This window comes from Trematomus bernacchii, unplaced genomic scaffold, assembly GCF_902827165.1.
Source record: "Trematomus bernacchii unplaced genomic scaffold, fTreBer1.1, whole genome shotgun sequence".
NCBI lineage: Eukaryota > Metazoa > Chordata > Actinopteri > Perciformes > Nototheniidae > Trematomus > Trematomus bernacchii.
Window position 1 is genome coordinate 4,085,925 of NW_022988007.1, and position 121,896 is coordinate 4,207,820.

At 41.4% G+C, this 121,896-nt stretch overlaps 1 protein-coding gene across 3 annotated transcripts; it reads left to right on the forward strand.

The window, feature by feature from the left end:
* Nucleotides 1–58,999: 58,999 nt before the first annotated feature.
* Nucleotides 59,000–119,351, forward strand: alcama (activated leukocyte cell adhesion molecule a). 3 transcript variants are annotated; one of them, XM_034117325.1, is made up of 16 exons: nt 59,000–59,182; nt 91,727–91,833; nt 94,635–94,854; nt 95,636–95,700; nt 98,566–98,653; nt 99,278–99,448; nt 100,550–100,674; nt 100,984–101,116; nt 101,856–101,968; nt 102,207–102,330; nt 103,142–103,263; nt 112,813–112,942; nt 113,933–113,959; nt 117,091–117,205; nt 117,347–117,447; nt 118,013–119,351. In XM_034117325.1, exons 1-15 carry the CDS (start codon nt 59,125–59,127, stop codon nt 117,429–117,431), a joined length of 1,683 nt encoding a protein of 560 aa, XP_033973216.1. In that variant the 5' UTR covers nt 59,000–59,124; the 3' UTR covers nt 117,432–117,447; nt 118,013–119,351. The 3 variants fall into 3 exon arrangements, with proteins under 3 accessions (XP_033973216.1, XP_033973217.1, XP_033973218.1); XM_034117326.1 differs by having other exon boundaries at nt 118,016–119,351; XM_034117327.1 differs by having other exon boundaries at nt 118,019–119,351.
* Nucleotides 119,352–121,896: the final 2,545 nt, after the last annotated feature.

Consider the following 121,896-nt stretch of genomic DNA (forward strand, 5'->3'; position numbering starts at 1 on the left):
TAACTTATTCAGCTATTTCAGGACATTGAGGCTATCAATGTTGTTGTTTATACCTTTTTTAAACCTTTTCTTTTAAATATTAAGCTTCTTCACTATTTTTCCTACTCTGCAATGCATTTGAGCTGTAACAATTTTGATTCAAATCATTTCACTTTTCTGCATTTCTCCGCTAAGTTCAGCAACACACATACTTGGTTTTTGTAGCTACAAGCAGCATCTAATCAGAGCAGACATGCCCACAGGCAGACAGAGAGACAGGCAGACAGAGACACAGGCAGACAGACAGACTTGCATGTAATATCTTTATTTAACTCCTTCAGCCTAATTCCAGCTGCAGGAACCATTCAAATATCAAACTATTCAGCCTTTTCAACACATGATGGGAAACTTTCAACTTTTTCAAAATATGTTATACTTTAAAATATTCAGCTTTTTTAAGTCTTTTTTTAACATGGAAGTCATTGCAATTGAACTGTAACAATTTGATTCAAATCATTTCACTTTTCTGCATTTCTCTGCTAAGTTCAGCAACACACTGACTTGGGCCGTGTCTCAATTCAGGGGTTTCATCCTTCGAAGGGTGCATTCGTAGACCGCATACGTCACTTCCACCGAAAGAAGGCTGTCCCAATTTAAAAAAAAGACGAGACTCCTCCGAATGCGGCCCACGAATGCAGCCTACTTTTCCCCAATTTGAAGGATACATCTGATGTACACTCCGCGGCCAACCATATCCCAGGGTGCAATGCGCGCAGGGCAGAGTGAGTTTTTTTCAAATGAAATGGCTTCCGGTCTCCCCAGCAGAGTGGATTTAAAAGCAGCAGCAAGCGGAGGAATCACTAATGAATGTGAGTATTGGGTTTTAACTTACTTTAAATTAACTAACGTCACACACGTCAAACCCAAGTGGCATTAAAACGTACATTTTCGTTAAATAATACGGATAAATATGTGACGCTAACTAGCTAGCTGGACGTACTGCACTGTTGTTTACACTTATTTTTAATTCAATTCAGAAGTTTACTAAAGTCATACAGAGATCTTGGCTCTGTTATAGACATGGGCGTAAGAAGCATCCTGAATGTGGGGGGGACATTTTTAACGGGGGTGTGGGGGCGAAAAAATATATAGATTTCCTGTATTCTGGTGCATTTTAACAGGTGGTTTGATACTTTTATGTGGCTATACTAGCATGAGGAAAATGATGGGTACATTTTGTAATTTCAGTAGTAAAGAAAGGAAACATATTTGATTATTAATTCAGAGCTGTCTTTGAATTAATAAAAAGCAGTTTAAATGCCCATTTTTTGTACATTTATATACAACAATAAATATTTGTGAGTGCATTGAGAGATATTGTTGTGGAGAGTCATTTATATATAAATCGCAAAATACATTTGTGAATCCTTCTGTGAGCATTTATTAATATTGAGACTGATCTGACTCCATACGGATGTTAAGTTCACCTAGGAATGGTATCATTGACTTAAATGTTCAAATAAATGTTGCTCTTCTGTCTATATTGGTCATATGATGCCCGTTGACTGAAATGTTTCCTGTTCAAGATCCCCACTGATTTCCTTAAAATCCTGGGATGAGAGTCCACATCACAATTTACTCTCAACTGTCATTTCCCTTTCATCACTCACCTCAGCAATGGACCTCTCTCCACTGTCCCTGTATTCTGCCTCTGACTCACTCTCAAGTGCCTAGATGTCAAGAGAGGTGGTGAAGTGATAATAAATACTGATAAATACTAGTAACCTGGCATTTCGATGCCTTTTCTCATCTAAACTATTCAGTATTTGTATCTCTCTCTATCATGACATAAAGACGAAACTCCTCTCCAGAAGTGAGACACCGCCATCACTGTTAACTGATTAACTGCTACCAGCTGATGACTTACTTTCCTCTTCTTTGAAAAAAATGTTCTTATGTCCATGTTGTCTGGGGGAGAAAACATATCAAACCAAGAGATCGTCAGCTTTGATTTTCGCTGTATTAACCATTTCCTGAACATTTGGTGTGTGTGCCTTACCTCCGCTACCGGCATCGCTTCATACAACAGATCTGGGGCCTCATTTATAAAGGGATATACGCTCAAAAAATGGCGTACGCCAGTTTCTACGCAATGTTTGCGATTTATAAAATACTAACTTGACGGGAAAATGTGCGGTCCTCCACGCAAACTGTAACCCATGCGTACGCACTAAGCACAACAACGGGAGAGACGAGAAACTGCGACACCGTTGGCAGAAGGAAGAATGGAGAGAAATATGTGGAAATAAATAAAATGTTACCTCTCATTTATCATATGAAGAATTCATTTTCAAACATTGATTAAAGCCAATCTTAAAATGATTAAACAAACGCCTGTTTGAGACTCCTCAGTGCACACAAAAACATAACTTGGGGAAATAAATAAATACGGATATGTTATTTAAAACCACCTCGAATATGTTGTGTTAATGTTATGAAATGTTTTCTCATAAATGATGCGGTAAGCAGGAGGACAGAATAACGTCTAAACTGACGCCGTTTTGCATTTCTATAGGTTGTAGATACGAGCATGGTTTTATATACTATCACGTTTAATCGTGTTTTATGCCGTTTGCCAAGACTTGATAAGTCGCTCGTAAAACACAGGAGGTATGGAAACTAAGAACACCATATGCGGTAAATTGTACAGCTAATATAACACAACACATTAGTTGTATTTCCTTTAACTGGTGGATTATGGATATATAGTTGCTGATCGACAGCTGGAACACAAACCACCAAATACAACAAAAATAATTCAGATCCAGTCGTCATGACTCCACTCCGGAGGGATTCCCCGATCATTTCTTACAGTTTCTCATCAAGGGGGTGTCTCCTGTCCCCGGGACAAACACACTGCCTGAGGAAGGTTATGTGTATTTTTTTTGTCATTAACTTTTTTCGGACCACTTATTTATTTATTTTGGTGACGATCCGACCTCCATGCTGCTACTCTGGTTCAAACTGCATCCACCAAACAATATGATTTATCTCGACCTCCCCAAAATAACCAAAATCTGACACGGTGTGAGATGTCTTTTTTAGCTGTTCGGTCGTCATTTCCTGCGATCTTCTTCATGCAGTCAGTCAAAAATGAATGAATGAATGGGCGTTTCTTTGACTATTTATAGGCAAATATGGGCGTTACGTGAACCCTGCAAAAGCTGCGCCGCATTTCGAGTCGATTGTGATTTATAAAGGGAAACAGGCGTATGAAGTGCCGGTACGCACTTCCCTCACCGGTACGCAATGTTTTGTGAATCGGAAAATGTCGGAAAATGTCTGTACCTATTTTTTTGCTTTGTACTACGTAAGCAACCTTCTCACGTCAATCCTACGCAAGGCGTTATAAATGAGGCCCCTGAGCTGTCCAACTATGACATCACTCCTTGAACATGCGCGCGCTATGTGAGAATCTGCCTTGGTACAAAGTAGCAGTGAAAACATGGAACGGAGTTTCATTGATTTGGGCATTCTCTCAATAAGCAAGTGGAATGGATTTCATTTGATAGTGAAGCACTGACACAGCGCTCGACAAAGTGCAGCGAGTGGATAGACCGATTCACGGACTTTCCGCATAGTAAAAGTGGGGGGGTCTAAACTAATCATTTGAAAAAGTGGGGGGGACTTGTCCCACCCTCATATAATGGCTGCGACGCCCATGGTTATAGATAAGTTATAATTTATATTACATAAATAGACCAAAGTGAAAACATTTAGACCGGTATAGCCTACAGTACGGTGGGATTTATAAAATGCTACCCTGACGTGTAGCTGCTGTTTATTTATTTCTCTGACATGTTGCAATGTTTTACTGTTTATTAAACTTTGGGACAACATTACAACCTTTGTGTTCAGCTCATGCTGCTTTGAGGTAGGGCTAAAAGAAAAGCCTATTTCCACCAGATTTGATCATCTTTTATAAGGTTAAAGTTTATTTAATGTATCCTAATCCCACAATAATAAGACAATCAAAAATAGACAGCAGCCTTTTGCTTGATGTTAGTTTGTGCAGTGCTGTCAAAGGGATGCACGTGTGACTGTCACTTCATCTCTTTAGTTTAAAAAAAAAAACAGAACAGTACATAATTTTAAATGATCCTTTAGGGATTGTTTGTCTGAAATGCTTAGAGTTAAATTTTGCAATAATACTTCTGCAATCCTGTGTTTAATATGATTAATTCACTTTTTTCTTTTTCTCTTGTTTTTCTCTGTAATTCGTAACATTTTGGAGAAATGGATCTGCTGGAGAAGGACCCCTAATCTGAAAAGTGCACAGCGGATCATCAGGACAGAGCTGCCATCCACCTGGACCCCTGTGGTGCTGGAGAAGGACCCCTAACCCCAGCGGATCATCAGGACAGAGCTGCCATCCACCTGGACACCCCGAGGTGCTGAAGAAAGCAAAATGCGATCAGGAACATCCTCCACCCAGACCTTACTGCCGTCTGACAGACTTGTGTCTTAGTTTCAGAATTAGATTTTGTATGTGTCCTTTCTTTTAATAGATATGTAACGATTATAGCTTGAGTCTGTCTGATTCCCCAAACAACTGCTTCTATATACTTGCTGCACATATAATACAAATAAACAACTCGATAAACACACTTTTGCTGATATTTGTTTTACTGCTGATGATGTTAAATAACATGATTGATTTCCTCTGTCTCAATGATGAAAGTTATAATAATAGAAGACATGAAGCTGCAGAGAGAGGGTGGATATATTCTTACCTCTACTTTGTGATAAGATGAAAATACAATATTAAATTGTAATTGTTAAACACATTGTTTATTTCATTTACTGAGGTTTTAACCATTATTTCCAACATGTGTACATAAGCAGTGGAATAATAGGATATCTCTAGGTCATTAAACTGTCTTCAGTTTAATTTTATTAATACAAAAAATAGGTCATAGAAAATGTTTAATTGTGTATTTCAGCAGAGCGGGGGGTCACGGTGCTGCTGGACCTGGAGGTGCTGACCTGGGGTCAGTGGGACATCATCTGGGCAGGTTTAGGGGAAGAAGGAGAATATAAACTGTTATGATCACAGCTATTAAGATTAGAACACTAATATTGTTAAGAATCAATCTATACAACATGCTTTTGTTCATTTAAAAAACATATTGTTTTATTAGTACAGAAAAATTAAGACTTATTTTAAATATGAAATAATATGATTCAATTACATCAGCTCAGTGTTGTAGTCAAGTCACCAATTCACGAGTCCAAGTCACTCTCGAGTCACCACTCTTCGAGTCCGAGTCCAAGTCCGAGTCACCAAGGGAGAGTCGTAGTCGAGTCCGAGTCCAAGTCCGAGTCACCCAAGGAGTGTCCGAGTCGAGTCTCAGTCCGAGTCATCATTACCTGTGTTCGAGTCCGAGTCCAAGTCCGAGTCACCTAAGGAGTGTCCGAGTCGAGTCCGAGTCATCATTACCTGTGTTCGAGTCCGAGTCCAAGTCCGAGTCACCCAAGGAGTGTCCGAGTCGAGTCCGAGTCCGAGTCATCATTACCTGTGTTCGAGTCCGAGTCCAAGTCCGAGTCACCTAAGAAGAGTCCAAGTCAAGTCCGAGTCACAAGTCTTCATGTATTAATCTTCGTGGATATATGTGTTGAAATGTAGCTGCTCCTCTACATTGCTTTTATCCTGTCATGTTATACTAATCTGTCTATTGAACTGCTGTGAAGCCAGTTTGGCTACAATTCTTGTAATAGGTGCTATACAAATATAAAAAGCTTATTACTAATATAATATTATTATTATTATATATAAATCAGAGATGGAGCACTCGAGTCCTGGACTCGGACTCGAGTGCCGATTTTCGGGACTCGTGACTCGACTCGGACTCGCGCACTGATTGACGCGACTCGGACTTGGACTCGTGAATTCTCGCACAAGATGACTTGGACTCGGACTCGTGAATTTTTCCCCCCACGATGACTCGGACTCGACTTGTACATTGACGCTCCGACTTGGACTCGGACTCGGACTCGAGCAAGTTTTCTATGGAGTCTGATGTCCTCTATCCTGGCGTGTGCACCGGCTGCGAGGCGAGTTCACGTACTGGGCCCCGCTATTCCAGTCTAAAGATGTCTAGAGACACACCCCGCATTGTGCTGTATGCTTTCACACATTCTGCTTCCACATTGGAAAAGAGCAGCGCAAAATGCTCTATGTGGAAACAATATTGAAGAGAAGGCTCCGTAACACATTACTCTAAACATCGAGTTCAGAGGCTGTCTTGAACACTATCATCAGAGTAACGTGATCTAATCAATAAATAAAGATTCAGCCGATAACACGAAAGCACATGGCTACTTAACATGCAGAATGACGTCATTTTGCATGTTAAGTAGCCATGTGCTTTCTGGGGCTAAATCTTCATCAGTAAACCTTAACCGGTAAAAGTTCCTTCAAAATAAGAGTCCCGATCTTATTACTATCAAAATAAAAGTGCAAAACGAAAACTTTACCATAGGAAAATATTGGCATACAAATATAATCACTTCTCTAAAAGGTAACTAATTTTAAACATAGTTTATTTATATATAATAATAATATTAATATTAGTAATAAGCTTTATATTTGTATAGCACCTATTACAAGAATTGTAGCCAAACTGGCTTCACAGCAGTTCAATAGACAGATTAGTATAACATGACAGGATAAAAGCAATGTAGAGGAGCAGCTACATTTCAACACATATATCCACGAAGATTAATACATGAAGACTTGTGACTCGGACTTGACTTGGACTCTTCTTAGGTGACTCGGACTTGGACTCGGACTCGAACACAGGTAATGATGACTCGGACTCGGACTCGACTCGGACACTCCTTGGGTGACTCGGACTTGGACTCGGACTCGAACACAGGTAATGATGACTCGGACTCGGACTCGACTCGGACACTCCTTGGGTGACTCGGACTTGGACTCGGACTCGAACACAGGTAATGATGACTCGGACTCGACTCGGACACTCCTTGGGTGACTCGGACTTGGACTCGGACTCGACTACGACTCTCCCTTGGTGACTCGGACTTGGACTCGGACTCGAAGAGTGGTGACTCGAGAGTGACTTGGACTCGTGAATTGGTGACTTGACTACAACACTGATATAAATAAACTATGTTTAAAATGAGTTACCTTTTAGAGAAGTGATTATATTTGTATGCCAATATTTTCCTATGGTAAAGTTTTCGTTTTGCACTTTTATTTTGATAGTAATAAGATCGGGACTCTTATTTTGAAGGAACTTTTACCGGTTAAATCGGTTTACTGATAAAGATTTAGCCCCAGAAAGCACATGGCTACTTAGCATGCAAAATGACTAAGTAGCCATGTGCTTTCATGTTATCGGCTGAATCTTTATTTATTGATTAGATCACGTTACTCTGATGATAGTGTTCAAGACAGCCTATATGTCTGAACTCGATGTTTAGAGTAATGTGTTACGGAGCCTTCTCTTCAATATTGTTTCCACATAACGAGCATTTTGCGCTGCTCTTTTCCAATGTGGAAGCAGAATGTGTGAAAGCATACAGCACGATGCGGGGTGTGTCTCTAGACATCTTTAGACTGGAATAGCGGGGCCCAGTAGGTGAACTCGCCTCGCAGCCGGTGCACACGCCAGGATAGAGGACATCAGACTCCATAGAAAACTTGCTCGAGTCCGAGTCAGAGTCCAAGTCGGAGCTTCAATGTACAAGTCGAGTCTGAGTCATCGTGGGGGGAAAAATTCACGAGTCCGAGTCCAAGTCAGCGTACGCGATAATTCACGAGTCCGAGTCCGAGTCCAAGTCATCGTGCGCGAGAATTCACGAGTCCAAGTCCGAGTCGCGTCAATCAGTGCGCGAGTCCGAGTCGAGTCACGAGTCCCGAAAATCGGCACTCGAGTCTGAGTCCAGGACTCGAGTACTCCATCTCTGCATCAGCTATATAATTTACTTGTTAACTTACTAATGTAACATTACTGGGGGCTAAAGGAACAGCTTCATCTTATTTACCTGGCCATGGTCCTCTTTAATTCATCGCCGACGGTGATCTCCAAAAAATGTAAAAGTAAAAGTAAAGTTTCTGGATCCTTTTCAGCTGAGTTAGCTTGTAAGCTAATTTGCTAGCAGGCTGCTGGAGCAGCGCAACCGAACAGCGCGTATCACGTGACGTAAATACGAAGCCCTCCGTAGGCTAGACCGTCTCATTTCGTAGGCCGCTCGGTCCAGCCTACCCGGTCTACGTGGGCTGGGTCCTCCATGGACCGCGTAGGCTGCGTACTCCGAAGGGTGCAGCCCTTGAATTGAGACACGGCCTTGGTCTCTGTAGTTAAAAGCAGCTACCATTCAGCTAATAACATATTCAGCTTTTTCTGCATTTTCAGCTAAATTCAGCCACAAATGTTCACAGTTTACAGCATTCGCACGCATTTTCTGCAGGAAATGCATTTTCAAGTTGTATTACGGACCCAGAGAGCAATGTGAGCGTCCATTCCCATTGGATAACGGAGGATTTTACACCCGGAAGTAAGTATTCTCCTTACTGTCGATTGATTTTACAGTGATATCTGCACTACTCATCAACTCAAAAACACCAGATTATCCTTGTTAATTACACAACATTGATTGGTTTAAATTGTGTACAATGCTTTTGTATTTTCCCCTTTCGATTCGGAGAAACAAATATTTTTTCTGAGTTTTTGGACGGCAGAAAACACTACACTACACAGAATCCTCAGCTATGGAACTACACCATGTGCTTAGAACGTGTCCTACCCCCCCCCCCTCCCCCCTTAGGTCACAGGCTCCTCCAACAGTGCAACACAATAAAATAGATACACAGAAAAAATAGTGCAAGTAAATACAAAAAGAAAAATAGTAAAATAGTAAAAAGTGAAATAGTGCAATACGAGTCTATATACAAGTGATTGGAATATGATATATTAGATAAATCATTTCTAAGTAGCAGCCAGATGAATGTTATGGATGTTGTTTCTAAGTTCAGGTGTTTAATAGTCTTATGGCCTGTGGGATGAAGCTGTCCCTGAGTCTGGTGGTTTTAGTCCGGATGCTGCGGTACCGCCTGCCAGACGGCAGCAGACAGAACAGTTTGTGGCTGGGGTGCAACCCGGTATCACGGCAAGACGTGAACATGTGACGATCTACCATGCTGGGAGACGTGAATATGTCACGGTTTCGTCCCTTCAAACGTGACAGTTACACGGTATTGTTAACATGGCCCAACCAGTGGAGAAATACCCGGAAGTGCCAAGCAAATGGTCTACCGCGCCTATTGGTCGGTTTTTATTGTCAAAATGAGATGTTTTTAATTGATTTTTTAATCGTCACACTTGATTTCGCCGATTTTCTTGTTGCCCTAGCTGGTCGACACCTCTTTTAGCAGAAACAAAGGCTACATTAATGTATTAAATCGATGTTAATCCATATGTGTGGATCATAGACTGGTGTGGATGTGGAATTAACGGACGTGACGTTGTGCGATTGCGTTGCCAGGCAACGCAATTTACAAACTCTTCAACTACAACCCTAATTATATTTAAAAACATTTTAGAAGGCCTCACGAAATACTTTAATGTAAATTAAAATGTAAATGTGAAGGGGTGTGTGTAATGCTTTATATATACAGTCTATGGTGTAATGTGGTGATTGACATTATTCACCCACGGATCTATGGGTTGGGGGTATTGTTCCGCACGGACATTTTAGTTAACAGGACTCCTGTTGATGTGAAATCCGAAAACATTTTTTAAAAATAAAATAATACTTTATTCCGAGTTTGCTTGCTTTTCTCTTTGGAGGTCATCACATAACGGCATTGTAATACACGGTTCGGCTGCATTAAATATTACATATCTGCCGTAGTTCTGTATTTATAGAGCCCTGATGAGAAGACTTCTGGACAAACAGGAAGCACTGCCGCCAAAACTGAAAACGTGACGTGGATCATAAATATATCAGCAATTAAACAACATCTTACATTTATTTTCACACAATACGTCTCCTTGCAGTATCAATACTAATTCGGCTGACTTTTATATTTGATCCAATTGGTAGATAGGCTGTATTTACACCATAACGGTGCACAGCTGATAGAAAGGCACATCTAGTGGTTAAAGCACGTTATTGAATTTTATTATTTTATTATTTTTCACAAAAATGAAACCATCAATAGCAGAAACAGAATTAACTGGCATTAGTAAACCACCCAAAAAAAAAGATCATAAATGGTTTTGTTTTATATATATTTTAAGGATAATAATAGCAATGTAACACTGTCTATGGCACTTACTGTATAATACTGATTTGAAAAACATACAGAAAAAACTAATTCACTGCCCTTAATAAAGTATTTAAATATACATTTCAGGTGTGCTGTTTTGTTTAGATCATTAACATCTGGAGCTCTTTTAATGTCCTTTTTGATTATTGTTACACCAGGTCTTGTCAAAACCTTTATTCCATATTCAATATCCATTACTAAACAAAACAGCAATTCTACTCCACTACAATTCAGAGGTTAACCTGGTATTTTTACTCAACTACATTTATTTTAGTTACTTTGCAGATTCTGATTAATGATGTGAAATATAAACAACCCTTAAATCAGGCTTTAGTTACACCTGAGTAGTATTACAAATCCCCTTTCCATCACATTAGTATGCATAAAAAAGTGACAGGTCACACCTTCTAAGTCCCGCCCCCTAATTATGCTAATGAGCCCCCCTTTGATATGCTAATGAGCCCCTTTGTTCGAGGTGTTATCGCGTACAGGTGTTACATCCTCCCGGTAGCCCCCCACCCCTCTCAGCCCACCCCCCTCCCCCTCACCTACAGGTGTCACATCTGCCCCTCTCAGCCCCCACCCCTCTCAACCCACCCCCCTCTCCGCCCCCACCCCTCTCAGCCCCCACCCCTCTCAGCCCCCACCCCTCTCAGCAGTGCAAATCGTTAAGTCTATTACCTTGTATGCACTACGACATTAACTTGGTCAAATGTAATATGTCTTTCTGAAGATGTGGCGAATGGTGTGTTTTTCAATTAAACAACCATAACAAATGAAAATGTGTTTTATTTTTGCTTTCATATATAGTAATAGTATTAACTCCTCTGACTAGACTGTACTAAAATAAGACGTTTCACTGTTAAATAAAAATGGAAGTAGAAAATCTAGATAATGATGAGGTTCGTTATGTATCCAGTAACTATGAACAGCAGTTTGAAAATGTTATTTAACCCTTTAACTCTAATTGACAAATCTAAAATAGCCTCTAGCTTATCTATAAGTTTGTGATTTTAACACTTATTCACTGACACAAGGCAGATTATTGCTTTTTTCTCTTGCCAAGATACTTTTAGACACACTTTGAGGTATGCAAAACCTTAAAACTAGAAAATGAAGTACATTGTCTGATTAGATTTTTTCGTAAAGACTGTTTCTCTAAAAGGCAAGTTTGTGATTTTTAACACTTATTTACTGACACAAGGCAGATTTTGACTTTTTTTCTCTTTTCATGTGTTACCAAGATACTTTTTAGATACACTTTTATGTATGCAACACTTAACAAAGGGGTATAATATGAAGTACTTTGTAAGGAATGGGGGTTTCTTTAATACCCCGTTTTTATTTTTAAAAAACACTTGTACAGTTAAATAATGTAGGTTTTCTCTGATATTCTAGTTATTTTCAGCTACCAAGATACTTTTGTTGATACACTTTTATGTAGGAACATTTGGCAACTGGTAGAATGTCAATTATTTTGTAACAAAATGTATTTTCTTAAAGACTGTGACTCTAAAAGGGAAGTTGGTGATTTTAACACTTTTATTTTTTCCCCCGTTGTCTTTCACTTACTTTTTTGATACAGTTTTATGTATGACAACTTTACAACTGGTAGAAAGTTAAGTACTTTTTCTGAACAGATTTTCTTTAAGACTGTGACTCTTAAAGGCACTCTGGGATTTTAGTAAGACAATCCAGTTTTATGGAAGTAACTTAAATTATTTTTGTTTTTTCTCCTACAAAGATACTTATAGTTACACTTTAGTGGATGCAAAACTTTATAACTTGGTAAAATATTCATTAATTTGTAATGAATTGAGTTTCTTTTTTGTTTTTCAACAAACAATGACTTTTCCATATATATATATATTTTTTCTGACAAACTATACTTTGACTTTTTCCGTAAAATCGTGACAAACTATTACTTAATCTTAAATTTGACCTCTTGCTGCTTGGTTGGAAATGATAGATGAAAAAGCTACAAAGCTTAAAGAACTTTTCTAAAAACTCTCAATTCTACAGATGACTCCCCCCACCCAACGCAATAAGTCTGGAGAGGGTGCTGCATCGGTACAGAGAAAAAATCTGCAAATGGATGCAGAGTCAGTCACCCCGGCCAGAGGCAACACGATTGTCTGAATGACATTCCAGAATATTTCTTCAGAAACAATTACAACGCGCTAATGAAAAGTATTTGGCTCGCCGACTTCATTACAGTGAATGACCAGAGTCTTAATGATAAAAAAAACAAAAAAAAAAAAAAAAAAAAAAAAAAAACATTTACACGGCTGAATGGAGGATCCAAGGCGTTTCGGAGGCTTTTCTGTACAATCTCAAAAACTGCAGACGCCTCAAGGAGAGACTTGAAAAGATCCATGCCGAGCTGGATGGATAGGAAGAAGACTAATAACCAGCGGTTGATTGAAGCCGGGGATTTTTTCCGATACTTTGACTTTTCTTTAAAGTAAAATAAAAATGGGTAACTACTATGGAAAACAATCTGTATATATCTATCAGAATGCAGTCAATACCTGTTTAATAAGTGTGTTGTTGATGACGATTGAAAACAGAATGAATAGTGATCCCCGTGTAAACAGAACGGCTGAAGTTTTGTAAACTAGAAGACATTTTGGATATCGTTCATTCTGGCAGTACTATTCCGGGTCATGGGGAAACGATTGTAAACGAAACTTTTAAAGTGGTACTGGAATCTTCACTTTCCGAAACATTCTGTAACATTACCGAAGAAATGAAACAAACACCAAAAGTGTATCATGTGCTCGCAGTGTATGCTCTGTTTGTAGATGTAATGCATCTTTGTGTCAAAAACAGCATACACACGAATACTTTGGCCGAAGTGCAAAAACTCCATTATAATATTTCCCTTCATCTGGGGGATTCTGTGCTGGAGAAGATCATGGGGATGTTGCAATCAGTATAAATGTATTACTGCTTCCTATGGGGTGAAAACAATAAATTGTAAATATGAAATTCTGCAAATAATAAAAAAGTGTTTTTACATTTAAAAAAAATAAATAAATAAAAAAGTGTTTCAGTGTTGTGTGTGTCAGTGTGTCAGTGTTGCAGTGTTTCAGTGTTTCAGTGTTTCAGTGTTCTGTGTTTCAGTGTTGCAGTGTTTCAGTGTTTTTGGAAAAGAATTATTTAACAAGATTTTTGAAGCCTTGCTGAAGAAACAAATAATTCTTTTCCGGCATCTGTTTGTAACTTTTTAGGAATCTGACTATCTTTTAGAATTGCATCAAATGCTATAGCCACTTCTAAGATACGTTTTTAAAATGTTTTTCTCTCATCCTGCTATATTCCTTCCAGGGGAGGATCCCTGGGGATTGATCAGAGCAAAGAAAAGCTGTAAACACTGACACACAAAACACTGAAACACTGAAACACAAAAACACTGAAACACTGAAACACAAAAACACTGAAAACACTGAAACACTGAAACACTGAAACACAAAAACACTGAAAACACTGAAACACTGCAACACATAAACACTGAAAACACTGACACACAAAAACACAAAACACTGAAATACTGAAACACTGACACACTGAAACACTGACACACAAAAACACTGAAAACACTGCAACACATAAACACAGAAACACTGAAACACTGACACACGAAACACTGAAACACTGAAATACTGAAACACTGAAACACAAAACACTGAAACACTGAAATACTGAAATTGAGAGTTTTTAGAAAAGTTCTTTAAGCTTTGTAGCTTTTTCATCTATCATTTCCAACCAAGCAGCAAGAGGTCAAATTTAAGATTAAGTAATAGTTTGTCACGATTTTACGGAAAAAGTCAAAGTATAGTTTGTCAGAAAAAAAAAATATATGGAAAAGTCATTGTATGTTGAAAAACAAAAAAGAAACTCAATTCATTACAAATTAATGAATATTTTACCAAGTTATAAAGTTTTGCATCCACTAAAGTGTAACTATAAGTATCTTTGCAGGAGAAAATACAAAAATAATTTAAGTTACTTCCATAAAACTGGATTGTCTTACTAAAATCCCAGAGTGCCTTTAAGAGTCACAGTCTTAAAGAAAATCTGTTCAGAAAAAGTACTTAACTTTCTACCAGTTGTAAAGTTGTCATACATAAAACTGTATCAAAAAAGTAAGTGAAAGACAACGGGGGAAAAAATAAAAGTGTTAAAATCACCAACTTCCCTTTTAGAGTCACAGTCTTTAAGAAAATACATTTTGTTACAAAATAATTGACATTCTACCAGTTGCCAAATGTTCCTACATAAAAGTGTATCAACAAAAGTATCTTAGTAGCTGAAAATAACTAGAATATCAGAGAAAACCTACATTATTTAACTGTACAAGTGTTTTTTTTAAATAAAAACGGGGTATTAAAGAAACCCCCATTCCTTACAAAGTACTTCATATTATACCCCTTTGTTAAGTGTTGCATACATAAAAGTGTATCTAAAAAGTATCTTGGTAACACATGAAAAGAGAAAAAAAGTCAAAATCTGCCTTGTGTCAGTAAATAAGTGTTAAAAATCACAAACTTGCCTTTTAGAGAAACAGTCTTTACGAAAAAATCTAATCAGACAATGTACTTCATTTTCTAGTTTTAAGGTTTTGCATACCTCAAAGTGTGTCTAAAAGTATCTTGGCAAGAGAAAAAAGCAATAATCTGCCTTGTGTCAGTGAATAAGTGTTAAAATCACAAACTTATAGATAAGCTAGAGGCTATTTTAGATTTGTCAATTAGAGTTAAAGGGTTAAATAACATTTTCAAACTGCTGTTCATAGTTACTGGATACATAACGAACCTCATCATTATCTCGATTTTCTACTTCCATTTTTATTTAACAGTGAAACGTCTTATTTTAGTACAGTCTAGTCAGAGGAGTTAATACTATTACTATATATGAAAGCAAAAATAAAACACATTTTCATTTGTTATGGTTGTTTAATTGAAAAACACACCATTCGCCACATCTTCAGAAAGACATATTACATTTGACCAAGTTAATGTCGTAGTGCATACAAGGTAATAGACTTAGCGATTTGCACTGCTGCTTCTCTCCGCGTTTCATTTACAGTGATCGGTTTATCGTTCAATTCACATTGCCCAAGTAGATGTTTAGGGGTCTCTTGGAAGTAAATGAATGCATTTTTTATATCAGATAAGTGCATTAACATCACTTGCAAATTCTCTATCCTTTCACCCGCAACGATTATAATCTGCTTTGCTTCTTCTTCGGTTTCACCATTATTAGCTCTGAATGTAATCCTTTCTGGGGCTTCTTGTGCTTCTTGTGGTCTGTTGAATACCTGGCATAGGATTTGTTTAGCTGTAAGGACGGGTACCATATAATTGTCTTCAAAAGCTTTGTCTATGTCGTCACACGTTTTGGCATATCCTTCGCTGTAATGACAACCGATACTAGAATAGAGATCCTCCAACAGTCTTTTAATACATGTTCTGGCACTGTCGCCAATTTGGGCAATTCCATAGTATCGTGCTTTTTCTCTCATTATATTGAAGCAAAGCTCTGCCATTGCTTTTGGTATTTGTTCAACACATTCGCAGCAGTCGGTTAGCGGTAGATGATCTATAAGATTATTATGATCCGGTAATGGCTCTACAACACTATCAGCATCCTCTATAGTTAGTTGAAATTTCTTCACTTTGTTCCTTTTTCTTTTCACCTTCCTTCTTTTTGTCTTTTTCCGTCCTATTGTCCCTTTTCTTTTCATTCGCATTCTGCGTTTGCTTTTCATTTTTCTTCTCCTTTTCATTTTTCTTTTTCTTCGGTTTTCTTTACTTTTGCTTTTCTTTTCTGCTAATTGTCGTTTGCGATCTTGGCGAGTTGTATGAGATATATTGTTTCTATAAAGGTTATCTATAATACCATCTTTTAAAGAAAGATAGTTTTGTTACAACACATTTTTTATTGATTTGATGCATATACCAACATCAGATTTAAAAAACATTTTTCTCCAGGCAGAAAATCAAAAACAATTTAAATCAAAAAACAAACATGATTACAAAGAAGGACACACTAGATCAAGTAAAATAAAAATAAAAAAAGTAAAATAAAAAAACATGGTGGTACTTTTTACAAATAAGTTTCAAACTCTTCCTTTCGCTGCCAAAAGTCCCATGCGTCTGCTATATTCTTCAGCTGTGACTCGTCGTTTTCAACAAGCTTTTCGTATGATTTAATAGCCTCAAAGCGTCTTGTGCTTCTGAGATTGTGAAGAATCGCCTCGGCAGCTCCAAAGATCCTGCTCTCCGACACATAAAGCTCGCTCGAATGTAGAGAACCCTGAATGGCTGGAATGAAACGGTCGGTCCACAGTCTCTTTACCACTTCATCATAGTTTCGCTCCAGAAAATATTCTGGCATCTCAAACAAACACTCATGTTGCATTTGACTGGGATGATCGACTTGACAGCCATAACATTGTTCCTTTCTGTACAGATGCACGACCTTATCCAATAGATGAACCACCACAGCTTTTACCGTATTCAGGAATGAAGCGGTCCTTGCCCCGTCCACAGCATCACACGCTGAAGTATAACCCTCGTTACAAGCATAGCATGTCGAGCCATCGGCGTCGTCGTCTTCTGTGTCTGAAGAATCTGCTGTTTTCCTTGGGGGGTCTGGTGAAGTAGATGGAGGTTGATACATATCCTGCCAGCCAGTAACATCAACGCCAGCAACATCAATGTTGAGCTCGGGTGTCCAGATTGTTGGAGATGATGGCGGTCTGTCAGGAGCTTGTTCCAGGCTGCAGCGCGCGGGGAGAGACTTGTTTTTTCTCAGATCCAGGGGTTGTTCCAGGCTGTAACTTGCGGGGAGAGACTTGTTTTTTATCAGATCCGGGGCTTGTTCCATGTCGCAGCTCGCAGGGGAGACTTGTTTTTTCTCAGATCCATGGTTAGTCTTCAACGGTTGTCTTAGTGGGTCCTTAGTTTTAAATGATCTGGTGAGGGGTGGGACTTATTATGTTGAGGGGGAGGGGGAGGAGGAGGAGGAGGAGGAGTCATCTGCAAAAGTGAGAGTTTTTTTCACCATTATAATGTCTATCGCTGTTTGACTCTGTTTAAAAAGTTCTTTAAGCTTTGTAGATTTTTCATCGATCATTTTCAGCCAAGCAGCCAGAGGCACACGCAAAGATGTTTGAAAAACCCCACATGTAGAGTTGAAATACTCCAAAACAAAATCATCAGAGGGGTCCGAAAAAAACCAAATACCAGGGGGTCATTAAGATCTTTAATTTATTGTCAACCTCTTCAGAGAGACTTCGTTGCAGTTAATACTAGATTACCCCCTCCTTTCAATAAGAGAGCCCATTACAGTTAGTAAAGTAATTAAACATTAGTTCACAATCCGTACAATTCAAGAGAGCATCCTTAGTTATTAGCACAACTCATATTTTAAAAAAAGGTCTGGGTAGGAGGGGAATATGTGTATGTGTGTGTGTGTGTGTGTGTGTGTGTGTGCAGGGGCGGACTGGCCATCGGGACGTTCGGGACGAATCCCGATGGGCCGGTAGCCCGGTACCGAAGTGGGCCGGTCGGACCACTCGACGCGGCCCACTGCCCCACTCCGATCGGCCCACTTCGGTACCGGTGAAATTGTAATCAGCTTAATGCTTGGCCCACGAGTGAACGTGGATCGCTTTATTTAGTGATCGGATACGACCGGAAAAACATTCCATGTAAACGGGGCTATTGATAGGTTGTCAAACTTGTCAATCTTATGTTTTTGAAAGTAGGCTGAATGAACTGAAGGGGCTGGGCCGGGAGAGATGAGTCGTCTCTTCCAATTGGAAAGAGGGCGAGGCCCGCGTCAGAGGTCCGCACTCATCAGACAAGCTCCCTAGCTTCGTTTGATGATTGATCAGTAAGTTAGCTAGCAAAATTGAAAAAGAAAAGATGGAGAACAGTAAAAAAAGAAAGGGTGGGGCTGAAAAAGCCAGAATGAAAAAACGAAAATTGCTACAGGAAGAAGCTGGAAAATTTTCGAAAATCACAGAGCTGTTTAGTAGAAGGGCTCCCGCTCCCTGTCGCAGTAATGAGGAGGAGAATGAGAAGGAAGATGATGAACCACAGACCCGGCATATAATGACAGCAGGTGCAGTGTGCAGTGTGCAGGGCTGTGTTAATGTATGTTACTGTTAGCAATAGCATTAGTTAACTGAGAAAACCGTCATGAAAAAAGTTTAGCAATGTTACGACTAGTATAAAATGCCCACGGCTGTGATTGACAACCTGGACAGCCAGTCAGAAGCTAGAATGCCAACCTAGAGAGCCTATCAGAACCTAGAATGGGCTGCAGGGCTGGCCAGACTATTATATTGTGCATAAGGTTAGATGCATTAGGATAGAGTCATATGCTCATGATATTCCAAGTTAAATTATATAATATTAATATTATAATTTTAAATAATTATATTAAATAATATTAATATTTAATAATATTAATATTAAATAATAAGGACACAGAGATTTGTGGCCAATTCACTATTGCATTCATTTTAGTGATTGACATTACTGTGCATGATATTGATATAATATTGGTAATTTAATTGATTGCTGATGTTCTTCTTATGCAGTTGACCCTGAGGAAAGTGAGACAGCTGCAGGGTCAAGTACAGTTCATCCTGAGGAAAGGGAGACAGCTGCAGGGTCAAGTACAGTTGACCCTGAGGAAAGTGAGACAGCTGCAGGGTCCAGCACAGGAGAACCAAAAGACAGGGAGATGCAGACTGATGAAGTGAGCTTTGATTACTTTGCCCGGCCTCAGGCTAAAGATATAAATACATTTTTCGCATACCACCCTCAACAACCCCCAAAACAAACAGTTAAAAATATCTACAACAATAAAGATGGAATCAATAGAAAGTGGCTTACATATTGTGAGAAATCCAACTCACTCTACTGTACAGTATGTTTAGCGTATGCAAAGCCATCTGCAAATGACAGCTCATTCATCAAAGGAGGAATGACATCTTGGAAGCATGTACATCAAAGAATAGAAGAGCACGAGAAAAACCAAGTCCACAGAGAAAGTGCAGAGGCATATTTTATGAAGGCTAGTAAAGCAGACGTAGCAAGCCTACTCAGTGGCAAACAAATGTCTCTACACAGAGACCATGTCAGAAAGAAACGGCAAGTCATGGAACGTGTCATAGAAGTAGTGAGAGTCATTGGAAAGCGTGGTCTAAGCTTTAGAGGCAAACAATTTGAAGCAGCATACACATGGGAGAAAATTGCTGACCATGGCAATTTCTTGGAATTAATCATCCTGCTCAGCAAATACGATGTCTGCCTGCAGGAACATGTCACCCAATGTGTTGAAAAAAGCAAGAAGCTGCATGAGACTGGGTCTAAAGGCAGAGGGTCCTTTGTCACTCTGCTCTCAAAAACTACAGTGAACAAAGTGATCAATGTCATCAGCCACTTAATCCAAGAAACCATATCTAGGGAAGTAAGGGTGGCAGGCATGTTTTCTGTGCAGATCGACACCACACAGGATGTTACATCTACAGACCAGTGTGCTGTTATCCTCAGGTATGTGACAGATGTGGTCCACGAGAGGCTCATAGCTGTGGTTGACTGTGAGTCATCAACTGGACAATATTTTGTAGAGCTACTGAAGAAAACTCTGGCAAAGGTGGACATTGATCTTCGGAATTGTGTGGGAAACTCAACCGATGGAGCGGCAAACATGCAGGGCCAATACAAGGGGTTCTCCACCTTGCTCTCCGCAGAGTCTCCCAACCAAGTGCACATCTGGTGCTACGCACACGTCCTGAACCTTGTGCTAGGAGACACCACAGGTGTTGTGATAGCCAGTGCATCGCTCTTCTCACTTCTGAATGATGTTGCTGTATTCATCAGAGAGTCATACAAGCGTATGAACATGTGGGAGGAAGTGAGTGAAGACACACGACACAGACGGCTGTCTCCAATCGGGGAGACAAGGTGGTGGGCCAAGGATCAGGCTCTGAGCAAGATATTTGGGTGTTTTGGCAATCCTGACTGTGCCTTGTTTATTGACTTGGTGTCAACATTAACAAGGATTGAAGAAGATGACTCCATGAAGCCACATGTCAGAGCAAAAGCCAGGGGGTACACAGAGTCTCTCCTAAGGTTCGAGACAATACTGACCGCTCAGATCTTTCTCCGAATATTTGAAATCACGTCACCCCTCTCCAAGTATCTCCAAACCAGCGGCATGGACTTACTGACTGCCCATCGGTTAGTAATAGGGACCCAAGAGAGCCTCAACAAGTGTGTCAGGGGTTTTGATGAGGTGAAAAGAGCAGCAGATGCATTTGTGGAGTGGGCCAATGCCAAGCTGCAGGAGAAGGAGGACTGTGAAGTTGTGGTCCAAGCTGTGCTCCCAGAGAAACGGGTCAGGAGAAAGAAGGCCATGCCAGGTGAGTTGGCTGAAGATGAGCCTGTGTCAGACGCTGAGGCAGACTACAGGATCAAGGTCCACAATGTAATTCTGGACACAGTCACAGAGAGCATTCAGAGTCGCTATGCTGCAAATGGACCACTCTGCGCAGACTTTGCATGTCTTGATCCTCGGAATTTCCCTAAAATAAAGGAAATGGGCCTTCCAACAGAAGCATTGCAAAAGCTGAGCGAATGCTTGCAGAAGTATGATGAAAGTATGATGGCTACAAGTTCCTCCTAACACTGTCATTCAGTCAAGTTGCCTGTGAGAGGACCTTCTCCACACTGAAATATGTGAAGAATCGACTGAGGACCACCCTGACCCAGGAGCATATGGAGGCATTCATGCTCATGTGCACAGAGAAGGAGATTCTGATGGCTCTGGACACTGATGGAGTGATTGACAGGGTCGCAGAGACAAGTGAGCTGCTGCGACACCTGCTGGTGATGTAAGGTAGAACAGTCTCTTTGTTTTGGGGTTTCTGAGAGGGTATGTGCCTGTTGTATTCCTTGAAGTTGGTTATTTAATACTGGACAAGTGCTCTCATAATGACTATTAGAATCATTTGTTGGTTAGACCACATGGCATTGATTGAATATCTGAGCTGCTTGTGCATTGGCACTTCTTTTTGTTTACAGCCAGGCACAGGCAACCATTTTTGACTATACCCATTTGCTGTACTTTGTCCTTAATCCCGTACATTCACACGTTACTGACTCCTACATATCCACTTTGACACACTTCACACATGACACGGACATTTTTAAGAAACCTTAAATAAAGGAAGGTTTCATTTTGCACCTTACTCTTGTTGTCCATCTCTTTTATGTTATGGCTTGACTCTGGGGAATCTAGCCATAACAGTATATATGAGCATAGTAGATGTATAATTTATCTATAGGCTACAAGGGTGGCCCGCATGCGTGGGCGGCGGCCCGGCGGGCCGGTGTGTGGGCCGGTGCGTGGGCCGGTGCGTCTGAACGTCCCGGGCTGAATTTGTGTCCCAGTCCGCCCCTGTGTGTGTGTGTGTGTGTGTGTGTGTGTGTGTGTGTGTGTGTGTGTGTGTGTGTGTGTGTGTGTGTGTGTGTGTGTGTGTGTGTGTGTGTGGAGGGAAATCTCTCCAGTCAGAATGATATCCCCTTTAGAGCAATACCGCATCAGTTGCACCACTTATGTGACATACAAGAATAGTGTGTGACAGACAAAAGATGTCCTGTACGGGTTGATTGCGCGTTGATCTGTTGGTAATGCCTCGGGGTTCGGGTGGGCATGTAAACAATGCATAACGCTGTACTATACTTTGTGGCCTCAACCCGTTGCATAGTGACGCTTATTGTTTAGGTGTCTTTTAATAAGCAGGTAGTCATATCATTAGCTAGAACTAGCTATATCTGATCGATATGGACATAAACGCTAGTAAAGTCTAATCTGACGGGAGAGACCAGCTGTTGCTGACGAGTCGACACATAGCTCTACATGATCCCTCTGAGAGGGGTGGGGGCTGAGAGGGGTGGGGGCTGAGAGGGGTGGGGGCGGAGAGGGGGGTGGGTTGAGAGGGGTGGGGGCTGAGAGGGGCGGATGTGACACCTGTATGTGAGGGGGAGGGGGGTGGGCTGAGAGGGGTGGGGGGCTACCGGGAGGATGTAACACCTGTACGCGATAACACCTCGAACAAAGGGGCTCATTAGCATATCAAAGGGGGGCTCATTAGCATAATTAGGGGGCGGGACTTAGAAGGTGTGACCTGTCACTTTTTTATGCATACTAATGTGATGGAAAGGGGATGTGTAATACTACTCACCTGAGTAAAATTCAGGGAAAGGTGATTGTCAAGTGCCAACAATCAGGAGAGATATTTGATAGTTGCTGCTTGAGAAGACTAAACATTTATCTGCAGATCCCTATAAAGTATATTCATTACTCGTTATTCTCTACTAATAGTTAATTAAAGACTGTATATAATGGCTATTTTGCTATCCCTTTCAAGATTTTAAGATTTTCTAAGGATCATTGACATATCATATACACAACTAATTCAATAACGTGCTTTAACCACTAGGCGGTGCACACAAGGTACACACAGCCATAATAACTTTGTATTATTAGTGTAGGACACTTGTGTATGTATAACATCTGAAGATGTGTAGTTTTATTCATGTTTTCACATAATTGTACAGGATATTGCTATATTATTTCACATGTTTTACTTATAATATCTGATTTGTAAGACATCACAGACAGAAAGGTATATCCGTCATTTAACAGTAAGCTATTGAAATTCTGAATCCATAGATGTGTCTCCCATCACCCAAATCCCCTGACTATTCTCTCAACTCAGTATTTACATTCTTATATTCAAAGAAAATCACAAATATCTTTAAAAACGACAAGTCCTTTTATATCAGCTGTGCCCCGTTATGGTGTATAACGTATTTTCTTTCGGATTTCACATCAACAGTAAGTCCGGTTAACTAAAATGTCCGTGCGGAACAATACCCCCAACCCATATATCCGTGGGTGAATAATGTCAATCATCACATTACACACACCCCTTCACATTTACATTTTAATTTACATTAAAGTATTTCGTGAGGCCTTCTAAAATGTTTTTAAATATAATTAGGGTTGTAGTTGAAGAGTTTGTAAATTGCGTTGCCTGGCAACGCAATCGCACAACGTCACGTCCGTTAATTCCACATCCACACCAGTCTATGATCCACACACATGGATTAACATCGATTTAATACATTAATGTAGCCTTTGTTTCTGCTAAAAGAGGTGTCGACCAGCTGGGGCAACAAGAAAATCGGCTAAATCAAGTGTGAAGATTAAAAAATAAATTAAAAACATCTCATTTTGACAATAAAAACCGACCAATAGGCGCGGTAGACCATTTGCTTGGCACTTCCGGGTATTTCTCCACTGGTTGGGCCATGTTAACAATACCGTGTAACTGTCACGTTTGAAGGGACGAAATCGTGACATATTCACGTCTCCCAGCATGGTAGATCGTCACATGTTCACGTCTTGCCGTGATACCGGGTTGCTGGGGTGATGGGGGTCTTTTATAATCCTGAGGGCTTTCTTTAAGGTTAACCTGGTATTTTTACTCCACTACATTTATTTTAGTTACTTAACAGATTTGGATTAATGATGTGAAATATAAACAACCCTTAAAGGTGGGGTAGGTAAGTTTGAGAAACCGGCTCGAGATACACTTTTTGTTATATTCCATGGAATGCTCTTAACATCCCGATAGCAATGAATATCTTAAGTGCTTTGACAAAAAATCCATAAAAAAATGTCATCTGTGGAAGCCGTAGTACTGTAAAAAGTACGACCAATCATTTTAGCCGGCCCGGCTAAAATAACTGGCCTACCTGCCTGTCAGCCTGCCATCGGGGCACAAACTTATCTCGTGCCCTCATTGGTCATGTGCGCGTTCGTGTGTGTTGGAGGAGGGGCTCTGTAAGGAAGTGGCAGATTTTTTCCGGCTGTGTATTTTCAAATTCTAGCGATCTCGAGCTGGTTTCTCCAAAATTACCTACCCCACCTTTAAATCAGACTTTAGTTACACCTGAGTAAAATTCAGTGAAGGTGATTGTCAAGTGCCAACAATCAGGCGAGATATTTGGTAGTGGGTGCTAAATATGTATCTGCAGATCCCTATAAAGTATATTCATTTCACTAGCAAGAACCACGCCACAACAGTGTGATGTTTGTGCGTTTATTGAAGTAACATGTGAAGGATATGAGGGGGGTGAAGAGGTGATCTGGGAGGACGAGCTATGGTCCGTGCTGTGGGAGACTCAGAGTGGGGGTTCCGTCTCCGGCATGAACTGCGTGGGCTGATTACGGTCCCCCAGACGATACCTGGAGTTTAATGTTAGTATACGCAGTATAGATATGCACCGTTTAGATATAAATGGTGATGGGCAGAGGATGTTTATGGGTAGAAGGGTGAGGGAGGGTGGGTTGAAAGATGAGACAAGCGTTTGCCGGAAGCTTTGCCGGATATAAATAGGGGTGGCTGTGGTTTGAGGCGGAGTTTTAGGCGTGGCCATGCTCCTGAACCTATGTTAACATTTTAACCTCATTTCACTAGCAAGAACCACGCCACAACAGTGTGATGTTTGTGCGTTTATTGAAGTAACATGTGAAGGATATGAGGGGGGTGAAGAGGTGATCTGGGAGGACGAGCTATGGTCCGTGCTGTGGGAGACTCAGAGTGGGGGTTCCGTCTCCGGCATGAACTGCGTGGGCTGATTACGGTCCCCCAAAAGAGTCGGATTAAAAGCAGCTGACTTAAGCGTGTGCATGTCAGACGTCGTTTAGATGTTGCGGATGTAAGCGTGGTACGCTTGGGATGACGAGCGGCCGAGGGCCTAGGCGGTTGGATAAGAGATGCCTGGTCTAGCTGCTGTGGACGCTGCGCCGATGCGGGAGAAATGGCTCTAATTCTGAGAGTGCCCCCCAAAATGTGCAGGATGTTCTGAAAGTGTTTCTGGACCAGAAACATGTGGCTTGAAGATAACGTGTCTGGAACGAGTGACTACATCTTCACTTCTAAATCTGGCTAAACATTGAGAGAGAGAGACCGGAGCGTCTGCTCGTTGCGAGGGTCGGAGAGAGAGAGACCGGAGCGTCTGCTCGCTGCGAGGGTCAGAGGGCTTGCTGTGCCTGTTAACTGTGACTATGAGGAGATCTCTAGTCATCCTGAGAAGTCTACTGGTTTCAGGTCTGTTCTGGACTATGTGGAGATCTCTAGTCTGCTCTGGACTATGTGGAGATCTCTAGTCATCCTGAGAAGTCTACTGGATTCAGGTCTGTTCTGGACTATGTGGAGATCTCCAGTCTGCTCTGGACTATGTGGAGATCTCTAGTCATCCTGAGAAGTCTACTGGATTCAGGTCTGTTCTGGACTATGTGGAGATCTCTAGTCTGCTCTGGACTATGTGGAGATCTCTAGTCATCCTGAGAAGTCTACTGGATTCAGGTCTGTTCTGGACTATGTGGAGATCTCTAGTCATCCTGAGAAGTCTACTGGATTCAGGTCTGTTCTGGACTATGTGGAGATCTCTAGTCTGCTCTGGACTATGTGGAGATCTCTAGTCATCCTGAGAAGTCTACTGGATTCAGGTCTGTTCTGGACTATGTGGAGATCTCTAGTCTGCTCTGGACTATGTGGAGATCTCTAGTCATCCTGAGAAGTCTACTGGATTCAGGTCTGTTCTGGACTATGTGGAGATCTCTAGTCTGTTCTGGACTATGTGGAGATCTCTAGTCATCCTGAGAAGTCTACTGGATTCAGGTCTGTTCTGGACTATGTGGAGATCTCTAGTCTGCTCTGGACTATGTGGAGATCTCTAGTCATCCTGAGAAGTCTACTGGATTCAGGTCTGTTCTGGACTATGTGGAGATCTCTAGTCTGCTCTGGACTATGTGGAGATCTCTAGTCATCCTGAGAAGTCTACTGGATTCAGGTCTGTTCTGGACTATGTGGAGATCTCTAGTCTGCTCTGGACTATGTGGAGATCTCTAGTCATCCTGAGAAGTCTACTGGATTCAGGTCTGTTCTGGACTATGTGGAGATCTCTAGTCTGTTCCGGACTATGTGGAGATCTCTAGTCATCCTGCGAAGTCTACTGGATTCAGGTCTGTTCTGGACTATGTGGAGATCTCTAGTCTGTTCTGGACTATGTGGAGATCTCTAGTCATCCTGAGAAGTCTACTGGATTCGGGTCTGTTCTGGACTATGTGGAGATCTCTAGTCTGCTCTGGACTATGTGGAGATCTCTAGTCATCCTGAGAAGTCTACTGGATTCAGGTCTGCTCTGGACTATGTGGAGATATCTAGTCATCCTGAGAAGTCTCAGTTGAATGTGGTGGCTGAAAACGGTGGGACCGGTATGGGATGGAGATCCGCCTCTGGGGCCGAGTTTCTGAATTTCCTGACGGGTGTGCTGAGGTGCCGTGATATTCAATCTGCTGGTGTAGTTGGGTTGTGAGGGCAGGTGCTCCTGGCGTGAGCGCCGCCGCAGAAGGAGCAGATGTGCATGAGGCGGCAGCTAGAATGAGAGCAGCCTGAGTCGTTGAAGTTGTTACACACCATCCTGCCTCCCTGATAGAGGATTGGCCTTCCGTGTTTGTCGGCGCCCTTTGAAGAGGGAGGCGTTGACTGGTGAGCGTTTGAATGCAGCCCTAGGGATGATGGGAGGTGGAGGTGCGGCGGTTGATAGGCGGTCGAAAACTGGGGAGTTGCCTCTTGATGGAAAGGGGCGTGAGCGGGGTGGCTCGGGTTGTGGGGCGCTGACTGAGCAAGCTGAGGCCGGGTGGGAGGGGGCTCCGCATAATTGGCAAGAGAGGGATGCGCGTGCTGCAAAGATGCGGCAGTAAAGCTCGGAGTCCAGAGCGCCCCAGTATGTTCCCTGATTGAACTGGTTGATGCGGCCGGCGGCTTGGCTAGCGAAGTGGATGTGGTAGGTGTAAAACCCTGAGCCTCCGAAGCGTAAGGCCATGTCTAGCTCTATGCGGAGGTACTCGTCTAACTCGGGTCTGCGTGTGGGGTAGACGGAGCAGATGACGTCGCGGTAAAGGGAAAAAGCTAGGGCGAACTCTGCAGGGGTTAAGTCCTTAGACCTCTGAGGTGGTGGATTTCGCAGCTGGACTAAACCGAAGTTGGTCTGCATTTCCCTGGGCTGGCTAGTGTCAATGATTGAAGGCTGTAGTAGCTGAGCTAAGTCTACATAGTTACCTAGGAGAATCTGCTGGCGCAAGACGAGGGACACGGGGGAAGGGCGATAGGCTAAGAAGGCTGGCTGGATGGGTGGTGTTGCTGTGGCTAGAGTGTAGCTGGTTGCACAGGGAGGAAAAACATTTGGGTGTTGGGGTAGGGATGGGGTAGGGATGGGGGGGGAGGGGGGGAGGGGGAAAAGGTAGAGCAGTTGGAAAGGAAGGTACTAGGTAAGAGTCGGCTGATAGGTTAGCATGTGGCATGGCCCCTGCCCCTTGGTTTACTAGGTGGGACGCTGTTGCTACGGGGTTAGCTGCTAAAGGAGGAAAGTAAGCAGAAGCTGGGTAGCTGTGGACTGCTGAAGGTAGAGAAGAAGAAGGGATGGAGGGATGAAGGGATGTATGTGCAGGGGGATTTTGTGAAGCCTGTGGGCACAGGGATGAAAGAAAGGTTGAAATGAGCTGCGACATGTCAGACACAGAGAGAGCGGGCACAGAGGGCAATACAGCCTGGCCCTCACCAGGGGGTGCTGGTGAGTCGGGCTGTGTCCATGGAGGAGGACGGAGGCCTGTGACGTCACGGCCCGTGGTGCGCGCGCGCGCGGTGGTTGATTCTGGGGCGGGAAAAGCTGTGTGTGTTGCTGCTCTTGCCGTTGTGCTGCTGTAGGCTTGGTAGAGGTTGAACAGTCTAGCCTTGTTGTCGTTCCGGTGAAAGTGGATGCCGTTGTCCTTCAGGAAACGTTGGAGTTGAATGACTGTCCACCTCCGTAGTTCGGGCTCTGTTGTGGAGCGTTGAGTGCGTTCGGGCTCTGTTGTGGAGCGTCGAGAGCGCCGCTGCGAGTGGCCGGGAGCTGCGAGTGGCCGGGAGCTGCGAGTGGCCGGGAGCTGCGAGTGAGGCAGGCTGCCGGTGGTGGGGAGATTGGAGCTGGCTGTACCTGTTGCGGCCTCGGCTGTTTGCCCTCGCTGGCGGAGTAGACGAAGCCTGGGACCTGTCTGGAGTTGGAGGGATCTCGTTGGGGGAGCTTGAGTGGGAGCGGTGGCGGCTGGTGTGTGGGACACTGATTGCCGAGCGCACGCGGCTCCGTTCGGATGCTTGGCTTAGATCCGTCTGCTGACCTGAGGATGGCGGGTAGCCGATGTCGAAGAGATCTTCGTCTGACTCCGGCGAGTTGATCAGGATTTCGGGATCCATGGTGAGTAGCAATGTTCTTGTGGTAGCGTTTAGCTTGTATTGAACTGTGACGACGCGCAGCGTGAATCACAGTCTGCCTGTCGATATTTGAAAGATGACACAAGCGTTTGCCGGAAGCTTTGCCGGATATAAATAGGGGTGGTTGTGGTTTGAGGCGGAGTTTTAGGCGTGGCCATGCTCCTGAACCTATGTTAACATTTTAACCTCATTACTCGTTATTCTCTACTAATAGTTAATTAAAAACTGTATATAATGGCTATTTTGCCCTTTCAAGATTTCATGATTGTCTAAGGTTTATTGACATATCATATACACAACTACGGTGTAGTTATGCAATGAATGAAAAACTTGGGTCACAGGTTCCTCAACAGTGCATTACAAGACATCTATCAATATCTGTGTACCTCCACCATTAAACATATTCTGCACATTTCTTATACTATCTACATACATCTTATAAGAGTATAATTAATATGTATAATATCAGTTAAAATAAGTGCTTCAACATAGTTAACATTGCAGGAAAGTTGATTGTCAAGTTCCAAAACAAACCATGCAATACATTAGACGTTAAGTACTTTGTCAGGCTTAATATCTGTAGATACCCCCAAAGCTTTTTTCTTATTTAAAAGAAGACCTTAACCTAAAGTATTCTTTAATGTTTAAATAAAGCCTTATTAGTTTGTCTGTTTTGCACATCCTCCTATCAGGCACTAAACTGTTTTATTGTAGAGATCACTTACAGCAGGCATCCTCAAAGTCCGGACTCAGGTCCGGATCCGGACCGAACCACAACTGTCTCTGGACTCTGAGCAAATTATCCTTTTCATATGTATTATCTGTATTATCTGTGTTATCTGTGAGACATCGCCACAACGCAACAAGTCAAAATTCTCCGCTATGTCCACTGCAAACAGCGCTCTGCATGTACGAGCTGTTCCACACTGTGTGTGTCTGTCAACGCTTTGGTCCAATCACATTCAGCATCCCGTCAGCGTTTTTCCCCCCACCAACAGTCTGCGAATCAGAGGCACAGTAGGGCGGGTCTTCGCGGAATGCGGGTGGGAAAAATGCGTGTGTGTTTAAAAGAAAAAAGTCAGAGCGAGAGTTAACAGCTCATCTAGTTGCATCTGTACTGTAGCTAGTAGCCTAGTTTCACCTACCGTAGTGGCATGGGGTGGCAACTGTCACCCTAAAAATAGGCCTTGCCACCCCAGCTGCCATCCCAGTTGGCAGCTTTGTTTTGAAAGAAAAGTTGTGGCTCATCTGACATTTATGAGAGAAAGTCTCTAATGTCCGAGTGCAAGTGAATGCAGCACAAGACGCACATCTTGTAACCCGGCCCTGATTTCATTTGAACGGTACGGCGCAAAACGAGAAGCATTCGGACCCAAGTACTGAAGGAATGAGGTATTTGCGGTCTACAATGACAGAGAAGAGACTGTCAAGTTTGGCTGTACTCAGCATTGAATCAAAACGCACTAAAGCTGTTGATCTTAATAAGTTTGTGAGGCGTTTTGCTGAACAAAATGGTAATCGCCGCATTCAGCTGTAATAGACATGTCAACTTGATGCTCTGCTCACGGATGAGCATACAAAACTGTTAAGATGATGACCTTACGTGTGTAAATATATTTTTTTCTTTGTGGGGGTCTGCCCCCAAAAAACAGTTTTAAGTCCTGAGAAAGTCAAATAAGACGGTGTGTAAAACTACACTGCCCAGCCAAACAAAAGTAACCACTTTGATTTAACTAGGCCAGTAGGTAAGGGCATTCCACTGGATAATAACTGAAGTATAAAAGAATGCATGACTGAAGTGATGGAGACCATGTTTGAAGGCAAACAAAAAGAGGAAATAACAGGTCAAATCAAGCAAATCCCCCTCTCAGTTTCCACAGCAACCAGAAGAACATAAATACTGGCTGGTGATTTGATGAATCAGCTTTCTGATGGAATAAAAAATGCACAGTGCATTTCCTTAGCTGTGGATGAGTCCACTGACACCACTGACAATGCTCAGTTGCTGGTGTTTGTGAGTTTTTATGATGAGGCAAAGGGGGAGTTTGTTGAAGATGTGTTGGGCCTGACGAACCTCAGTGGACACACAAGGGGGCAAGACATTTATAAAGCAATAATGGGAATGCTGAATGAAAGAGGGTGCAGCTGCCTTTATTCATAACTGTGCAGCTCTGACACTGCGACTCTGAGGGATCAAGCACAGACACAATAACAATGAAAACTGCTGCATACAGATTATTTTAGTTTTTGCAACCTCGTGTTAAGAATCTTGTTGCAATTGTTTAAAAGTTTGAATGACCGTAATAAACGGACCTTTGTCTTATTGAAACAATTTTTTTGGACCTTTAAAATTTGTATTTGAGTACCCCTGACTTACAGTATCTTCTTGATATTTTCTATTCTATATTATTTATATCATTGACCTTCCACTTTCCCACTATAATAAGAGTATGTACTCTTAATATTTAAATGTTTTCATCAAATATAACACATTCAAAAGTGCTTTACAAAAATGAAAGACATTAAGAAAAAGGCATTTTAAAACAGTCATTAAAAAGCAACACAATCTACCTGCATTGCAATGACTCTAAACGTGTAATAACGTGCTTTAACCAGTAGGAGGTGCGGGTTAAAAAGCTGTCAAGTTTACAGTGTTAACAAAATAAAATATACTGCTGTTTCTGGTTTAGTTTATGACGGATATATTCTGTTATTGTTTTGATATTTGTAACACAAAAGCGATGTAAAAAACCCACAGCAACACAGAAAAGATGGTCTTAACATGACCCAGCGGTCTAGTAGTTAATAAAAAACAATAATATCAAAACAAATTATTACTACTAACTTTATTGTGAAATTAAAACAGAATGGTAAAAGAATAGTTTCCGGTCTATTCTGAAGCCCGATCTCTGTAGATAAATGAAGAACTACGACAGATGTGTAATGTTTAATGCAGCCAAACCATTCATTACAATGCATTCATGTGATGACTTTCAAAGAGTAAAGCAAGCACTGCTGAATAAAGTATGATTTGATCTTTTACGAAACGTTTTTTTCCATATGGAATGCAGTTGGAGGTCAACCAATCACAGAGCTTGAGAACTAATCACGGGGTTTGTCAAACAAAGCACATGGTGTAGTCCTAAACGATAGCTGAGGATTCTGGGTAGTGTAGTGTCTTCGGCCATCCTAAACTCTGAACAAATATTTGTTTCTCCGAATCGAAGGGGAAAATTACAAAAGCATTATACACAATTTAAACCAATCAATGTTGTGTAATTAACAAGGATAATCTGGTGTTTTTGAGTCGATGAGTAGTGCAGATATCACTGTCAAATCAATCGACAGTAAGGAGAATACTTACTTCCGGGTGTAAAATCCTCCGTTATCCAATGGGAATGGACGCTCACATTGCTCTCTGGGTCCGTAATACAATAAAGGGGACATGATCAAATAGGAATATAATTATCTTTTAAATAACGTTAACTAAAGGGAACAATCTATTTGACACAGCTGAAGCTCTGGCCTTCCTTAAAAACTAATTTAATAAAAATCACAGTTGTATTACACACAATGCACTGTTTTTTGAGAACAAACATTGGTAAATAATGCACCATAATACATTCTGACGAAAAATAAAAATAATTATGAATACAAATAAAATAAAAGAAGCCTCCCGTGAGTTACTACAAGCTATAAAGTAGATTTTAAAAACGTTTTATAGAATAAAATCTCACTGCTGGACGTTGTAGAAATGCGTGTGTGCACCACGACAAAGGAGCCTCATTCACTTTACATTGGGGTTGTTTGCGTGGTGCAGTCACGTAAATGTAGCAAAGTGCGTGACTCCACCACGCACTGCGGTGTTAAGGAGTCGTGGTGGAGTCACGCATTCTGGTGAGACCAGGTTGGTATAGGAATACGAGTTAAGGGATAGAGGAGGGGAAAAAAAAGCCTGTCAATTTATAAATTGAGGAAATCAATGTTAGTCTGTTAACCAAAGTGCAGCCATCTAATAATGTACTATCTATTATTACAGATCAGAGGAAAATAACAGAATGAGAGGGGTAAATCCGGAATAAAAATAAAGAAGCAAAGAGATTGTAGAGCAGTGAGAAGGAAAAAAGCTTGGTGTGTCAATTCATTACATTGCCAGTATTTTTCGTTGTTGTGAAAAAAAAATCGCCCCCTCAAATTTTTTAACAGCCCCCTCAGTCATTTCATCCTGGAGCCGGGCCTGTAATGAACAGTGGATTTACAGCACTGATGTTTCAGTGAATGTCTCAAAGCTCTGAGGTTCCGCACCTTAATATAGGCCAGGGGTCACCAACCTTTTTTAGGGTGAGGGCTACTTTTAAAAAATAAAACAAGTCGGGGGCTACTTTTACTCCTCTTTTCTTTTCTTTTTTTGCAGTGTATATATTTAGCACATTTTAACATTATGATATGCTGACCTTTAACCTTTGTTTGCTGTTTGGGTCTGTGGGACCCGTTTTCAGTGTTTACTAAAAGAACATGTATGCAATCTAATTATTTTAACCTGCTTTATTTGGGGGTGGACGGGCCTCACCTCCTCCAGGGGGGTCCTCACCTCCTCTAGGGGGGTCGGGGGGCATGCACCCCCAGGAAGATTGTTTTTAAATGTTGAAGTGAAATGCATCAATCTGGAGCACTTTGAGCACAACATGAATTGATGGATACAGCTCTCAACACTCAGATGAAAGAGAGCTGTATACTTTTCAATAATCCAAACATCTTTAGAATATGATCACAACCAATAACAAATCATTTAAACTGGTTTATTCTTATCTTATGTTACCTAGCATTTTTTCTTTTTATGTATGCTTATTTTACTGATCACTCCCCTTTCAAACTGTTTTTTGATTTTTGTTACTGTCCTATAGTACACATTGGAATGATTTCTTACTTTATCTATATTAAATAGATAAAGGTATGCTCTCCCTAGCTCGCTCTCTCTCTCTCTCCCTCCCTCCCAGCTCTCTCGCTCTCTCTCTCTCTCTCGCTCTCCCTCCCTCCCAGCTCTCTCGCTCTCTCTCTCCCCCTCTCTCTCTCTCTCTCCCTCCCTCCCTCCCTCCCTAGCTCTCTCGCTCGCTCTCTCTCTCTGTCTCGCTCGCTCACAGAGGCTGTGAGCTCCTCCGTGGCGATCGACGGCTTGCGTTAAAAAAAAAATATATATATTTTTAAAGTGGGGGGACACAAACGGGATTTCGAAAAGAGCGGGGGACATTTCCCCCCTGTCCCAGGTGGAAATTACGCCATGCGTGTGTGTGCGTCAAGTGCAATAAAGATATGCAAGTTGCAACACACAGAGTAAAACTCTGCCCCCCATGTGTTGTATAGGCTGGCATGATAGGCTGCTCAATGGGGCTGATGTGATGTGTAGATTCGCCAGAAGGGAAATCAGCGGGGAGGTGCCACATTGCTTTTCTTCCAGACTGCAACGCTGGTCCCGCAAATCAAGCAAGAACGTGATTGGTAGATATTAATTTTGGGGGTGGGGGCAGCAGGGGTGTTAGATAGATATAGAGTTGTAGTAAGTAGATAGAGTTCGCTATGATTGAGGTTTCGTTTATGCATAGGGTAGATTCTTTTAATTACATTTCCTTTTTTGTTTTGTGTATTTTATACATTTTGGATTTGCTTGGCGAGCTATTTTTAGAACATGCCCCGCGGGCGACTCACGTTGCCTCTGCGGGCGACCAAGTGCCCACGGGCACCGTGTTGGCTACCCCTGATATAGGCCTACACCGAGACGCTCAACTTTAGACTGGCGGTGTTTGCTGACCTTCACGTGCATTCAGGAGTGTCAATAGGCTTGTTTGAGATGAGCGAGACCGACGCAGACCTGCGCAATTGCGATCGCTGTCTTGCTAGTGTGTTGCATGATGGTTAGTTAGTCATTTTGTCCGACTTGCTCTGGAGGCTCGACTACATGAGACGTTGAAATCTCGTGGGACAAAGACGCCGGAAGCCTTGACAGCGAGGCGGAGCAGTTTCTCTCCACGAGCTGCAGAAGCGAAATGCTTGATGGGAAACGACTCGTTGGTATCTCGAGCTGAGCGCTCATTGGTGGTTTTTACCCCGTGCTGGTGATGAAACTCTCCAATTGGCTCCGCAAAAGTTTGTTGTTGTTTTGTGTCAGTTTTACGTCGCCGTTTACGTTCATCATTGTTTCACAATGTTTATCATCATGAAATGAATATCTATATATTTTGTCATAACATCTGCCACCATCTGGTCTGTTGGACAATAAATCAGATTTGTTTTTCCCCCTTCCACAGTTGACCTCAGAAAATGATACTTAATGTCAATATGCTTGCATCTCTGTCTGTTAACAGGATTCTTTGCCAACGCTATTGTGCCCTGGTTGTCTTCGTAAATCTTAGGTAGTGTATATTCACATTTGTCAATGCCCTCTAGTAGTTGTATTAAGTACATACACTCCTGCATAGTAGCTGCTAAAGCCATATACTCGGCTTCACAAGTTGATAAAGCGACAGTTGGCTGCTTTTTGGTTTTCCAGGATCTTTTGTGTAAACACAATGGTCAGCAGGGTTCTGTAGGAACTCATTTTCACTCAGATACTCATGCAGCATTTTGTTCCAATTTCTGCCTGACTGTTTAAGCCCATATAGTGACTTTTCTAGCTTGTACACCAACTTTTCACCTTTACTGGATTTTACCTCAAAACCTTCTGGCTGTTCCATGTATATCTCACAGTCTATTGGTGCATGTAGGTAAGCGGTTTTAACATCCATTTGGTGTAAAATCAGATTTTCCTGTGCTGCTTTTTGCATTAACACTCTGATACTGGTGAGGTTAGCGGTAGGTGAAAATGTCTCATCATAGTTTTCACCCCTCTTCTGACTGTATCCCTTGGCTACATATTGTGCCTTGTATCTTTCAGACCCATCAACATTGGTTTTGATATCATACACCCATTTACCCCTCACTGCTTTCTCACCTTGAGGTAAGTTGGTCAGGATAAATGTGTCATTTTCTTTTAGTGATTGCATTTCCTCATCCATTGCAATAACCCATTGCTTTGACTCTGATGAAGTTACAGCTTCGCCAAATGTTAAAGGGATATTGCACATTAATCTGTAACAATAGTCAATATTTGTCAGTAGCTGATCCTCACTTTCCTTACCACATACACTGTCACATAAGTAAGCTGGCTTCTTCCTCACTCTTGAAGGATAACGCCTAAGCTCACTCTTGTCATCTTCTGTCTCTGTTACCACAGGTATAGATACTGGACTAACGTTAGTATCCCGCTTGATTTTGCCAGATTTGTTCTGTACCTCAAAGTCATCATCAGAGACGGTTTCTGTTTGTGTTTCTCTTTCTGAATTGGTCTTGGTCACAAACTTCACAAGTCTAGATGTTTGCACTTTTCCACTGTGAGGGAAATAGACCATGTAGGCTGGACTCTTTTTGTCATATCCAACAAAAATTCCCTTTTCACACCTTGAGTCCAGTTTCTTTTTGTCTTGCTTATAGGCATAGCACACTGAGCCAAACGTGTGCATTCTGGACAGGTCAGGCCGTCTACCTGTCAACATAAAGTAAGGTGTCTGTTTTGTGCGGTTGTTAAAGTATCTATTCCTTACTACAGCTGCTGTCTGTACTGCATGGGTCCACATACTTTTTGGCATCTCATTTTCCATAAGCATGCACCTGGCCATGTCAAAAAGTGTGCGCCAATTCCTCTCAGCAGTGCCATTTTGATGTGGGGAATACGGTGCTGACTTTTCATGTCTTATCTTATTACTGCATAGTAATGCTTGGTAATGTTTCCCTGTGAACTCTGTGCCATTGTCTGACCTGATACATTTTACTTTCCTGTATGGGGCAGTATCGGCCAGAAATCTCTCTGTTGCTTGCACTGTGTCACTTTTGTTTTTAAGGAAATACACAAACACTGCACTGGAGTAATCGTCTGTGAATGATAAAGCATACTTAAAGCCTTCTCTGGATTGCGGATCTATTGGTCCCGCTATATCTGTGTGCACCAACTCTAGAGCTGCTTTGGCTCTTACATCAGGCTCCCTGTTCCTGGTTTGGGTAAACTTCCCTTTAGTGCATACATCACAATGTGGAGGTTTGTTTACCTTACCCTTAACTGACATGCCATTAACAACATTCTGTAACTTCTGAATATCATCATAATTACAGTGTCCTAGGATCTCATGCCATGTCCGTAAATCATAACACCTGTTGCATTGGTCATCACATTCATCATTTACTGTGTTCAAGAAATAAAGTCTGTTCAATTCATAAATGGGAAATGTGTACCGTCTTTGTGTTGCAGGACGTCTTTGCCCTGCTTGAAGGTTACCGTTGCTCCTTTGGTAGTAGCTGCTTTCACAGAAAAAATGTCTTGGGGGTACGATGGGATGTACAACGCCTTCTTCAGAGTTGTTTTGTGTCTTTTCCCCATGTTGTCCACCATAATAACAAGAGCGTCTCCTCTTCCTTCTGCTACACCATTGCACCTGGTACCATCAGCTAATTCCACACAGTGGGATTCAGCCTGGAAGTCATCATCAAACCTGTTGAACTTTGTTACATCCGTGACGATATGTGAAGTCGCCCCTGTGTCCACCATCAGTCCTCTCTCGGTGATGCTGCGCCCTGGCTGGACCTTGTTGTCCACGTCGTTGACACGGAAAGCATACTCCTCGCCAGTCGTTTCATCCGAAGCTTTCCGCGCGTCGTCCTCCCGTCGCTGCTTCCGCCTGCAGGCTGCATCCCGATGCGTGTTGCTTTTACAATGACTGCACCACAGCTTACGTTGGCACGTTCTGGCCTTGTGGCCACTCAGGCCGCATCTGTAACAAACAATGTCCGCACACTTGGTTCCTTTATCCCATGCTCTTGGTACAGAGGGTCGTCTCGCTCTCAACTGCTCCCGCGCCCTCATGACGTTGTCCTCTGGTGGCGGTGTGCGCATTCGCTCAGTGTCCTCATAGCTGCGGAGCTTAGTCTTAAATTCAGCAAAACTTATTGTCACGTCAATTTGCGTGATGTGTATGGTGAATGGTTTAAATGATTCTGGCAGTCCCTTCAAAACCATTGCTACAAGAAGCCCATCACTTAATTTCTCCTCCGCGTTTCTCAAAGCGGTGATGGCGGTCTCTGCACGTATTATGTACTCCGTCACACTTTCACTGCTTGACTTTAGGAGTGATGTTAGTTCAGTATAGGCTGATAATACGTGGCTTACCTGTGCCAGCATAATAGTCTCTTAAAATCTGCAATGCCTGCCGACCATTATCCGCCGCCTCCCTCATTACAAGGGACAAACTTTTGTCATCCAGAAATTGGATAAGCTCTGCATAAGCCTCTTCATTTTTCCCTTCATCGTCCGCCTCTTCATCTTCCTCAATTATGTCCGTAGGACTCCTTAAAATAGTATTCTTCAGTCCCTGTAAGCGAAGATGGCCCAAGAATTTCGTCTCCCACAGTTCATAGTTCTTTTCATCCCCGTCAAACACTAGCCAAGACACTTGCTAATCCACTACACGTGTTACGTTGCGACTTTCCATCGGTGGACAAACGCCGGAAAAACTTATTTGGGTGTCTCTGGGCCCATAACCTGTTAGCAGAGTAAGCATTACTTCATTGCTGTTTAGCATCCAAATAAGTGGAGGAATAACGAAGCATCCGAGACAGTGGCATTTCATTCAACGGACACTCCCATTGGAGGCGTGGCTTTATTTATACCCATCATTGAACTTTAACCTGGTTCGCTATTGGCTTCCAGTTGTTGACAGTTCTGCTGTGTAAGTGGCCGTGTCATACCTGACCTTTACCTCACCTACCTCTATTAAGCTTACCATTGATAAAAAGATGCTAAATTGGCTGTGAATGGAAAGGATGCATGTTTCCTTCTTTATTGTTTCAGGCATATGAAACCAGGCACGTGAAACTAGATAGAACATTCTGAACTTTTGACCTACACACTAAACATTCTAGATGGTGCAATAAAAGCGTAAAAGTTCCAGCTACCATTCAGAGAAGGCGCTTGTGGTTTTTGACACCTTGAGAGCGGTTACAGCGGGTATGAAGACAATGAGGCACAGGATGCAGGCGACCTACACACAGATTCGAATCAACTTCCTGGGCCAGCGAATCGTAGAGACAAGCTGCCCATATTTGTCTCTGTTAATAAATGAAATCTCTGTTAATGAATTAAAGTATAAAGTTTGCATATTTGAAATTGAAATGTTTAAAGAAAATAATTTGATTCTAAAAACATGACATTGACAATGTGTTCTGCTTTCATGAAAAATGTTCATATTCCCTCTCTTTAAAATTACATATCAGCACTATAAGTTTGTATTTGTTTAATTTTTTAATTCTGGGGGGTTTTGAAGTCCTAAAAAGATTGGACGGTCGTTCACCGGAGCCTTATCAGCAGAGTTGGGTGTAACGCGTTACTGTAATAATATTACTTTTGTCGGTAACGGAGTAGTGTAACGCGTTACTTTTATAATTCAGTAATCACACTACAGTTACTAACATTGCCCCGACTCGCGTTACTTCGTTACTTTTATAAAATCAGTCATAATCACACTGACAGACAAGAGGGGTTTCCGCCGCAGGTTTATATGTACGTAATCTGCGTGACTTGCGCGTCCACATTTCCACGTGCAGTGCTGCATAAACATGGCTGAGTCAGCGATAACTTTCGAGGGGTGGAGGTATGCCCATTATTTTGAGTTCGTCCGAAGAATAGACAGGAATGTGACGGTGAGGTGCAAACTGTGTCCAGGCCAGAAGCTGTTATACACTGCTGCAAACACCACGTCAAACCTCAACAAACACCTGCAAAGAACACATGCTAAGGTGAAGCTAATAGCTAAGGACCGGACCCCCGAACCCAGAGTGAGGATGTTGTGAGTCGCGGCCGCCGGCTCCGAAGCGGCACAAATTAGAATTTGGAGGACCGGTAACCAAAGCAGAGATGGACAGGCTTGTAGCATCCTTCATAGTAGAGGTAATGTTGCCCATTTGCACAGTGGAATCACCATCGCATCGTTCAGAGATATACTGCGCAAAATACAGATAGCAGGAGACAGAGGACAGCCATAGTCAGAGCTATCTGGATCAGTCTTATGCGACAATGGAAACTGAACTAAAGAGAACATTTGAAACTTTAGCAGTCTGCGTGATCTGCCTGTAGGGAGGGGCGGGCCGGCCCTGCGAGTAAAGTAACGAGTAAAGTCACGAGTAAAGTAACAAGTTACTTTATGTAGAGAGTAACAAAGTAGTGTAATATATTACTTTTTTTTAAAGTAATATGTAATATGTAATATATTACTTTTTTTTAGTAACGACCCCATCTCTGCTTATCAGCACCGGAGTTCGGTATCGGAGACGGCCTAGATATTAACATTGGTTGTATCGAAGTTAGATTCCTATTCACAGTCATGCACAACAAATCACAAATACAATTTGGTAACACATTTACCTGAATGTTAACAACTATATAATACCACACAGGGATAAGCCAGAGACAACCTTTGCATGTGGGCACAACACGTTTTGACCCAGTTTGATTCATTCGCCATACCATATGATATCGCCCGGGGAAGTCGTCATACTTATACATATATAAATAAAGATATATGTGTCAAAGCTCTAATCAAATTAACAGTTGTATTAATTATAATTGTAAATGTATATGTATCTAGCCTGTATATTTATACACACAAATGAACAACCTTGTGTTTTTTCAAAAAACAAATAACAAGTTGCATTGTAGTGTTTATTTTTAGTGTTGTTTTATGCTTGTAAAGATTAAAAGGTAATATAATATTGATTACAATTATTCTATTAAAAAATCCACCAAACATGATCAACAGGACAGCCCTATGAAGGCATGTTATGGTTTGAAAAAAAGTTGAGGATAGGGTCCAGACAGTTCAATCAGGAGAGACTTCATTGTGTTTAAAGAACATTTATTGACACATGTCATATGATCAATGTTAAGTCTTTGGTGATTAGACCCCGATCCTGAAATCGTATATCTAAAGGGGGAAATGCAGCCACATGTCCACATCACTGAGGACCTGACATGGACTCATCCTACTAACACCATCACCAAAAAAGCTCGACAGCGGCTCTTCTTCCTCCGCAGGCTGAGGAGGTTCAACATGGACTCCAGGATACTCTGCAACTTCTACAGGTGCACCATAGAGAGGATCCTGACCTTCTACAGGTGCACCATAGAGAGCATCCTGACCTTCTACAGGTGCACCATAGAGAGCATCCTGACCTTCAACAGGTGCACCATAGAGAGCATTCTGACCTTCTACAGGTGCACCATAGAGAGCATTCTGACCTTCTACAGGTGCACCATAGAGAGGATCCTGACCTTCTACAGGTGCACCATAGAGAGGATCCTCACCTTCTACAGGTGCACCATAGAGAGCATCCTGACCTTCTACAGGTGCACCATAGAGAGCATCCTGACCTTCTACAGGTGCACCATAGAGAGGATCCTGACCTTCTACAGGTGCACCATAGAGAGCATCCTGACCTTCTAGAGGTGCACCATAGAGAGCATCCTGACCTTCTACAGGTGCACCATAGAGAGGATCCTGATCTTCTACAGGTGCACCATAGAGAGGATCCTGACCTTCTACAGGTGCACCATAGAGAGGATCCTGATCTTCTACAGGTGCACCATAGAGAGCATCCTGACCTTCTACAGGTGCACCATAGAGAGCATCCTGACTGGCTGCATCACGGCCTGGTACGGCAGCTGCACCGCCCTCAATCGTAAGGCTTTACAGAGGGTGGTGAAAACTGCACAGAACATCACCAGAACCCTAACCCAAGCTGCCATCCATGGAGGATCTTTACTCCCAGCGGCTCAGGAAGAAAAGACCCCCATCACCCCAGCCACAAACTGTTCTGTCTGCTGCCGTCTGGCAGGCGGTACCGCAGCATCAGGACTAAAACCACCAGACTCAGGGACAGTTTCATCTCACAGGCCATAAGACTGTTAAACACCTGTTGAAACATCCATAACATTCATCTGGCTGCTACTTAGAAATTATTTATCTAATATATCATATTCCAATCACTTGCATTTAGACTCTTATTGCACTATTTCATTATTTTTTTTATATTTTTATTTTTGTATTTACTATTTACCTGCACTATATTTTTCTGTTTATCTGTTTTATTGTGTTGCACTGTTGGAGGAGCCTGTGACCTAAGATTTTCATCATAACTACACTGTAGCTATGTTTGTATGACAAATAAAAACCTTGAACCTTGAACTGTGCAGTGAAGGGATCAGGCCCTTCTCAATCCAAGACATGGTCAAATACTAAGACTTTTAATTTGGGGTGTCTTGAAGTAACAGACGAAAATCTTCCATGTGTATTCTTTCCAGTAGTTTGAGTTGGTTATGTTAGAAATGTTTTGGCACATTTGTTCCTATTCTGCTAATGGTATATTGCAGGATATTTAAGTTTCCCATGTACTTTTTTAATTAATAATAGTATGTTCATTTTGATGTTTAACTTGTAATATTGTAATCATCTTAGTTAGAAATGCTGTTTCCACCCCAACCTCTGCTGCTGAATGATTTTATATATTGTTACTAAAAGCGCTTGTCTTTGATATTATAATGATTACACCAGAAAGTCACTCTTTGTGAGATTTATTTGTTCACATTTTTCCCAGCCACAAGATGATTTCATTCATTGGAGGCCTCAAAGCTGGGTGAAGGTATTGATGCACGGATCAATGCAATCCTTTACAACAGCATTCCACTATGGTTGGGGATGTCTGTAAAAAAAGGAGAAATAATCTTAAACAAAACAAGTGTCGCAATATAGGGAAACAAACGGTGACAAAAACATATCAATTAGATCAGAATCAGAATACATTTACATTGTTACAGCAGAAAAGAGCCAAAGACAGCCTAATGTTACTTAAAGTATGCTTAAAAAAAGTATTAAAGATTAAAAAAAAGAAATTATAATAAAAAGAAGTTACACATTTTACAAAATACACATCCTGTAACAGTTTGGAGGATTTAGCAGCCTGGTATATTACACAGTTTTAGCGGCATATATATATATATACACACATGGTTGGTATTTAACAACAAGGGGTGTTATAGTCTGTGTTGTAGTGTGTGATATTGGTATTTATGGAAACATTTTACACCTTTCCTTCAAGTACTATACGTTGTAGTCAGTGGCGTCGCCTGGCCTGGGCATCCGGGGCTTTAGCCCCGAATGTTTTTTCTGTAGCCCCGGACAATTCTCCCTCAATAATATAATACATTAACCGTGCTTTACGTGAACCTCATCATGACACAAGAGAGGACGGCAGCACTGTAATTTCCCGTGTTCAGTGAATGCAACAGAGGCATGACACCAGACCAATCAGAGAGTTGCATGGAAATAAACGTGTGCTTGTGTCATTCAAGCTCGGCTCTGTGTGTGTGTGTGGCAATAGCGCATTTAGTGTGATAGAGAGAGAGAGGGAGGGAGGGACCGGTGACTGTCAGCATGGACCGTGTTGTTAGCATCTGGTTAGCTCGCTGCACTAACGGACATAAGGAGCTGTTTGTTCCACAAGAAGCTGGAGGAGAGTCCTCTCCTCAGACTGAGAGACTCAGGTGAGCTCAAGGACTCTCTGAGTGTTTAGATACATAACTTTAGTCTAAGTTATCTCAGTGGGTCTCAAACGGTTTGGTCACAAATTATTCAAAATATTATTTCCGCGGCACACCTTCATATGATCATTATAGTTATTAAAAAAAAGAGAATAAAGGAAAAACAGTTATGAAATACTATATGGCAGTAAAACAAGAATAGAGTTTAAAAGGGGAGTGATTAGTAAAATATCCATAAAGAAAAAGTACATCTGTTTACAGTTCTGCTTCATATGGGTGTTGAGAGAGGTATCCATAGATCTCTTCATTTTGCTCTCAAAGTGCACCAGATTGATGCATTTAACTTCAATATTTAAAAAAAAATCTTCCCGGGGGAGCATCCCCCCGGACCCCTCTAGAGGAGGTGAGGTCCCCCACTCATAAAAAATACCACTTTACCCCTGCCTATATGCCGTGAGCTGATTATCGAGCCTTCATTGTAACAGTCGCGGGTGTACTATGTATGTGCGTGTGGGGAGTGTTGCAGTAAAAAATGCCACTGTCGTGCCGCCGCCACTGTGGGCTAAGCCCCGAATGTTTTCAGGTCCAGGCGACGCCCCTGGTTGTAGTTACTTGTGGGGTACTTAACATGAATAATCACAGTTACTATCCTTTTACTCCATCACATTTCAAAGAGAAATAGGCTATTGTAATTTTAACTCCACCACAGTAATCCATCATCAGCTTTACTTTTTAGATAAAGATTGAACTCACAATTGATCATAACAGGCTTCAAAATACATATATTTGTATATATTACCAAGTGGTTTCATGTAGGCTACAACCCACAAAAGTATCATGCTAAATTCAGCTCTGTTGCTTGGATATCACTAGATCCTGTTACATTAGTGTAATATAAAAGTACATAACGATTGATGTGTAACTTAGCATAATTGCTAGCTAGCCGCTAGCTGCTAACTGCCACGGCATCAAATCCATCATATAACAATCCAGTACCACGATGTCATGAACGCACAGTGCTGTTACGTGTACGCAAATGGATGTGCTTGATGTGAACGAGCCTTTTGGGGGGCGTGGTTAAAGTTGCGCATGCGCTATGAGCGCACATACGGGTACTTCTCAGGCATGCCGGGTAATCTGAGACGTTTCGCTCTCTCAAAAGTTGGGCCATTTTGTCTTCATGCGCCAATGAGCAGCTCTCATAGGAATGAATGAGGCCCCGCCTCCCACGCTGTATCCAGTTCTTATTATACATCCATGCCTGAGACGCAGCCTCTGACTGCTAGAAAGGGCCGGTGCCGCATTTGGAGGCAGGACCAAACCATTACATGTAAATAGAAGGGGGTGTTCAGAGGCTTTGGATAATTAACTTTTGGAAGAAAATAAGTGAAATGAATTGTAAGTTTAGTGAGTACATTATCAATATAACGTTCTATTAATGTTAATTATTGATGAATGATGAAAGGTTACTTAAACGTTTTTTTCTTAATGTTCTAAAATTGTTTGGGCCCCTGACAGTCACGGGCCCTTAGAATCGGCCTAACTTTTCACCCCCTTACGGCGCCCCTGGGTACGCGTACCACTGGTGGTACGCCAGCTCCCGCTAGTGGTACGCGGAGGAATCTGACATATAAAAAATAACCCTTTTTTTATTTTATTTTTTATTTATTTAACCTTTACACATAACACGCAGCGACGTGCAGTCAGGGGAGGCAGGGGAGGCAGAGCCTCACCTGTCATACTCCAATGTAACAGAAAAACAACTAAAGAAAAACTAAATAGTAATAATAATAAAATGTCTCCACTGATCTGTGTTGTAAGTGTGATTTCTGTATGATTCCAATCGCTTTTTATAGTCAAAATCAGCAAATTGGCCGAGCTCCGCTACAACCACATGGGAGCGATGAGGAGTGAGGCAGGGACGAGCTCTGCCTCACGTAAGCCCACAGTAATTGGCTGGAGCGCGGGCACTAATGGAGCGCGGCCACTTATTTTGTGAGCGCGCTCAAGCCAGGCTCATTTGCTTACTGTGGGGTGAGGTGAGGCACAGATGAGCTCTGCCTCACCTCAGAATGCGTCACCCCACAGAAACTGTCTGGAAAGCGGGCCCTAAGCGCATGCCTGTTACCATCTCACTGTATGTCACCAATGTAATGTTTGTAGATCCCTTTATTACATTTATCCTCGCCATCCATAGTCTCTAAATAACTTATTTCACGTATATATGATATTTAGGCCCGCTGGTCTCATCATACAACGGCAATGAAAAAAGCACCAGGAGAGGCAGTCATAACCTCTGCCGCACTGAAGGGGGCGCACGTGAGCCCACAGGTTGTTGTTGCTTCTGTTATTCTACGCAGAGACGGTAGACGCAAACAACAAACTAGACTTTTGTTTTGAAACTAGAGGGAGATAAGGAGGACTTTTACAAAAAAGTAATGGAGATTGTTGTCCAGAAGGACAGCATGGAGTTCATCTTCAAGTCAAGGTAAGACCACAATTGTAATGAAAATGGGATCTTACTAAGAAAGAACAATCCAATATTTTGATTTTGGGTATCCTTTTGTTGAACGGTCTGTTGATCGATGAATGAATCGAAGCATCAGACTAAAAAAGCTTAAGAAAATAACCGAATATTTCGATTAAAGGTGGGGTAGGTAAGTTTGAGAAACCGGCTCGAGATACACTTTTTGTTATATTCCATGGAATGCTCTTAACATCCCGATAGCAATGAATATCTTAAGTGCTTTGACAAAAAATTCATTGAAAAATGTAATCTGTGGAAGCCGTAGTACTGTAAAAAGCACGACCAATCATTTTAGCCGGCCCGGCTAAAATAATTGGATGGCCTACCTGCCCGTCAGCCTTCCATCTGTGCACAAACTTATCTCGTGTCCTCATTGGTCATGTGCGCGTTCGTGTGTGTTGGAGGAGGGGCTCTATAAGGAAGTGGCAGATTTTTTCCGGCTGTGTATTTTCAAATTCTAGCGCACTCGAGCTGGTTTCTCCAAAATTACCTACCCCACCTTTAAGGTCAAAATATAATATTTGTAAATCTGACTCTGAAAGAGTCAGTGCCTCACCAGCCATGAACCTCACCGCACGTAACACAGACATATAAAATACAGAAAACACAACAAAGTAAACAAAAGACGAAAAGCAGTCACTACATTGTGCACATTTGGGACAGTAAGGTGCACTACTTATTACTGCAAGAGCAGCTGGTGGTAAGGACCTCAGACAACTTCAATTTAAAACAGGCTATAGGGACAAGTGCCATCAGTTTGATTGAATAACATTAATTAAAAAATAAATCATACTATCAAAATTAGGGCTGCACGATGTATTGTGTCGTGATGATATTCACATCGCAGGAAGTGCGATTTAAAAAAAAAAAATAATTAATTTTTCTTTTTTTGTAGGACGTGCGATATTAACCCTTGTGCCCTCCTCGGGCATTTTTGTACATTTTTCCTGACTTTTTTTTTTGATTTGGTGTTCATTTCAGCTGTGTTACAGCTTTTGGCATGGATTTTTGCAAGAAGTCTTCTTTTGAGTCAAATTTTTGAAATCCAATGTCGTTTACTCTTACATGTTTTGTATACTCTCGTGATGCATTTTGCACCCTCTGGACCCCTTCGTGGCAAAAATGTACACGCTCATAGAAACTGCTATTAAATCATCATACATCAATATTTTATTAAACTTTTTTTTCCATGAATCACTTGAACAACTTCTAACGTGCTCAAAACTACCAAACATCCAATAATTTTCAGGATTTTAACTCTTTAAATGCCTGTTTCATTATTTGAATTATTTAATTTCTCTTAAAAAAAAACACAAAAAATGAATTTCTTTCAATATAATAATTAGTAGAGGGACGGAACTTTGGTGGTTATTAGAGTCTGGGATGTGTCAAAGATTAGCAACAAAATTGATTTGACTGCATTATTAATTTTTACGTAGTGTCAGATACTACCTCTGGACACCTTCGTGGCAAAAATGTACACGCCCAAAACAACTGCTATTAAATCATCATACATCAATATCTTTTTCTACTTTTTTTTCATGAATCACATATACAACTTCTCACGTACTCCAAACTACCAAACATTCAATCATTGGCAGGATTTTAACCCATTAAATGCCTGTTTAATTATTTTAATTATTTCATTTCTCTCAAAAATGCCTCATTGACTTCCATTCAGACCACATTTGTTGATCTCACTGCCATTGCAGTATAAAACCATGCATTTTGTAATGTCAGCATTTCATTTAGAAGAAAAGTAGTGATATTTGATATTTCTACTCTATTCCAACAGATTACACAAGTTTCCGTGTAGGCCGATGCATTACATTCTTACATTTTTGCCAGTTATATTATGGAGCCGTGTGACTACCAGGGGGCCCCGAGAGTGGTGTGTGTGTGTGTGTGTATGTATGTATGTATATGTATGTGTGTGTGTGCGTGTGTGTGTATATGTATGTGCGTGTGTGTGTGTGTATATGGGCGTGTGTTTGTGTGTGTGTGTGTGTGTGTGTGTGTATATGTGCGTGTGTGTGTGTGTGTGTCATTTCCAGCAGCAGACTAGCAGGTCCTGCAGCATGTGACCTGGTGCTCTCAGGTGATAGAACAACAATTTTTTAGGCCTGTGCACAACCAGCACACACGTCTCCTCCCTCTCCGTGTGTGTGTGAGAATCTGTAAGCATGCACAGATCATTTCATGGGAAAAAAAGGCCATCTTTTGAGGGATGTGTTTGATGTGTCTTTGAAGAGCTGCTTGATTACTCAAAAACAAAAAACAACTGTTAGTGTGTTTATGCACCTGGCTGCCAAAGATAAAAATGCAGTTTGACCAAGGGCTTATTTCATTAGTGAGCAGAGAAGGAGAAAGACCTGGAGCAAAGAGAAGGAACTCAAATGAAGAAGCTTTTCAGTGCAGAAGAGACTTCAGAAATAATCTTGCAGCCTTCTTCTGCCAGCGAGCTGCAGGACTCATCTGAAGAAGACACAAGGTTCGAGGGGGGGTCTGACACTGAATGCTCTCTGGAGTCCAGCATTTCTTTGAGTTCCTCTGACCCTTCATCTGAAAGTGGAGAGGACACTGAGGGTCCGGCCCACCATCCACCACCACGGGGGGCTTTCTTCTCACAATCTGTGAGGACACCCTGGTTTTCCCCAGCTCCTGGGAGAACGACCTCCGTTCTTCTCTGTCCCCTCACTGTGGGCCGGACCCTCAGTGTCCTCTCCACTTTCAGATGAAGGGTCAGAGGAACTCAAAGAAATGCTGGACTCCAGAGAGCATTCAGTGTCAGACCCCAGCTCGAACCTTGTGTCTTCTTCAGATGAGTCCTGCAGCTCGCTGGCAGAAGAAGGCTGCAAGATTATTTCTGAAGTCTCTTCTGCACTGAAAAGCTTCTTCATTTGAGTTCCTTCTCTTTGCTCCAGGTCTTTCTCCTTCTCTGCTCACTAATGAAATAAGCCCTTGGTCAAACTGCATGTTTATCTTTGGCAGCCAGGTGCATAAACAGACTAACATTTGTTTTTTGTTTTTGAGTAATCAAGCAGCTCTTCAAAGACACATCAAACACATCCCTCAAAAGATGGCCTTTTGTTCCCATGAAATGATCTGTGCATGCTTACAGATTCTCACACACACACGGAGAGGGAGGAGAGGTGTGTGCTGGTTGTGCACAGGCCTAAAAAAATGTTGTTCTATCACCTGAGAGCACCAGGTCACATGCTGCAGGACCTGCTAGTCTGCTGCTGGAAATGACACACACACGCACATATACACACGCACACGCACACGCACACGCATACATATACATACACACACACACACACACACACACACCACTCTCGGGGCCCCCTGGTAGTCACACGGCTCCATAATATAACTGGCAAAAATGTAAGAATTTAATGCATCGGCCTACAGTGGGAAAATGGTTTAATCTGTTGGAATAGAGTAGAAATATCAAATATCACTACTTTTCTTCTAAATGAAATGCTGACATTACAAAATGCATGGTTTTATACTGCAATGGCAATGAGATCAACAAATGTGGTCTGAATGGAAGTCAATGAGGCATTTTTGAGATAAATGAAATAATGAAAATAATGAAACAGGCGTTTTAAAGGGTTAAAATCGAAACCGAAAATGGTAGTTTTGAGTACGTTAGAAGTTGTTTATGTGATTCATGAAAAAAAAGTAGAAAAAGATATTGATGTATGATGATTTAATAGAAGTTATTATGGGCGTGTACATTTTTGCCACGAAGGTGTCCAGAGGTAGTATCTGATACTACGTAAAAAATAATAATGCAGTCAAATCAATTTTGTTGCTAATCTTTGACACATCCAAGACTCTAATAACCACCAAAGTTCCATCCCTCTACTAATTATTATATTGAAAGAAATTCATTTTTTGTGTTTTTTTGTAATAAATAATGAAATAATTCAAATAATTAAACAGGCATTTAAAGGGTTAAAATCCAGAAAATTATTGAATGTTTGCTAGTTTTGAGTACGTTATAAGTTGTTTAAGTGATTCATGAAAAAAAAAAGTAGAAAGAAATGTTGATGTATGATGATTTAATAGCAGTTATTATGGGCGTGTACATTTTTGCCACAAAGGGGTCCAAAGGTAATATCTGACACTACGTATAAAATAATAATGCAGTGGAATCAATTTTGTTGCTAATCTTTGACACATCCAAGACTCTAGTAACCACCAAAGTTCCATCCCTCTACTAATTATTATATTGAAAAATAATTATGTTTTGTGTTTTTTCGTAAGAAAAAATGAAATAATTCAAATAATTAAACAGGCATTTAAAGGGTTAAAATCCTGCCAATGATTGAATGTTTGGTAGTTTTGAATACGTTAGAAGTTGTATATGTGATTCATGAAAAAAAAAGTAGAAAAAGATATTGATGTATGATGATTTAATAGCAGTTATTATGGGCGTGTACATTTTTGCCACGAAGGTGTCCAGAGGTAGTATCTGATACTACGTAAAAAATAATAATGCAGTCAAATCAATTTTGTTGCTAATCTTTGACACATCCAAGACTCTAATAACCACCAACGTTTCATCCCTCTACTAATTATTATATTGAAAAAAATTCATTTTTTGTGTTTTTTGTCATAAATAATGAAATAATTCAAATAATTAAACAGGCATTTAAAGGGTTAAAATCCAGAAAATTATTGAATGTTTGGTAGTTTTGAGTACGTTATAAGTTGTTTAAGTGATTCATGAAAAAAAAAGTAGAAAGAAATGTTGATGTATGATGATTTAGTAGCAGTTATTATGGGCGTGTACATTTTTGCCACGAAGGGGTCGAAAGGTTGAAAATTCGAGGAGGGCACAAGGGTTAAGTAGGCAAATTAACTCAAACACGTCATGTTACAATTCTTTTGCTGCTTGCTACAAAAGGAAAACTCTCATGTTAGGGTTACTTGAGTGAGTGACATGCAGGCTCTGCATGCACAGCAAACCACCAATCACAATCAAATCTCCAAAGCAAACGGACCTGGTGATTAAAGGTAAAAACACTGAATAAAGTAGTTTCATGTGTTTCTCCAGGGCAGTTCGGCGCTGCTAACCGAGCTAGCTCAGCTTGTTGCTCTGATAACTTAAGATCCGTGACTAAAATCCTTCATCCGGTTAAATATAGTTAAAACAATACCAATTGTATAGCATTAAAGTTCAAGAAAGGATGGTTTGCGGACAAAAAAAACTGCCTTTTCTTCAATTCCTGTATTTTTTCATATCGCAATATATATCGCAGGGGAAGAAAATATCGCAATGTCAGTTTTTTCCAATATCGTGCAGCCCTAATGAAAATACTACAACGAATGAAAATAAGCTTGAGATAATTGAAACTGTGGTTTAAATAAGTTCTAATAGGCTATTGTTGTTTTTAGATTTAGAAACAAATGTTTTTATTTTTATTTATTTCTGGTGTTGCTAATGACGACCATACTACCCGCGAACAATTAGCGAACGTTGCAAGCAAGCTAAAGAAAGAAGAAAGCCGAATGATGTTAAAAACGTGGCTCAAAACGGGAGGTATTCGGAAGAGAGGTACAGAGGAGAATATTACCAGCGAAAGTGAACAAGTGAATGAGGAGGAGGACAGTCATCAACCGAGCACAAGCGCAGGCTCCGCCAGCAACGCAAAAGTGATATGCACAGTCGCTGTGATGGAGGAGAGAAGTGACTCAGGAAGGAGGCATTTGCTCAAAGAATGGAGAGAAGGCTGTGACCGAGGTCAAAAGCTGAAAAAGCACACACTTGTCCTTAATTGTTATCTTTTTTACTTTGCCACCACAGAAATGGCAATAGCAAACATCAGCAGACTGAAGATGAGCTCATCTGCTCCTGGAGGCTTTCACTATTATTGTGGAACTGAATTCCCAATAGGACATTTTCCGAGAGAGAGAGAGAGAGAGAATGTTATCATAGTAATATTAGTGAAAATAGTTTTTTTTTTTTAATATATATTCGTCTCATGTTCATTTTGATTGTTTGTTTTTGAAAAAGAGATGCGTCATGGTGCCCTCTATAAAATCAAAAAACATACGCAAGGGCAGAACATCGGGGGGGATCTTGGTGTGGTATAAAGGAGATCTTTGCCGTCAGATCTCAGTAGTAAAACAAGGCAAATCACACATTTGGTTAAGGTTAGATCAAACCCTGGGCATAACTGACAGGAATCAGTGTGCTATTTATATACCCCCAGTAGACTCTCCTTATTTTGAAGAAGACATTTTTGAAACTCTCCATTCAGAAATCACCTATTTTCAGGCCCAGGGAAATGTGCTTCTAACTGGAGATCTGAACGGAAGAACAGGAATTGAACCTGATGTCATAGACCCACAGGGCAGCCACCATGTATTTGGTGAGCCCCCCCCTGTTTACAACACCAACCGTCAGCCATCGGAACAACCTTGACTCTGAAATAAATCAGAATGGCAAAGAGATAGTGCATCTCTGTCGGGCCTTAGGCCTGTACATAGTGAATGGGAGGTTCAGAGGGGACTCTTTAGGGAGATTCACATACTCCTCAGCTCTAGGGTCTAGTGTAGTAGACTATGCAATCACTGACATGGACCCCTCCACTATCAGTGCATTCACTGTCAGACAGCAATCCCCCTTTTCAGACCGCAACCAAATCAATGTGTTCTTTAAACTCTCAGGTCAAATGAGTGACACAACAAGGGAACCCAGTAAGCTGTATAAATTAAATCCTACTTACAGATGGGCCCCAGACAGTGGAGACAAACTCACCATGGCATTGAACTCACCTGATCTGATGAATGACATGTCACTATTTGACCAAAATCAATATGTTCCTACCAAAGATGGTGTAAACATGGCCATTGATTATATCAATATGATATTTCACAAGGCAGCTATTAAAGCTGACCTTATAAAACAAAAGTGGAAGCCTTTTAAAAGGCAAAACGCTGACAAATGGTTTGACCAGGAATGCAAGACCATCAGAAAAGACCTGAGAAAAATAGCAAATGAAAAACATCAGCAACCAAACAACCCAGCCTTACGCATTAGATACAATGAAGTTTTAAACAAATATAAATGTACAATAAGGAACAAAAAACAAAATGATACCCACATGAAACTTGTAGATATTGAGAAAGCCGTTGATCAAAATCAATTCTGGGATCTGTGGAACAACTTCAACACAAAACAACCACAAGCATTACCCATCCAAAACGGTGACATCTGGAGAGGACATTTTGAAAGTTTGTACAAAGACATACCAATAAATCTAATGAATTCAGATCAATGTATTACAAAAGAAAAACTCCAAACATTAGAAGAAACTATTAAAGACAACCAAAACCCCCTTGATTTCCCAATGACTTGGGAAGAGTTGACCACACAGACACAATCTCTCCGGCCAAGGAAAGCTTGTGGCCCAGACAACATTAAAAACGAAATGCTCAGATGCAGCACCCCAGAGATGCAGGGTACAGTGTTAAAGCTGTTCAATATCATATTGCAGTCAGGATGTTTTCCTGACATCTGGTGCAAAGGGCTCATTTCCTCAGACAAATCAGACCCTAAGAACTACCGTGGCATCAGCTGTCTGGGAAAATTATTCTGTAGTATTCTAAATAAAAGAATACAAGATTTCCTTAACCAACAATCCATCTTGAGTAAAAATCAAATTGGCTTCCTTCCAAAACACCGCACCACCGACCATGTATATACCCTTCACACTTTAATTAACAAACATGTACACCAAACAAAAAATGGTAAGATATTCACTTGTTTCATCGATTTCAAGAAAGCTTTCGACTCTATTTGGCATGAAGGGCTCTATTATAGACTTCTACATTGTGGTATAGGGGCAAAATGTATGATCTGGTTAAATCAATGTATTTGGAAAATAAGTGTGCTGTTAAAATTGGAGACAAACAAACTGAATTCTTCACCCAGAGAAGAGGTGTTCGTCAGGGTTGCAATTTAAGTCCCACTTTATTTAAAGGGGACCTATCATGCAAAATGCACTTTTGTACGTCTTTTCTACATGAATATGTGTCCCCGGTGTTCCAGGGGACTCACCAAGTGTCAGAAAACACAACCCTCTCTATTTTCCTCCATACCCAAATCTCTAAAAAAGGGGCTGCAACGGATCTGATAAAAACTGATCCAGATTTGAACACTGTCCTGACGTCAGGACGGTGGCGCTACGGCTATTGGGCCAACTCCACCAATCAGGAGGAGACAGCCACGGCCATTGCCGTTCGAAAGCGCTGGAGACGCTGTAGTACATATGCCAGGCCAGTAGATGGTGCTGTTCTCACTGAATCTGCCCCTGCACAAACAGAGCTAGAAATTGTCAAATTGAGCGAAATGAGGCATGGCTAAAATGCATGATCTGTTTGGTATTTTGAAAAAAAAAAAGGTATAAATATGCCTTATATAGGTATGGTCCTACACTATATTATTCAAATATAGCATGATAGGTCCACTTTAATATATATATAAATGAACTTGCTGTTCAGTTGGATCAATGTGCTGCTCCTGGCCTCTCCCTCCTAGATAGAGAGGTGAAGTGTCTGCTTTATGCTGATGACCTTGTTCTGCTGTCTCCTACTGAACAAGGACTACAACAACAGCTGGACATAGTAGACCAGTACTGTAAGAACTGGGCCCTGGCAGTCAATATGAAGAAAACTAATGTCATGGTTTTCCAAAAACGCCCCAGATGTCAGGAGAACAAATACCAGTTTACCATAAACAATCATATAATTGAACATAGTATGAGTTATACCTACCTTGGTTTAACCATAACAGCATCAGGAAGTTTCAACATGGCAGTGAATGCACTAAAAGAAAAAGCCAGAAGAGCTCTAAATGCAATTAAGAGAACATTTTATAATGTCCAAATTCCAATTAAAATCTGGCTCAAAATATTTGATAGTGTGATTCAGCCCATTGCGCTGTACGGTAGTGAAGTATGGGGTCCACTCAGTCACCAGAGCTATATCCGCTGGGACAAACATCCAACAGAGTCTTTACATGCAGAATTCTGCAGATACATTTGACGTGTTCAGAGAAAAACACCAACAAATGCATGTAGAGCAGAATTAGGCAGATACCCACTGATAATTAACACTCAAAAGAGAGCACTAACATTCTTTAACCACCTTAGATCCAGCCCCCGAGACACCCTCCACTCCAAAGCCCTCCTAAACCAAGAGCTAAACCCAGGAAAGAGTCCCCTATGTCAGTTGGTGCTCAGAGCCACTCTGACCAGTCTCTCAACAACACTGCTCTCCAAACACCAATCACAGTCAAACGCATTATAACACAATGCAAAGACAACTATTTACAACATTGGAAAGAAGAAACTAAAAGCCAAAGTAGATTAGAATGTTACCTGGCTCTAAACAGAGATTATGAGCTGGCAGAATATCTCTCTACTGTCAGAGATAGAAAGCAGAGACAGATCCTAACCAAGCACAGGCTCAGGTGGTACTTGGTGTAAAAAGGTTGAGAACCACTGCTCTAGATGATAGGAAAGGAGGTTTCAAACTTCCTTTATAACCTCCTTTAGCTTAGGAACCACTGGACCTCCCTAACCTAAAGGAGAGGAGAAAATGCTGCCCCACAATGCCTTGCAGCCGCAGCATTTGCCGTGAGACAACATTCGGCCGTTCACGGAAACAACCGATTATGACCGAGAAATTATATCATGAAAGTTACGGTGCTTATTAAGCATTTTAAAACGGTAACTTGCCAAGGTGCTTTGTTTTGAACGTTCATCAGTATTATAATCAAAAAGAGAAATATGAACGTTAGTTTTTACTGAAATGATCAAATAAAGTCAACATTTCACAGTCTTTACTGAGCTGTGTGGGGTTTGTTCAACTTTTAAAATATGTTTGAATGGTGATATACACAGTGATAGATGTTAAGGACTAACGTTTATAATAAATACATTTGTATTGATTTTAAGATCTTTTCATAGTTCATACAGTCATACATATTGGGATCATTTGTATTAATGTGGACCGGAGGGAGAGGGTGACGAGCATAAGTTTCACTTTCGTTTTTTATTTCAATTCCAACTTTGGTCATGAAGAAAATGTTTCTCTGTTGTCCATGTTCATAAAGCATAAAGCAACAGCATCAGAGCACGGTGCAGAGTCTCTAGATGAGTTTACAGTAGTCCCTCGTTCTTATTAAACATCCATGTTGTAGTCCGCTGTATAGAAAACTGTAGTTTCCATAGTTTCCCCACAGCAGCAGGCGCACATTTATGACGTCCGCTGGCGCATCATAAACACGTCGGATAGTGAAAGTGCAGTCGGATTCTCAAAGCACCGCAGTCTCTTCTCCTAAGTCCTTTTGAATTCTCCTATCCACTATCCCTTAACCCCGTGACGTTTCACTCAGAGGTCAAGGGATAGACGATAGGGATAGACGATAGGAGCTGATTTTTTGACTATTCGACTGCACTCCTGGTCAGGGACGTGCACAGGTACGGGCTAATGTTGCCCGGGCAACGGCCCTTTTGCCCTTTTTGGCTGACCTGCCCCTCTGGAGAGAGCGAGTTTTTTTTCTTTCTGTTGTGACCGAATCAACATGATAAGCCCACAATTAGTATTGTAGCGTCTCGCTGCGATAAAACACACCTTGTCAGCTCTGTCCTCTGCCCCAAGTCACGTGACTTTGTTTACAATCTGACAGCTGAAAGCAAAGGACAGCCCTCCGGCCTCATATGGCTATGGTGATCATACCAAATGCCCGCCTGGCTTTGGTGGCAAATCCCCAGGTCAATCTGTCCCCAGAAATGTCCCCGTTTTTAAATATGCTTATATTGATTTTGAGTTGTTCTCATGGCAGTTAGAGTATAGGGGACAGACCAGGGGACTTTACTTCCTCTTGACACCGTTGGTTATTTACAACAACAACAAAAAACTAAATATACTTGTTATTGTGCTTCTGTCTTTCTGTGTCTTTCCATCTGTAAACTCCCTCAACGGCCGCTCGCTCTCTTTTCTTGATCAGGAGAACACTTCACTGTCCCGCTTCATTGTAGGATTTCTGCCATGTCTCCACTTTAGTTTGACCATCTCTGTTATTAAGTTATGGAATACTAAATAAATAAGTAATTAGCAGTGACGTGCGGTGAGGTTCATGGCTGGTGAGGCACTGACTCTTTCAGAGTCAGATTTACAAATATTATAGCCTATTTTGACCTTAATCGAAATATTCTGTTATTTTCAAAAGCTTTTTTAGTCTGATGCTATGATTAATTTTAAACAGACCGATCAACAAAAGGATACCCAAAATCTAAATATTGGATTGTTCTTTCTAAGTAAGATCCCATTTTCATTACAGTTGTGGTCTTACCTTGACTTGAAGATGAAGTCCATGCTATCCTTCTGGACAACAATCTCTATTACTGTTTTGTAAAAGTCCTCCTTATCTTCCTGTAGTTTCAAAAGTCGAGTTTGTTGTTTGCGGTAGAATAACAGTAGCAACAAGAACCTGTGGGCTCACGTGCGCCCCCTTCAGTGCGGCAGAGGTTATGGCTGCCTCTCCTGGTGCTTTTTTCATTGCCGTTGTACGATGAGACCAGCGAGCCTAAATATCATATATACGTGAAATAAGTTATTTAGAGACTATGGATGGCGAGGATAAATGTAATAAAGGGATCTACAAACATTACATTGGTGACCTACAGTGAGATGGTAACAGGCATGTGCTTAGTGCCCGCTTTCCAGCCAGTTTCTGTGGGGTGACGCATTCTGAGGTGAGGCAGAGCTCATCTGTGCCTCACCTCACCCCACAGTAAATGGCTTGAGCGCGCTCACAAAATAAGTGGCCGCGCTAAATTAGTGCCCGCGCTCCAGCAAGTTACTGTGGGCTTACGTGAGGCAGAGCTCGTCCCTGCCTCACTTCTCATCGCTCCCGTAGCGGAGCTCGGCAAATTTGCTGATTTTGACTATAAAATGCGATTGGAATCATACAGAAATCACATTTACACAAGATCAGTGGAGACATTTTATTATTATTATTATTTAGTTTTTCTTTAATTGTTTTTCCGTTACATTGGAGTATGACAGGTGAGGCTCTGCCTCCCCTGCCTCCACTGACTGCACGTCGCTGGTAATTAGATACCTTACCGTTGCTGCGCTCATAAAGAATGATAAGAATAAGAATAATGCGTATTGAACTGCTTTCATTAATTAGTGAGTTTATTTAAGAAAATTAGTTAGAAGCCCTATTTTATCAGTATGTCTGCACAGCAGTTACAATGGTCAAACTACATTCAAACAGAATTGTCCCCATTTTTACTTTAATAGTTAGTAACATTAGATATTTTAATGAGATATGGACCGCTAAACAAAAAATGTCCCTGGTTTTCATTTACAAAAAAATTCAAAGGGTCTTATGTTTTTTTTTCGGGGGGAGGCCATTTTTCTAGTTTAGAGCAATAGCCCCTCCAAATGTCTGTGCACGTCCCTGCTCCTAGTTAGAAGCTAAACTGCATTTCGTTGTCTCAGTACCTGTAATCTGTGCAATAACAATAAAGTTGAATCTAATCTTGAATCTACAAATGTATTTACTTAGTACATATCTGACATTAACGATTATACACATGTGTGCATTCTTTATAAATGCAAACTGGTCAAGATCACTGACGGAAGTAGTTTTGAAAAGTAATAAGTGGTTCTGTCTTTTACATGTAGGATTCAACCCCCATTGTATTGATTTGTTTTAAAATGAACAGACACTCGAGTCATTCATTTGTAGTGATATAGTAATTGTGGGATTTCTATTGCATCCACTTCATCTGCAACGAAGAACGCCAACGCAATTTCCGCCATCACAAACCGAGTCAAGCCGACTCCGAGCTGTCCGACTTCAGGCGAGCTTTTTGAGACCTCCTCCGGCTGCAATCGGCTATTCTCGTCTACTTTCGAGGCGAGCCGCAGCTCATCTCAAACAAGCCTACTATTTCCGATAACACCTAAAGGCGACATAGTACACGCACACGCCCCAAAGAGCCCCCTCCCCTCCCCTCAGTGTGTTCACCTGCGCTCCGTCTCTCTGGTTAGTTTGGGACTTTCCACGCCTCTTCCAAACAAACAAGAGACACGGAGCGGAGCTCACACTTCATCCCGCCAAGTATCCTGCCGCCGAGAGAATGGACTCCGCCGCTGTGCTGCTGCTGCTCACCGTGACCGCCGGAACTCTGCTCCACGGTAAGGCTCGCTGATACTGCGGTAGAAGAGGCTTCAGAACAGTGTGGACACGGTATGCTGCAGTGGTTTCACCGAGGTATTCAGCATACTGTAGCCTACTCTCCGGATGTCGCTGGACTTGTAACTTGCCGGTGAGCCTGAATAGTAACAGCATGTTAGAGTAGAGAAGGCACCAGAAGGCTCTGATGGGAGGACTGTTCCAGTGTACCAGTGTGACGCATTCAGGGCCGAGACGGGTTCCTGGAACTTTGAGGGTTCCTCATTTGTTACGATGGATTTCCCCTTAATACAGCCACTTACCATTTAAAATTAGATAACAATATGTTGAGGCGAACAGAACGGGTAGCAATGAATTCATAGAGCTCTGCCGGCCTTAATGCTAAATAAACGTGCAATTAACAGGTGGGTGAACATAACACAGGTGGCTTTATCATTCCCTGTGCGCCAACCCTCCTGCTAAGCGGCCATTTGGTGTCATGGAGCAGGTTCGAACACTAGGGTGAAATGTGGTTAGTGCTATCAGATGTTTGTGATTGAGGCTGGGGTTTTAAACCTCTCTGTCTTGTATTTGGAATGAAGATAGGCACTCTTTGTTCTGATGTGGGAAAATATAACATCTAATAAGTAAAGTAGTCTATTTAGAAAGCAACTGAATATTCGTTATACAGAAGTTTTACAGAAAGCCTAGCACTGTATAATCTCTGATGCTGATAGTGAATGTTTTGTTGGGGAGAAAACAGGGGCTGTGGTTTGAGCTCAAACACTTTCACATTGTTGGCACCGCTCACATGTGTGGTGTCACTCACAGGATAAATCAGAATAAATATCTCCCTGCTCTTATCTGAGAGTGTGTCCCTCTGCACAGAGCTGCTCATTGTCCAGCGCCTGTCTGACTTCTCTCTCTCTCTCTCTCTCTCTCTCTCTCTCTCTCTCTCTCTCTCTCTCTCTCCTCATCTCTCTCTCATCTCTCTCTCTCTCGATCTCTCATCCTCTCTCTCCTCGTCTCTCCCTCCGTCTCTCTCTCTCTCTCTCTCTCTCTCTCTCTCGGTTGATGGGTGCTTGACACTTGACGCCAGGGTCACCTTCTCCATCACTTGATGCTGTCTGGAGGAGGGACCCAATCTATGTTTTTGTTTTGGGGGGGGGGGTCACATTTCAGCCATGATAAAATCCATATTTGGCCTCCACATAATGGCAGATACTAGCACAAGAGTAAGCAGCTGAAGTCAGTTTGTAGCTTGATCTGCAGCATTCCTCACATCAAAGAGGGGAGCTTTCAAAGAGAGTTGAGGCTCAGAGTCCAGTGGGGGTGGGGGTGGGGGTGGGGGTGGGGGAGGGGGGGCTGTCCAGGCTGACTGGGGGTGGGTGAGGCCTGCCCGGAAATGTCCCCCGCCGGCTAAAATGATTGGTCGTGCTTTTTACAGTACTATGGCTTCCACAGATGACATTTTGTTATGGATGTTTTGTCAAAGCACTTAAGATATTCATTGCTATCGGGATGTTAAGAGCATTCCATGGAATATAACAAAAAGTGTATCTCGAGCCGGTTTCTCAAACTTACCTACCCCACCTTTAAGGAGTCCAAATGATCATTGTTGAACACCCGTCCTTTAAAAAAAATTATTATTCTACCTGCTTGGTATTTATTAACTACCAGTTACTTACACACTCTAAAAAAAACAAATGTTTGATGTTGCCATATGAACAATTCAACCCTGCAATAATCCATCTTAGCATTATTCACATTTTAAATGTTCACAGCATAGTTCTGAGGGCTTCACATCTTTAGCATGGATGATTATATACTCCAGTCAGGCTTTACTTGTGTAACTCAAATGTTTTGTAAAAAACGGACCAAACGCTTAAAGTTGTGGATAATATGCAAATAGATGAAGCTCCCCTCAAACAAACGGTATTTTCTATATGACATTTTAAAAGGGGTATTATTGCTGAGAGTGGGGGCAGCCAGACTGTATGTGTTTGGTATGCAGTTGCACTTTTTAAGTTGCTTTAGCCGGGGGGGCAGGATGGTTTGAAAAGGTGTCTCTGCCTCAACATGTTAAACGGCCCGTCTTTTTCTGGAGGGAAAATACCTTTGTGGGGGTCAGTGGTGGGGAGGGGTGCGGGGCGGATGTGTGAGGACCTTCAACTACCTACATGCAGCACTCCCAGTAGCCGATTTGTGAAAGGTCAGCGTGTTTGAGGCAGCTCCTAAATCTTTCTGCCAGAGGGCTTCAGTTTTATCTGCTCTTCAGAAGCTGTTCACACGGCACACAAACATCATAAGTTGCTACTGTCATGTGAAAGGGGTTAAAGGTTTTCAAGGTTCCTTTTATGGGTAAAGAAAAACATTCCATTTCCCATGAGCTCTTGGTGATCTCATTTCAAAGCAGTGAATGAAAGTGTGATGTCGCTAAATGAAAGGTTTTTTTTATTAGGAAGAAACAAAGTCAAGTAGCAATTATATCTTTAAAAGCTGAGACGGCTTATATAGTGATAATGTGAGTAATCAGAAGAAATGTTGGTGGTAAAATGTGATCCTGGTGTTAACCTGTTAAGCACTGAGCCTGTTTTTCAGGTCTCAGCCTCGAAAATGACATTTCCAGAACAAATGACCATAACTACACTTCTAAAAGGGGAAAATTAATAATCTTTTTTCTCAAAGTAATGATAAACCTGTGAGTTGGATGTAGAAAAGTCAGAATCAATATAGATGTTTTTAATTTAAAAGAAAATTCAGATTGAACTTAGTAAAAAACTGTAAATTATAGTGTCCGTCCAAATATTCTTTTTTACTTATAGTAAAAACTACCCTTGGATGATGGTAAGGTAGACTAAAAGCTTTAGTAATCCAAAGTACAACATATAATAAGTACCCTGTATCAAGATTGATGCAATACAAGTGACATTTGACCTTTTTAGAGAGGTTTAGCAAAAAAAACTCTACCTCTGAGGTGATTTGGGTGGAAATGGCCATTGTTACCGTTTCTCTGGAACCCATTGGTCGATTTTGGTGATTGACATCTCTTTTTTTTTTGACCGTTAGAGCCAATAGAATCGAAGGGGAATTTCCACATACACACACACCTTACCATTGAGAAATGAGAGCTATGCGCACGCAGTTTTGCATGAGAGCGAACCTATCTCTCGCTCTGACATCTGGAAACGGAAAAGCAGGTTTATCGCTTATGGATTATCAGAAATCATTTCAAAGGGACACAGACACATTGGATTAACCTATGGATTAACTTCAGCAGCGTTTTAATGCCATTGAAGACCACTTTTGACCAGACAACGACAAAGGTGAGCCATTTTGCAGTTTTTAGCTACCTAGCGCCACCTGTTTTGATGTCTGTTCTTGTTAATATCTTTGTGAGTTCTTATCATGGAGTGATGATGTATGTACCGCTCAATTCTGTGTCTTCTCACGATGCGAATCGATGGGTTGGATGTGCAGCTACGATAAGTAATAAGGGTGTTATGAGTGAGTTTCTGTGCAAAACGCCGTTAGCATTTTTTCGCTCATGGCTAATTCATAGGCTAAAAAGAAAAAGATCAGTTAGCTGAGTTTCTTCCCGTTACATGGATATAAAACATTCATAGTTTATTGAATATTAAGATGCCCTCAGACGCTGTTTCCTGCAGATGACGCGTTTTTCCCCCCGGTATCGGGGGGGTGGTGTCGAACAGGGTACAGTAGGGTAAATTGTGTTTCAGCCCTGCTGTTTCCTCCTCAGAGATTTCTCACTGCAGCTAAACACTTCATGGAGCAGGATGATGGTAAACACAGCTCCATCAACAACTTGGACTTCTTAGAAAGTGTTCTCCTTTCCTTTATCTACATCTTCAATGAGCATCAGCAGCAGCAGGAGGTACTGATAACGTTCCTATATCAGGATACCTCTCCTTTATCTGCTGTCAGTGAAGCTCACAGAGCCTGACCAGGCTGTGATGCTTAGTGACAGAGGACCATGTTGACCTATCGGCAGGGTTAATTTACAACAACACAGTTCATGTAGGTGATGGAACACTGTCTTCTGAGAAAATGTACATTTAATAAAGTCCACCTTGCCAAAAATAACTCTGGGGAAATTTGGCAGCAGGAAATAAAGCAGTTAAGTAACTAGTGTTTCCAAACTTCTGCAAACAACATTCAGTGTGATCAGTATTGAGTGTAAGGAGGTGTTTCTTTCTTCATCCCCCTCAAAGCTGTGGGGTCGATATCCTCCTCAGATGGGAGAACAGTGCCTGGGGTCATCCCACCAACAAGCTTAGGACGAGCTGTCAAACAATAACATGGGTAGGCTACTGAGGAATTATTGGATTATCATACTACTGACAATATTGTGATGATAAGAACATGTTTTCCATTTTCATTTGAGTATTGTTGCGTTGTGTGTATGTGATTAGATTCCTGAATGGTTGAGTCACATTTAGAATGAGCATGTTATTCCTACCCACTGCAGAAATGACCACTAAGGCCCCGGCCCCACAGGAACGCATACGGCAAAACGCATAGGATTAACGCAAACGCAATCGCCAAAAAGCTTCCGTCCACACGCAATATACACCGGATAGTGTCTGCCCACACGAGACAGCTCCGTTTAGATCCAACCGCTGGAAAAGCTGCAGTACATATGCCGAGCCTGTACGTGGCGCTGTAACTTCCTCCACAAAAGCAGCAACTTCCTCCACAAAAGCAGCGAAGAAGAATGGTTGTCATGGCTGCACTTCTGTTTATTCTCCGCGGTGGGGGCCGAGGGAACCGGGCAGAGTTTTTCGCCGGTCAACGTGTGTTAAAGTTTAAATCTTCCGGACAAAATGATAAAAGTGCCGGTCAAAGGTCTTCTTTGTTATTGATTGAGCTTTAAAACAAATGAATAACGACGATATAATGATATATAATCATAAAATACACGGAGGCTGTCTCTTTTTCCTCTCTTCTGACAGCGTCAGTGTCTGTCTCATGCAGCAGCTGATCCAGTAATGAGTGACCCGACAGTAAAAATAAACATATTTATAACTAGTTTAGGTAGTTTGAGAGGTAATTAAAATAGCTATGGGTGATGATCTGACTTGAAGTGTGTGTTTTGCTCCCGCTGCATCACAGCGGGAAGAGCTGCGTGTCTCCATCCTGTCAGATTAGACTTCACTCGCGTTTATGTCCATATCGAGATAAAGATAAATAATCTGAATTCAGTGTGCAGTGTACTTTGACGCGGGGGTGAGCAGCAGAGGTGGGGAGAGGCGGGGCTATTGCGTCGTCATTATCACAAAATGATCGTATAGAGGCTACCACACACATCAACCTAATATGAGCTCTAAATTGGTGTCTTGCTCAAGGGCACGGCAGGGCCCAGGAGGTGAACTGGGACCTCTCCAAGTACCAGTCCACACTCCATGTTTAGGTCTGGTCGGGACGTGAGCCGGCGACCCTACGGCTCCCAGTGCAAGCCCCTACTGACTGAGCCACTGCCGGACTAAATACGTGTGCCGCAAGAATGGGAATCTTGCATGATACCACTACACCTGCTTTCCATCAAATAACATACACAATTATATTAAATTACTTAGCAAATTGGTTTCTCACAGCTACATGTAAACAAGTTATTGCACATGAATCATATCATATGATTATCATATATCATATCAACAGGGAAATAAGTATATATAGTATCTCTATTGAATACACAACATACATATACAGAATACTTTAGAATACAATATATAATACTAAAAAATTCAAACAGAATACTATTTACAGAATACTATTTACACTATACAAGTACAAAGTAATTGCAGTTTTTAAATTAAATGTAACACCGTATGGTGTATAAAGAAAATATATAGAAACTAATGTCTTGGTGTTATTAAACAAAAAATGAATGATGATCTGAGCCTGTTTTTCAGGTCTCAGGCTCGAAAATGACATTCCCAGAACAAATGACCATATCTTCCCTTCTAAAAGGGTTAAATTAATAATCTTTGTTCTCAAAGTAATGATAAACCTGTGAGTTGGATGTAGAAGTGTCAGAATCAATATAAATGTTTTTTATTTTAAAGAAAATTCAGATTTTACATAGTAAAAAACTGTAAATTATAGTGTCCGTCCAAAAATTATTTTTTACAGATAGTGAAAACTACCCTTGGATGATGGGTTAGTAGACTAAAAGCTTTAGGAATCCAAAGTACAACATATAATAAGTACCCTGTATCAAGATTGATGCAAAACAAGTGAAATTTGACCTTTTTAGAGAGATTTAGCCAAAAAACCCCACTTTTGGGGTCATTTGGGTGGATTTGACCTATCTCTGGCTTCCCTTGGTCGATTTGGTTGGTTGACATACCCTTGTGACCGTTAGAGCCAATAGAATCGAAGGGGGAGGCCCACTCACACACACGTTGTAAAGAAAACATGTGGGCGCTTCGCGTGTGGAAAACGAAACCAAAGTGGAGGAATGTCTCCTTCTGGAGTTTGGAAACTAAAACGCAGTTGTATTGCTTATGGATTATCAGAAATAATTTCAAAGAAGGCACAGACACATAGGATGAACCTATGGATTAACTGCAGCATCGTTTTTTTATCGTTTTAATGCCATTGAAGACCACTTTTGACCAAGGTAAGCCATATTTACGTTTGTTAGCTACTTAGCTCCACATGTGATGATGTACGCTTTCGTTTATAGCGTCGCGAATGTTTATCACTGAGTGTTGAGGTTTTTTACACAGATTCAGTGTCTCCAGGACACCAAAAACGAGTGGTTGGCTGTGCATCTAGGATAAGTAATAAGGGAGTTATGAGTGAGTTTAAGTGCCTTTGTAGGTTCCGTTTTTTCGATCGAGGCTAATTCAGAGGCTGAGTGCTAGCATTGTGGGTTTTTTTTGACATTTTTTTTTAAAAAGATCAGTTAGCTGAGTTTCTTCCCGTTACATGGATATAACACATTCATAGTTTTATTCAATATTAAGATTCCTTAGACGTTGTTTCCTGCAAATGACGCGTTTATCCGCCCGGTACCGGGGGGATGGTGTGAAACAGGTTAAGGGGCATTCTCTCAGAAGACTAGCACGTATTCTCTAAGCTAAACACACAAGCCTGCATGTTTAGGATCAGGAGTCACCTGATATCTGAGACCTGTTGTCTGACAGTCATTCAGCAGAGGTTCAGGTCAGGGAGGTTCTGTTGGGCTAAAAATTAACATTTGTGAGTGACACATTCAATTCTTATGTACACATTATTTTTTGCCATGAGACACTTCCAGTCCACCTGATACAGATATACTGGCTGCATATACATCATTTTACATTTCAAGTGTGGCAAGACAACTGTGACATTTAAAAAAAGACTACATGAGAGCCACTCTTTTCAGTATAATTATACTTTTTATTACCTCAGTGAGTCGTCTGCTCTGTGACTTCCCAGATTGATCCTGAGCGTCTTAAAGACAGCTGGATCAGACAGAAACATTTCTCTGCATGCCAAAAGATAGTGTTTCACAGTGAATGTGTAGGTAGAGTACAAACATGCCTGTGGGGCAGAGGGCTCCCTGCTGTGTTTTGGGCTAATGCTGTACAGGCAACCACAGCCTGGCTGACAACAGGCAGCAGAGACAGAAAGTGGGTCATGTTGACATTGTCTGCTACTTTTAATTTGTTCGTCCTGGTGGCTTCACAAAGTAAGCATTCATGCCCTGAAGGTGTTTTATGAAAGTACTTCAGTTGTAGTTCTCCCTGTTTGTGTTACACCACTCTGAGCTAAAGATTTCCCCACCTACAGCTCTTGGATTCTTGCAAGCATTACAATAATGACGACAGACAGGTTGGTAACACCCGAAAAAAGGCAAAAATCATACTTTCTATGTTTTGAAATATTTAACCCCAACAGGATATTTAAAACAAAACTAAATAAAAATAATGATAATTGAATTTTCACCTTTTTAAAATGACATAATACATGATTAGAATTTATAAAAAATGTAAGAGGGGTTGAAAACATCTAAGTTCTCCCACACTGCACCACTCCTCTGATCCCTTCCCTGTCTACCAGTGGCTGCCCCATTCTGCTCCAAAACACTGGTACTGTGCTGTGGATAGATCCTGTCTTTCTTACATCCTGGACATGGTTAGCCACACACCCACTGGGCTGCTTCTCCCTCACTGCCAGTGGGCCCTTGATGTATACCTTGTTAAATTCAACATGTATATTTGATACTTTCTTTTTTATTTCTAGTCTTTGAATTTTTATTGTACAATGCCTTGTCTTTTTATGCTGCTGCAACACAAATATTTCCCAAATTGGGATCAATAAAGTACCATCTTATCTTATCTTATCTTAGATACTCCTCAACAAAAACACCACTCTCGAGCTCCCTATTGATATAAGAACATCCCAAAGTATACACATATTCCGAGGTTCACCTGCACCCTGGTCAATGAAAAAGCAAATGTAGCACTGACAATGGTTTATTGAGAGCTGATGTATCTGCAAGATTCTTGCTTTTGAGCTTGTTTCTTCATGGTTCAATTAACTTATTGTAAGTTGCTCAGGATAAAAGCATGACATGTGATGTAATATACAAGATTTGTGGTGTATATACAAAACCCTTCCTCTACTGTCGCTTCAAATAATGTGGGTGTAGTTGTTGTTTCTGTTAACCCTACACCTTACAACCTGAAGCCTAGGACTCTTGGTTTTAAAGCTGTCCCTGTTTTAAAGCAGTTGTTGCTGGTACAACAGAACGCTTCACAATGACATTAGCTGTGTACCATAGCGCTGTCAAGCTTCTCTGGTTTCAGTCCTATGAAGTAGAGATGCTGCCCAGTCTAGTCCTGGTGTTCTAACAGTCTGCAGGATTTTAAATTAATACATATTTAAGGGTGTATGCAACCAGCTCATGTAGAGTAATGTGAGCTTAGTGAGTATAGCATAAAGGCACAGCTTGTAGATCTTTGCTTTCACTACTGCCACTGAACGCAACTCTCACGAGACCATGTAGTATCCAAGATGGCTGGCTAGATATTAAACCACACATGCAAATAAAGCTAGCTGGACCATTTGGAACAATGTAAACACATGTTGATCTTGTATGACATCTTGTATGAGTGTCACACACATTTGGATGGAAACACGCGTACTGTACTTGACGCTTGTATTACTCTCATTAAAGTACTGCACGAGGAGCTCCAGGTGCTGTGCCAAAGCCTGGAATCCAGTCACACAAAACCAATCAATACTATACTGGACAATATAAGACGTGGTTTTCCTGGACAAAGCCTACATTTGCTGAATAACCACTGTAGGAATTCAGGACCGAAAGTCTCAAACTACCGGCAGAGCAGCCAACATGTCTCATGACGGCACACCGTCAGGGACTTTAGAACTCCAACACTGCCAAATGCAGTGGAATTTGAGCAACACAAACAAAAACATCTAGTTCAACGACAAGGGAGACTATCACAGCCACACACACACACAGACACATCCTCTCTTTATCCACTCTCTCTTTCTCTCTTCCCCTTACCACATTCCTTTAAAACACATGTCAATTATTATGCCCACCAAGGACTAGGTTTCTCCTTATGGCTCTAACTATCTGCTACGCAAACCCACAAGAAGTATAATTCGAGGAGTACCATACAGGTACATATTTAAAAAACTCTACACTACTACACTACTACACACTACACCACTACACACTACAGCAGCAGCCCACCCTCTGCTCCTGACCCGCTGTACCCTGCTGTTCTGAGGCCAGGGGTATTAAGGTCTAATTTTAACTGTGGGACTCGATGAGAATCACTGGAAGCTCTGCCTCTTTGGGCCTTATTGAGGAAATACCAGGGAGATCTCCTACGGACCAGTCAGAGATAACAAGCGCATGCACGGATCTTCTTCCAGTCAGCACTCCGGTATTTTACCTCCGAGACAACACTCTTAACTCAACAGCAACAGCTTGTGAGTCCGCCCCTCTGACATTTATTTTCTCACTATCTTTATCTCTATTGCTGAAAGCTGCCACAAGTTTTTTTTTCCAACTACAGGATAGGATTTATGTACCAAGACGTACTTTAGGAGGATCTATATCTCTCTTCACCTGGTAGAACAAGACAAAGGACACACAGTGTTATCTATTGTGTATCTTGTTTTTTATGTATTTGTACGGCGACCTTGAGAGCCTTGAAAGGCGCCTATATAAAATAAATGAATTATTATTATTAGTCACACAGTTGTCTGGCACCAAGAACATATTTGCTCCATGCTGCCATGTTGTGATGTCCTTTTTGTTTATGTTGTGATGTCCTTTTTGTTTTCTGTTGTTTTTATGTGTAACCAATGTACCGCAGGTCTCCCTTGAAAAAGAGATCGTTGATCTCAATGGGATTTTTCACCTGGTTAAATAAAGGCTACAAACAATGGCCACCCAAGTAACAGATAAGTCTGTAAGAGAAAATGCACTCATTTCCTCAGTTATATGGCATCCCACCATCCGCTCCTGGGTCTCCAGCTGACAAACACAGTGACTAATAAAGCTAACCTGAGCTGCGGAGGAACTGGCTCTTCTCCAGCTCCAACTTTCTCAACTCGGCCTTGCTATAGCCGCACCTTCTGTTTTTAGAGAGGTAGGGGTTGGAGACAGGTTCATGGGAAACTGAAAAGTCTACATTTTATGCCACATTGAAGAGGTGTATCGTGTTGTTCTCTTGCCTAAATGAGAAATAGAATACATGAAAATATATGATGGGCATGTCCTATTATGTCTTAAAACATGTTATACTGTATGTGGCAATCTGAAGGAACAATGACATATTTTGCATGTGAGCTAGTCATATGGAGTAGAACAGTCTGTTCTTTTTTTCTAAAGATTCTTTATATATTTTTGGATCAAGTTAAGACCTGCAGAGTTCTTATGGAGTAGATCATAGAAATAAAACCGGCTGAGTGCTCGAGGGCAAAATTCCAGCTTGTTCTTTGAAGACTGATCAGAGACCTTTAGGGAGTCGACCCCACCTCCATTTGCTCACTTTATTTATTCTAAACAAATAGAATCAGTATTTTCTGTAAGCAGTAACTTGCTAATATAAGTGAGGGTTTTCTCCTGGCCATGCACATATTCAATTTCGGTCAATATATGAGATGGACACTTATCTCCAGCCTCAAAAGCTCTTTGGGAACAGTCAGATGTGACAAAAGGGAAACTATGTTTGAATGGTCTTTCATGATTTAGTGTGTTCTTCAAAAATAGATTCTAAGGGTTTCTTTTGTGCATGGAGATGAAAATGCTGTTCAATGGTTTGCCCAACAGAGAGGGCAAAAAGAGACAAAGAAACCATAGACTTTGTATAAAGAAACAAACCTGTCAACAACAGTTTATTAAGAATATAGGACATTTCCAATCACTGGTAAAATAAACGTCCTTGTCATGCAACGCTGTGGGGACCATATGTCATGGTAGCAGAGATTCAGTAGTCAACCAATACCAGGGAAATGCCAAGACTTTAACAATCTGATTCCACTTACGGCCCTTGTTGTCCTATGGGATGTTTGTTAACCTCTATATCACCTGTAGGAGAGGTTAGTGTGTTAGCGAGGCATGTTCAGCCCTAAAGCCGGTGTTTTCAGTGCTACTGAGTTTTAGATTGAAATTGTTCAAAATATGCCTTTCATATTAAATTGGTCAAATTAACATATCATGTGAATTTGCAGAACAAGTAGGTATCTGCCAGCGGCATTCCTTTCTTATTTGTGAAAGGAAGTGATGTGAAAGGACGTTTTTTTGTTTAATACCCTTAAATAAGTCATTGTCATTTCTTTATTTTCAATTACATAACTAATATCTATAATTATTCAATAATATGGAACATTTGCCTGAGAGTGAGCTCCTCATATACAGAGTCAGAATCAGTAGATATGCTCAAAGACATTCATTAAAAATGTATTATTTGTTATGATTAGTAAGGGTAATAAGCATTCTTTCTCTACCTGACTCTCTCAATGTTAACCAATCAAATCAAAGCAAAAAAGAAAACATGAAGAAAGGGAATAAAGAAAGGATGGATCATTATTGTTGAATGTCTGTTTAGACATGAGTCAGCTTTCTTGCACTTCACATTTAAAAATAAATAACCCATAAGTATTTCCAGTCTGCCTGCACAAACTCTGCCTTTAGCGGCGAACATAAGAAGTCCTTAAATCATCTGCTGCCTGTCAAATGGTTGTAGAGGAAATGATACATTTCTGTTAAATCTGCTGTTGTCATTATATACACGTGTTCTTACCTTGAGGGTACACAGATATGAACAGAGCTGTCAGCACTGTTGCTGATTCCCTGTCTCACAAACCTGAAAATCATGGGCAGCTACATTCCAGGCATTGTGACTCTAGTCACTATGTGTCACATGTCATGTGATTAAAAAGTATTTTTTCCCTTTGCTGCTAAAAGCACCATTGTTTGGTGTTGGTCCCAGTTCAGACCTGTATAAGTGTGTGCTTGAAACATTTACATTTTAAAAGTGAACATCAATCATTACAAATAAAAACTAAATCCAACATTGAACTCTGTACTCTTGCATTGTTTTTGCACAGTGTGTTCAGTTTGGCCATCTTAACTATATATAATCAGCAAAGACCCCTTAAACACTGTCAAATGAAGATAAATTCATAAAAGTGTCTTTTTTTTCTCACAATTTGAAATATTATTGTTTCAATTTAGCAAAACATTCTTATTAAAAGGGCCACTAACTATTTAAATCCACAAAATCAAATACTCCCTGTAGCAGCCAAAATCATGTAGAAATAAAACAGATAACTTCAATGAACACTGCTGCTGAGGCACCAATTAGCGGAATGTACGCAGGGCAATGATCCGAGTCCAGACAAGAATCTCCGTTTGTGCATTTTATTATCATGATCCAATATCATTAACATAGGACAATGAACATGTTTCCTATATGTTGTTCCTTAAGCCTTTCCTATGGCTTTCCTTTCTTGTGGCTGGAAAACCCTGGTAAAAAACCAATGTGCCTACTAGTGCTATATACAATTACACCAGGTTCTAATCACCAGGTGCCCAAACATGCCTTCAAAATAAAAGCATAGAAACTAATTTAATAACAATAACTAAGAATACATTTACTATCAACAATAACAGCAAGAAAATACATTTTTAACTATTAAATAATATAAAGTGATATATAGCTCCAACACTCCCTTTTACTGATGTCACAATACCAGAAATGTACTACCCAATTGTATGCCATGGTCAAAAACAAATCAATGAATCCCATGTACTTCAAAATGCACTGCATGACCCTTTGCACACTTTCTTTTGTTAAGTAAAAAATTGTCATTATTCCCACTTTCCCTTTTTTAGGTTAACCTCTTATTCAAATAAATGCATTTATTCAAGTTTCTCAGCCCAAACAATGTTTTACAAGACGACATATAACATATAAACAAATAACTATAACTTTGACCTTTGCCCAATACTACATTTTAAAAACACAAGATAAGGCTTGTGGCTGCGACCTTGTTTGAAGAAGAGCAGGAAGAGCAAGGCAAAGGGAGGGGCCTCTGAGAGGGGCCTCTGAGAGGGGCCTCTGAGAGGGGCCTCTGCAAAAGTCATCAACCTGGAGTAGCCTAAAAAGACCTTGAACACCACAGCCTGCACGGAACAATGTTCTTATTTGCATACTCAACTCATATTCTCTTTATGATGTTATTGACAGGCGTTTTATTTGAACCTAAGGATTAAGACATTCTTTCTAAATCCCTGAGGGGAAATTACATTTTCAGCCTGATGTTATATACATTACAATTACAAGTCCTATATAAATAGAAAAGTTATTTATCTATTATTACAACATCTTTATTTAATGTCAAAAGTCTTGACACAAAAGCATATAAATTATACATTACATAAAACAAGGAAGGTGATATATGTCTCTGAAACAAAAGAAAAACACAGATATGTTAATATGCAATTGACTGATAAAATATTTTCCATTTGACAGATAGTCCTTTAGATATCTGCTTAGTTCCCAGGTGAGGCTGAGCCTGCCCTGTGGCCTGATGGGATTTCTTGTGTGGATCTGACTTATCCAGATAACCATTGACAGACGTCATGATAACGTTCCCATTCACAGCTCTGCTTAGTGTCTCTCTCATATCAGCCAAGCATTTAGAGGCTAATGAATGTTGTTTTTCTGATGAAGAGCAGCCCTTTCCTCTTGATGTCCACATGCAGAGCGCACTCAGTGTGTTCCTGCTCATTTGTGGAGAAGGTTGTGCTTTTTTAGGCGCCTAATTAAATGTGAAAGTGAAAGTGTATTAGGGCTGTGAACATCATGAAAGTATCTAATGTTCCTTCCCCTGCTCCATTGTGTCTCATTAGCTGTGGCAGCCATTCCAATCCACTACTTCATTTCAAAATGTGCAAGAATTAATATAAATTGTCAAAAGTTCCCTCCAAATGAACACATTAAGATATATCAAGATTAGATACATTATAAAAAAATGTTTAGATTTTGTATCAAAAACCTTTGAGATTTGGATATTTTTATCTCCGGTAGAATTCTGATCAGGCATTAGCTCCGCCTCCTCTTCTTTCTTTTTTTCAAGCTAAGGACCCAAAATCCGTGTTTCTCTAAAGGCCCTGACACACCAGGCCGTATTCGGCCATCTTGCGTTGTCTTGCGACAACGCGTTCCTTGTCGCCCAAAGTCAATTTGGTGTGTCCCGAACCCTCGGCCGTGACACGCCTTATTTGGCCTTTCACGGTCGACACAAATACGGACACAAGCTATCGGGCCAAGAAACCACTCTGATCAGCTGTTCAGCTAGCAAATGAGAAGCGAAACGGAAGTGAGGGACGTAAACAAACGATTTAAGAAGGCACAGGACAGCAGCTAAACCCCAGCAGGTGATACTTAAAGACATCAAACATAGCCCTTAAATGTCCTCTCTTACCTCCCACACATAGCAGGGACATCTCTGATATCGGCGGGAGCGTCCCCGGCTGTCCTCTGCTGAGAGCTCCGTGATTTGTTTGGTCAAGTCCGGTTTTTCATCTCATCGGTTTATTTGTCAGTATAAAGTTGCAGGATTAGTCTCAAGTACCTCAACATTGTCCTCAAGTACAGTGTCTAAGTAAATGAGATACTGTCTACTGCTGTTCATTTACCTATTGTGAGTCGCCTCGGATAAAAGCATCACATGGAAATGTAAATTTAGCAAGAAGTGGCCATTATTGCATTACATACATTACTACATTGCTGAGTCAATAAACTACACACCCGCCAGAACACTGCGATCATCAGATGCAGGTCTATTAACTGTGATTTGATAGTATGTCTGCACTTTATGTGCTCATTTCATCATTCATGTATTTTTATATTCTAAAACATGTTTTCGATGGACGAGAGTGAAAATGGAACGGCAACCGCTATTTGTTTGTTTATATCAGTCTGTTCTTCTCTGTCTTCCGGTTGTTGCCTATTTTGAATGACGAATACACACTACCGCCGCCTGCTGGTAAGGAGAGTTATTACCACTCACGCATGCGCAGTTCGTACGTGCTCGGCTGAAGTCTTTGTGGTGTGTTCCAGTGCGACACATGGCCAAGACGCAGGAGAACTCGTCGATGGAACTGTCGGTGTCGGTGTCAGCGAGTTCTCTGGTGACTGCCTGGTGTGTCAGGGCCTTTACAGGGCTGCAAAAGAGGGGTATGAGCAGTATGAGGCATGGCTACAATGGGTGAACTGTTTGGTATTTTAAGCAAAAAACTTCACAGACATGTTTTGTATAGGTATGGCCCTACAATATATTTTTCAAATATAGCATAATAGGTCCACTTTAAATAAAGTGAGGTCCAGTAAAATCAAAAGTCTCCCCCCCCCCCCCCCGCTGGTGACATCAGAAGACAGGATGAGTGATTCACTGTGTTCTTCATTCTTCAGAAACTTCCCTCACTACTTTAATGCCAGGAATATCATTTATTTTAGGACATTCTATATTGTCTCAAGGAAGATACGGTTTTGCTATATATTAACTTTGTTTTTGTTAATAATATTAATGCTCTAGAAATAACATTTAGTCCATATATACAATTATTTAATTAGAATCTATTTAATTGAATGGCCGACATGACATGGCCGACATGACATGTAGCTAATGAGCACACTGCAAGTCACATCGTGATCTCAATAATGAACAATGTTTGGCACAATGCACAGCTCCTTATAGATAGATACTTTATTGATCCCAATTTGGGAAATGATTTCGTCACAGAAGCAGAAGAGTATTCAGACTTATATGAGGCTGATAATGGACCTTTGCTGCGTTGGCAATTGTGTAATTCACCTAATTTCAACTGGCCAATGCACACACACACACACTGCGTAAGGGCAGGGCATCTGCTGATGTTCTTAATTACTGTAAATATCTCTTAGCCTGTCTCCTGAGTGGAAAACAAACAACAACAACAACAAACAAATTAGCTGGTTAGTAGGTAATGACAGGCACTAACGATAATTCCTTAAACAAGAGAGTTTATGTTTGTCATGTTTGTGTCCATGTTGCTTCTCTGCAGCCTGCTGACGCAGCAGAGAGCACTCTCCATAGAAAATGAATTCTCCAGGGTATTTGCTCTCATAGACCCCCCCCCCCACCCCCTCCTCCTCCTACAGGGAAGCAGGGGCACACATACCCCTTTCACACCAACGCAACTCCGGTTCAAGCTCCGTGCTAGAGCTTTTCAGGTTCAGAACCGGTACTTCGGTTTAGCTCCGGCTCTTTTCACACCGCTCAGAGCCCGACTGGTGCTGCCGCTGCTGCGTCATGACGTCACAGTTTACGTCGCTGATTTTCTCCCCAACGGAGCTCACCTCACAACAACAACGGGCCGGGGACTGCGTTGCTTTTAATCATACGAAGCCAGATTAAATTAAATAACGACTTCTCCAACCTTATACTTTTCTCCAGAGTGCCGTGGTTCATTGTTTATTAATGTGTTTCAGCGGCATTTACCGACCGCTGCAGTGCTGGCTGCTCTTCCACGGGAGTTTATTCTCCTGTTAGCTCCGGGTTAGCTCACACGGCTCTAAAGTATTCACTGTCTGACTGTCACACAAGCAGCTGATACATATCCCCAGTTCCCTTTAAGTGAATGTGTGTCAGTCTGAATTGACGCTGTTTGGCATCACAACGCTGTTATGAAAGTTTCTCTGGTATAACATGGGTGATGTTAGCATAGCAACCGAAGCTAAACTGACTACTTGCTACGCCGTTTTCTCCAGGCACTTTTTACCGACGTATTTTTCATTATGATTCTACTTGTGATAGTCGGACATGACAACCTGTGCAGCCCATGTATTGATTCCATCCGATAGCTGCTATAATAACAAACAAAACGTCTGCCTGCTCTCCACAATGATCAATAACAGCGAACGGATGGTCAAAGTAAGGTACAAATAAACAGAATCACACGAAGCCTGGTTAGTGTTGCCTGACTTTATAAAGTGTGTTTTTTGTCCCAGAGGAGCGATCTCACCCGGTGTTTGTAGAGAATATCTCTCTTTCTGAGCGCGTCCTCTCCACGGAGACGTGGTTCTTGGTCGGTCGATGCAATATCCACAGATTCGGTTTCTTTCAGTTAACTTCCCCGTTGCATTTATCCATATATTTACATGCTGAGGAAATGACTATATCCCGCTGAATACCAGCAATCGCCACACACACTTCCTCCTGTCAGTAGCTACTGCTAGTGCTACTGCTACTGACCATGCTACAGATGTTAGTCCAAAATCAACAGCTCCTCTACCACAACCATCAGCAACAAGTGGACATGGAGAATTACATGAACTACATGTTGCTAAATCCACCGCGGGTCATAAACAGAAGGGTAGCCATTAGGGCTGTGCGATTATGGCAAAAATCATAATCACGATTATTTTGGTCAATAATTGATATCACGATTATTAAATACGATTATTCATTGACTTTGAAAACATCCATTTATTGAACTTTAAAACAAATACAAATAATAATTTGAACAGTATCTTTTTAACTGTTGATTACCCTGAACGTATAATTCAACTGAAAAACCAATACAAAAATAAATAAAATAAATAATACATTTAAATAAATAATATCAAAATAATAAATACCAATAAACAAGATCAACAAATATTTTGGAGCGCACTTCCCCAAGCTACTAAACATATATAAATATGATAAATACAAATAAATGAGACTTAAATTAATTAGATTAAATATGTTCTAGTGCACTGTCACAACCTAGCAAAGCAAAAATAATTGTTTTTTTTCGATTATGTTGTTTTCGTAATTGTGGCAGGCCAAAATCGTAATTGCGATTAAAATACGATTAATTGCACAGCCCTAGTAGCCATGGCAACATTGCTGCGGGGCTGCTCCGGAGTCTTCTTCGCTGCTTTTGGTGTATTTTGTGGCGGAAGTTACAGCGCCACTTACAGTCCTGGCATATGTACTACAGCGTTTCCAGCGGTCTCGTTTGAACAGACACGTTAAATGAAACGAATGCATGTGAACGGAAGACTTTTTTGAAAGCGCATACTGTGAATAAACGCAAACGTTCCCGTGTGCACAACGCCTCAGTCTCAAAACCAGTCATCTGTAGATAAGCAGATAATAGTCTTTAAAGAAATATCCCAGGTGATATAGAATATGATGAAAAGCCAGCTGGAGCAGCAATATCCTCTCAAATGTAAATACAACTGATTATATTTCAAATCACATCAAATATATTTTTTATATAAAATAATGTGTATGCCTAACTGCCAAAAGCAGTAATCTGTTTCTGTTTCATTTGTCCCGAGGTTCACAGTTCAGTTCTAGAAATCCACCTAGTGTGAAAAACTGTTTTTTAAAGGTTTAAACCCCCCTGTATCCTCACAATCTTATCTTTTTATAACGCTTAGATCCATGAGCACCTGAACCTCTTTCACAGCCGCGCTGAAGGCAGAGGTTGAGGCTATCTATTTCCTCTGTTATTTCAACTTCTGGAAGAAGTCTCATTTTATTCATCCTACCATTGTGTGCTAGGGTCAACTGGTTTTTAATCACATAGTCATTTTCTTTTGGCTTTATTTAAACCAGTGGTCCCCAAACTAAGGCCCGCGGGCCGGATAAGGCCCGCGGGCCGGATACGGCCCGCCTCCACATTTGGCCCGGCCCCCTGAACAATACCAGAGACGCATTATGATTTTTTTTTTCAGTCTGGCCACGCGAATCCTAGACTAGCCTCTGTCAAATAGAACGGAATAATGGCGAAAAGGTTAGGTAAGAGAAAAATTGATTCAGAATGCAGGGTATTTAACCTGCAGTGGTCAAACGATTATTTTTTTGTTCAATGGAAAGAAAAGGCTGTTTGTCTCATCTGTCAAGAGGCGGTGGCAGTATTCAAAGAATACAATCTGCGCCGACACTATGAATCCCGTCACCAGTGGCGGCGCCAGAGCATTTTTGTTGGGTAATCTATGGTAGGGCTAACCCATACAGTGGTGGTGCTCAAGTCAGTATTTGCAATGTAATTACATACACGCTATATTACCCCCCTTGACAGTGAAACGCCACGCGTGAGGTTTAGATTATTTCCCTGTCTCAATCAAAATGGAACTGTATGAAATAAAACGGCACATTTGTCTTGTAGTAAATAAAAAGGGATCACTGTGAACGTGACGTATTATAGTACACGTTGAAGATCCAATGGGGATACTGAATGGCGGTTTCGATTGATCTCAATCAATAAGGCATGACGCAGATCCAACGTTTCGTTGCTCTGGCTGTAGGTCTATTCAAATTGCATTCGGAGGCATTTTGATCTGACCGCGGCCGCGCTGATATTATAACGCCAGAGAATTTCCACACCTTTAGTGTATAAAACTCCCCCACTACTTAGACTATTCCTTGCACCCCTCTTATAGCATAAGCCCGAATGGTCTCAACCATATTGCATCAGTAAGGTGCACTTGTTGTTACAGCAGGATCAGTTTGTGTGCTGTGGACACGACCCGTATATTTTCGCAATCCGTGTTCTCAACATTTAGCATTTCGTTTATTTAATTGAATTTGCATCACTTTTCATGGTGGGGCTATGGTGGGGCTAAGCCATTTCTTGGTATGGCTGTAGCCTACCCCAGCCATACCCTGGCGCCGCCACTGCCCGTCACAAAGACAAGTATGATAACTTGCAAGGCCAAATGCGAGCAGACAAACTCTCAAAGCTAAAAAGTGGACTGTTAGCTCAGCAGAATACATTTGTACGCCAAGCTCAGCTGAACCAGTCATCCGTTCGGGCCAGCTTTCGGGTTGCTCAACTGATAGCAAGCAGCGGTAAACCTTTCACTGATGGAGAGTTTGTCAAGAAATGTTTGAATGCTGTCGCGGAAGAGGTGTGTCCTGAGAAGAAAGATGTCTTTAATGCCGTGAGTCTGTCGGCGAGTACAATCACCAGACGCATTGAAGAAATCGGGGGTAATGTATATGCCCAGCTGCAGCAGAAGACGAAAGAATTTGACTTTTTTTCATTAGCACTGGATGAGAGCACGGACGTGCAAGACACAGCGCAGCTGCTCATTTTTATTCGCGGAGTTAGCGCAAACTTTGAGATGTGCGAGGAGCTGGCAGCCCTCCAAAGTCTCAAAGGGACTACAACGGGGGAGGATATTTTCGGCAAAGTATGCCAAACCATGGAAGAGTTGGACCTAGACTGGTCAAAGCTTGCCAGCATCACGACTGACGGGGCTCCTAGTATGGTGGGCGCGTCTCGGGGTCTAATAGGACGCATGAACCGGGAGATGGAAGAACGGGGTCTCACCGCCCCGCTACAAATCCACTGCCTAATTCACCAGCAAGCACTGTGCTGCAAAGTGTTGAAGTGGGATTCTGTCATGAAGGTTGTGGTGTCATGCATAAACTTCATCAGAGCAAAGGGACTTAAACACAGGCAGTTCCAACAATTCCTGTCTGAACTGGAGTCTGCGCACGGCGATGTGCTGTACTACACAGAGGTCCGATGGTTGAGCCGGGGCAGAGTTTTGAGGCGTTTTTACGAGCTGCTACCCGAAATTAACGCATTTCTTCATTCAAAAGACAAAACGGTCCCAGAGCTGATCGACCCAGAATGGAAATGGCACGTCGCATTTTTAACAGACGTGACAGAAATGCTGAACAGCCTTAACTTGCAGCTACAAGGCCAGGGGAAACTCATTTGTGACATGTATTCTCACATAAAAGCATTTGAGGTGAAACTTGCGCTGCTTTTTGGAACAAGTGAAAAAGCACAACTTCATCCATCTCCCTGCTACCCAAAACCTCTCTGCAGAGAACCCAGCGGTCCCGTTCCCAGCTGAAAAGTGTGTGGAAGCACTGGAAATGCTGAAGGCGGAGTTCAGTGTGCGATTCCGGCAACTACGTGTTAATGCAAAAGAAATCCGTCTTTTTCAGAACCCCTTTCTTGCCGACATCGATGAAGCCCAGCCTTCTTATCAGTTTGAGTTGGCCGAGTTACAGAACTGTGATGTTCTGAAAGACGCATTCAAGTCCAACAGTCTCATTGACTTCTATGCCGCCCTCCCAAACGACACGTACCCTAACATAAAAAAACACGCAATGAAGATGTTTACACTTTTTGGCAGCACGTATATCTGCGAGCAAACCTTTTCACACATGAAACACCTGAAAACTCAGATGAGATCAAGATTGACAGATGAACATCTGCATCAGTGTTTGAGACTGGCTGTGACTAGAATGGAACCTGACATTCAACTTCTCACCAGCCAGATGCAGGCCCACAGTTCACACTGATGAACATACATAGGTAAGATCACTTTTCTGACTTTTCTGAGTATAAACAAATGTAATCATAATAAAATCTACTGGGATAAAATCCATCTCCACAACCATACTGGTAGTGAAATGTATTGTGCTGTGTAGGTGCTGTATCACTTAGTTCGGTTTCTCAGCCTGCTTGCTTTGTGGTTTTCACAGGGAAGTTGATGAGAGAGAGCTGCACACAGCGGTGTCTACAAGCCTACTGGAACCTACAAAAGGATTATAAGGAAGGAACACAAGAACTTTGAGAGACTGCTCATATGAGTCATTTGAGTAAGAGATTCTGCTCTGACAACTAAGCTAAACCTTTACCTGTTAAGATTGTGCACGGCACAACAGAAAGTTAATGTTCAGTGGACTTTTTTTCTGTGAAGAACCCAGAGAGGGTTATTTGGTTATTATTTATTTCATTAATAGTGTTATTATTTATTTCCTGACTTTTTTTCTGTGAAGATCCCGGAAAAGGTTATTAATATTTGGTTATGTGTGGCTTTCTGGAAAACAATAAATGTTTACGTTTAGGCACCAAATGTTTACGATCGTCACACTTTTTCTGTTACAAACTGACCCCGGCCCCCATCAGAGAAGGGAAAAGTTATGTGGCCCTCACAGGAAAAAGTTTGGGGACCCCTGATTTAAACCATCCCTTAATCCAGGGGTTCCCAAAGTGGGGGTCGAGAGATGATTAAAAAATAATCAAAAATAATAAAAAAAAAAAAAAAATTATTATTATTATTATTATTATTATTATTATTATTATTATTATTATTATCCAGTGTTTCCAGCCATAATCTCATTAAATATGCACATATTTTAATACATGTCAGGAACACAATTCTGAACATTGGATAAAGTCAGGTTCAAAATTCTTGTTACATTTTGTAGTCATATTAGAATCTAAAGTTTTTACAGAAGGGATTTTGGATATCTCTTGTTATCACTCCATAAATCACAAAATACTGTCAACAGCTCTAAAATATCAATTTTCGCCATGTTTTTAGGTATAAAATGTTATATAATTCAGGCTATGAATGATATATAAACAAACCCTTCTGTAAAAATCTTCAGTGTGTGTACACAAAGTCATTATTTGCATAGCCAATGTTCCACCTTTTCCAGCCACCTTAACTCTTTTTCAGCTCAGGCAGAATGGCAGAATGCTTTTCTTTGACAGATAACAACACCACCCTGACAGACTCGTCGTCACGCATGGAAGAATAAGGTTGTGCAAATATGTAATGACAAAACCAAACATTCCTCACTAGACCTTCTCCTAACACTTTGTACAGACAACTCTATCGGATCACCGCCTTAAGAAGAAAATTAAAGGAAACAAAATTCTGGCTTTTAACTAAAAGTCAGCCTGCAATGAGATTTTTTAACAGTTGTGTTACAGAATGCCATAATGCATATTTTAGGATCAATATACAATTCTGAATGTAGTAGTAAAACATCCAAAGTAACCCTCATCTTACTGAGGTCTTTGTAGTAAGAAAAGGAATGTGCTCTCAAACAATAGTAGCTGCTGCAGGAATGGAAACATTGCGTCGTCCCCCTGCAGACTGCCTGGTATGTTGGGTCGTGATGATTTGTAGCAGACGAGTGCCGTTTCTTTTCTTTTTTTCTCCGTTCCTGAATGTAGCATCAAGTGAAGGCCGTGTCCTCGCTGGCATTCCTGCTTCTCCACGGCCCAGTGAGGACCTGAAGAGATCTGTTATATTTGGGCTTTAAAAAAAGGAACAGTTCTGACATATATTCCCAAATCGCAAGGGAGACCTCCGCATCCCCTTACACATCTACAACAGAAACAGAAAAACAACTGGAGTGTGTATGCCTGTGTTCATGCCCTGATCTGTGTGTCAAAACAGTGTTATCTTTTGAGGCCCAAGGGAAGAGCAAACAAAGAGCTGCCTTATCACCCCCTTATTGTCTTCATGGACAAGAACATCACGGTTATCAAATTATTAAGTAAATCTTATATATCTGTAATAGTTACTGTTATGAAGTAAATAAGTAGATTTTATCATGTTTTTTCTGTAAACATTTTTGAATTACTCATTTGTTTGAAGTTATATTACTCACTTTAACCTGTTAAGCCCGAGAGACCCCGGTACCGGGGCACTGCCGCAACATCTTGCAGGAAACAGTGTCTGAGGGCATGTTCATTTAATAATCTTAATAATAATCTTTTTTTTTTTTTTTTTCAAAATAAAACCCACAATGCTAACACTGAGCCTCTGAATTAGCAACGAGCGAAAAATGCTAACAGATTACTGCACCGAAATTCACTCACAAAACCTTATTATTTATCTTTTCTGCACATCCATGACATCGTTTCACATCGTGAGTTACGTTAACGGCTCCGCGGACGTAACGTAACGGCTCCAGGGATTGGTCTATTTGGACCGATGGGTCCATTTGGGTATGGGCACGTCACTGTACCCAGGAGGAAAAAGAAAATCTCCAACGAGGCGTTCTGGGGCAGCATAGACAGATATTTTCTGTGTTAGAGTTTTACTCGCTACAGGGTGTACTTTGAGGATGTATGACTTTGCAGACCGTTTACATGCAGAAAAACCTGCATAACACACAAGGGGACGGGTAATAACCGGAAAAGCATGACATGGGACCTTTAAGCTCCATTAGTGTTCCTGAGATATCAGCAGGTCGATATCAGTGTGACCAGATGGAGATGCAGATGGATTTAGCTAGATACAGTTTCTTGTAGCAGTGAACAGGGAATCAGATAAAACATATCAAGATCTCTGCTTGTCCTCCATGTCACCAATATTATACAGTTATAAACCCGAATAACATATATAACTCAGTAATAATGACAGCCTGCAGCGGCGAAACCACACTAATTGCGCCACATAAGCACATAGGTGTGCCACATTTGCGGCTCAGTTGAGGCTCCCTCCGCAAGATGAGGCCCCCTCCGCAAGGTGAGGCCCCACGCAGTCTGCGTGATCGGCCTGTAGGGAGGGACGGCCCTGGGACTAAACCTTTAGAGATACTTTGTGCGGCTTGGTTTTGTAATTTATGTGTTATGATAATTCTGTACAACAGCAGTGCCCCCCCTCTGGACATGGTAACAGCACCCAGTGTTGACATGGTGTGAGGCTGTCAGGGACACTGTGTGAAGTATAAACATGTTCAACATCTCCTCATATCTGTGTACCATGGTATGACTGATGACACACACAGTGAACAAAACATCCCATACAGCCTTCAGTCTGCCTCTGATCACATGACAGGAACCTTCTGGATGACTCGTGCAGAGAGACCTCTCTAAAAACAAACATATCCTTTGGTCATGTAGGGTGGGATGCTTTGTGGTTAAAAAACATTATTTATTCCATTCATTACGCAACATTTTGCAGCTAATAATTCTGCAATAAAAATAGTTGTTGGCCAACTTCATCAAACTTTGAAAAAAACATAGACAGATCATGTTCTTGTTAGTTTATATGGCAAACTTCTGCACAAACATATATTACTTTTTTACCCATCCAGCGCTTATGGAGCAGCATTAGGTGTTGTGTTGTTGTCCACCTGATGAATCTAAGTCCATTATTCTCCTCCATTTAGTCAAAGTCAACTTTATTGTCAATCTTCCAGTTTGTGTGTACAGACAGAGAGATCGAAATACCGTTTCCCACAATCCCGAATATAAAAACAAATGTATATAAAAATATGTGTGCAAATATGTATACATATAATAAATTTAATTATAAAAAATTAATTAAATCACACAACCAAAACAATAAAAGAAATAGACTCAGGCTGGACTCAGCTCTCTCTCTCTCCGGATATATATATATATATATATATATATTTATTATATTTAAATAAAAATAAATATATCATGTGAACATTATGTTTTATATTCAGAAAGTCTCAGGACTAGCTCCACTGGGGCACCACAGAGCGGTGTTTCTTGTTTTGTGTTCAAAGATGCTACATTTAGCTGACTCTTTGACTGGAATCCGAATGTGACTTTATCCATTTTCACAGTCATATTCATGAAATGATAACTGGTATTACACTTTGTGTACGCACTTTCTTTCATTTGAAAGTGTTTGCACATGACTTGGAAAAACCACATCACAGTCAGCTTTGGTTGATGGAAGTTGAATTTAGACCTTCAAACATGCTGGATGTCTCTCAGTCTAAATGAAAAACTGAAATGACTAAATATATGATATGGAAGAAAAATAATTGAAAAACAATTGGACCAAATCTTGCAGGATGCCATGCTCACATTCACCCAATGGCTGACAGATTTGAAATAGCATCATTGACAAATCGTAAATATAATAACTGATGACTTTACAGCTGACTACAACAAACTATTTTGTTTTGTGAGAGAAATAGTCGTGTGTACTGCATACTTATGTTAGGTGTCAAATCCAATTAATTAAAAACAATATAATAGTAATTCTTAATGCTTTTGAATTCAAGTATTATATTATGTTATTTGTAGTTTGTTAAAATATTGTTTCTTGAATCTTTTGACAGTATCAACTTTAATAGAAATTGATACTTGGTCTGTTGTGTTCTAATAGTTGATAGTTGATGATATATCAGTTAAAGTCAGCCACGATGAGGGGGGGCTGGGTTGGGGTTTCAGAAGCATCTGTGCATTTTGTGGCCTCATCCCTCTGGAATGAGCCGAATCTGAACTCTTCTTGTTCTGCCTGTTTAGCTCAAAGAGAAAGAGTTGGAGCGTGAAGACCTTGGTGTCACTCCGCTCCGCTCTGACCTCGTCCATCCATCTTCTCTAATCCCTCCCACGCTGCACATGACTGGGCTGTGCCGCCATAGCAACCGCTCCACCTCAGCCTGTCTCCTCTCAGAGAGGCCTGCTTAAAATGTGGCACCCCGACATCAGGAGGGCGTGGGTGTAGGGTAGCTTTGTTCCCTTTTTCAAACCCATCCTTTTGTAGACATGTATACTTGGGAGGTGCTGCCCAGTGTAACTGCCTGAGACTCCGGGGCCCTTTCTCATTTCACTAATTCCCCTCCTCGACTCCCCTCGTTGACTCCTATCCTCGTGTCTTAGTCCCGCCCACAGGAGATGCGAGCGGAGGAGTCGAGGAGGGGAACCGAGGAGAGAGGAGGGGAAGCAGCAGGCGGTTAGAGAAATGAGAACTCCTCTCCTCTGAGCGGTCATTTTAAAGAGACGTCCATTAATGATGACAGGAGGCACAGCAGCCCTCTGTGTGATGGACAGATGTGTTCATGATGACTTATATATTTACTTTGATTCATTCACAGTGCGGTATAATGAGACAATAACAGGCTACATATGTGGATATATACACACACACACACAAACACACATATATTTTTATATATATATTTATATAAATATTAGGGCTGTCAAGTCAAAAAAAAAATAACGCCACTAATTATTTTAACGCGATTAACGCATGTGTATTTTTTGTCCTCGGCCGCCCCGTAGTTTCAGAGCGCATCGAGTTTAAAATACCATCTACAAGCTGATGCTGACACCCGCTTGTGGCAGACCACACTTCCACGCTCACCGGCAGGCCCGGACTGGCCATCGGGAGGACCGGGAGGGTGTGTGTATGTGTGGCGCGACTCGCGAGCGAGGCACACCTTACGTGTTGTTGTTGTTGTTGTTAGCATCTGGTGCTAGCTAGCTGCGCTAACGGATATAAGGAGCTGTTTCAATGAAAGCAGAGGAGCGACATTTCGCCGACAACTGCGCCGAGTACTTGACTTTATGCAGGTAGCCAGACAGTGGGACATTGTACGAAAAGTCAGCACACTCAGCACGGATAGTGCGCGCAACATGATTGCAGCGTCCAGGCAGCTCCCGTTCAAGCATATGCCTTGAGCTGCACATAGCTCCAACGATCCATCACAACACACACACACACACACACACACACACACACACACACACACACACACACACACACACACACACACTTTGTATCGTATTATTGTATGAGAGAGGTTCCAGGTTGAATTGAGGCGAATATTTGTAATGTTCAGAGGTTGTTGTGTTTAATATTCATGAGGATATTTGTCATTGTTCAAATGATAATAAACAAACATATAAAGCATATTTGTCCACTCATATGTTGATAAGAGTATTCAAAACTTGAAAAATATCCCTCTAAGGTACATTTAGAACAGATAAAAAAAGTACGATTAATTTGCGAATAATCGCGATTAACTATGGACAATCATGCGATTAATCGCCGTTAAATATTTTAATCGACTGACAGCCCTAATAAATATATACAATTTCAGATTCAAACAAGTATGAGAGCACTCTCATAATAACGTAACACTATCAGAGACTGGATATATCCCCCCCCCTCTCTCTGGTCGCTACTATGAGGAAAATAAATTACGGGCCAAAAGTTTTATTTCCAAGTATTAAAAGTAAGCAGAGGAAACCAAACCAACTGAGACCCGTCTGTCCGCCGCATCTATGCACACACATACACACACTGTACCACACGCACCTACACACTGTACCACATGCACCTACACACTGTAAAACACGCACCTACAGCTCCTAAAGCATATAATATATCAGGATACAGCCGTTGTGTATTTTATTATGTTAAGCACTAAATGGTTTTAGAAAAAATATCGACTCTTTGTTTGTAGATATCTACTAAACTACAGCATACAAATACAGAAAGTAATGTAGGCCTGTTATACTGAGTGATATATATTATACACACTGCTCTGCTTTCTGCACGGACCTCACAGCTGTTCTCACTAGAAACATCGCGTCGCGATGAAAGCCGTTAATAAAATAATATCCAGGGGATGCATGCAGAGCTGTCATTGGCTGAGATAAGTCCGGCCGTGCGTCACGACTCTTTGAAACATCACTGTTGCCGGAAATACATCCGCGGAGGATCCGCGGACTGGCGCGGAGGACCCATCGGTGTATCCTCGGTTATAGCTCCTCCAGAGAGCCTCCTCGATGCTCGATCCTCGGTCCTCGAAGTGCATTTAGAGAAATTAGATGGCACGCTGAAAATCCATTTCCGGGTCACTACCGGAGGACCGAGGATTCGAGGAGTCGAGAAGGGGTAATTAGTGAAATGAGAAAGGGCCAAGGATCATGAGGATATGTTGATACCAGGGTTTCCGTTAGCCGGTAATTACCGTTTTTTAGCTGGTAACATTTATAAAAAAACTATAAATTCAAAACCTGCCGGTCAAAATGTCCGGTAACAAGGTTGGGATTGGCCCCGGTGCAAATATTGTTTTGGGCCCCCCATCACCCCAAACATAAGCGCACGCTGATGCACACACACGCACGGACATACACTCTCTCTTGTCCTTTCTCTTTTGAGCGCCGCTCTTGTGCTTTGGTTTGCTCTACATTATAAATGCAAGCTATTACATTTTTTATAATACTGCCGAACTTGCTGCTGCTAGCTACAGTACAGTACAGGACAGGTTGATTAAACGGTTCGCTCACCACGCAAGGTATCACATGACATGATAGCAGGGCCGGCTCTAGCCAATTTGATGCCCTAGGCGAGATTTTTGCTCCCCCCCCCCCAGAAGACAAATACACTACAAAAACAGAAACTTATTGACATAGGTAATACACATCAAAAAGGCTTCAACTGTATTCAGTATTGTATGAACATGTTTGAATTGGGGGCTTCAATCTGGTGCACTTTGAGCACACAATTACTAGACACTAGATCTAGGGGGTACAACTCTAAAACACCCATATGAAAAAGATCGGTTTACATTTTAATAATCAAATAAGTATGTGAACATAACCAATAACCTACCATAACCAATAACAAATAAATATAACTTTTTTTAATTTTTTTGTTCATTCATCATATCTTATTTTACCTAACATTTATTTAGTAATGCACATTTTTATTTCTACAGTTTTAAACGATATTTTTGGTTTACTGTCCTATAGTATACATTGAAATGATTTCAAACCTGTTTATCCCAATAATTATAAAGGAGTGCCTTGGAAATATGTGTTTACATAAATTGTGATCAAAACGTTTGAGACCCACTGAGATAACTTAGACTAAAGTGAACTATCTAAACACTCAGAGAGTCCTTTACCTCACTGAGCTGTAGTTATCTCTCTCAGTCTGACAGGAGAGAGCTCCCCTCCACCTTTGTTGTAGAAACATCTTCTTCTCATATCCGTTAGCGCAGCTAGCACCAGGTGCTAATAACAACAGCGCCGGTACCTCGCTCCCACGCTCACTCGCACTTTGGCTGTGAGCTGCGGGCGCCAGATAAACCAACATCCCCCACTTTCATCACTTACAGCGCCCATCGTACAGGGCAAATGAAAAGTGTAACCGGGGTGAAAAGGGTGTTACATTTATTTAATTATGAATATTGTTACATCAAGGCCGAAAATTAGGATGAGCACCAACGGTCAAAAATGTTTTTCCCCCTCCCAGAGCAGCGCCCCCCAGATATGGCACCCTAGGCGAACATCTATAACGCCAATGCTAAGGACCGGCCCTGCATGAAAGGGAGCAAGGTCATTGGACAGACAAATTACAAATTAATGTAGGTTGCTTGGTTACTGCATGACCCGGTCAATGCCATTGGGGCCCCAAAAATGTAAAACAATAAATATATATATATTTTTTTACATGCACCGGCTGCACCGTCGATAGTTACGCCATTATCGGCCGATGTTCACTCTTAATAGTTTGATCAGTGCTCTCTATAAAGGCCGATCAGGAGAGCTGGAACTGATCGATATGGACATAAACGCGAGTGAAGTATAACTGGACGCGAGAGAGAGATCAGAGATCAGCTGCTGAGTCTGACGGAGACACGCAGCTCTGCATGATCACCTGAAGCCCCGCCCACTGTTTAGCGAGCTGCATGAGAAACTGACGGGCTGTCTCTGGAGAGAGAGAGGGAGGGAGAGAGGAAAAGAGAGGATCTGTTTCTCCCGTGTTATTATCCAAAGTTAAAGTGGACCTATCATGCTATATTTAAATGATATATTGTAGGGCCATACCTATATAAGGTATATTTATACGTTTCTGTTTTCAAAATACCAAACAGATCATGCATTTTAGCCATGCCTCATTTCGCTCTATGTGCTGTTTGCTGTCTACGGGTCTGATTCTGCTGACCACGCCCCCCTGCAGGAGAGGTGAGACGTGCTCTGATCAGCTGCTGGGCTGTCAGAAGAGGGGGAGAAAAAGAGATCTCCGTCCTCCGTGTTTTATTATATAGAGTCGTTTATCATTTGTTTTAAAGCTCAATAAATAACAAAGAAGACCTTTGACCGGCACTTTTCTAATTTTGTCCGGAAGATTTCAACTTTAACGGACATCTTGACCGGCGAAAGAAACTGAAACTGAAACTCTGCCGCACGGTCCCCTCGTTCCTTGGAAGAGGCGGAGAGGTGGGTGTTTGTCATCTGCTGGTGGACTAACCGGAGAGAATTACAGTGCTTGCCTCGACGGGGAGGGATTGCATTGAATTAAAGCAGCAGGAGCAAACGCTTGCCTCGGGGAGGGAGACAAAAAGCCACAGCGGAGAATAAACAGAAGGGTAACCATGGTAACTATGCGCGGGAAGTCTTCTTCGCTGCTTTTGTGGCAGACTACAGCGCCACTTACAGACCTGGCATATGTACTACAGCGTCTCCAGCGCTTTCGAGCGGCAATGGCCGGCCGTGGCCCAACCCCACATTCCCCTGATAGGTGGAGAGTTGGCCCAATAGCCGTAGCGCCACCGTCCTGACGTCAGGACGGTGTTCAAATCTGGATCAGTCTGTATCAGATCCGTTGCAGCCCCGTTTTTAGAGATTTGGGTATGGAAGAAAATAGAGAGGGTTGTGTTTTCTGACACTTGGTGAGTTCCCTGGAACACAGGAGACACATTCATGTATAAAAGACGTACAAAAGTGCATTTTGCATGATAGGTCCCCTTTAATGTAAACTTTTGAATAATGTACTTCATCTACTATAAGTAGTTTGTTTGAATGTAATAATGATGTTGTTTGTTGTTTGTGGAATCATTTTTAGAAAAATGAATCTGAACTTTTCGATCTGTTACGATTATAAACTGAAGCAATATAAAAATGAGCACCATTAACCAAGTTTTAAACATCAGCATATCCGGTCATAGTCCGGTAATTACCTGCTAACGGAAACTCTGCTGCACAATTCTTCTTCTTCTTATTATTATTATTGAAACATGACCGGTTAGTTTCGAATTTGTCCGGTAAAATTAATTATTTCCGGACATTTGACCGGCAAGAAAAGATCCTAGTGGAAACCCTGGTTGATACATGTGGCCCATATACAAACATTTTATTATTCTGTTATACCTGCCCTCACCACCAACCAAAGTCTCTAGATCAGGTGACATCAAATTCAATCAAAAGTGTGAATCCTTTAGCTCTTTCCTTCCTTTTTGTAGGTACTTACCTTCTTTTTGTCTGAACATGTCCATTTCCTGAACATATTTGCCTGGATCATATTTCAAAGACATGTCTAATCAGGATCAGTGCCATTTAAAGCCAATGTCAGTTGATGTGCACAGCTTTGACTGTAGCACAGTGTGCTCAGGAGGCTGAGCCCGAACACTGCTGGCTCTGCTGAGAGGACAGTGTGCCTTTGGTAATAGTCAGTGTTTTGCCTTCTGTGTTGCAGTGCTGGGGACAGAGAGTGTGACTGCCCTATACGGAGAGACCATTGTTGTCCCATGCAACGATGGAGCTCCAGCACCAGAGGATCTGATGTTCGTCAAGTGGAAATACGTGAGTAGAACCTGACGCTCACTCCTGCCTTTGAAGGGTTGAGGTTTTGCTGTTTTTACTCTTTTCCTGGTTTATCTTTGGTATGTGCTTCTTCTGAAAACACACACCTTCATCCTCCTAAAACAAATGTCCAATCATATTTCTTTATACCACAAAGCTAACAATCCAATAATTATAATTACTCTCAAACATACCCTACATTTGATAATATCCCATCCGTTTTTACACTCGGCTGACTCACAGCACATTTTCAAACTACAGATGAAGAATGTTTTAGGCTTGTGGTTTTGATGTGTAAAAAAATACTCAAAAACACATAAATATAACCACACAACAGAATGGAAAGAACCAACATTGTTAGTTAAATACAATGGTGTGTTTTAGCCAAAATCACTGTAATATGACATGTGAAAGATTAAATAAATAAAACAAAAGACAGATACCACAGTAACAAAGTAAATAATTAAAATAAAACAAATATATCATGGGAATACATGAGACAAACAAATAAAGCTCAGAGGAAAATAAAAGCACGTCAGGGTCACCCACATCACAAATATCTGCAGCTCCTGCACCAGATCTATCATCCATGGATAGAACCAAGAGAAGAGACACAACACAAATCCACTTTTAAATGTCCTCTCTTTTGTGTTGTGCTCTTCACTGAGCTGGAATTAATGAAGTTCACAGAAACATAGTAATCTCAGCCTGAAGCCCCATATGTGGTTTTAGTAAAGTAGAGTTTTCTGAGTTTCTATGTGAAACACATTCAGCAGTTCATTGTGTTTATTAGGACTCTGAGCAATGAAAGACACTGGTGTGGAAGGCATTGATTAATCCATTAAAATCCAAATCCAAACAAACTGTGACACCTTGGGTTCACTGGGACACTACACAGAGTTTGCTTTAAATGTTCCTGAATATATGACCACATAACATTTAATCATGATGTCAAATGTTGGATAATTTGCAAGAAAGATTTCAGACTCAATTTGACAATAAGTATTATCGTATTGTAATTATGGATCTTCACAAGTTGCAGTTTAGCTAGGGATACATTCAGATCTATCATGCTGACAATGTGAATCAGCAACGTGTCCCTGTCCTAAATAACATGAGGGCTGCATATTTTGTGTGTACAGATCCAGGGCCGTATCCAGGATTTCCTAAATACTGAGGTCCAAACATGCTAGGGGGGTTCGGGGATTTTTGGGATTTCCATGATCTAGTTAGGTGCTTTTTAAGTCCTGTGGGGGGTCACAAATTGGATGATATATCGATTTCAAACCATGTCAGTGGGCTGCAGCATACATTATTTTGAATCAGTTGATTGTTACTATGAATGATCTGGACATGCAGAAGAGGCTAAAATGATCACACAACATTGTCAACATTCATTTTCCATGTCTCTCTCCTTTCCATAACCTGCACCCTCTCTTCCATCTTCTTTAGTCTCTCTGTCTTCTTCCTGTTCATTACTCTCTCTGTCCTCTACTCTTTCTCTTTGTTCAATCTCTCCCTCGTTGTTCACTTTCTGCTCAATCCTGTCGCTCCTGCCAGTGAATTCAAAGCAATTCAGCAATTTAGTTCATTTCACTTGATTGTTTGATTTTTTTTTTAATTTAAATCTGTTTTGTTTGATTCTCAAAAGAGAACAAAGATGTAAGCAAATTGTGTTTTATACAATTGTATGTTATTATGACATCATAACTGCAATAGATATATGTTGTTTTAAAATTATGCCTATTGTCTATATTGTAAATGAAGACTATTGTTATAGATAAATAGATAGATGGATAGATGGATAGATGGATAGATAGATAGATAGATAGATAGATGGATAGATAGATAGATAGATGGATAGATAGATGGATAGATGGATAGATAGATGGATAGATAGATAGATGGATAGATGGATAGATGGATAGATGGATAGATAGATAGATAGATAGATAGATGGATAGATAGATAGATAGATGGATAGATGGATAGATAGATAGATGGATAGATGGATAGATGGATAGATAGAGAGATAGAGAGATAGATAGGGTTATTAAGCCTACATTCTTTTTGTGTGACTGTACCTGCAGTTCCTCCCTGACTTCCATCACTTTCTCTCTCTCTTTCTCTCTGTCCTGTCTCTTCCGTACCAAAGCTGAGCTTCGACTGGCGTAGTCTTTTCATTATATCTGAGTCAGTGTAAAAAGAAAACAATACAATGTTATATCTTCAATGTTTTACTCAAATTGAAATGAAAGAAAAGCATTACAACGTTTGTTAAAAGGTAATCCTTCTGACATTGGATGAATGTAATTAACTTTAGCTCTCTAGCTAGTTTATTCACGCAATGTAAACCAAAGTATAGCCTATGGCTGCAATATAAGTTAGTGTGCATGTTGTCGGACGTCCACTGACTAACCTAGTGCGTTCACACAGGATCTGCTGGTCATATGATGTCCTGTGAGGAACAGAAACACAAGCAGCCCACTGGACTCAGATCTCTAGATACCTCATCACTCCTCCGCTGCTCCGATACAAGTCCGGGCTGCGGTGGTTTGTTGATATATGTCGTCTTCTTCTGTTTGCTTTAATCGAGGCTACGTAGTTATGCAGCGCCCCCATCGTCAGTAAATGGAAGTACTACAAAGAACCCCGTTTAGTGCAATTATTTCACAAGTTTTGTTATATACACAGCTCGGAAAAAAATGTCCGAGGTCCGGACCTCGGTGACCTCAATGGTGGATACGGCCCTGTACAGATCTACAAATGACTAAAGCATACTGTAATGTGTTTGGATTCAGGAAAAAGATGATGGCACTCCTGGAGACCTGCTGATCCAACAGGCCCGCAGCAGCGAGGCCACGGTCCAGGCCACGGACCAGTACGCCCCGCGGGTCAGCATCAACCACAAGCTGAGCCTGCGCATCACACAGGCCTCGCTCAGAGACCAGAAGACCTTCACTTGCATGGTGGTGTCCGACTCCAACCTCATGGAGTACCCCGTCACCGTCAGTGTGCGCAGTAAGCCCAGTCCTGACTCACAGCAAGCATTATGTTGTTCATGTCAACCTGAAATCTGTCTGCAGTGTTTCTCCATCCATCCATTTTGTTTAAAATAAAGGCATTGCACATCATTTGAAAAATTAAGAGAGTAGAAAATAAACAAATAGAAAATATATAAGTTGACCGTGAAAGATACTAATCTGTAGACTGTCTGACAAATAAACACAATTATGGGCAGTTATAAATTAGATCAAAGCATGGTTCAACATATAAATACCATTCCTTTTATCAGTACTATTATAATTATAATATATGTGTACATTTTCTATTACGTAACAGTGCATTTTCATATGGAAATTATATTATTATTTTAGCCTTTTCTTCTCCTAAAACATGCAAAAACTAAAATATGGGTCAACGTTCACCGTACTACATAGATGTTCTGGCAATACATTTTTTAATTTGTATATGTCCCTTCTCTTTGACTTCAATATTCAGTGGCACACATTTTAGATCCCAGTGATGATGGCAATGTGTTTATATCTCTGCACTAATTGAGTGTGTCCGGAATGCTGCCAGATGAATGTGAAGCAGCATCACTTGTGTATCATTTCCTGTGCTAAAAAGATAAATCATATTACATGTATTTTGGCATAATTACTAGGAAGCCACTAAGGTAAACAGAAAGTCATTAGCTCTGACCTAAGTCCAAAAACAAATATGTTTGTGAAGACATAAAATAAATGTTGCCACGACTTTGTGTTATTCTGAAACCTGATGGTCTGCCTTTGTCTTTCAGAGGTGCCGTCTTCAGTTCAGATCATGGACCGCTCGGCTGCGCTGCAGAAGGACAGAGCCACTGCAGTAAGACTCATGCTTTGTGTTGTTCTGTTCACTGACGTCATGTGTGCAGGCTTTTCAGGAACTGCAGTACCTGTAGTGGGAGCATTGTACATTGAAAATATGTACATATTATTTGATTAAGCTCGTGAATTCATACTTGTTGCATAGTGGTCAGAATGTTACATAAAACCAGTTGAGAGTATTGATGAGTTGTGGCTTATAGACATCACACATGAATATATTTCTAACACATTTAACTAAGTGGCAACACTTTACTTTGCTCTATAATACACTTTAATGTAGTTGTTATTCTTTGAATGACATTATACTGTTTTATGATTGTTCAATACATGTTTAGATGCTGCATGTAAATGCTCATTTGTAAGGTGTTTGGTTTTTAAAACAAACCCCAGAAACAATAAATGAATCCATATGCCAGGAGTCTGACATGAAGACACACTGTAAATGAGACCATGTGATACAAAGTTGTTGGATAGGAGTGTTGGCAGGACCCTCTGTGGGTGAGGGGGTTTTGGCTGAGGTTAAGGGTATCCAGCACACAGGACAGTGTGAAATGAAAGCCATCGTAATTTGTCAACAGAGGGAAGAAGAGGGTCTGCTCAACAACACATGCACATCCACTCCAATACATGCATTCCCTCACACTGCTCTCTTCAGCTCTCTCCAGTTGCTCTGATCCCTTTGATTGGCATTTCAACTGCTCAGTGATTGAAACAACTCGTGTTGAGAAAACAAAGGCCAAAGCAGTGTTATTATTTGGATATCTTGAATGGTGATGTATTACCCGTTTCTGCAAGCATTTCTGCTGCATGTGTGTCTGCATTGCCTTGTGTTGAAAGGTGCTATATAAATAAACTTGCCTTGCCTTGCCTTGCTTAGCGTCACCACATTACTCGCTATTGTGGAAATTGGAAATGCCAATGATGTCGATTTAAACTCGTCTCAAAGCCTGAGCACCTAGCAGCTGACTATTGGTTCTGCAGGCAGCACGCTGTCTGCAGTCCAGTCCAGGAAAGCTTTAATGTCCTAGTCACAATTTGACCTAAATGACTAATCAGACCTGCCAATTAAAATGTAGGTTAACACCATATGTAAACATTGGAATTGTAGCATGTGTTTGATGCTGACAGCAGTCCTGATGTTTATCAGTAAAGATAAGTAGCAGAGGTGTGAAGGGATCACTGCTTTGTTATATATGCATGGCCGTCTCATGTGGAGATAAACTTCAGACGCCTACAGCAGGAGATTGTTTGTTTGGTTACAAAGCTAAGTCAATGTAATGCTACCCTATGCACTGAGTCTTAGGCGCCGTTTACACGAGGAGAAAACTGCTTGTATCTGCATAGTTTCGCGTGCGTATAGCCCTATTATTTACACGAGGCCGATAGAAACTGACCCCACAAACGATAACGGGTCCCAAGGTGGATAGATTTGCAAACGAAACGCTCTGGGGGGTCAACCGAGTCCGTGTAATCGCCTCTATACGAATATTTCCTGAAAAAATAGCGATAGCCCCACCTCTCCCCACCTCTCCCCACCTCTCCCGCTCACTGCTGTAGCAACTATCAAAAATAGCTGTGTTAATTAAACGCACAAGGGGTTCTTGAATGAAATAATATTATAAAAGGCAAACCAGAATTGTTAACGCCCAATATACTCCTTAAACAAAATAAACAGAGTCAGATTTCATGCATTGATCCATTATATTGACAAAGGTGCGATCTCACCCGGTGTTTGTAGAGAATATCTCTCTTTCTGAGCGCGTCCTCTCCACGGAGACGTGCTTCTTGGTCGGTCGATGCAATATCCACAGATTCGGTTTCTTTCAGTTAACTTCCCTGTTGCATTTATCCATATGCTGAGGAAATGACTATATCCCGCTGAATACCAGCAATCGCCACACACTTCCTCCTGTCAGTAGCTACTGCTAGTGCTACTGCTACTGACCATGCTACAGATATTAGTGCAAAATCTACAGCTCCTCTACCACAACCATCAGCAACAAGTGGACATGGAGAATTACATGAACTACATGTTGCTAAATACACCGCGGGGCATAAACAGAAGGGTAGCCATGGCAACATTGCTGCGGGGGCTGCTGGGCTGCTCTTCTTCGCTGCTTTTGGTGTATTTTGTGGCGGAAGTTACAGCGCCACTTACAGTCCTGGCATATGTACTACAGCGTTTCCAGCGGCCTCGTTTGAACAGACACGTTAAATGAAACGAATGCATGTGAGCGGAAGACTTTTTTGAATACGCATACTGTGCATAAACGCAAACGTTCCCGTGTGAAAGAGGCCTTAGGCTGGTGCCCCACGAGGATGCATACGGGAAAACGCATACACAAATGCTGTCCATATATCCATTGTTGTTTTTATACATTTCTTACATGAAACCTTTTTCTAGTGCTTACATCCTGATTGCTGAGTCAACAATAAAGCAGTTTGGTGTTTATGGACGTTGGCATGCGTATTTGTTAATAGGTTCATGTGTGTAGCATTTTTAATGGCAGTGTTTTGAAAATGGCAAACCAGTGAATATGTCAGATTTCTGTGTCTTACTTGGAGAACCGTGTGCAGTGTTTTGCAAAAAGTGCCAAGTTGAATTGCAAATTGGGTGCAGACCTGAAAATGTGTTTAGAGTTTTGAGGACTTGACCTGAGGTTTTGCTCTTTGAGTGTGAGTTTAAATAATTGTGCTTTATGTGAGATTTTAGTGTGTTAGCAACTGAAAAAAACTGTAATATATAACACTTGCAAGTAACTTTCAAGTCCTCTGGCATCTGCTTCTTAGCATTTACTATACATGATGAAAATCCATTTAAATATACTTGCTTTATTACTTTATATCTTATTGTTTTGTTCAGGTGGGAACATGTGTTGCAGCAGATGCAAACCCTGCAGCTACGATCACGTGGAAAAAGAACGGAAAGCCCTTGGTAGCTGATGGGAAAAGTAAGTCACACAAAACAAGATGCCAAACGTAAAATCACAATGTTTAGTTTTTACCCAGAAGGACAATCGTTTTACCAGGAGATAACAGACACATCTTCCTTACTTGTCACTGAAGGATGCAATAATAAACATTTGAGTGGGATCAATTTTTAGGTCAGACAGTCAGGGGGGCAGTTTGATCCCACCCTCTGCTGTCACCATGTTGAAAATCATGGGCAAGATACTTAACTCCTGTAGGCATGTCTTCAGAATTCAGTGTATGTACGTCACTATATATATTTAGGAGCAGCCAATGAACCTGACGCTAAATGCTAAACCTTTATCGCTAATGCTAATGCTAGTGTGTGTGTGTGTGTGTGTGTGTGTGTGTGTGTGTGTGTGTGTGTGTGTGTGTGTGTGTGTGTGTGTGTGTGTGTGTGTGTGTGTGTGTGTGTGTGTGTGTGTGTGTGTGTGTGTGTGTGTGTGTGTGTGTGTGTGTGTGTGTGTGTGTGTGTGTGTGTGTGTGTGTGTGTGTGTGTGTGTGTGTGTGTGTGTGTGTGTGTGTGTGTGTGTGTGTGTGTGTGTGTGTGTGTGTGTGTGTGTGTGTGTGTGTGTGTGTGTGTGTGTGTGTGTGTGTGTGTGTAGCCGTTCTGATCACTCCCAGCATGAAGCTGGATCCAGCTTCAGGCCTCTCCACCACCTCCTCCACCCTCCAGTATGCAGCTTCCAAAGAGGACAATGTCTCTGTCTTCTCTTGCATGTCCACACACCAGCTGGCCAATCAGGAGGCTGAGCTGGAACCCTTTGCCATTCACTGTAAGTGCAATACAGCACCGCATGTACCACATTTGAGAAATGTAGTTAAACGCTTTGTGTTAAATGACTGACGTGATGAATTGAATGAAATGTGCTACATGGAGTGTCTGATAGGCCAAGTCCAGCACTCATTTCAGAAGGATATGGCTAGTGTGAGATATTAAGTGCAGTAACAGTTTGCCACTGCCTGGAACAAAAGGGCCTTTTGGTATACTCATGATATTTATTTTAGATTTGATCAAATATATGTACAATGAAAGGGGAAATAAAGCTCTGAAACTCTTCTTATTCACCTCAGAGACCATCATCCAGAGTAACAGTAAAATAATTTAGAACAAAGAACTCCTACAATCTTTTCTGACATCAAATCCATAATCAACTTTTTGTATTCACAAACAAAACATATAGAGGACACTTTGCCTGATTCTATCTCATATACCTCAGATGTTACAAGCACACTGTGTTGGGTGTGTAAGACTTTTCCAGACGTGATAGAGCTCCAATGCTAGCTTGCGATAGCTGCAAATAAATGTACAGGATTGAAGAACTTGTTGTGTGAGGCAGTTGATCACCAAACTGTGAAACTGTCTCGTCTCTGGCTGTGCAGAGCAGATGGAGTCTTGTTGAGTAAATCAGAGCCCTTGGATCTTGGAAGGCCTTGGCAGGAGCAAGTTGGTGTAAGGGTCTGAGAAGAGGGGCAGTCAGAGGCATCTTCATCTGTGGTGCTACACTAAGTTGTTCTAAATTGATTTTGAGTTTTGGTAAATAAAGCCCTTTTTGACCAGAACACTGACTCTGTGTTTGACCACCAGTTTTCTCTTGGTTGCCCGGTCCTTTTACAGTGGGATACATTCTACTTTGAGAGCTAGTAAGGCGACTGATTTCCAGTTTATTTCTGTGTAGGGTGGTCTACACACTTTGTTGATCAAAGGCTGATGCGGGCACCTTTAGAAATGTGATCAAAATGTTTTTGTCTGTTGCATTTATCTGGATTGTTGAGTTGATCCAGTTTGAGGGAGATTTTCTTTGTCAATGTCAAGCATGCATCTTTTATTTTCTCTACATTCACTTTTTCCCATACTCACCCTCTGAACCTCTTAGATCCATCAGAGAAGGTTAGCCTCCAAGTTCTGTCCAAGGTACCGGTCGTAGAAGGAGATAACGTCACGTTGAAGTGTCACGCTGATGGAAACCCCCCCCCCAGCTCCTTCGTCTTCCACATGAAGGTCAGTCATGCTAAAACCTGTCTCCAGGACACTCTGGACTTACAGCCACTCATTACCACTGAACCTACAGTATATTTGAGTTCTACTCCTTTGTAATGATCACAAACTTAGAAAAAGATACTATTAGAAATGAAAACTTTGATAAAACTGTTCAAATGCAAATGTAATGATTGCACTTTCCTAATTATGAGTTATTGCTTTGGATGTAAAAGTCCCCCTCCTTCCTATCTTCTTTCTGTCTGATATTCTTTCACTACAGCAGAATCTAACGTTGTCCTTTACCCCCTCCGGCTCTTCTCTCTCCACCAGGGCCAGAAAGCGCTGGTGAACAATTCGGACACCTACACGCTGACGTCCATCAGCAGAGAGGCTGGGGGGGAATACAAATGCTCCCTGGCTGACAACGAGAAAATGGAGTCCTCCCAAAGCATTGTTGTTAGCTGTGAGTACTATGAGCTTCAGCATGCTGCACCACAAAGAAGACAAATCCTCCAACCCCCCCACCCCCAGCTCTTTCCACCTTGAATGAACTTTCTTAACTTCCTATATATGATCAGGCAATTTTATTCACTGTTAATAAAGTCATGGGAGCAGAGTAATTATAATCTAATTTATACCCTGAGAGTGCAGCTTGGCAGGAAGGCAGATGGGTGAGGGAGCAGAACTCATTAGAACATTCTGACAGAGAGTGAGTCAAATGTGAGGAGGATCTAAAACAAAGAAGTGTTTTATAGCCCCCCCAACTTTTCAGATCACTTTGTGACGAGGAGAAAAACACAGTGTTCTTTTTTAGCATCTCTTGAAGTGATTATTATTATTATTTCATGATCATAGTTAAACACTTATTGGATATACACAAAATTCACATGACTGATGTCAATAGTATATTTCAAACATTTGGTAAAAAAGCGTCACTGTAGCAACGTTTCTCACACTCATGGAGCTCTGCCACTCAAGGAAGTTATATCCAACTTTGTAGGACACAATACTTGTTAGTGGTACAATTCTTTGTTGATTTGGGTGTTCATATGACATTTCTCGACAAAAAAAACAACAACCTTTGAACTCTTTAGAAGGTTGACATAAAAATGAAATATCAGCAGTAAAATGGTGTCTGTCAGTGGACCTGGTGATAAGAGGCAGAATAACTCAACAGACATGTCCTCCTCCTGTCCTCTCAGACCTGGACCTGCGTCTGACCCCCTCTGGGCCCGTGCGGAAGGCAATAGGGGACAGCTTGTTGGTGAAGGTGGAGCAGAGCGCCTCGGGTGAGGCTCAAGTGTCGTGGATTAAGGTAATGCTGCTGGGGTTTGGTTAATGATGTATGGGGTCTATTTAATAGACTATAAAATAATGTCACACATGCATTGTGGTTACTATATTTCTATTGAAATAACAACTTCTTGAATAAAGGAAATATAATATTCATCCACATACTGGGTTAGAGGGCATAAGTTGAAGACACTGGCCTTTATATCAGAGAAACATTAGGGTGCACGTTGCCCCTATTGACACAGAGAGACTGTTTTCAGAATGGACAGAAAGTGAAGCTGCCGGAGTTCACCAGGCTGACGTACGCTGATGCAGGAGTGTATGTGTGTGAGCTCTCCATGCCCGGCCTCACGCGGAGCCACAGCTTTGAGCTGATAGTAGAAGGTGAGTTTTGGTGTCTGTGTCACACTCCACACCTGAGTGGAACATTTAAATACATTTACATGTATATACTCTTATGTTAAAGGGGACCTATCATGCAAAATGCACTTTTGTACGTCTTTTATACATGAATATGTGTCCCCGGTGTTCCAGGGAACTCACCAAGTGTCAGAAAACACAACCCTCTCTATTTTCCTCCATACCCAAATCTCTAAAAAAGGGGCTGCAACGGATCTGATCAAAACGGATCCAGATTTGAACACTGTCCTGACGTCAGGACGGTGGCGCTACGGCTATTGGGCCAACTCCACCAATCAGGAGGAGACAGCCACGGCCATTGCCGTTCGAAAGCGCTGGAGACGCTGTAGTACATATGCCAGGCCTGTAGATGGTGCTGTTCTCACTGAATCTGCCCTTGCAAAAACAGAGCTAACATTTTTCAAATTGAGTGAAATGAGGCATGGCTAAAATGCATGATCTGTTTGGTATTTTGAAAAAAAAAAAGTATAAATATGCCTTATATAGGTATGGTCCTACACTATATTATTCAAATATAGCATGATAGGTCCACTTTAAGTCACACAATCCAATTTTCTTAAGAGAAAGAAATCTGCCAGGATGGGAATTCAGTTATTTGGTATTACTGTATCCCTACTCTGCAATGCATCTTTCTCTCAGGACTGAGGTGCTTTCAATAATTGAAACCCATAAGTACACCCAGCTTCTAAATCATTTTTCTGGAAAGTACTGGAAGTCATTAAATTGTTCCAACTAGTGTAAATCCCATCACCCATCTAAACTTTGTTGTTAACAGGAAAGCCAGAAATCACGGGCCTGAACAAACACCGCCCTGATGGCGCCAGCTACAAAGTTCTGACCTGCGAGGCAACAGGAGTTCCAGAACCCAGCTTCCACTGGAGCGTCAACAGTACGAACGTAAGTGTGTGTGTGAATCAGGGTTCGAGTTATGTGGGAGCCAATGGGAGCTGAGCTCCCATAATGAGGGGTCTGAGCTCATATGAAAGCAGTGAAATCATACATCTGTGGGGGTCAATGTATTAACATTACCAACAACCATTATTTTAATCACAAATAATGCATGTGTCAATGTAATGAGTTATTTACGTTAACGAGGTAAATAGGCTAAAAGAAAAACATGTTTTCCAAAAGAACTACGCATCTTATTCTCTCTTGAATGACAATATGCCTGTACTTCACCTCCAAGGTGCGCAATCAATTATTACGCAATCTATGCCTGTGAGCGTGCTGTGCCGAGATGATGTGTTATGTGGTGTGCGTAGTTGAACCTGTGTGCGTGTGTTAGTTTTAAAGGGTGAAGGGCCGTTATACCCCCTGGTTCACTTCTGATCTGGCAGCCCTCTTACGCAAGAGGAATCTCCTTTGGGCTGCTGCGAGGAAGACAGGCTCTGAGGCTGACTGGCTTCTTTTTCGTCAACTACGTAATCGCTGTACTGCTTCCATTAAAAAAGCCAAAAGCGATTTTTACTTATCCCAGACCACAGACAGTTTGAACGATCCTAGGAGATTTTGGCATGCCATAAAATCCCTCTCTGCCAGCTCTCGCTCCTTAGAGCTGCCTCCAAACATTGTTGTTGACTCCACCCCTGTGTCAAATAAGACAGAGATGCTTAATTGTTTTAATAAACATTTTATTGCGTCCAGTTCCTTGTTTGACACATTATCTTTTGGTAAATCATCTCCCTCCATCGCCAATAGTCATGCCTCCAGTAGCCACACTTTCTCCTTCAACCCCTTCAATGTTGGGGAGGTTTGTAAGACTCCAAAGGGCCTAGATACCAAAAAATCAGCAGGCCCGGACGATCTCCCCCTTATTTCTTACGGCTAGCTGCAGATATTATAGCCAAACCACTGTGTCATGTTTTTAATCTTTCTATAACAAACAATGTCATTCCAGATGTTTGGAAAACTGCAAATGTTCTCCCCTTATTGAAAGGTGGTGATCCCATGGTGATGAATAATTACAGACCAATTTCCAAGCTCTCTATTTTAGCTAAAGTACTTGAAAGGCTGGTGAATTATCAAATCAAAGAATATTTAAGCTTGAACAACATTCTATCTCCTCACCAGTCAGGCTTTAGGAAGCAGCACAGTTCAGTAACGGCTGCTTTGAAAGTAGTGAATGACATTGTTGAAAGCTTGGACGCAAAGAGCTACTGTGCTGCCCTTTTTATAGACTTATCCAAGGCTTTTGATACTGTGGACCATGGCATTCTATGCCAGAAGCTATCTTATATAGGCCTGTCTGACCAAGCTGTTGGTGATACTGTGGACCATGAAGTTATCTTATATAGGCCTGTCTGACCAAGCTGTTGGTTGGTTTGAAAACTACCTTTCGAATCGCAAGCAATGTGTAAAATTCAGCGGTCTCTCCTCAAGCTTTCTTAATGTGCCCAGAGGTGTTCCTCAAGGTTCGGTCTTGGGACCGACCCTTTTTACTATTTATATAAATGATGTGGGTAAAAGCATTGATGCCTCTGTACATCTATATGCAGATGATACTGTTGTGTACTGTTGTGCTAGCACTGTTGCCCTTGCATTTGAACGTCTGCAGTCTGCTTTTGACCCTTTTCAGTCACATCTGTTCCACCTCAGGTTGGTGTTAAACTCAGATAAGACAAAAGTCATGTTGTTTTCCAATAAGAAAAGGTTACCAACTGTTCTTCCCTGCATCATGTCTGCACAGCATAACCCCATTGAAGCTGTTAACACCTACAGATACTTAGGCATCACTATAGATGAAAATCTCTGCTTCAAACAGCATATTGACAATCTCTTAAGGAAATTGAAATTAAAACTGGGATTCTTTTTTAGAAATAAGGCCTGCTTCTCCACAAGTGCGAGGAAACGGCTTGTAGCTGCCACATTTTTGCCGCTCTTGGACTACGGGGATGTTGTGTACATGAACGCCTCAGCTCACTCCCTTCATCTGCTGGACGCTGTCTACCATGGGGCTCTGAGGTTCATAACCAACTGTAAACCCCTCACACACCATTGCACGCTGTACTCTTTAGTTAACTGGACATCATTACCAATGCGCAGATCACTGCACTGGTACAAATTCATCTATACCGTCTATGCTTGGACTGCTGCCCCTCTACATATCCACTTACATATCACACAAACGGTACAGCTATAGCCTACGATCTCAAAATGACATCACTCTGTCCGTCCCCTCAGTTCGCACGGTGCTTGGGAAAAAAGCCATATCATACTCTGCCCCCTCGACCTGGAACACACTTCAGCAGGAACTTAAGCTGACCAGTTTGACACCCATCACAGATTTTAAACTAATTTTAAAAAAGCTGGAGAAATCATCTGTGGGTGTTTGCACCTGCTATATCTGAATACTGTATGGATTTCGGTGACTGCTTTTTTTACGATGTTGTATTTTGTTGTTGCCTCTGTGTTTAGTGTCCTGTCTGTCTGTAACGTTGTGTGGTAGTGTTACCACTGAACAGGTCTCTCTTGAAAATGAGACCTTGTGTCTCAATGAGATTTTAAACCTGTATAAATAAAGGCTAAATAAAAAAATAAAAAAAAGACCCCCATAAAGCTCAGATTATAACTCGAACCCTGTTGTGAATTAACCAATATCACAAATGACCCAGGGTCTTCACAGTGTGTAGAGCAAATGACAACAATGTGAATGATTCAGATTCAATTTCTTTTTCAAGATGGTTCATTATCATAACATATACACGGTGTTAAAATGTAATGTATGATGAACTTAGATCACAGGGTCCTCAACAGTGCAATTACAAGAGTTAAAAAAAAACACAAAAAAAACCCAACAACAATAAGAATGTTAAAAAGTCTTATGGGATGAAACTCCCTGAGTCTGGTGGTTTTAGTCCTGATGCTGCGGTACCGCCTGCCAGACGGCAGCAGACAGAACCTGAGCCGCTGGGAGTAAAGGTCCTCCATGGATGGCAGCTCCGTCTTGGTGATGTTCTGTGCAGTTTTCACCACCCTCTGTAGATGTATATGGAAAGATAGGGCACCTCTCTAGCTACTAGTCCACTCAATGTTTTTTTGGTCGATCGGGACTCGAACCTGTGACTCTTCGGTCCCAGGGGCTAGTTCCTACAGACTGAGCCACTGTCGCCCCAATTGATGTGCCATTAGGCGCTTTCACACCGGAGTACTTTTACCCGTACTTTTCCCGTTTAGTTCCGTTAGTGCCTGGAATTTTGCGTTCACACCAAAAAGAGAACTTAGTTCAGAGAACTTTTACCCCCATGTTTTGTGCCTGCTAGAGAGGTGGGACTATCCTGGGGAGAAAAAAGTACCAATTTCGATTGGCTGGGCGAATTGTATGGGATTAGTTTTGTTTCATAAAGATAAAGCAACACTTTCTCAGAATCAAGCAAAACTAAGACTTTAAAGGTAGGGTAGATAAGTTTGAGAAACCGGCTCGAGATACACTTTTTGTTATATTCCATGGAATGCTCTTAACAAAAAATCCATAAAAAAATGTAATCTGTGGAAGCCGTAGTACTGTAAAAAGCACGACCAATCATTTTAGCCGGCCCGGCTAAAATAACTGGATGGCCTACCTGCCTGTCAGCCTTCCATCTGTGCACAAACTTATCTCGTGCCCTCATTGGTCATGTGCGCGTTCGTGTGTGTTGGAGGAGGGGCTCTGTATTTTTTCCGGCTGTGTATTTTCAAATTCTAGCGCACTCGAGCTGGTTTCTCCAAAATTACCTACCCCACCTTTAAGAGAAAAAAAACTGAGTCAAGTAAAATAAATGTCATTTAAAAAATAAAACTATAAGTTGCAAACAAATCATTTGTGTAATCATGTAAACTATAAGTCTTTTTTCTTTGTTTTAACATATCTTTTTGTTTGCAGTTCTCTTTGCTTCTTTCTCAATGATCAGACTTTCGCTCTCGCTGCAGCTCTTCTCGTTTGCGCTCCTTCATTTTTTGTTTTTGATTTTGACACAAACCTCCCAGGTGGGCGGGACTTTCAGGGGTGCGTCCCCATTGGCTACTCAGTTTTTGAGTGACAGCCCAATACACCACAGATCATACAGTGCAACTCATGCAGCAAACTCCAGAGTCCACTCGGCCACGTTAGTGTTGGTGCCTCCTGGGGAGTTTCATGAACATATCGGACTTCTCTTATGCTGTGCATTATACTTGTGTTGTGTAGTTTATACTTTATTCCAACTTTAAATATTTTAATATCTGAACACGCATTTCCCAATTTGGGATCGATAAAGTGTCTGTCTGTCTATTTATTTATTTTATAGATAAAAAACACTATGTATTTTCAAGCTAAAGGTGATACACAATATAAACTGTAAACTGTTATCTTTTCAAAGACATGTTACATTTCAAAAGCATATATTGCTATGTTTAGGACAAACAATTAAAGACTGCTTTAATTGAACAAATTCTACAATATAAAAGTGGCAGATTTGCTTTATTAAACAGACCAGACCTAGGCTGCATACCAACACAATTAGGAACATGCTCACATCTTACTGTGTTGGTCTAAAGAGCTGAAGCATTCATACACAATGGATAAAAACTGTGTTGTCTCATTCTATATCCTGTGAGAAAATGATATACATTTATCATTACAAATTCAACATACTATTCCTAGCCTGAGGAAGATCTGAATAATCAACAGGTCTGAATGGAATCTCTAACATTTTCATGTAGAATAAAGACTAAAGAGTCCATCCATCTTCTCCTGCTTATCCGTGGTCGGGTCGCGGAGGTAGCAGTTCCAAGACAAAAGAGTGATTATACAAATTACATTTATTGAAATTTGAACCAGAAGATGAAGTGTCAAAGAATGTTTTAAATAAAAGGACATAAAACAAAAAAGGTGGATAATAATAAAATCTATTAAATGTATATGTAAAGACATTTGGTCAAATGAAATGACACTGAGCCAGTGATAACAGCTACGCCCAGCGTGGATGAAGCTGGTGCAGGTCTTTCTTCATGCCCCCCCTCCGTGCTGTCCCCTCAGAGGAAGTGGGAAAACGGGATAAGACCTCTGGACACCACGCTGTCTCAATGATCCACTGTTAATATGAGAGGAAAATAAATGTTTTAGGAAATGAAATATATGAAGTCAACAAATAAAACACAGCTCAGGGGCATCATGGACGGTAGGTTTTCCTACAAAGTTAACTCAGCCTCCATTGATTTTCATATCAAATTAGCATGTTAATAAAATAAGCTATCATGGCTTATACTTGCATATCTAAACAGAATCATGAAAGCCTGTTGGTAGTCAGGCACACGAGTCCGTTTGAGTGTGTCTGAACTAGGGGTTTCACCAACTAATCGACTAGTCCACTAGTCAACTACCTCTACCACTAGTCGGCGCTGTAGGCCCTAGTTATCTAGTCGTGAACAAAATGGAGGCAAACGTGAGAGATGAGGATGCCGACATTGGCGCTGAGGTGCTGCAAAATGCTCCAGCAAAACACGTCCGACATTCAGGGGTCCTCATCTTATGCGCAAATGCGCCGCACCTATGCACTCTACAGTTTCAGTTTTAGCTCCGGCGCTAAAAATTCACGAGCGTGCTCCACTAGCACCCCACCTTTGAACAGCTGTTTGGACCTCATTTCGAGAGCAACAAGAAAACATGGGTCAACAGTGGCGCGGATGAGCTACGGCAGGGGTACTCAAACTTTTTTATTAAAGGTCCACTTGTGAACTTTATACAAGGTCACTGGTCCGGATCAATAGAGTGGCGAAGTCCCTCCCCTTCCGGTGGACCTCCATGGGACCTTATTTCGGAAAAATTATGTATTGAAGTCAATGGAGAGAGAAAGATTATCTTTCGATCCCGTTTGAATTGTGCCACGAATTACACATATGATGTTTGTCAATTTAAAAGATAATTTTGCAAGTAAAAAAAAAAAAAATGTGTCGTAAAACTGTGAAGTAACACATTTGTTTGTGTGAAACGCTCAATGAACTACATCTCTGGTCAACAACACACGTCACCAAGATGGCCGTCACTACTGTCTTGTCAACAAAACGATTGACTACCCTCACTATCACCACAATGAAACACGTCCTGAAGAAGGTCATGCAAAGCTGCCTGCCTGCCTTCCTTTGATTCTCTCTGAACTGCCTGGTCGTTTTAATGTTTAATGTCAACCATTTGTGCAGATAGCATGAAGTAGAGAAGATCGCCGATGCTAACGTTAGCGTTAGCATTTCTCCCCCGGGCTTAAATTGTGTATTATAGAATGATCACACCGGTGACAGTACTATTCAAAGGGTTCACGAAATATGACTACTACTCTTACTGTTTAACATTTTGTGTTACTTAATGTTACTTCATGTTAAGGCTAATAAAAATGACAAGATATATAGATAGATTATATCTATATTGCGCTGATCTTAGGTATCTGAATGGTGGAGGAAAACAATTGTGACATCACTTACGCGACTCTGGGATTTGTAGTCTTTCTAGTTACGTATTTTTCATAGTCTTATATTTCAACAGTTTTACGACAAACTGTGACTTTTTTGACATGGAAATGATTTTTTAAGATTGACAAACATCATATGTGTAATTCATGGCACAATTCAAACGGGATCGAAAGATAAGTTTTCTCTCCCCATTGACTTCAATGCATAATTTTTCCGAAATAAGGTCCCATTACCCGGAAGTAGGTGGGCGTGACTTCGCCACTCTATGCCAGTAAAGTCACCCCCCCCACCCCTGAAACGAAACTGAAATTAAGAAGCAGTTTCTTATGGCGCGCTATGCATGGGGCCCCCTTGAGGGGGTTTCCCGACATGTCGTTGCAGTAAATGAAAGGGTGTACCATGTTGTCGTTGCTGTGGACCTTCTTAATCTACCTTCTTTGGGGGCCCCCTTCTGGTCCAAGCACTTGCCTGCCTTGTCTGCCTTGCCTGTCGGCAAACGGCGCCGCTTTATACACTCACACATTCAATACATACATACAGTATGGTGGCTTGGCTGTTTGTCTGTAGCCAATGCCTTGAACCTCGGCAAAAAAGGCATTAGAAGCATTAGAAAGTCAAGGTAAACTTGCGGTTAACTTGTGGTCTGCAATGAGTGTCACGCTCGCGCACACAAGTAAATATATATGCACGTTCATTCTCACGCGTCAGACACAAGACGCGCGTACACAATGATGTACATTAATTTATCAGAATCAGATTATTAGTATTTTTTAATGATTTTTTATTTTTATATAATGGGACACAGGGTTCGGTCCGGATTGATTTGCAGTTCGGTCCGGATCCGGACCTTGGTCCGGAGTTTGAGAAGCCCTGAGCTACGGGATTACTCATATCCCATATCCCCACAATGGATAACCCTCTGACGTGGTGGGCACAAAACGCGAACCGCTTCCCCCGTTTAGCCAAGCTTTCCAGGAGCTACCTGGCTAGCCACCAGCACCCCAAGTGAACGGATGTTTTCCCTGGCAGGCAACACTGTCACCCGACAGCGGTCAAGCCTCCTTCCCTCACATGTTGATGCTTTGGTCTTCCTTAACGCAAAGCAAAAAACCTGGAAGGGTGGACATCGTTATCGAGGAGGACAGTGACAGCGAGTAAAGTGTTGCGCAAAGCGCACTGGATTTACGTTGCATTTATGTTCTTAACAGAGTTTTTGCAGTAGATTTGGTGAGTCCAGTTACTGTTTTTTATTTAACCCAAATTAAAATGCTGCTTTGTTACAGTGTTTAACGTAACTGTATGCATTGCAATACAAAATACAGTTTTACACCTCTCTTTGTGTGTCTTTATTATGACGTAACAACTAGTCGACTAGTCGACTACTATTTTGAAAAACTTGTCGACTAGTAAATATTGGTAGTTGTGAAACCCCTAGTCTGAACGCTCACTCACTGCTAGCTATGAACTGTTAGGCTACTTAGCTTGCATTGTTATGGATCTAAAGGTAGCAAAAGCTAACTTTCATAGCACAGCTTTTCTTTACTTCTCACTTAAAGGAGAGGTGTCATGGCCATTTCCACGGATCATAATTCCATTGTTGAGGTCTACTAGAATAGATTTATATTGTGCAATTTTCCAAACTCACATTGGTTTCTCATACAGCATCTCTCCAAACTCACATTGGTTTCTCATACAGCATCTCTGTAAACTACGTGTATTCACTGAATTTCACTCTCTGCCTTTAACGGCTCGTTGTAGCTCCAATAGCTCCAGCCCCCACCCTCCCTGTGCGCACAGTGTGCTCTGATTGGTCGGGACGTTGTGAATCGCGCTGAGTTCCGTGGAGGTGTTGTTTCCTTGTTTAGGATACATAGCGAAACACAGCCAAACTCATCCTGAGCACACACAAAGTCACAGCCGAAGTAAAAACAATAAGTGTGGCTTGATATTGAGTAAGAAAAAGGTTGATAAACTCTGTGAGAATGGGTCTGCAGAGAGAATCTCGCCGCGATCCCAACTGTCTGTTATCAGCCTGCAGCCAGGGAGGAGAAATCAGCAGAGCTGCCTGCACTGAGTGTGTGTGTGTGAGGAAGTCCGTGGATTGGTCAATTTGGACCAATCAGCGGGGGCTTAACGTAACGGCTCCGCGGACGTAACGTAACGGCTCCACGGATTGGTCCATTTCGTTCCGGGTACCGCATGACCTTATCGCGTCATAGCTCTGGGCGTGGCTACTGGGTATCCCTACGTAGCGATACCCAGGAAGTAAACAATGGACAATGACGTATCTCCAACGAGGCGTTTTGGGGAGGTATTTTCTGTGTTAGAGTTTTACTCGCTACAGGGTGTACTTTCAGGGTTTTTGACTCTGCAGACCGTTTACATGCATAAAAACCTTCATAACACACAAGGGGACGTGTAATAACCGGAAAAGCATGACACCACTCCTTTAACACAATAAAGAAACAGACCATATAGTACAGCACATACTTACATATATTTTCACTTATAATAATTGAAATGCTGGTTCTTCTGGGGGTGTTCTATCCACGCTCAGCTACCGCACCGCGGTAGAAGCTGCTGGGAGTCCCAGCAGCTTCTACTGAAGCCAGTCCCCAACTCCGGGGACTTCCGGCCGGGGACTCCGGGTGGCAGTATACGCCGTGAAGTTGTTTGCGGCCTGCCAGTAAACCCAAAGCAGAAGAAGAAGAAGTGACGTCAGCGGCTTCATTTGCGTAATCTTCCCTCAGGGAACTTATTCCGGTGTGAACACGATCGGCTCTTTATTTCCATGGGGGTACTAAGTGCTGGGAACTAAGTACGGCAAAGTACTTGTTGTGAAAGCGGCTATTGTGACATTTGCAGTACTTTCCTCTCATGATCTGCATTCACATTTACATTTCTGTGTAGGCCTACGTGTGTGAATAGACAACTTATTGTACAGCTAAAGAGGCTGTGTGAGATTTTTTTTCTCAGAATATGTTTATAGTCTCTTATCCTTGTACTTGTTTTTTGCTGTGCCTTCAGGAAGAGAGCTCTTACATCAACGGCAAGGCCACCCATAAAATCAGTGTGATCCCCAAGCTGAATCTGACCGTCACCTGCAGCGTCAGCAACCGGCTGGGAGACGACACCCTTACCATCAACGTTTCCTCCGGTCAGTTAATGCATCGCTGGGCTCAGAGTCACTTGAGAACAATGAGAGACCATTAGTCTAACAAAACTTAATTTTAACTCTGTGATTTAGTTGCTCCTGCAATCACTGAAAGTTTGCCAAAAGATAAGATAAAACATCAACGATTCAAGTGAAAACATCAACACAATGATATGGACTGTAACAAAGCATCTGCACAGAAAGAAGGAATTAGCAGTTGAATGGTTTTATAAATAAACAGATAAGAAATATATTGAATCTGATTAAAGCACAGCTGGAAGGGAGCATGACGTTCAAGCAAAAAATACAAAAATAAAGTTATTTAAGGATCCTCCGGAGTCTAAGATTACCACTAAGCAGTGTTTGTGGAGATCGGGCTGTTACTCACAGCACTTGAATGTTCAATTCGTTTTTTTACTTCTCGTTGAGACCACTGTTTCAGTTGTTACATTTTCAATAACACAATTTTTTTTTGCTGAATCTAACAGGTGCAGAATGTGTTTATGTGGAACCTTTAAACCAGGGGTGTCAAACTCAATTTCATCGCGGGCAACATTAGCATTAAGGTTGCACTCAAAGGGCCGGTTGCAAATTTAAGACTATATAAATATACATATATAAATATATAATATATATTAAATAATGTATTATATTATATTATTGGCTCTGCATTGGATAATAATCCAATCAGTCCTGGTAATAACTTCATAAATAACTACGTCTGAAAGCAGAAGTCTAGGGCACATCATTGAAAGCAAATATTCAACAATTACATCAAAACTTTTGAAAGAACATCCATAACATGAATCTGTTTGCAACTTATATATATCAATATTCCAATTACTTGTATATAGACTATTCTGCACTATTTCTATTTTTTTTCTATTTAATGCCCATATTTATTACAGAATATATTTGGCTTTCCGTTTTTTTGGACATTTGTTTTGCTTGTCTTATTTTTATGAGTTCTAATTTATTTATGTTTGATTTCAGTTTTCAAGGAGGAAAAGAAAGAAACAGGTAAGATTTTGTTTGCTTTGCCTTTATATTTTACTTTTCTTTTTAATAATTAAAAGGTGTTTTCCAAATATATCAAGCCAGACCTACCACCAGAAAAGCACTCAGCACTTCCCCTGCGCACACAGCCTCGTCTCAGCTGTCCGTCCTCATGTTTTATCTTGAAACTGGCTTACAGGCATATCTGTGAAAAGTAATGAAAACAGTCATCAGACCGAGTCATGTGACACGAAATTAGCTCAGTGAAGCTGCTGTAGATACATATTCATTTGGATTATTTGTACACAGTGTTAAATGAGTGATCATCTTCCTGTCAGCTGATTATTGATGTGCAGCTGCATCTAACCTGGCTAGAAAGGAACATTGATAGTGAGTCAAAATGTCCTCTCCATTAAAGGCAGCTCTTTGTGGAATAGCCTCCCAACTCAGATACAGGATTGTCCCACTCTCAATAGTTTCAAAGGCCAACTTAAAGAATGGATGAGAAACAAACAGACGTGTAATCACCGCTAACTGCACTTTAACACAGGGGTATCTCCTCTTGCACTTTAGGTAGCTCTTGTATCATCTCTTGCACTTAATATGTCCTAGCTGCTACATTGTGCTGCCATGTGGTAAATGCTTGTGTGCTGCTCTTGCTCTTTTTGCACTTTTTGCATATCATGTATTTGTTTTTGCTATGTGTATAATTGTCATGTTCTTAAATGTTTTATGTGAGGGACTGCGGATGGAAATTAGCTCCAAGCTAAAATCCGGCATATTTCCACTATTTGCATTTTTTCGTTTTAAGTGTTCATTAATGTGCATTGTCCCTGCTAAATAAACGATTAAATGAAATGAAATTAGTCAGACTGAGGCCCCCCAGGAGCCTGACTTATGGCGCATTTCCACTACAGCGCGGTTTAAGCGTTTGGTTGCGTTTCCACTTAGCGTAGTACCGGCTAGCGAGTACTATTTCACAGTTTTTCTGGCCCCATAAAATCGAGGTTCTTTCCGGGCCAACAACCAGGCTGAGTCGGGCTAAGTATGCTAAACTAGAGAGAGAATCGCTGGCATGGGGGCTACAACTACAACAAGATGAACATATTTTACCTGATTTAATTGTAATACACGCTTCAAAATGATGCCGAAGTAACAACATACTGATACCGGTTAGTAAAAACCATGAATTAATGCTTTGACAAGTCTGCAGACAGACGGCAGGTGAAAAACCTTTTAAAATGCGTGTGTTCTAAATGGAGATTGGCTAAGCTAACGCAGTATATGCTCCGACCGTCCACACTCACAACAACGGCCTATACAGACATAAATAAACCAGCGACTGTATTCACCATGACACAGGCAGTCTGTGGTTTGTACTTGTTTAACTTTTGTCTAGTTTCTGAACAGATATGAGGAGCTGTGAGCTCTGAGTGCTAACAGCTAACGACTGTGTTGTTTTTCTGGGGTTCTCATTGAAGATGACGTCACGGCTCCGCCTACACTGCGTTACTATAGATACTACCCCAGTTCATAAACTGTAATGGAAATGCGCCATAAAGTGAGCCAGTCCTAACGAGGCCTAGCCATACCGAGCGAGGCCGAGCGAGGCCGTGTAGTGGAAACGCGCCATTTGTTGCTTCAGTATAAGCTTAAGATAGACCTTTATTGATCCCGCAAGGGAAATTCAGTTTTCCCGCCGTTTTTTTTATTTGTACAGATACAACACACACAGTCATATGCACGCATACACATGTATTTTGAGAGGCTCCAGGTAGGGTGACCAGGTGCCAACAAGCCACATGTGGGACAAATAGGACGTTTTTGCGGGACAATGCAGGGCATGTTACTGCGTTGCTAAGAGCTAGATTAGATGTTTATAGAATGTCTATCTAACCTTTATTAAGAATAAACATTTCTATGAAACTATAAGCTTATAAATATTAATAACAATGCCACAAACTATGCAAGTGAAGGAATTAAATATATTTGTTTGTAACAAATTATTATGACCAGAAAAAAATGACCGGATCTAGTTTACTGCCACAGTCTGCAGACCTGTGCATCCGAGTGCTAAACGTTTATTAAATCAGATGCTGTTACCTAATCTCTTTTGGTTTCAGGAGGAATATATCCATAGATCGAGAGGGGGGGGGGGGGGGGGCGTGGTAGAGCAGGATCGTGACTGTTAGCGCCGGAGCCTCGCTGCGGGGAAACTGTGGCGCGCATAAGATGCAGCCCCACACCATAGACTGTATATATAAAGCCCCACACACTCTTCGTGTTCTGCGTGTAGGGAGGGGCGGCCCTGCCCATAAGTTAATACATGTATCTGTTGCAGTGGCAAGCCGTGGCCTAAGATATTCTAAAAAATAATATTTTAAAACCTTTGCAAAAAAAACATTTTTTTTTTAAATATTTTTTTAGTTATATTTTTCATTAGTTTTATCAAAATAACTTGATTTAATTGTATTTAAAATAACATTTCCAAAGAAATAAATCCTTCGAATCTGCCTGTTCAGTTTCTGTTGGAATGTGAAGGGTTAAATGCCGTCTCTGCGAGTTACTGTGAAGACGGGAGAGCTTGTTGGTCCCTCTGTACATTCACAGAGGGCCAGCTATAGTAACTCAACGAGAGAGTAATGTCAAATGACAGTACAATTGACCAATCATATCTTCCCTCTAAATGGGTGGGCTTTATTTTCGCTGACTTTATGACAATTTCCGCCCGCTGTGAAGTTTATGCATGTGTATAAAGTGGTGCAGTGACGCGTCCTAAAACCCGGAAGTAAGCTGCGCTCGGGTTCCCTCGACACAAAAGCAATGGGATTTCTCCATAGGGTTTTGGAAAATAGCTGGAAATAAGGTCTGTGGAAAACGAACCTGATAGATAAATGCACGTTTTGTTCAACCGGATAATATCCACATGTCTACCTTACTTTTATAATTTTCGAATCCTAAATCTAATCAATAGATTTATGATCGATAGATTTATGATTAGCATAAGTTCGTTCATGATGGCTCATTTCAGTGATAGTGATGACATCGTTGCGTTTGGCACCCCGGGCCGCTGTTTTGATATTCCGCTGAAGTATACGCTGAGTGTGTGTGTGTGCGAGTATGTGTGTCCTCACAGAGTTCTCGTCTGTTGTCAGGCTCTAAGGAGGAATCGGAGGACCAGTCCAAGCTCATAGTGGGGGGGGTGGCAGGGCTCCTCATAGCTGCTGCTGTGGTGGGACTCGTCTACTGGCTCTACATGAAGAACTCCAGGTAGAGAAACACACACACATGTACAACCACAAAGTGTTTCTCCGTGTGAGTCCCGAAGACAAATCCAGGTCTGGAGATGGTCAGAAGGTGATTCTGTGGCAGAGGTTCTTCTGCTTCACACTTCTGTTATTCTGTACTCAGACAAGGAAGCTGGAAAACTGGTGAGAAGGAGGTGGGAACATCAGAGGAGGGCAAGAAGCTGGAGGAGAACCATCCCACGGTTTGAACTGCAGGGCTGAGAGGTGAGAACACTTTCAGTGTCCATGTAACAGTGAGTCTAATGAGCTACATGTGAAATTAAAAGTAAAGTATCATTTCACTTATCATTCACTATTCAGTATCTTTTTTTAGGTCTAGCCATCATTCATTTAAGTACTCAGTACGCAGATACTCCAAAGAAATACAACTGTATAATCAAACTTATTGGGAATAGAAAACAAAGGTTTATGATAAAGTCATTTCCTCTGTTATTGTCAATATGTAAGGTGCACTTGTTATCCAAAGGGTCAGAAGCACAATGCTTTGTGGACGCATGAAAACAGATTCATGAAGCTCTTGCCTGGTTCTGTATTATATATTACATTTCAATTATTGTTAAAGTGGGCTCAGAGATTACTTTAGTGAGCACAAGGTTCCGTAATTAATAAGACTGATGACCAAACCTTATACAATTTAGATCTATGATTTATTAACTAATAATCATCCTTTAGAATGCGAATGTAAAAGTGTTTTTTTCTGGACATTATAAACTTTAGGCTACATGATTGAAATGATAATGATGCCTTCATTCCTCTGTGTGTGGGGCAGAAGCAGTTGAAGCAGCTGTTCAACAGTAAGGACCAGACTCCCCCCCCCCCCCCACTGTTCCTGTGTGCACTGAAGCTGCTCAGTTACTGTTCTGTAGTGTTCCTGGTGAATGCTCCATGTGCTGTGATGGTTTCTTTTGCTCAGTTCTTCCTTCAGGAATTTTTTTTTTTTTTTTTTTAAATCCCTCAAAGAATGTAAAAACTCAAATTTTGAATATTATATATATATATATATATATATCCTTGTCTGAGCATGCCAATGTTTTTTCCTAGTTTTGACTTGTGTGTGCGCTGTGTGTAAACTCACTTTACTGCCCTCAGACTTAAGGAACAGCTCTGCTCCTCAAACTATGGCACATGAATCGTCTGTCCTTTACAGAACACGTCCTAGTTAAAGTCAGGATATTACATCGGATGTACTATGAATGCTTCATATTTGTGAAGATTCAAATTGGACATAAAACAATTGAGCATTATGACACACTCATTTCTTCTTTTTGGTGAATTACAGTACCCCCCCTCCACATTTTGAAGTCTCAAGATACATTTAGAATTACGTTCTGTTGCAAATACTTTGAAAAGGCAGAAGTCCTCACACTTCATATTGCTTTATGTTTGTCCAGTCTTTTGTTTTAAGGTTCATGCTAATTATTTTATTTTTATTTAGCCTTTATTTATACAGGTGTAAAATCTCATTGAGACACAAGGTCTCATTTTCAAGAGAGACCTGTTCAGTGGTAACACTACCACACAAAGTTACAGACAGACAGGACACTAAACACAGAGGCAACACTAAAATACAACATCGTAAAAAAGTAGTAATTGAAATCCACACAGTATTCAGATATAGCAGGTGCAAACACCCACAGATGATTTCTCCAGCTTTTTTAAAATTAGTTTAAAATCTGTGATGGGTATCAAACTGGTCAGTTTAAGTTCCTGCTGAAGTGTGTTCCAGGTCGAGGGGGCAGAATATGATATGGCTTTTTTCCCAAGCTCCGTACATACTGAGGGGACGGACAGAGTGATGTCATTTTGAGATCGTAGGCTATAGCTGTACTGTTTGTGTGATATGTAAGTGGATATGTAGAGGGGCAGCAGTCCAAGCATAGCGGTAATGGCTTTGTTCCTCTGTGGCTGACTTTAAAACACTGTCTCTGTGTCTCTTCAGCTCCTTAACACCGTTTCTCTTCTCTTTGCTTTGTGCCAGGTCAGAATCTGTTTTAGTGTTTTTTTGTATTTATATTCTGTGTGCAACCTTTCCTGGTTACTGCAGCTTCAAAGAAAACATGTTAAGCCTGCGTGAAGGCCTCATCAAGTGTTGAAGCGGTACTGAATATGGTTATACAGCATCTGTGCTCATTCTCTGCTGTATCATTATTACTGTTGATAATATTGCTGTGTCATGTTTATCTCTGTGGTGTGAGAGACAACTGCAGACTGTGGTGTGAGAGACAACTGGAGACTGTGGTGTGAGAGACAACTGGAGACTGTGGTGAGAGACAACTGGAGACTGTGGTGTGAGAGACAACTGGAGACTGTGGTGTGAGAGACAACTGGAGACTGTGGTGTGAGAGACAACTGCAGACTGTGGTGTGAGAGACAACTGGAGACTGTGGTGTGAGAGACAACTGCAGACTGTGGTGTGAGAGACAACTGGAGACTGTGGTGTGAGAGACAACTGGAGACTGTGGTGTGAGAGACAACTGGAGACTGTGGTGTGTGAGAGACAACTGGAGACTGTGGTGTGAGAGACAACTGGAGACTGTGGTGTGAGAGACAACTGGAGACTGTGGTGGAGAGACAATTGGAGACTGTGTTGAGAGACAATTGGAGACTGTGTGTGAGAGACAACTGGAGACTGTGGTGTGAGAGACAACTGGAGACTGTGGTGTGAGAGACAACTGGAGACTGTGGTGTGAGAGACAACTGGAGACTGTGGTGTGAGAGACAACTGGAGACTGTGGTGTGAGAGACAACTGGAGACTGTGGTGTGAGAGACAATTGGAGACTGTGGTGTGAGAGACAATTGGAGACTGGTGTGAGAGACAACTGGAGACTGTGGTGTGAGAGACAACTGGAGACTGTGGTGTGAGAGACAACTGGAGACTGTGGTGTGAGAGACAACTGGAGACTGTGGTGTGAGAGACAACTGGAGACTGTTGTGTGAGAGACAACTGGAGACTGTTGTGTGAGAGACAACTGGAGACTGGTGTGAGAGACAACTGGAGACTGTGGTGGAGATTGTCAGACTAGATGAGGTAGTATTCTGGGTTTACATCATTTTGCTATGGTACATCCCACAATGCAACACCCCAGTGTGCTGCCAGGGACAAAGGGTTGATAACAGAAATGTTAAACTTTGTTGACACTTATAGTTCAATTCTTAGTTGCTTAGCTAATGAATACATAAACATATGTGTGATTTAAATTGGTCTGACAAAAGAAGCCTTCACTTTTTCATTTGTTCATATTTCTCGTGTGAGTGGATATGTTTGAATCAACATATTGAACAGTGTTTTCAGACTGCATTTTCAGCACCTGGCAAGAAAGTACCGGTATTTCAAAGGACCAGGGTCCAGGATGAGGGACATCTAGTGATCAGGGTGCAGATCGCAGCTGAATCCCCTTTCACCCCCCCTCCCTTAAACTAGACATGTGACGTTTTTTTTCTTTTTCGTTCAGGGCTTCTGTAGAAACGTGCGCTATAACATGGTGGATTCTGTGGAACCCGATAAGTGGGGCTCATTCTAACACAACCAGGCTTATTGTACACCAATAAAAGCCAAGGTATGAAAATGCTTCTCCATACATCACACACACAGTTCTGAAGAGCTGATTGCCTGATCATCAAACACTTGATGTTGGAAGGAACCATGCTCCGATCGATTTGATTGAAATGTCTCGTTGCCAGTTTTCCAATCTGAAGCAAAGAGATGACATTCCATTCTCTTTTTAACATTATGTCAACATTACCAATTTCCCAACACCTTCAAAATGGGCAGCGTAAAGATGCTTTGGGATGGTTGCCTGGCAAAATGAAAGCAGTAGATAAACACCCTCTATTTTCATGCTTTTTTATGCTTTTCAAATAATCAGGTCAGCAGTGAAACCAAAGATGGACCGATCAGGAGGCCATAGTAGAGTTGTAAATACAGACTTTTGTTTTTGTACTGTTGTTGACAATAAAGTGTACATTTTGAAACAGAATGCATGTCGTCACGTGTATGTGATTCTTTGTAAGTCCATATTTACAGTATATGTATGGCAGTGAGCTGCATCTCATCTTTTTAATGAGATATTTAATTTGCATAGAAAAGGATTCATCCTGTCACGTTTGTAATGCCAATGGTAATCCAGTATTACACATCACCGGGTCCATGGTGAGTGAGGAGAACGTTTGGACTTCCCTTCACTCAGACATCTAACTGCCATGACTCCCCTGAACAGGTTTGACAACTGAAAACGTCAAGGAAAACCGATCCCAACATACTGTCCAAGGCATTTGCATAAGTTTATAGCGTGTTGTGGAATAAATCCTATAAATGATGCTCTGATCAAACAAAACAAGCCAAGGTGCCAACATATCTAACCCATTTTTAGCAGTGGTAGTATGTTAGCGGTAGATTATATTAAACTATAAACCTATAAAACTATTGACCAACATGTACATTGTAATCCTACTAGTAATCCCCAGTTTTTATAAATGTAAGAAATCTGATGATGTCTTTTATGAATGAACTGTAAGGGAATACACCTTGTTCTGTATCCTGATGATGTCATGCTGTCACATGAATGACTCCCCAAGCCTGGATATAGTCTGATTGGAAGACAGCAGTCAGCTCCCTGAGCGAGTTTGGAGGTGTCATGTGTTCTGTGTTTTGA

Bases quoted from the DNA above. Each gene is read 5' to 3' on its own strand.
- alcama (XM_034117325.1), top strand. From the start codon at position 59,125: ATGGACTCCGCCGCTGTGCTGCTGCTGCTCACCGTGACCGCCGGAACT. The intron at 112,943-113,932 runs GTCAGTTAATGC...GTTTGATTTCAG, and splicing joins TACCATCAACGTTTCCTCCG to TTTTCAAGGAGGAAAAGAAA. The intron at 113,960-117,090 runs GTAAGATTTTGT...GTCTGTTGTCAG, and splicing joins GGAGGAAAAGAAAGAAACAG to GCTCTAAGGAGGAATCGGAG.